This window comes from Coptis chinensis, chromosome 4 (genome assembly GCF_015680905.1).
Source record: "Coptis chinensis isolate HL-2020 chromosome 4, ASM1568090v1, whole genome shotgun sequence".
Lineage (NCBI taxonomy): Eukaryota > Viridiplantae > Streptophyta > Magnoliopsida > Ranunculales > Ranunculaceae > Coptis > Coptis chinensis.
The window spans coordinates 94,403,359-94,532,743 of NC_141459.1; the positions used below are offsets into that span (position 1 = coordinate 94,403,359).

General features: G+C 38.0%; 3 protein-coding genes, 4 long non-coding RNA genes and 3 pseudogenes across 10 annotated transcripts; 6 read left to right on the top strand and 4 right to left on the bottom strand.

Annotated features, from left to right (window-relative positions):
* Positions 1-24,194: 24,194 nt before the first annotated feature.
* On the bottom strand, positions 24,195-31,466 carry LOC147505816 (uncharacterized). The gene is made up of 3 exons (XR_015193482.1): positions 30,829-31,466; positions 30,646-30,745; positions 24,195-24,451 (listed from the first exon to the last, which is right to left on the bottom strand). It is a non-coding gene; the product is annotated as an uncharacterized LOC147505816 (long non-coding RNA).
* A 307-nt stretch (positions 31,467-31,773) lies between these two features.
* On the top strand, positions 31,774-33,093 carry LOC147505817 (uncharacterized). The gene is made up of 2 exons (XR_015193483.1): positions 31,774-32,113; positions 32,293-33,093. It is a non-coding gene; the product is annotated as an uncharacterized LOC147505817 (long non-coding RNA).
* Positions 33,094-47,527: 14,434 nt separating this feature from the next.
* Positions 47,528-58,491, bottom strand: LOC147505818 (phosphoglucan, water dikinase, chloroplastic-like; annotated as a pseudogene). The gene is made up of 6 exons (XR_015193484.1): positions 58,407-58,491; positions 58,211-58,297; positions 58,057-58,128; positions 57,751-57,922; positions 57,551-57,659; positions 47,528-48,634 (listed from the first exon to the last, which is right to left on the bottom strand). The product of XR_015193484.1 is annotated as a phosphoglucan, water dikinase, chloroplastic-like (transcript).
* A 4,622-nt stretch (positions 58,492-63,113) lies between these two features.
* LOC147505819 (uncharacterized) lies at positions 63,114-64,354 on the top strand. Its single transcript, XR_015220672.1, has 2 exons — positions 63,114-63,256; positions 63,731-64,354. It is a non-coding gene; the product is annotated as an uncharacterized LOC147505819 (long non-coding RNA).
* Positions 64,355-64,688: 334 nt separating this feature from the next.
* LOC147505820 (heat shock 70 kDa protein 4 pseudogene) lies at positions 64,689-66,043 on the top strand (annotated as a pseudogene).
* Positions 66,044-67,967: 1,924 nt separating this feature from the next.
* LOC147505821 (11S globulin seed storage protein 1-like) lies at positions 67,968-70,107 on the top strand (annotated as a pseudogene). The gene is made up of 4 exons (XR_015193485.1): positions 67,968-68,324; positions 68,463-68,749; positions 68,864-69,319; positions 69,595-70,107. The product of XR_015193485.1 is annotated as an 11S globulin seed storage protein 1-like (transcript).
* Positions 70,108-70,991: 884 nt separating this feature from the next.
* On the bottom strand, positions 70,992-75,477 carry LOC147505822 (pre-mRNA-splicing factor SLU7-like). Its single transcript, XM_086558246.1, has 10 exons — positions 75,309-75,477; positions 75,012-75,175; positions 74,785-74,897; positions 73,759-74,181; positions 73,439-73,574; positions 73,055-73,354; positions 72,253-72,469; positions 71,809-71,912; positions 71,440-71,508; positions 70,992-71,352 (listed from the first exon to the last, which is right to left on the bottom strand). The coding sequence occupies exons 1-10, from the start codon at positions 75,451-75,453 to the stop codon at positions 71,275-71,277; spliced, it is 1,749 nt and encodes a 582-aa protein (XP_086414372.1). The 5' UTR covers positions 75,454-75,477; the 3' UTR covers positions 70,992-71,274.
* Positions 75,478-86,434: 10,957 nt separating this feature from the next.
* Positions 86,435-89,113, bottom strand: LOC147505823 (transcription factor MYB30-like). Its single transcript, XM_086558247.1, has 4 exons — positions 88,664-89,113; positions 88,092-88,371; positions 87,844-87,973; positions 86,435-87,414 (listed from the first exon to the last, which is right to left on the bottom strand). Exons 2-4 carry the CDS (start codon positions 88,222-88,224, stop codon positions 86,886-86,888), a joined length of 792 nt encoding a protein of 263 aa, XP_086414373.1. The 5' UTR covers positions 88,225-88,371; positions 88,664-89,113; the 3' UTR covers positions 86,435-86,885.
* Positions 89,114-92,149: 3,036 nt separating this feature from the next.
* LOC147505824 (uncharacterized) lies at positions 92,150-93,860 on the top strand. Its single transcript, XM_086605635.1, has 2 exons — positions 92,150-92,307; positions 93,506-93,860. The coding sequence occupies exons 1-2, from the start codon at positions 92,150-92,152 to the stop codon at positions 93,858-93,860; spliced, it is 513 nt and encodes a 170-aa protein (XP_086461761.1).
* A 21,119-nt stretch (positions 93,861-114,979) lies between these two features.
* Positions 114,980-115,527, top strand: LOC147505825 (uncharacterized). Of its 2 annotated transcripts, none has more exons than XR_015220674.1 (3): positions 114,980-115,092; positions 115,258-115,314; positions 115,427-115,527. It is a non-coding gene; the product is annotated as an uncharacterized LOC147505825 (long non-coding RNA). The 2 variants fall into 2 exon arrangements; XR_015220673.1 differs by having other exon boundaries at positions 115,053-115,158.
* Positions 115,528-129,385: the final 13,858 nt, after the last annotated feature.

Genomic DNA, 129,385 nt, shown 5'->3' on the forward strand with positions numbered 1-129,385 from the left:
TTGCACCGACTTTGAACATCATGACAATTTGTAAAATATTGAAAGAATTAGAACCCCAACATTATTGGAAAATTCTGAACAAATGTATGTAACTTGGAATAATCAGCCTAGAATATACAGCATGGGAGAAATGAGTATAATCATATTAACTATTCTTATATCAAATATAGAATCTAATCTTATCGCTCGCTAGATACAAGCACCACTGTGTTTCGGTAAAACGGTATCCCTAAATTCTCCGCTCTTACCTTACAATCTCTGAAACTGGAAGCAATGAAGCATGCATAGTTACTTAGTAGGAAATAATGTCGTCATAACAAAACTTGCATAAGAGGTGACTTCCTAAACAAATTATAAGTCGTAAAAATAGAAGACCATGGAGAAAATATTGGACATTGTACATTAGTAGCGTTAATACCTTAACTAATTCAGAATTGGACTGCCTTCTCCTGGAAAACAAAAACTGACATATCACATATGTAAATACAAAATACCTAATACTCCATTCATAATATACTTGAATAAGATGAAATTAAAAAGATTAGCAGGATAAAGTTGACAATGGCATCCTTCAACAAAGAATTTAGTAGAGAAAAGAACTATAATTGAGTGCAGAACATAAAGGAGGTGCATAGATGCGTACATTGGACTCAAATGGCTTTGAATGCACCAAGTCAGCAACATGGAAACATTTCTGAACTAGAATAAACAATAAACATTAAACACATCATACTTTATTCCTTGTTTGCTTACTCATTTACTCCTCTTAATTAAAGTCATTTCTCTTCGAAAATATCTTAGAATGGAACAAGGAAACCTTTGGGATATTTTCTCTCAAATTTCAACTCTTAAACATCAATTAAATCATCTCCATTCCCTCCCTATGGATAATGAAGCCCTGTCTCAAGTAAAGTCTATTTCTAATTTTATTAATACCTTACACGCTAAAGAGGAGGATTAATGGAGATAGAACTCTAGATTAACTATACTTAAAGATCAACCTTTCCATATTACTGCTAATGTTAGAAGGAAAGAAATAAAAATGATAAATTGCAAACTGATTGAGGTGATTGGCTTCTTAAAAGGGAAGACATAGCTGATTACCTTCTTCACTCTTTCTCCTCCCTTTTGAGTCTTCCTCAACTCAGACTATGTCTCCTGCCTCAGATGACTCTCCAATGGATATATCTAACTTATTTGATTGTCATATTACACCTTCTAGTAATGATTTCCTCACTTCTTGTCTATCAAGTAAAAAAAATTTAAAAGTACTAAAATGTATGAACGGTCATAAATCTCCTAGCCAACATGAGATCCCTGCCCTTTTTGCAAACATAGTTAGACGTCAAGGAATATATATGGTTCAAAAGTTCTTACACTGCATTTTGAAGAATATCTCAACCACACTTTCAATTGCTTAATACTCAAGTCTCAAGCTCCTTCTAAGGTCAAAGATTATATGTCAATAGTCTTTGTAATGTCTCTTACAAAATAATTTATAAGATTTTAGCCAATAAACTTACTCCTCAAATCTATCTCACCCAACCAAGGAGCTTTTGCTCCAAATAGGTCCAGAGGTGATAATATCAATGTGGTTCATGAGGTCATCCATAAAATTAATCATGTCAAAAACATGAATAAGAAAGACCTCATTGCTCTTAATTAAATATGTCCAAGGCCTATGATAGAGTTGAATGGGCTCCGCTACTAATCATTTTCTCTAGACTTGGGGGTTTTCTTATAAGTGGATTAGTGTAATTTTTGACTTTGCCTATCTACAGTAATTTATGAAATCTTCCTTAATGGTTCTCCTCTCCAAACTATTAAACCAAATAAAGGACTTATACAGGATGACCCTTTATATCTCTTTATTGGTGAAGCTCTTTCTAAGTTTCTAGACTTCTTCATAAGACTCAAGTTGAAAACAAAATAAACTTTCCAAAATATCTAAAGGCTCATCTGGCATGTCTCATATGTTATATGCTGATGACCTCATTATCTTTGGGAAAACTAAACTATATGAAGTGCACACTATCCAGTCTACTTTTAACACATATTGTAAAGCTACAGATAATGTATTAATGTAGACAAATCAACAATTCTATTTAGTAATAATACTACACCTCGCCAGCCTATACTATGTCCACCTTTTCTATTCCAAAGAAATTAACATAACAAATGAGTTCTTCCTGTAACTTTTGGTTGAGGAATCCACAGTAAGGCTCCTCACTTGAGCTCCTGGGAGAAATTAAACAGACCTAAGATTCTTGGGGGATTAGGCTTTAGGAATTCACATTATTTTAAAATGGCTCTTCTTTGCTAGCTCGGTTGGAGAATTTTTACACGGAATTCTATACGGAACCAAGTTATAAGATCAACTGGATTTAGATTCGACTTCTACTCCAAGACCACTGATATCTCCTATTTGTCAAGGACTCTTGCAAGCTAAAAAATAATTAAAAAGAAGGTTAATGTGGAGTATTGAGAATGGTCTCCTAGTTATTCTGGACTGATCCCTGGCTATTAGTCAATGGAAGTCCTACTGTCTTCAACCTTTGTCAGCATCCACCACCTTCTTATGATCCTGCTTTGACTGTTAGCGATTTCATTACCCCCACAGGAGAGTGGAATTGAAATTCTCTAAGAGGAATTTGTAGTGGGCAAATATTATACCTATAAACATGTTCGTTTCGGTATTTTAAAACTCGAGATATTGGCATAAAGGCCAATATCTCGGTAAATCTCGTGGGTATTTAAATTGCAAGAAATGAGGCTCAGCCCCTTAGTTCTAACTCGGTTGAGTATAAACTCCCTCCCATTTACCCATATCACATAACTTCCCTATTATTTAGGTCTTGTTAAATAACCTCCTTGTTTTCCAAAAAAGAGATAAAATCTAGTCTGTTTTTATTTTCCATTTTATCTTATTTCCTTTTTACCCTTTTGGGATTGAAAATTTCCAGACACATGACAGAATATATGTAAATGTATTTTAACATAGTCATATATATATATGTAAAACTATATTTATATAGTCATTGGAGCTATGAAAACTTAAATTTACATAGTAACTTTTAGGATTGAAAATTTTCCGGCGACACCAGACAGAATATAAATTTAAATTTTCCTATGAAAAAAAATTTCATATGAAAATTTAAATTTAAATAGGTTAAGAAGACTATGTAATTTTATATTGTCATATGTAAATAAAAATTTACATAGGATGACGTTAAGCCAAAATTATAAGTAAAGATTGATGACATCAGCCCGGTTTTCACAGGGGTATTTTGGTTTGTTTTGGCTTTGATGTTATGTTTTAAATAATAGGGAGGTTTTATGCATTTGTTCACTTACAGGGGGTTTTTGTGCAACCATTTAAGTACTAGGGAGATTAAACCCATTGTCGGGTTTAAATTGTGTTGCAGGTAGAAAACGGGAAACGGGAAAGGAAGGCAAGGGACACGAGTCAAAGATTGACTGGGTCCAAGCCAAATCAGGACACTATATAAAGACTAGAAGAGCATCAGAAAAGATGATTCATTCATTCATTATCCAAAAAATCATTGAAAAGATGAGAGAGAAATAGAGGGAACAAAGAGAGAAATTGTAAACTGTTATCGCCATTTTAATAAAACAAATATTCACTTCATCTTCTTTGATTATGTTCCCTTCATTCATTTTGTTGTGTGATCTTAGAGCATAAGTAAGAAAGTGTTCTTAGACATCACATTGGCGCCGTCTGTGCATCGAAGACAAGAAAAACTTTGCTTTTCTTTTTCTTCGATCAAGAATCCGAAATGTTTCTTTGAATTTAAGTGAAAGAAGTGTGAAAGAGGAGTGAGAAGTGGATTATAATGGCTCCCAAGAAGAAAGTGAATAGCAAGCGAATGGATAACGATAATCAATCGCATACAAGGAATACAAGAACTTCTATAAGTCGGAGATTACAAGAAGAAAATATTGAGGGTGAAGTTTCACTTCAAGAAGTATTGAAATGATTGAAGGAGGTGGAAAGACTAAATGCTGTTTTACTTAAGGAAAACCAAGAGATGAAGAAGGGAGGTCTAAGTAATGCAGTAAGAGATCTTCATGAGGAAGACGAGGAGGAATGTAGTTCGAAGTCGGGTAGTCATTATACTGGAAAGCAATCAACAAGAAAGGAAAGAGTTGTCGAAGTATCTCTAATATCGGAAATTCCGATACCACAACCTATCACAAAGGAGATGATACAAGAAATGATGATAAAGCAACTAGAAAATCAAGGGCTCGAGAAGACTTCAGCATCAATAAGAAAATTAGCGGATGATGTGAGTAGAAATCCAATACATCAAAGTATTGAGATGATGCCTGTTCAGCCGAAGTTTAAGTTACCTAAGTTCACACAATATGATGGATCGTCGGATCCGATGGACCATCTTTTCGATAACCGCATCAGTTTTCGATATAAGGGAATTACATTTTTGGATTCATTGCTATGCAAATCTTTTTCTTCAAGTTTAAAGGGGAAGGCGTTAAAGTGGTTCTGTTCTTTACAAGAGGGATCAATATCAGGTTATAGGGAGATTGAAGAAAAATTTCTGACCAACTATGGGCATCAGCAAGTGAAACCGAAGCAGGTATCGGCTTTGTTCCAATTAAAGCAGGAAAGAAGGAATCTCTAAAAGGATTTTTATCACAATTCAAGGCAGAGGCGCAGCTAGTAGAACATTTGGATGAGTCCGAAATGACGGCAGTAATGGCCTTTCAGACAGGGCTCATTTCTGCGTCCGATATGCACACAAGTATATGCTTCGAAAGGAGATTAAGACTCTTAGAGAGCTATATGATAAAGCCGAGAAAGATGTGCAAGTTGAAGAAGGTGTTCTATCAGCTTTAGTTCAACGTGTGTTACAAGTATCTGAGGCAAGTAATTCAGCGAAAGAAGAGACCCATCATAAATCCGAAAAGCGAAAGGCGAATGATTCTTACGAATGATTCTTACTCAAAAGCTGAAGGTCAACCTTCACAAAAGAAGAAGTTTGAAAGATCATTAAGAGAGGAGTTGGATCCATCCAATTATATCGCTATTAATACTACATTAGAAGACATTTTGAGAAGGGTGGGGAAAGAACCTTATTTCCAACATCCGACTCATAAGCCTCGGGAGATAGAAGATAAACTTTTCTGTAATTTTCATAAGGTAAATAATCATGAGACAAACAAGTGTCTTCAATTGCTCAGGGAAGTGGATCGATTAATGAGAGATGGAAAGCTCAGGGAGTTTAGAGCTGATGTCAGACCAAAGGTGGCGGCGATGATGAATGATAAACCTTTAGGGGTGATTAACATGATATATAAGGGAATTATTCCACAGAAGAAGATCATAAGGGACAAAATTTGAAAGATATCGACGATAAAAGAGGTGTTGGAAGTCAATGTGGAACCAATCCCAGTAGATCCTGCTCTCATATTGGCAAGTATACCTGGAGTTATTATGTTTGTACCCGACGATCTATCGAAGGTAATGTTACCTCATGACAATGCTTTGCTAATCACTTTAAGGATATCAGGGATGTCCAAAAGATATTGGTCGATTGTGGCAGTCCTGTCAATATTTTATTTTGGAAAGCATATACCGGTATCGGATTTGATGAATCCCATTTAAAAGAACCACAGTTCAATTTGTATGGTTTTGACCAGTGGGAGAAATCAAATTGCTAGTAAGGGCAGGCCCACAGACTATTATGACTAAGTTCATAGTCATAAAGCATCATTCAGATCACAATGCTATTTTGGGAAGGAAATGGATACATGCTATGAGAGCAGTTCCGAGCACTTTTTATCAAGTTATCAAATTTCTGACAGCATATGGGCCACATGAGATAAGAGGAGACCAGTCAGAATCCGAGAAGTGCAATTTTGTTAATGTGAAAGGTATGATGAAAGAAAAGAAAGTAGAAACTGGGGGTGTCTCGGAAGTCGCCAGATAGCAATTAATGGAAAATTCATTTCCAAGGTCCGATAGTAAAAGTCATCGGGGGATGTTAAGTTTACATCAGAAGTGAAGATAGAGCCTGAGATAATCCTAACTAAGACAATGGAAGAAGTGCAGAAGATCAATATCGAACAAAACAATGAAAGTTGCTTCACTTTCATTGGAACAGAGTTGAGTTCAGAAATCAAGAGTGATTTAATTAAGTTTCTAAAGGAGAATAAATATGTATTTGCTTGGTCGATGGCGGATCTTCCTGGTATTAACCTTCACATATGTTCCCATAAATTTAATATGCGAGAAGGAGCAATCCCAGTTCATCACCGTCATAGAAGGGTTAGGTTGATGTACGCACAAGCAGTACAAAATGAAATTCAGAAAATCTGGAATGTGGAATGTGGAATCATCAAAGAGATCGATAATGCAGAATGGGTTGCAAACATTGTGGTTGTTCCGAAAAAGAATGGCAAGGTTCGTATATGTGTGGATTTCACAGATGTTAATAAGCAATGCCCGAAAGATTACTATCTAATGCCTAGAATTGATGAACTGGTGGATAGGACAGCTGGATTCGAATTATTGAGTTTCTGCGATAGTCATTCCGGGTATTTTTAGATTGTTATGTCAATATTAGATCAATTGAAAACAGCATTCATTGTTGAAGGGGGTCTTTATTGTTTCATTAGAATGTCATTCGGATTAAAGAATGCTGGGGCGACATATCAGCGGTTAGTCGAAAAGATGTTCAAACATCTGATTAAACATATTGTGGAAGTTTATATAGATGATATGGTCATCAAATCAAAGAAGGTGTCCAACCATGTTCAAGATTTGAATACGGTGTTCCAGATATTCTGACAGTTTAATATGAAGCTTAACCCTGAGAAATGTACTTTCGGGGTAAGTTTAGGAAAATTCCTCGGATATATTGTCACTAAGTGAGGAATTGATGTTAACCCAGATCAGATTCAAGCTATCCAATAGATGCCTTCACCCAGCACAAGGAAGTAGATTCAAAAGGTTATAGGCAGAATTGCAGCATTGAATAGGTTTATATCTAGAACTTCTGATAGATGTAAGCCTTTATTCAAACTATTGAAGAAGAATATAAAATTTGTATGGGATGACGAATGCGAACTCACATTCACCGAGTTAAAAAAGTATCTGCAAGAAGTACCAACTTTGATAAAACCAGAAGAAGGCGATACGCTGTTCTTATACCTCGCAATCTTGGATTTCGCTATAAGTTCAGTACTAGTCAAAGTGGAAGACGGAGTTGAGTGGCCTGTGTATTTTCAATCTAAAACAATGCTTGAAGCTGAAACTCGATACTCAATGTTAGAAAAATATGCATTAGCTCTCCTATATTCTACTCAAAAGTTAAAGCCTTATTTTCAGTCCCATTCAGTAGTAGTAATGACAAATCTTCCTTTGAAGCAAACTTTAGCTAAGACAGCTAAGTCGGGGAGAATGGCGAAGTGGTCGGTTCTTATTGATGAGTTTGGGATTGAATATAAAAATAGAATATCGGAGAAAAGCCAAGTTTTGGCTGACTTCTTAGCAGATTTTCCTGCTGAAGATGAAGAATGGAAAGCTGAAGAAGAGAATCTTCTATTAGTACAAGAGAATGATAATGCAATGGATGAGGATGATCCTTGGGTAGGAACAAATGGATGGAGACTTTTTGTAGATGGGTCGTCAAGGCAAAAGGGATGCGGTATCGGCGATGTGCTGATAACTCCAGAAAACCAAAAACTCGAGATAGCAGTTACGTTAGGTTTTCACGCTTCTAATAATGAAGCTGAGTACGAGGCTCTAATAATAGGTTTGGAGATGGCTAAATCGTTGAATGTCAAAGATTTATCGGTTTTCAGTGATTCGCAGTTGGTGGTAAGCCAGATCAATGGAGGGTATGCAACAAAATGTGATAACATGATAGATTATCTAAATTTGGTGAGGATGAAGTTCAAGGATTTCAGGAATATTGTTTTTCAGCATCTTGATAGGGGTGAAAACCGACATGCTGATGCATTGGCATATGTGGCTGCAATGCTCGAAAATGAGGAAGGGCGATTGTTGCATATTGGGTTTAGCAAATTCCGAGTATTAATATAAGGCACACAGAGATAATGGAAATAGATATATTGGGGGCGTCATGGATGAGCAATTATGTGCTATTTCTATCACAAGGAATGTTGCCAGTAGATAAAAATGAGGCTAAAAGGATAAAAGGAGGAGCTGAAAGATATCTACTAATAGATGATCAATTATATCGGAAAAATCCAGGGGGACCACATTTAAAATGTGTATCGACAGAAGATTCTCATAAAATTATTGTAGAAATGCATGAAAGAGAATGTGGCAATCATTTAGCACGAAGATCGTTGGCTTGTAAGATTGTAAGGCAGGGGTATTTTTGGCCACAAATGAGGCGAGATTGTTTGCGATATGCAAAAAAGTGTAGTCAGTGTCAGAAACATGGACATGCCATTCATGTGCCAGCAGAGGAATTACACTGTGTTTCGAACCCATGGCCGTTCGCGTTATGGAGGATGGACATTGTAGGGCCTCTCGTACCTGGAAAAGGAAAGAAGAGATTCATCTTAGTAGTAACTGACTACTTCACTAAGTGGGTAGAAGCGATATCTTTGCAATATGTCAAGGAGCAGGACATTATTGGGTTTTTGTTTGAAAGGGTGGTTTGCCGATACGGGTTGCCGCATGCTATTATATCGGATAATGGACCTCAATTCATTGGGGGGAAAGTGAAAGATTTTTTAGAATCGTATTAGATCAAGCACTTTACATCGGCACCTTACTATGCTCAAGGAAATGGGCAGGCAGAAGCAACGAATAAGACCATTATGGACAACATCAAAAAGAAGCTGGAAGATAAGAAAAGCTTATGGGTTGATGAGTTAAATAGTGTGTTGTGGGCATACAGAACAACCACAAGAGTAGCAACAGGAGAATCACCATTTACTTTAGCCTATGGGATGGAAGTTGTAACTCCAACTGAGATGGTAGTGTCGACATCAAGGACAATGCTTGTAGAAAAAGGATTGAATGATTAGGTGATGCAGGCAGAGATCTTAAATTTAGAAGAGAGAAGGGAGCAAGCAAGAATGAGGCTTGATTCTTATCATAGGCAGCTCAGAAAAGCATTTAATAAGAAAGTTAAAGAAAGAAGTTTCCAAGAAGGTGACCTAGTGCTGAAAGAGGTTACACAGGCGACAAAAAAAAAAGGAGCTGGGAAGTTATCGGCGAATTGGGAAGGTCCATACATTGTCCACAGAGTGGGAGTAAATGGAGCATATTATCTAAAGAAAGCTGATGGTGAATTGCTAGCAAAACCTCAAAATGTCAGTAATCTGAAGGTATTCTATCAATAATGTAAAGGTATTTCTATCAAATTTCATGAGCAAATAAGATGCGTAGCATGAATTTTCAATTCAATATAAAGGGATTCAAGTTTCAAATTTCATTTTTGTTATATATATAAATATATATGGTGTTAGCATATGGTAAAAGTCCGGGTATCGATAGCAATATTGATATCAGGCATATTGTCAAAAAATCCTGATATCAGAAACAGAGGCAGATATCAAGCATAAAAAGTCCTGATATTGACAGAAATGTTAATATCAAGCATATTGTCAAAAAGTCCTGATATCATAAATAGAGGCAGATATCAGGCATAAAAAGTCTTGGTATCGATAGAATATTGATATCAGGCATATCGGCAAAAAGTCCTGATATCAGAAACAATGGTAGATATCAGGCATAAGAAGTCCTGGTGTCGATAGAAATGTTGACATTAGGTGTAAGAAGTCCTAATATCAACAGACGTGTTGGTATCAGGCATATTGTCAAAAGTCCTAATATTGACAGAAATGTTGATATTAGGCATAAGAAGTCCTAATATTGACAGACGTGTTGGTATCGAGCATATTGTCAAAAAGACCTGATCTCAAAAACAGTGATAAATATCAGGCATAAGAAAGTCCTGGGATTGGCACAAATGTTGATTTCAGGCGTATTGTCAAAAAGACCTGATATCAAAAATAGTGGCAGATATCAGGCATAAGAAAGTCCTAGGATTGGCACAAATGTTGATTTCAGGCATATTGTCAAAAAATCCTGATGTCAAAAACAGGGGCAGATATCAGGCATAAAAAGATCATAGCTATCAAGCAAGATATCCGTAAAGGAGGAGCCATGGAAGATCATTTGATAATAAAGGTATGTGGTAGTGCTTTGATAAAAGTAAATTGGCAGACTGATTTAATTCTAAGTATCGCCGATACTATCATTTTATTGGAGGATATCGAAAATTGTATTTTCTTGCTGATATAATTCTAAGTATCGCCAATACTATCATTTTAGTTGAGGATATCGAAAATTGTATTTTCTTTCTGATTTAATTCTAAGTATCGCCAATACTATCATTTTATTGGAGGATATCGAAAATTGTATTTTCTTTCTGATATAATTCTAAGTATCGCCGATACTATCATTTTAGTTGAGGATATCAAAAATTGTATTTTCTTTCTGATTTAATTCTAAGTATCGCCGATACTATCATTTTATTTGAGGATATCAAAAATTGTATTTTCTTTCTGATTTAATTCTAAGTATCGCCGATACTATCATTTTATTTGAGGATATCGAAAATTGTATTTTATTTCTGATTTAATTCTAAGTATCGCCAATACTATCATTTTATTTGAGGATATCGAAAATTGTATTTTCTTTCTGATTTAATTCTAAATATCGCCGATACTATCATTTTAGTTGAGGATATCAAAAATTGTATTTTTTTTTTCTCTGATATAATTCTAAGTATTGCCGATATAATTTTCTTAATGGAGGAAAATGCAAGTAGGGGAAAATTACAAATAATGGTGAAGTATCAAAACAAAAGACCAATGGAACTAAGAATTTAGAACAGTCAAAAACTATATATTGTTAGCAAATTACAACTTTGGAGCTAAAAGATGATAGTTTAAAGAGGATTGTTCAGAAGTGCATCAACATCAGATAAGGTAGCCTCAGTAGGTTGAGTAGCATCAGGTAGAAGCTGTAAGGTGGTATCAGCCACAGTAGCTGTATCTCCATCTTCATCATCCGAAAGCATATTGTTCTCCATAAGGATGTTACGTGGAACAAAAGGCTTGCAGATATCCAACTTATCACCAAGAGAATTCACAGCTGCCATGACGTTATTGAATTCAAAGATCGGCAGCCTTCGAGGCTTCTCGTGACTTTTCTCTCTTTTCTGCAAAAAATCAAATCAAGCATCTTGTCACACCCCGATTTCGACGTAGTGGAAAAACATTATTTGTCCCCGACTCTTCGATTTCCGAGGTGTGACGCACTCTCCACTCCCAAAAACCCATAAACAGTTTTAAAATATGCGGATAATTAAAACCCATAAAAATTTTAACTTAAAACAAATCATCTTCATTACCAAAACAATTTACAAATGAAAATGTAAATAACCTTATCTCAACTGAAAATCTATATCACCTCAAGGAAAACAAAACTTATCCCGAGATGCAATGCTAACGCAAAACCACAAGCAAAGAACCAATCTTCTTCATCACTAAAACCTTTATCAACTATGTTCATTTAATGAACACACCCGATAAGCAAACATGCAATCGGGTCAAGATTATAAACAATGCCGGTGTGAGTAGCCCTAAAACAACATATACTTATACAAATATAAACACAATCCACAAGGCGCTTAGTTCCTCCACCGAGGCCTTTAACTTTCAACGACAAATACAACATCCTTAAGAATAATAATTAAGGCAGGTAGTTCCTCCAATCGATCAACTTCCCACTTTACACATAATAAATAAGGCATGTAGTTCCTCCATCGAGGCTTTTAGGTTCAACTAAACAAATAACCAAACAAACATATTATATAATATTCCTCATTTCATGCTCAATCACGAGTGGGTCGCCTCCCAAGTAATTAGTTTGACCCACCCTTCTGCAAAACCATATATAATCATCTATCTACATATACATCATTAACAAACATATTACCATAATTATATTAATTAAGGTTTTCTTTGGTTCCCTAAAATCACGTCAGATCTATGTCTTACCTAGTTTCCCCGCTACCACAATCGCTACCCAACGCCAACATGTACATCCACATGCCTCCCCCATACATAATGAACCACTCCGTGCGTAACCACCCCGAAATGATGCCGCGACACCGTAAAATCCTCACACCGAAGCAATTATGTAAGTATCGCGCCACTATTCGCATAAAAATATTGCGATCATCGCTCTATTTTGCGAACGGAATAATCAAGCCACTATTCAAATTTTAGAGGGCCATTCAAAAGCCGGAGATTCGGATTAACTCAAACGCCGGAATTCAGATTAAAAAAAACCCGGAAGGGCCAATCACATGAGTTGTGGTAGCTAGGTTCTAGGATTTTCGTTACGTAATTTATTCAAGTGTCATACATTAATGACTCATAATAAATCCACTATATCACGTGCAGGTCAATTACCTTATTGCACTAAGCCATAATATATAGAAATATCTCAGTTATTTCACATAACCACTTTCCGACTTTCACGTGCCAATATATTATTGCACTACACCACACTCCCGTGGGCAAATATTCATCAATACTATGCTACCTCATAGTAGCATCTCACATATATAATAATGGAGCGTTTATATAAATTCCTCCAAAACTATTACATTAATATATATATCCCAACATATGATATCATGTCAAAATGCTTCAACGTATCGCATATATTTTTATAGCGTATTAGGAATATAATGTCTCCTAACATCTCAATATCGTCACGTGTCAAAAATACACAACATCAATGTCAAATCTTTCTTAGATAATGACAACCAAATATATACTAGCTTCCATAGCATTTTATTATTATATGTGTCCATATAATATACAACATAAAACGTAGCACCATTAGACAGTCAAAAGTCCACAATCAAAGCCCAATATATATATGCTTTACACACTACTCACGTCAAATCTAAATTAGATAATGACCAACCAAGTTATACAATATCGACAATATTTTATATAATCAAATATGTGAAAAACTGGAAAAGTCAACATTCCACATTCAACGGTCAACAGTCAAAGTCAACGGTCAAAGGTCAACACATCATGGTCAAGGTCAAACTCAACATGTCATGGTCAAAGTCAAAGCCAACGGTCGATTGTCAAAGTCAAACTGTCATCTTCAAAGTCAACATATCGTGGTCAAAGTCAACATGTCATGGTCAAAGTCAACTTGTCCTGGTCAAAGTCAAACTATCCTGGTCAAAGTCAACAGGTCATGGTCAAAGTCAAAGTCAACATGTCACTGTCAAAGTCAAACTGTCGTTTCCGTGTTCGACAGGTTCAGGGTCATAGCCATGGTTCATGGCTAAGGTCAATGTGCATGGCTCATGGGCTCATGACTAAGGTCATAGTCCGGACCCAACTGGCCAAGCCCAAACCTTAGAACCCAGAAGTCTAAACATTGGAAAACCCATATAGATCCATTTTAAGTCCAATGGACTGGCTCCGAACAATATTAGAAACTGGCCCAAAACAGTTAAGTGATCGGGCCCAAAGGAAACTAATTAAACCGGGTCCAACACACAAAATGGTTCGCCCATCAATTTAACCGAACCGGGTCCACAAATTTAAAACAAAACCGACCCAAATAGCTAATAGAATTTGGCCCAAACAACTAAAACAAATCGGGCCCAAAACTTAAATATTTCGCCCAAGCAACAAATGAAATTAGGGACCGCCCAAACAAACCGACCCAGCCCAAGCCCAAGCCGTCACAATGACTTCTCCTCCACCACCACCAAAACGCCACCACTAACCTCCACACAACCACCCCATTTCAAACACACGGTTTTGATCCTCCTAGAAACCCCTACAGAGCCTTTAACAAAACCAAAAACTCTAATTTTAACTTCAACATATCGACCAAAACTAGATCCGAGACCGTCAAGCTTCCACCAAGCTCTAAGCGACAGCCCCACACAAATTTGACCTTCCATCATACATCAACAACCAAACCCACCATACAAAAACGCAATCAAAACCAACTAAACAACCACAAAGTTTTACAGGAAAACTGGGCGTTACTGGTCGCCGCCATTAATGAATTTTTCGAGCTTCAACCCGCCTCAACAAAGACTCACTCACTCCGACCCCATCACCAACAACTTAATCCAGCCCCAATCCATCTGCCTCCAGCCAACAACCAATCAACCCAACAAAATAAAGCCCAACCGGCCGGCCATTATTAAACCAAGCTTTGGCAAAGACCTTACCAAGATTTCTTACCCCCGACCTCCATCAACCAATTATACCAGACTAACACACCCTACATTCAACCCACGACAAGTTTTAAAGGCAACAGAGACGATCTCTCTGTCTTGCGCCGCCATTGACAACTTCTCGAAACTTCGACAGTTTAAGGCACAATTCAACAGTTTAATTACAAATCCGAATTTTAACAAAATTTAATAAAACAAATGGCACGAAGTCCAATACAACAGATAATGAACAGTATCAATACATAGAAAACCATAAGTTCGGTGAAATAGCAAAATAGCTACTCACCTGTATGAACAGCTCCTACGAATTTCTCTCCGAAAGTCCGAGCATTAACTCCCACCTCTCCAAAGAAACCAAACTTTCATCTCGCCTCCATTTTCATTATTTTATTATTCTCTTCAACCCTATTTTCCGTAATGTGTGTTTATATACTTGGATCCAAACCCAAGCCAAACACGTACTCGGGCCCAAAACCAGGCCACGTATCCCGAGTCCAATCCGACGAATTTTGAAAATAAATAAATAATTAATTAATAAATAGAAAAATACGTATTTAAAAATACGGGCGTTACACATCTTCACAAGTTCGGCATGATCAGCCTCTTTATCCGATAATGTTTTCTCGGCTTTCTCAGATTGTTGCTTCATAGCAGCTTTCAGTTGATGAATTTCCTTCTGGAAGCCATTGTTTTCTTGGGATAATCTGTTGAATTCTAATCGCTGAGTAGTCAGAGTTTTTCTAATGCGCCCGATCTCGCATTCTTGCTTATGAAGCAGATCAAATTGAGCCATGGCAAGTGCTTTCGCCTATAAAAATATCCAAAGTAGATAAGTACAAAGTAAAAAGACGAGATTGGTATGAAATAAAAGAAGACAAGATATAAGTACCTTCTCCATATGATCATAAAACTCGGTATGCCACTCAGAGGGGTCGATGTTGAGAGCAGCAATTTTGTCTTTCGGAAGAATAGAGCTGCTAGCTAAAGCAACACCTAATTCATTCTTATGAGTATCTTTGAAAAGAGAGGCATTTAAAGGGATATGGCTGCCATCAGCAAGGTGAAATTCAGGTCTGAAAATTTCTTGGGCATCGGCTGACGAAAAGGAGTTAAGGTTTTGACCATCGGAAGACTACTTTCACCCCATGAGTGAGTTTTTCTTCTTTTAGAAGAGACATTAGTAGTTGGAGGGGGAATGGTGGTATTGGGTTGGGAAGCAGAGGGAGGATTATTTTTAGGAGCATTAGGAGGATTGGTAGGGATGGAGGGGGGAGCAGGTTGTTTATCGCCAGCTAGGGGTTGGAGGAGGGATTTGGTGTTTTCTTTTTCCCTTTCTCAGATAAATAACGACCAGCGTTGGCATTCATCGGCATTCGAGGAGCCATATCTGTATACAATAAAAGATGCTCATTAAATATAGTTTGCAATATCGGATATTCATAAAAATCAAGAACTTCTTTTTTAATATCAGGGAAAAGATTGGGAGTCATGGTACAAGTGTCATCTAGATAATCGAAGAAGCTTTTGGGAAGTTTAGGAGGCAATTCGTGCAAGGCAAAGGAGGATATAAAAAAGAATAGATCGTCTGAGGAATCGTTTAAAGGATATTGAGGGGGAGTTGGTGATTGACCCATTTTTTAAAGAGCTCGATGTTTGAGAACGTAAAGAGGTGCCCGATAGTGTGAGATATCGGGAAGATGAACAGTAACTTTAGGATTCCCTTCTTTATTGGCACCCATTTTAATATCAACATCGGCTTCAATTCTTTCTAAAAGCCTCAATACTCTGTCGGAATTACCACGAGCTTTGGCAAAATGAGGTAGAAGTACTGAAAAGACGCAAATAAGAGTGAAATTAGATAAGGGGTTTCTGAGGGCTGAAGAAGGAAAACAAAAGAAAGGGAGGACATACCTGTGGGACTTGATGTTTCAAAGGAGGATTTGCTGGGCTATCGGAACTTTCCCAGTTACCTAAAACAACAATAAGATACTGGGTTCACTGTTTGTCGATATTATGCGGTTTTTTCTAAGAATACCCTTAATGTTTCAATGGGTATGTTTTTTGGGATAAAAGTATCCGATAATCTTTTCACAGAATCTATAGTGCATAAGAATATCGGATAACCTAATACAGTCAGTAGTATATTTATCGGGAGAAAGGTGGTTGTTATAATAATTACATACAAACATCAGCCTCCAGAAGTTACCAATACCCTGACCAAGATAAATGTCTAAATGGTTCAGTATTTCACGATCAAAGGTGGATAAAGGAAATCTCATACCAGCAGCGAGTTGGTAAACAGTAATAATAATTCCATTCTTGGTACCGCTCTGGCATTGAGTAAAAGCCCGAGTACCAGCATAATGTTGTAGATAAAGTGAAGAGGGAATCTGATAGGCAGTTTGAACTAAAGATAGATTGGGTCGTTTAATAAAGAAACTGGAAAGACCAATTCTCCATCGGCTGGTATCTTCTATGGTATCACGTTCAGATTCAGAGTCAGTGGTTGCAAAAGGATGGCATGGAATACCTTCTACAACATAAGATAGGTCCCATGAAATATGGGGCCGAGAGTTATTGGTTGAAATCGAAGCGAAGTTTTGACTGAAAGGTCTATCGTCAGAAAGAATGCTATCCGATATGGTATCTTCAGAAGAGAGACTAGCATCAGAGATGATATCTTCACTGGCCATTGAAATGACTATACACAAAGAAGGAAAGACAAAGGTATTTTTAATATCGGCACTTCAATATTTATAATATTATTAGCTGCATAATATTGTAGTATCGGCAAGGTCGATATGAGAATTGAATCATTAGAGATACAGATGAATAGAGTTATATCGGAATAAAGTAATATTAGAAATATTGTGATACATGCCGATAGTAAAGCCAGAACAAACAAAAAGATAAAAACAATGGTAGGAATAAAAAGATAACTTTTATATATTTTGAAGTTCAAGATAGTAATATATGTCATTACATAAGCATTAGCACACGCGGACATGCAAAATTAAGGGATTCAGATGTAAACAACTAAAGCTAAGATAAAATATCGTATCTATTATTACTAAAGCAAGTATATCAATACATGTGTTAGAAAGGTTAATAAAGTGCAGGATAAAAGAGCATACCTTATGGATTGCAAGAGGGATGAGTTCTGGAAAGTTGAAGAAGAAGAAAACCAGAGTTTTTTAGGTGTTTGGAGGCGTACTGAAGAAGCTAAAGAGATTGTAGGTTTGGGAAGCTACTTGAATAAGCTAAAGAGGTTTAAATTTATATTTTTGAAATATTGGACCGGGTTTGGTGACCTTGCCTCCTTTTTGTGTGTGAGATGTGGTATATGGATGATGTAGATAGATGATGGTCGTTGAACAAAAAGAAGCATATCAAAACCTAATTATCCCTCAATAAGTAAAGGATGAGTAGGGTATCGTTCCACTTTTAAGTGTATATTTATATGAAGGACAGGACTGGAAAGGGGGTTTGAGGGATTAAAAACTATAATTGTAGAGATTTAAGATTCTAATGCTAAACTAACTAAACTTATACTAAAGCTAAGAATTGGAAATAGGGAGAGAATATGAAAGAGATAGATTCAAGAGATTCAAATCCACCAATGCTTTTGATTCAATGACTTTTTGCTTCATGTTGTTCTCCAAGTAGACTACAATCGGGCAATCGAGCGAGTGCCGATGCCTTTTTGGGTGAAACATCGTTAAACAATTAACTCTACTTAAGGTTGTTCCTATGTTCATGTTACTAGTATCTTCTTTCCTTTTATGTGAGCTTGGGGCAGCTATTCAATGAATCACCATCTAAGGCAAACACAAGGAATACTTCCCTTACTCTAAAACACTACACAATTAGAAGAAAAGTAGAGAATAATAGTATAATATTCAATTACAATAAATAAAACTCTATTCTAGCATTATATTCAATTGCAATAAATAAAAGCATGTTACTAGCAAATATTCAATTGCAATAAATCAAACCCTAAACTAGCATAATATTCAATTGTAATAAATAAAACCTTTAATCTATACTTCCATCCCCTAGTGTGGGCAATGGAACTAATAACTAAAAATATAAAGAACTAACCCGATTGAAGAACACCATAAACCCGGAAGAATCATTAAACCTTAAGCACCGGGCTTCATCTCTTCCCTTGAAGGAGAAGATTAGCCTTCCATATAGAAGGAAGAACACGAAGAACGAGAAGAAAAAGAGTCGAAGAACATAAGACTAGAAAGACTAATTTATTAAGACTCAACTAATTAAAACCGATCTTTTATTATTAATCTCTCTCTGCCTCAAGTTCTGGAGACAAGAATATAAGTGAATTAGCCTATTACATGAGGCACTTAGGTCCTCTATTTATAGGGGTTACAATGAGCTCTAGAAGCATTCCAAACCGTCATTTGTTTCCTAATACAAATAGATTTCTTCTAGAGTCCAACTTCATCTCCAAAACTTAGAAGAAAATGATACAGTGTCGATTCATGCGTCTGGACGCTCGATCTATGCGTCCCAAACGCATGGGTCACGTCTGGACGCACGATAGTCGCATCTCAAACGCGAGACTTTATTTTTCCACCTTTGGTCTATTTTTCTTTCCTCTTTTACGGGTTTTGGTCCAAGCAACGAATTCTTTGGCCTTGGGCTTCCAAATAGGCTTTAAAATAGGTCCAAGTCACATCTTTAATAGCTTCAATTCCTTGGCCTTCTCCATGATTGTCCACGGGCTTCCCATGTGATCCTTAATGCTTTGAATTGCTCCATTTTATCTTTTTTCTCTAATATTCTACAAAACTCTCTTTTTCACCTATAGAATCTTAAAACATAACTTACAAACACTATTAGTTCACTAAGATGGCTAAACAAGAGGCATAATCGAGGGTTAAATTGCACTTTTTGAGCACTTATCAGGTGGTTGTTTGGGCCCGATAGTTTTCATATCCGTTATTTGGTATAATTGCTTCTCGAAAAGTTAAAATTTTAAAGGAAATTTCAAAATTTTAAGAGGGGGCGATGTAGTGGGCAAATATCGTACCTATAAACATGTTTGTTTTGGTATTTTAAAACTCGAGATATTGGCATAAAGCGGGAAACGGGAGGGGCCGGGGCGATGTAGTGGGCCAATATCTCGATAAATCTCGTGGGTGCTTAAATTGTGTTGCAGGTAGAAAGCGGGAAATGGGAAAGGAAGGCAAGGGACACGTGTCAAAGATTGACTAGGTCCAAGCCAAATCAGGACACTATATAAAGACTGGAAGAGCATCAAAAAAGAGGATTCATTCATTCATTATCCAAAAAATCATTGAAAAGAGGAGAGAGAAATAGAGAAGAACAAATAGAGAAATTGTAAACTGTTATCGCCATTTTAATAAAACAAATATTCACTTCATCTTCTTTGATTCTGTTCCCTTCATTCATTTTGTTGTGTGATCTTAGAATATAAGTAAGAAAGTGTTCTTACACATCACAGAATCCTCCATCCATTAATATTGCAATCTGTACAGAACATCTATGCCAGACACTCCACTGAAGAATCCATAATTTGGATTGATTCTCTAAATGGGTATATCCACAGTAAAATCTGCTTATAATCTTATTTATGATTGAGAAGAAAATATTGGCCAATTTTCTCATGGCAATTCACCTATACATTTTTCCAAAATATAGGAAATGAATACCATCTAAGGTTATGCTGCTTTTTGTGGAAAGTAGCCCTAGATCTATTACCCACAAACCATAAACTACACTCTCATCAAGATCCCTATAGATAAAGAATGAAATTTTTGCTCACACCAGGCAGACACTACTGACCATCTCTTCTCTCAATGCCCTTGGTCCCAAAAACTCTGGTTCTCTTCAGTCGTATGCTTAAGAACAGACACTCTACAATTAGAACACACTAAATAGCTTCCCTTCTTTACGGCATCCCACCTTTACAAAAGAACAATTGCAGGATGTCAGGTGTGCAGCCTAATCAAAATATAGTACTAATTAAAGCATGGACTAGTTGGACATTGGAAGCAATTGAGTTTAGCACCCCATGAGCATGAGTAAGATCTGTTCCAGATGAGGAGAGTATAACTCCTCCCCCAGGGCAAGGTCAGGTATGCAGCCTATTCAAAATACAGTACTAATTGAAGGATATGATGGACTAGTTGTATAGACCGGAAGTAATTGAGTTTAGCACCCTAACAGCATGACTAAGATCTGTTCCTGATGAGGAATGTATAACTCCACCCCCATGATGGTTTAAGGCTATCTTCTCAGTCTAAATTGATAAATCTAAAAATATTGCTATTTGTGCTGTAGTTATCAGGGAGCATACAAAAACACAAATCATGGACGCAACCAACATTTCACAAGAACGAACTGAGGCATAAGTCTCAAGGCTTGCCTTAAGCTTTTTATGGGTTTAGCGCCTTGAGGCTTAAACCTTACATGTTGTTACTAGCATGTGTCCTGTGCTACGCATCAGTTCGCCAAGTTGTAAAGAACTAAAATGAAAATTGTTAAAAAAACTAAAGAGAAACAATTTTTTGTGAATCTCTTACTAAGAAAAGAGAAACAATTTTCTAAAAATGGGGAAGATATACAATTCCTATACATAAATTTTAGCTTTTAAATTAAGAAGACTATCCTAAAATTATTGAAGGAGGTAGTTCAATTTTAATAAAGATTAGGGAGCCAATTGTAATTAATAAATAGGAGAGATGTAATTTAAATAAACGTAGGGAGGTGGCTCTAAAATCTTAAAATTGAGAGATTAGAAATACATTGTTCGGTTGAGAAGTGTGGTTCCTACAAACCCGGCTATCATATAGTGTAGAAATGTTTTGTTTACTTGTTTTATATTTTGTTTATAATTTTTCTTTTCTCCATTTTTTCTTATTTTTTTATGACGTAACCCCATATAACTTTTAAAAATATTAAAAATTCCCTGGAAGGTTATGTTTGAGCATGAAAACACCTCATTCTATTAAATATCACAAAGTTTCATCACCAAACCCTATTTTTTGTCATTCTATATTTTTTTTTCATTTAGGCTTCAGACTCACAGAGGCAGAGAACCTTGAGGCTTTGATGTGCATTTTTAAACATCCAGTACACGCAAAGACTGCAATGGAACCTTGCCTTATGACTGCTGAATTTGCAGTCCAACTAGGAAAACAATACCAGGTTCCAAGCCTCATACTTATAGGGGATAATGGAGCTGTTATCAATGCTCTACATCCACCTCATAAGGCTGTTTCCTAGAGATTTAAGCCGACTGTGGAAAACACTTTAGGTCAAGCAAAATGTTATAGTTCTTTTTGTTTAGGTGTATAACGAATTCATGAAAAAGTTAGGCCTATAAAGTAACACAAGTGGCCATGCACAATCTGTTGATGCTATCATTGTTATGAATTATTTTAGGGTTAACTAGTATCACTTTTTTTTTGTGTGTATTTAGGGGGGAGACCCTAATTTCCCATCTAGTGGGGGGGAAATCCTAATTGGCTCATCTAGTGGGGGGTAATACTAGTTCACCCAATATTTTATACAAAAAAATGAAAGAAAAAAGGAACAAAGGAAAAAAATAATAATAATTAATTAAATAAATAAAAATAAATAAATAAATATATAGAGAGAGAGAGAGTTCCATATATCTTTTGCACCATGGCTCGTGCTCCTATGAAAAATTAAAAGACCGGCATATTTACTAACTGTATTACACAATCTTACATCCAAAATGCACACGATTGTCAAAACCAATACTGTGACACGTGACACGTCGAAGCAGAAAAAGGATAGAAGGTAAATGGGGAAAACTGTTTTAAGGCTACACACGGATAATAACACAGCAAATAAGTAATCGTATGCCTTGCAAATTTTTATAGTTCTTTCATGATTCGCCAGAAGATATCAATTGAGATATAACTGGAGTGGTTGAACCCCAAATGCTCATACATCCATAAACATGTGAAGTAACATACAATTTTTCTACATTTTACTCAAAAGATTTGCTTGATAGGTCCTGCTATGTAAAGCTAAAAAAAATGAACATATCATCAAGCTAGTCATGCCCTCATATAGTCATATGTCATGGCATCCACCGGACGTTTGCAGATTCATATATTTAGGTAAATGATATTTAATTTTGTAGGAGCACCTTCTACGAAACAGTAAAATTCGGATGCCCTCAGTAATATTTCTCCGAGGCCGGATCTTCTCCGCCCGGGTGGAAAAGGTTGATTTTTACACCTTACAAAATAATTTGGACATGTGTCTATTTATATAACACCAGAATAAATGAAACTAACAGAGTGAGATAAAACAAAAAAAGAAATCACTACAAATTAGGAAAGATTCCGTGCGTGCTTATCTCCACAATCGCAGTGCCCAATTGTCAAGTAAATGTAAGTTTTATGAATTTTGCTCAAGTAACCTTTCAATTTCTGATGATATCATTTCTTTTTCAATATCAATTGATCCAGTTAGCCATTTTTGTCTTAGATTCATTTTTAAGCACTATAATATAAGTGGCAAGTCATATTTATCCAAAATACCATCGGAAATTCATGAACATAAGTTACATCAGAACAATATAGCTACTTAATAATTCAAGAACACAAGAGTTAGAGTGAAAACACTATATATGTTTACAAGTTCACTAAATTTAAGTAAGTACGTGTAGGTTTTCTCATTTAAATGCAAATCAAGTCTTTTTACTTAAATGAAAGATAAAGCAAACACCAAGTTACTTATTTTTTGGAGTAATAATAAAATGGTTTATTTTCGTTGAAATATATGAGAATAGGACTATAGGAGAAGAAGGCGAGATTGTGGACACTTTGTTTTCTAGATTTCACGCATAGAATATTTCCTATTTTTTGCGATTTGTTTTGATTTTCCTTTTTGAGCAATAGTTAACACCGTAAGTTGGGTGGTTACAAATGTGGACACATGTCTAAATTATTTTGTAAGGTGTAAAAGTCAATCTTTTCCACCCGGGTGGAGAAGATCCAGCCTCTATTTCTCCTACCTTACTCGTTTTCTATGGACATTGTCAACTCTTCAAACCAAGCACAAAAGTAAAGTCGATAGTTCTTTTTCTTTCATAGAAGGTTGAGCATTTGCAAGATTCCTACACCAATGAACTTGCACTTAAAAGGGACATGTTCTAAAACTACATTGCAATTAAAAATCTTCCTATTCATATATGCACAACTCCAACCCTTTCAATCAAGTGATTTTCAACCCAAACACAGAAACTTTAACGAAAACAAAAAAATGCCCAACCTCAAAATAAGCAAAACAAACAAACCAAATGCAAAAAGAAGCCTGCATACCGATTCTTTAAGAACAAGACGAGTTCTCCGCATGAACTGTTCTCTCATCTGTTTTCTACGCTTATTAGGAACTAGTGAATGCCCGTGCCAATCGGCACTCTAGACACATTGCTTTTGAACAACACCCCAAGAGAGACCATCTCTATGGTAGCATTGGATCGATGATATAACCATTTCCAACAGTTTTATACTTCATAACCATTTCATACGCATACTCAAGTGAGTTTAATTATTGCAATTCTATGTATTTCATTTCTCACAAACCAACTCATTACACATACCCTTATACATTCATTAATTCAGTACATATCAGAATGAGAATGATGAAAATAAAGGGAGAGAGTCTTCAATTAAGAGCATCATCATTTTTTTTTTAAAAAAAATAAAAAAATTCAGCAGAGTCTCCCTTGTATTTTCAACATTTCAAAAACCTAAACCCCTGTCATAACCTGAAAAATCAAACAATACAATTCTCATAGATCAACCATACCAAAATATATAATTTCATATTTAAACATAACACAAATTACTTCTAAAACTAAAAGACAACTCATTAAACATTAAAGAAGACTTTGCATAATTTTTCACCTGGGGCTAATTCTAGTAACGAAAGGGAAAAATAAAATAAAATAAATACTCCACCCACTTATCGAGTTCCTCATTTCTCTCATTCTCCTCTCTATGCATACTGTTCACACCATTCTGCTACCATATGGATAAATCCGCCATGGAGCAAAGACTACAATCATGTCGCTGAAAAATTATGGCAATTTAACTTGGTACCTGCAAACAAACCACATACACATGATTTTTTTTTAGACTTGATACATTTAGCATATTGTTTACAAAAGAGATGGTTTTCAAAATAAAATAATCTCTATTCTTATTTTTAAGTATCCACGCTATCATCAACAAAAAAACTATCATAAAAACTTACATAGCATATATATGGATACAATATATTCTTTATTTTCTAAACCAATAAAAGTAACATTCTTTAATTTCTCACTTGCCTTTTCTCATTGGTATCGATGTCCTTAGAGAAGAACTTCGGGTATCGACATTTGTAGTACAATTTCTTGCATTACGGAAGAAGAAAAACGGATATTCTTTTGAAGAAGTACATCCGGACATGGCCACATAGAGTTGCCCATGACTGAAAACCGGTGTCCTCAAATCAATGCCAACATATTTCACTGACTGGCCTTGCGACTTATTAATTGTCATGGCATAAGCTAGTCGAACAGGGAATTGTCGTCTTGATAGTTTGAAAGGCAACTCTGCATTTGAGGGAGCCAGAGATATTCTTGGGATGAGTACCGGATTTCCAGCTTTCTCTCCAGTCAAAATTTTAGCTTGAAGGACTTTACTCGCACATTGAAGCACCATAAGTCGTGTCCCATTGCAAAGGCCATCTTTAGGTGCTATGTTCCCGAGCAACATTATAGGGCATCCAGGTTTTAACTTGAGATTGAAAGGTGGTAAGCTAGAAGGGTCGAGGGAGTTCGAAAACTTCGGTGGGATAGTGAGCCCCACTTGGATTATCAATATCATCTTCGATGATTTTATCTGCCGCCAAAATACTCAAAGCTTCACCAGAAACAAATTCAAATGCAACCTCATTAATTGCACTCACATCATCATTATTACGCAGCAAGAATAGTGCGATCGGTTAAGAAATTTGGAGACGGTGTGTCCATAACATCCAATTGGGGATAGACAGAGAAGATGAGTTCTTGGATATTGGTACATTTAGCGTATTCCATTCGCAAATGTTATGCGCATTCTTTGGGATTCGAACCAATCTAAATGAATCAAAGCAAAAATGAATTCATTAGTTTCTAAAATAGTTCGCTTATATATGGAACTAATGGAGAAAAAAAATTCTAATTAGAAGGCATTAGTAGCACACCTCCAACAAAAATCGGGCTAATTCGACATTCTCGGACTCGCCATTTCAAGCCGCATGTTACGTACCAAGTGCAAAACTTCTAAATAACTCCAAAGGAAAGAGCGTAGTGATGCACCAACAAATTGCTCTCTCGCCCTAACGGTATAACAGCAAAGGTTTGTCGAAAATCACCACCAAGAACTGTAGTGATACCACCAAATATCTTCTTGTTTCCACAAATATCTTGAAGTGTTCTATCCACGACCTCAACACAAGATCTATGTTTGCATGGGCACCTCGTCCCAAAACAATTAGTTTTGTTTCTTTAAATAGGTCAAAGGTCGTCGAATGTTTAGTGAAGCCGCAAAAAGTGGTATCCATCACATCAATTGGAATTTTAAATGTAGAATGAGCAGTGCGTCCACCAGACAATAACAGAGATGCAATTCCTGATGATGCCACCATGATGACAATAAGACCCGTCTTCTTTGCGGCCCTTTGCAATTGTATTATACAAAAAAGTTTTCCCTGTACCAGCTGCTCCATTCAAAAAGAAAAGTTTGCCCTTGTCACCATATACTGAATCAGTCACAGCAGTATAAGCATGAAGTTGTTCGGCATTAAGACGACTCACATCAACTGCAGCCTCTTCTCCTATGCCTTCATGCTGAAGTTGGCGTTGCTCCCAAATGAGCCTATTGCCAACAATTTTGCTCCAATCCTCCTTTTGCTTTGGCATGGGCGGGAAATCTTCCAATGTCTTCCCAGATTCTAAAAGGATTTGTTCCACCAGATATAAGCCGTAATCTGTTATTTGCTCATCAGTTGGATCTGGGATGTCGTGCTTTGTTTGAAGCCAGTGTCCAAGATCATCACATATACTCGATGCAAATTTGCTCCAAAGTAGATCTGGTTGTAACGGATGACACTCTAAAAGAATTACACAAAACAACCTCCGTAGTTGATATCCAGTTTTCATTATCGCCGCCTCTTCTAGGCATTGTATCCACTCATCATCAGCTTCCAACAGCCCACGGGCAATACATGCTTCTTTGTATGTGCTGTACACGGTATCACCAACTTTATAAAGATATGCAAAGGAGGTAGGCCCTTTTACAACAGTAAGTAGCAAACGTAGATAAAACCTCTCCCCGGCATTGGGGCTTGCAAAATACATCCTACCAATGGAAGGTCCCTGAGTCCTAGGAGTCCACTCTTGAGAGTCTTTGTGAAAAACATAGTGTCTTGGAAATTCTTGATAGGTAAATGCTCGTGCATTTGGATCTTCAGCACAACACTTAAAGAAAGCTGTCAGTGTTGAGGTTTGGTCTCTGGCTCGGGCAAGAATTGCATCCATGGGCTCTTTGCTATTGAAAACAACCCTATGCATGCCTTCCAAATGAAGCGCCAATCGTTGGACACTTGGAAACTCTTTATGCATTGGATTCTGAAATAGATGCCATGCAGCTTCTGTTGGTCCAATGTACCTTGCATCGATATATTGCTGAATCTCATCATTTGTTCCTGCCGCCACCACTGTTGCTTTGTCATAGCCTTTGTAGATGTACTTGTTAATATATTTAACAGCTTGACACGATGCACAAACTTCAACATTGATATGGCAGTCAAACATTTCAGACAGATATGCATTGTAGGGAACAACATCTCCATTATCAACTTTAACCATTTTATTCCTCCTCTTCACAAAATATTTCTTGCCGATTAATGCCGGTAAATGGAGTACCCTTTTTTATCCATAATTGTTTCCTCCACAAACTCTTTTGGATAGGCTTTGGTGCATCGACCATTTTCCATACATGAAGCACTCGGATCTCGATCACCACAGGGGCCATGAACCATGCACTTCTTCACTGTTTCAAACAATGCGGGGGTGGGTGTCGGGTCCGGGAATTCGCACATACAAATTTATCCACTTGCTCACTGTTTCGATCTTGTCATCATGCGCGAAAATAAAAGGCAATGCATGTGTGGAAGACCGCTTCCGAAATTCAATGGTATAGACATATGCAACCACCCGCCGAAAATATCATTCTTCAAGATTTCTTTCATAATTGCTTTTCGTTTCAGCTCGAATACCCGTGCAACTATTTCAGGCCGGGTGTCGTCGTCCGGTGTTCCTTGAGCGATCTTTAATTTCCTGCCAATTAGGGTTTGCGAAATACCGTAAGAAAAAATATCTGGGTGCTTATAGTGCCGGGTGATAGCCATTGAATCCTGAAAAATCTCGTACATGTGCCTTGGACTTCCAACATGCGAGGAAGGCAAAATGAACCGTTGGCCAATTTGATCAGGACTTAATCCCTCAAGTGCAACATCTGTCAAGCACTTGTACACATCCGAACGGATGGTGTCTTGATTTAGTCTAATGTATCGCAGACGGTTCTGTTCATATGCAGCCCAAGCATCAACCAAAAATTCATGCAACAATTTACACCCCAGCAAGATGGATGAGTACTCTGTGGGTCGTTCAAACAAACGGTAGGCGTAATACAATAATTGGGTGAGTCTTGCATTACTTGAGCATTTCTCTTGACGCCCCACAACTTCAAATCGGGTGACCAACCCAAATCCCCATAAGGAAAACGAGAAGAACATAATGCAAAGGCAAATAAGCGGGATGACATTCGCTTATCCGTTCCAACTCATGCCCTCCTCTCAAGCCGGTACAATATCACGCATGGCATCAACCTTACTCCCATCTCCGTGCAATATCAACGCAATCTCATCGGTTGTCGGAAGATTGTACCTTCGTCTATCCGACGCGGATCATAGTGTAGATGGACCGAACATTGTTATTCTCGAAGCATTTTCGCTTAAAACCTCAAATGCTTGCTTATAGATATCACAAAACTTGTGGGTCTGCAGAAGAGTTTCTTGTACAGTTTTCAACACTTCTCTTGACAAATTCGGGTTGCGATTGTAGCGGTGATCCAAAGCAGCTAGGGGATCATAAATATAAAGTTGCGAAAACTTAGGTTCCATCCCCGATCGGGCAACAAATGAACGGATTGGTGCCGCAACTCCCCATGGACAGTGAATGAGGTTGGACCACGCCCATGTAACACACGATCGTTAAATTTGCAACCAAGACTGGTAAAGGCATTACACACATTGTATTGCCGAATCTGCTCACGGAATAATCTTGCACGTTTATTAGATCCTTCGAATAAAGATTTAAGTGCAAGGCAAGGGAGAAAGAAGCGGTAGCTTAACTTTTCCTTGTAAACAACAAGTTCCAAATAAAGGTCGGTTCGCCTTTGATTTTTGATAACTGTTCATCTTTCCAATGAAGGGCCGAACAAAATGGACAGAGAACATCCATCTTTCCCAGAAAGTGGCGGCGATTTGGAACAGGAAGCACATGGGCTCTATGAGGATTAAGAATTTCTTCTTCACTTTCATCAAATCCAGTCATATCATGATCACTGCAAAAATAGACCTATGATATATCACGCTTTACAGTATGTTGAAACCTAACAAAAGAGTGAGAATTTAAGCACTTGACTTACATAGTGTTATCCTCACAACTTTGCATTGTGACATCTTCCGTGATAGATGAAGAGGACCCAACTTCGTACGTTGACCTCGTTTTCTTAAAGGAATCTGATATGTAATCAGACATAACGTCTTTTTCCCTCCGTCTTCGATTTTGTTGTGCTATAGTCCTTTGATCGATATCTTTTTCTCTTCGAAGACGTTGTGCAATAGATCTCCGATTAGGAGGTGCAATAGAGCTTTGACTGGGAGGCACAATAGATAAGAGATTGGGAGGCACAGTAGATCTTCGATTAGGAGGCGCAACAGATAACACATTAGGAGCTGCGGGAGATAGTCGATTAGGAGGCACAACAGATAACCTATTAAGAGCCGCAGGAGAGCTTCGATTAGGAGGCACGACAGATAACCTATTAAGAGTCAAGGAGATTTTCGATTAGAAGGCACAACAGATAACCAATTCGGAGCCGCATTAGATCTTCGATTAGGAGGCACAACAACAGATAACCTATTCGGAGCCGCATTAGGTCTTCGATTAGGAGGCACAACAAATAAAATATTGGGAGTCGCAGTTGATCTTCGATTAGGAGGCACATATACCAGATTAGGAGACACAACATTTCTTCGATGTGGAGGCACATATACCAGATTGGGAGGTTCTGCTATGGAATTGGCTGGGTGAACTAACGATTCCCTTCCTCTCTCTTCAATGCGCTCTTTAACCATGATTGCCTAGGAAGCGTCAATTCGCAAAAATTTGGAAACACACAAAGTTAAAGAATCAAAACGGAGCTCTAATCAAAGAGCACAGTGAAGACTCAAAGTAGTAAATATAAAAAAAGGAAACCAACCAGCAATGCTCGTAGACTTTTCCCACTAAAGTAAGACCACCAGTGGAACGAAGTAAGAAATTGCCTTCACTTACTTCTGAACGGTCAATTTAAATAAAATCACTTCCTATTAAATAAAAGGATTCTCCACTTCCTATTAGATATTGAAATTATAACAAATTGGCAAGAGTTTGAGTTGTCGAGATATACCTAGGAATTAACAAAGAAAATTCTAATTCTAATTAAGTCCACGTAAGGCGTTTTATCATATCTAATTCTTTCTAGCTATTGTCAAAAACACCCATTAGCACCAACAGCCAAGGAGCAAGGGTTATTTCTTTCTGGATTACATCTGATTTTATGGCAGCAGTCCAGTCTTTTGGTAGTGGGCAATACCAAGTACATGATATTTATACACTTACAATGCCTGATAATCATTTCATCAAACAGAGGCAGGCAAACTTGTATTGCCCACTACCAAAGTTACCCACAATAAACGCAGGAATGATTGGAAGACATTAAGGTGGACCTCCATGGCTTAACAAATGAGAGGGTCCTTACTCAAAGGGCTACATATTCTGTCGAAGACACATTTAAATGAAATACATGCATTTTAGAGTTTCACAAAGTTCTTAGTAGTTCAACAATCCAAGAAGGGACTTTTCACGCATAATTAAAGATCATACGTTAAGGGGATTAAAGTATGCACAACGATACACAAACCCAAATAAGAAGCATACCTTAAAACGCGAAGGAAGACTCCTGAGAAGTTTCACACGTATACAAAGCCCAATAATAGTAGCCATGCTACAATGTTCAACAGTAGGCGTAAAGGTAACCCTGTGAATTGTACACTTATCGTTAAACACTTGAACATACAATACACGATTTATTAGCAAAATCTAATGGCACATAAATTATACCGAACATGACTATTATTGTCATTGACTTCAACCGCATCTTCTCAGAATAACTTTCAACTCTTCCAATGAATATGGATGCTCCGGGTCTTTTATATCGCAAATATGGTTTAAGATTTAGTTAAGGACTTGAAAATAAGCATAAAACATTTATTAACATTAAATTGAATTATTAAAAAATAAAATAGGATATCAAAACTTCTAGGCGATCAATGGCTTCCTGGAGTACTGGCGTCTCTTGGGATTTTGGGATTTTGGGATTTTGGGCAAGTGGTCGTAATAAATTCGATGATGATTTCAAACTATGGCGTGGAATGTTCCGGCCAAGAGAAAAATCCAATAATTTCTCCATCGGGAAAAAGGAAACGATTAAGCTAGGAAGAGGTTTTTCCAAGACAGAGATTAAACAAATAAGCTAGCAGGTTTTGGATAACCTTTGGTTTTTTTTTTGGATAACTAAACCTTTGTCTGAGGCAGTTTAAATGAGCAAAACTTTAATAAGCTTGAACCCCGCGACTGGTGTAAGAGAAGCAGAAGCCCGTAAAAACCAAGTGAGAGCTGTTCTGTCTCTTTTCAAGAAATTAAAATGAAACCCGCATCTCTACCATTAGATCTTGGTCAAACAGATCTGGACCGTTCTTTATTATAGTTTTGTCTTTTAGTGAAAAAAAAAAAAAATTAGATAGATGTTATCTCTTGGAATAACAAATCTTTCTCTTGGTGGAACATTTTCACCAATCTCATGCATTTCTCCATCAACAACCCGCCACTCTGTTTTCTCATCTACTTGTTTTAAACTTGGTGGGTACTTATTGTTCTTCCTTGTATATGATCCTGAACCAGAACCTGTTCTTGCCCATCTTACTTGGAAACCATGGTAGACTAGCTTCTGTAAAAAATTTGCTGTCACTGATGATAGCATGATAATGATAGTTACTCCTCGTTAATCGGCAGCAAATCAGCCCAAGAGCTTATAGCGATTAATCCTAGTCGGAATTAATCGGAAAGTAATCGTGGATAGTGGTTTATTAGCATTCTTAATTCAAATATATCTAGTTTATGGATTAATCCTAATCCAGAACACTGCACATTTTTAGTGCATTTACATTCAATTTTGTGGGATTGACAAAACTAAAAATCTTATAGAGTCCAAACAATTCTAAACCGACTCCTTTGAACCAAAATTTAAAAGCCTAAAAAGTTGTAGTACAACTAAATAAAGGGTAATAAATTGGAAAGAGGCAGAGTGGTGTTTTTTTCTTCTCCCTCTCTCTCTCAAGGCGATAAGGTATTCTGGGTTGTCCATGTTTTATTCGTTATGTTAATATATAGATTTTAATTTCCGTAACGAATATAGATTTTATTCGTTATTTTACTTCGTCTGCTACTTGAATGTTTTGAAAGTGATTACGTTTTTTATCTTATTTCTTAGAAATTGTTTGTCTGATTTATTTCCTTTTTTCCCAGTTATGGAGACAGTAGGCACCAAATGGTCCATGAAAAGGTGCCCAACAAACAGGTTACCATCGCTTGCGCTCTTCCCAGATTCTGGTTCATATAGCTCATGTCAACTTGTTCATCCTAGTAATCCCAGAGAGATTTGCTATGTTAACATCCGGGACAAGCGCCTGAGCTCAAAAGGTACATCAGTTATTACTTGCAAACATGGTTGGTTTCTAATGTCCGAGTCCCGGAGTCGGACTAAAAGCTTGTTGTTCTTGTTCACTCCCTTTTCGGACGGACTAGTCCTGGATTTACCTTGCTTGAACTCCAACTTTGAAATTGCGACTTTCAACTCTGATCCCCGTGATCCTAATTGTGTCTTCTTCGCCTTGAACTCCCGATCTGGCAGTTCCACTGTTTGTATCAGCACCTTTTACTTTTCCTCCAACCAATCACAATCGTGGATTACACACACCTTCCACTCTAATTCCCCAGTCGGCCATCCCTTTTCTATGGTGCGTGCTCTTTGTGCAAGGGAAATTTTGGTGCTCAACTCGTACTGGACTGCTGGGAAATTATGACTATGATAAAAAAGAGTGTTCTGGACATGTTATCTTCAGTTTTCAGTTTGGAGAAGAGGGCGCGACCCGCGCTGAAGTTACTGGAGCTGGGCAGCCTTCTCCGAGGCGCGACCCGCGCTCATACTTTCCGAAAAAATTTCTGATTTTTTCTAAATTTCGGCCCAAAGCCTATTTTCTCACCTTTTTCTATGTGTACCTATATAAAGAAAATAGAATAGTGTTTTGAGATAACTTTTGAGAGATTCATTTCTTGGGTATTATGGGAGCTCTATTGAGCTAGGGTTTGAGTGAGGCCTCTTGTTTCTTGATTCTTGATATCTCTTGTAAACTCTCCAATCTTTGTTATAAAGAAAACTCAGCTCTTGTGTGGATGTAGGTAACATTTACCGAACCACCTAAATCTTTGTGTCTCTTTACATATTTACTTCCTTATTTATTGTTTGCTTGTTATGGGTGATGATAAATTAGTGGCTTTACTTGTTTGAGTTTGTTGTGATAACTACCAAAGTCTTGGGTGGGTGATTTCCTTGGTGTGATCTCCAAGTTGAAATCATTTGGGATAGAAAGTAGCTAGATTGAAGTATAACTTTCTAGTGAAATCTCCCAACAAGTGGTATCAGAGCCACGGTTTTGAATCATTGGAACAAAGTATGTGAGGAAAGACTCCACCTTTAACATTGAGAGCTATGTGTTTGAAGAAAGTCCTCTTAGAGGTTCTCCACCGTTGTTTTGGTTCAGTGGAAGTCATGATGACTGAAAAAGAAAGCTACAAGATAGAGAAGTTTGACGGAACAAACTTCAGCTATTGGAAGATCTGACTTCGAGGGCGTTCTATCAAAAAGGATTTGATGGAAACATTGATAAGTGAGAAGCCCGATGAGATTCCGCAAGACAAATGGGATTTGCAAGATAGAAAGGCATTGGCCACAATCCGATTGAGTCTCTCGAAGTCGGTAGCCTTTAATATTAAAACCGAGAAGACGGCAAAGTCTCTCATGGAGGCACTTACTACGATGTATGAACAACCCTCGGCTGCGAACAAAGTCTATTTGATCACCAAGCTATTTAGTATGAGAATGTTGAAGGGGACCTCCTTCAAGGATCACCTAAATGAATTCAACCAAACTAAGGACCAATTGGAGTCAGTTGAGATTACATTTAGTGATGAGGTGCTAGCTTTGGCGATACTTAGACAATTGCCTCCAAGTTGGAAGGCGACTATGGCGGCTATTAGTGGCTCTGCGGGAATGACCAAGTTGAAGTTTGAGCACGTTGTTAGTATGGTACTAACCGAGGAAATCCGGAGACAGGATTGTCCTTCATCTTCGGGGTCAACTTCAGGGTCGGCATTGAGCACTAAAAGTAGCGGAAGAAAGTCAAACAGGAGTCATAGTAAGAAAAAGTGGAGGGGGAGATTGATAGGAAAGACCTGGATGCGATGGAGCTAGAGTCGAATCTGAGGGGGATGGATAAGGCGATGTGCCTGGTGAGTAACTTTTGTGTTCAAACTTGGCTGTGTTATTATGCTATATGTTGTTGTTTGATGTTAACGTGATATGTTGTGCGAGTTGTCGCAGCTGATCACTGGGTATCAAAATCTGAAGACGACCGCTCAATTCTTTTGGCCGGAGAAGACGGAGGAGGTGGAGTCATTTGAGGGGCGAGCTTCGAATCTTCGAGCTATCAAATCACCGAGAAGAAAGAATCGGGCGCTTTGAAGAACCAACTCACTGCCTTTGATTTGGAAGACATCTGCGATGAATGAGTCGATCGGTGTTTGAAGCATAAGATGGAGGCATTGAAGGGCGGCGGTTAATTCGCAAAGCTTTATCTTTGAATGATGTAAGACTTCCACATTCTTGGCGAAAGAGGCCTATCTCACCATCCGTCTTTGAGGTGGAGGAATTGGAGAAGAAATATGGCGACCTGCGGGAGGAGCGCGAGCAAAAGAGCCGGAGAACACGCGGGCCATTCGAAGATGCTAGCATGCTTGTTTACGCGGTCGTGCTTCCTCTATTACTTGGTGTGGTGAGTAATCGTTTAGGGTTCCGGCGAAATAATGTGGTCGCTTCACCGGCGGTTTGTGGCATCTATCGTGATCCAAGCTCTGCCCGATGTTGAATGTCGATCTTTGAGAAAAAAACTTTGATGTTGTTGTTTGAAAAAGTTGTTGGTGTTTGTGGTTGTAATTGGCCTTTTGGCCGTAAAACAATAGAGCTGGTTTCACAGGTTGACTGGGCAGCTTCATTTTTCTTCTTTATGCGTGATTATAATGACTAGTGGCTAATTGAGTTGGATTTCACGAGTATTCTCGCCACTCGGTTAGTCTGCTTGACTGAGCTTATTTGAGGTCATCGGTTAAACTCCTTTTCTTGAATGTGAAATATATTGCTTTGCTCTATATAAGTAGTATTGTGTATGATATGAATGTTTGCATTCTCGCAAGTATGGGTATGTTTATTACGACTTGTCGTCGTGGAGATCTGGTGTCGATGACTGTGACTTTCTTTGGTGCAATGCGTGCTTGCTAGCCGATTTAAATGGTGTAGGTCGCACATGTCTTGAGGGCGCTTAAGGGCGTTCTTTACTTTGGGTCGCCTAAGTTCTGAACGTATTGCGGCACGTGTAAGAATATGGGTGGTCGGGAGTCATGACATGATGGCTGCCAGGTGGCCTGCCGTTTTGGCGTCACGATGCCATCATGACCTGTCTTGGGAAGATATGTTACTTTACTGTAAATAGTAATGCTCTTGGAAGAGCAAAGGCATTTGATCTTCCTTTGCTCTTCTTCTTGCTGCCGCAGCTCTTCTCTAGCCTATGTTGTGTCGTTTACTTCGTCGGTTCACTCAGGTACGTTTGGCTTCTCTGTTTAACTGTCCATCTCTTTTGTTTTGTTGAAAAGGAACCTGAGGCTTGTTCATTAAACCTGCGTCCTGCGTAGGTTTCTTTACGGCCAAGTGCCGCAAATATGTCAGGGGAGAGGGGAGTTTAAGAGAGAGCTCCCCTCTGATAATGGAGGAAATGGAGTTCCACCCGCACGTTTATGGAGATCGTGGCAAAAGAAAAGATGTAGCGTCAGGGGCGAAGCGAACAAAGCGACCCGGAGTTCGTGTCGCCGGCGGGTGGCATTGTCTTGGTCGCCTCGGCAAAGTGACGACAACTTAATCGGGGATCTTTGAGGAAGCTAGCGACCTGGGGCAAGGCCACCACGTCACTAGTGAGAGTTCGCCTCCTCGCATCGGGGATGTGGGGAGCGAATTCTACTATATGGGGAGAACAGGGAAGAAACATGCGGTGAAACGCTCTGACTACAGCTTCCACTCGGCGCCCATAGTGACCAGTCTGCTGAAGAGGATCATGCTGGACGGCGACAAAGCTGAGGTTGAGGATGAAAATATGGACACGCTACTGGGCACCATGGACATGGCTACTTGTTTGGTGAGTGTTTACTTGCTAGGCTTGTCGCTCTATTTCGTAAGGGATCGCAACCTTGAACTTGTCCTTGTAGTTTCTGGCGGGAGTGCGACAAATCAAGAAGCGTTGTGCGTACGTTGATCTTGATGTCAACTCCCCGAAATGAAATTTGGGATGTCGTGCGTGAGCTACGTGGGGAGTTGATAAAGACGAAAGTTGACGTGATGATGAGATAAGTATCGTCGCGGTTCGGATGAAACGCTAAGCTTGTTCGGCAATGACCGATCTGCAAAGGGAAGTTCGCGGAAGTCACCGATGCGCCAAGCAATGTCGGGGTCGCCGCATAAAGCTTCAAGATCGTATACCACGGCACTACTCGGTATGCGAATCGATGAAAATATTTCCGGTTGAAGAAGGCCTGAGGGGACGAGTGCGGTATGCCGCTGGCGTTGTCTTTGAGATCGGCGAGGCACCGCCGTCGACCGATCTTTGCCCTAGAAGATAAACATGTTGTGGTTGCTCCTTGACGGTGATTTCTCATCTTGTTTTTGAAAAAAGTTTAAGTTGGATAACTACTTTGTGTGTTCTCCTCTCTATGAGAGTTTAAACAATAGAGTCAGTTTTCGGGCTTGCACGAACATTTCGCCTTAGTTAATCTTGAAACTGGTTTCCACGGAAGTGGCAGTTCGTTAATTTTGCTCCCATTGTTCAAAGAACCGATCTGGATTTTCTGGGTAGACCCAGCAGATCGGTGGATTGGAACTGGTTTTCTGGCCTTGGCCAAGCAGTTTGATTGGTGAATGTATATGTAATGCCATGTTTTGCTTGCCTGCTTGTAGTTATTATTTTGTGTATGGCGCTTGTGGTATGCCTCTGAGATTTAGTTTAAGAAAGCATTATGCTTGTGAAGTATAGGTCCCTGAGCTGATCTTAGAGGTATAGGTCCCCAACTAATGAGAATTAGGGAGGCCATGGTATGGTAAGTTCTGGCGTTACGCTGCGAAGAGCGTATTTAGCCTCTGAAAATCGCTTGCTCGGCGAGGCGTTCTCCGCGGAGTTGATCCTATGAGTATAGGTCCTCAAACCGTGGCGAGGTTTGGAGGCTATGAGCTTGTAAGCTCCCGAGGCGTTACGCTTTCGCGGCGTAGTTAGCCTCTGAAGGCATCTTTTCATCAGCTGAAAGCGTATGTAGCCCCCCGGAATGCTTTCGCTTCAGGCGTTCTCGCGGAGTTGATCTTAGGAGTATAGGTCCTCAACCGAGCGAGATTTGGAGAGGCTTGTGAGCACGTAAGCTCCCGAAGGCGTTACGCTTTCCTTGAGCGTATTTGACCTCGGCGATATTGCTTTCGGCGAGGCGTTTGTAGCCCCCGAGGCGTTACGCTCCAGAGCATTTTCACGGAGTTGATCCTAGAAGTATAGGTCCTCAACCGAGGTTTGGAGAGGCTATGAGCACATAAGCTCCTCGCGTTACGCTTTCGTGAAGCGTATTTGACCTCTCGAAGGTGTATTGCTCGCTGAGAGCATTTGTAGCCCCCCGGTATGCTACGCTTCGGTGAGGCGTTCTCACGAAGTTGATCCTAAAAGTATAGGTCCTCAATCGAAGCGGCGAGGTTTGGAGAGGCTATGAGCACATAAGCTCCCCGGCGTTACGCTTCATAAAGAGCATATTTAACCTCGAAGATGTATTGCTTTCGGTGAGGCGTTTGTAGCTGAGGCGTTACGCTTCAATCGGCGTTCTCCGCGGAGTTGATCCTAGAAGAATTTGAATAAAGTGGTTGACAATACGAATGTGACTAAACTATCTGAATTGACAAAGATTAAGAACATGACTGTGTACAAGACTGAATTTTTATTGATAAAATCTCTTTAACAAGTAAGTGTTCTAGGGTCGTGGAAGTGGTTTCCCTTCTTGTGTCTTGATCCAGTAAGCCTCATTGCCAACAACTCGGTCCACTATGTACGGTCCTTCCCATGTTGTTGCTAGTTTGGAGTCATCCTGTGTCTTTTTCAGGACTAGATCACCAGGCTAGAAGGATCTAGGATGTACTCGTTTGTTATAGGACCTCTTTAGAATCTGTTGATATGATGCTACTCTGATAGCTGCCAGGTCATGGTGCTCCTCCAACAAATCAACCTCTCGGGCTAGGACCAAGTCATTATGTCCTGACTCGACAAGCTCGGATCTAGTTGTTGTGATTGTCAGTTTGGTGGGAATAACAGCTTCTGTGCCATAACATAAGGAGAATGGTGATTACCTGCGTGCTTTGAAGCGAAATGGTGATGCGATGAGCCACAAAAGGTTCTCTAGCTGGTTTGGCCATTGGCTCTTGTTCTTTTCAATCTTTTTCTTTAAGTTTTCTAATATGGCCTTATTGTTGGCCTCTGCTTGACCATTGCTTTGAGTATACTGTGGAGTGGAGAATGCGTGAACTATCTTCCACTTGGCCAAAAATTCTTTGATTGTTTTGCCTTTGAACTGGGAACCATTGTCCATCACCAAGGTGTGTGGCAGACCAAATCTGGTGATAATGTGAGTCCAAATAAAATTTCTAACATGTGACTCCTTGACATGTGCCAAAGGAACTGCTTCAATCCACTTAGTGAAGTAATCAGTTGCAATTAAAACGAAGTGGAACCCTGTGCTTTTCTGTGGGATGAATGGTCCCATGATATCCATGCCCCACATGTGGAATGGCTAGGGACTTGCGATGATGATCAACTCGCGAGCTGGTTGGATGATGTTGTGGCCAAAGGTTTAGCATTTGATGCATTTGAGAACATATGTTTTGGCATCGATTTGCATGCGAGGCCAAAAGTATCCTTGAGAGATTGCTTTATGGGCCAAGGAACGCCCTCCCGCATGATTGCCGCATTCTCCTTCATGAATCTCAGCCAAAATCAATTGACCTTGAGTTGGACTTATGCACCTTAAGTGAGGTCCTCCAACAGATTTTCTAAACAACTTGTTATTCATAACACAATAGCGACGTGCTTGATATGGTATCTGCCTGGCTTTGCTCGGTTCTGCTGGGAGTGTGCCCCTCTGAATGTACTCTATGATGGGCTGCATCCATGTCAGGCTTATCTGATCCTCAGAGAGTGGGCATAGGTCGCTGACTTCTAAGACGTGCTCAACTACTTCAATGAGGAGTTGTCTCGGGGTGCAGTTCGGTGTTTGAGTAGCCAAGTACCCTAAACTGTCTGCATGGCGGTTCTTGTTGCGTAAAAAGTGGTGCATGGTGGCCCTTTTGAAAGATAGAAGTAACTGATTAACAACTTTAAGGTATTTAGAAAATTTACCTTCGTGGGTAGTGTACTCTTTAGCAATATGGCAAACGACCAGTTGCGAGTCACTAAAGACTTAAAGCTCTTGTATACCCAGCTATAAAGCCATTCTAAGCCCCATAATTACTGCCTCGTACTCCGCTTCATTGTTGGAGGTCGCAAAGTCGATACGAACTGATTTCTCCATTACTTCTCCGACGGGCGATACTAATACGACGCCAACGCCACTTCCGCCGAGGTTGTTGGAACCATCTACAAAGAGGGACCAAACAGTCTTGTCGTTATGCTTGGGGGGTAGGATGTCTGTCTCTAGCTCCCAATGTAGATCGTCCACAGGGAAGTCGGCAAGAAAAATCAACCATGACTTGTCCCTTGCGAGGTGCGTGGGGCCGAACTTCGATGTGATGTTAGCCGAGCTCTTTGGCCCAAACCGCCATGCGAGTTGTCTTGTTTTCCTTGTGAAGTATCTTCTTCAACGGAGGTCGGTGAGTACTTTGATTGGGTGTGCCTGGAAGTATGGCCTGAATTTCCTTGCAGAGTATAACAGTGCTAAAACTGCTCTTTCGATGTAAGAGTAGTTCTTTTCGGCTGGAGTTAGTGTCTTACTCGTAAAGTAGATTGGTTTCTCTGAGTTGTTGTCCTCCTTGAATAGAACCGAACTAATAGCAAAGTCTGATATTGCTAGATAAAGCCCCAGCGTTTCGCCGTCTGTTGGTTTGGCTAAGACGGGAGGTGTTGTGAGATACTCTTTGAGGGTGGAGAAGGCCTGGTGACATTGATCGTTCCATGAGAACTGCTTGCCTTTTTTAAGGAGTTGCAAGAACGGTCGGCATTTGTCTGATGCCCTGGATATGAATCGGTTGAGTGCAGCAACCATGCCTGATAGTTTCTGTATCTGCTTCTTTGTCTGCGGGTCGGGCATATCCAAGAACGTGTGGATATGATCTGGGTTAGCTTCGATCCCACGCTGTGAGACCTGATAACCCATAAATTTGCCGGAGGACGCTCCGAAAAGGCATTTTTCTGGGTTCAGCTTCATGCAAGTTCGGCGTAACCTGGAGAACGCTTGCTCGAGGTGAGTGAGGTGGTCACCTGCTTTTTTGCTCTTGATGACCATGTCATCAATATATACTTCCATGGTGTCTCCTAACATGTCTTGGAACATGTCAGTTACCATTCGTTGATATGTCGCTCCAGCGTTCTTGTCACAGCCCGAATTTCTAAACAATAACAAAGTGAATATTTGAAATATAAATATCTCAAACATCACTAGGTTCACTTGTTTAAAAAAAACCAGACTATGACGGAGAAAACTACACATACAAACCCTAATAGCCATGTCATAAAAGAAACAACTTAAAATAAAATAATCCCAATAATTATCCGCAATCTCTTTATTAAGATTACATCCTTCCAAATAAAACATCAAACAACTCTCCAAATAAAATTCATCACTACCATGTTCTCATGCCATGAAAAAGGCAAAATACGTTATTACATTCTTCCAACAAAGAAATCAAATCTAAAAGAAAACTAACAGACCGCTCCAGGCACGAATCACAATCACACGCCGCGGTTCCACTGCCTTCCACCTATGTTCCCAAGAACACACCCACGTTGCCAAAACAAAGCAAACATGGGTCAGCAAATTGAATTTGCTGGTATGAGTAGACTAAACACATATAAACATTTTAAACTTTTCTTATCCAACTAACACTTTAAATTCTATCATAACCTAATCATTCTCAGCTTGGAAGACAAGTAGTTCCGTCATCTCAAACGGCATAGTTTCTTCCCAAGCAAAACTTCCATTTTATTAACTTCCATCTTATTAACCCATTCTAATAACTCATTTTAATATCTAAATAATTGAATTACAACTTACCGATATCCATATCCGGCTGTATAAGGGTAGGACCGGCCCCCAAGACAAAATATTATTAAGTCCTACCCTCCCCGCAAAAAGAAAGTTAGAACTTGTATATATAACATATGTAAATATCCTATATGCATTCAAAAGTAAGCCCAACCCACTCACATAATCAAATCAATTTCTCTTATAAATTAATCAATTACTTTTCTTATACACCCACCCTTTAGTACCTACTCCACGATTTGCACTCCACACATTTGCCAAATCACACATTCCCTGTGTGCCTCTCCCAACCAAATACCCACAATATCATAGCCATCTCTGGGCTTTCATTCACATATTTCCGCGACCTCTTTGGGCACAAAACTTCGGGTCATTCATGACACATTCAATGAATACCTTAGGTCATTCCATGCATTCAAGGAATACCTATCGATCACTAACGGGCCATTCATGGCACATTCAATGAATGCCCTGGGTCATTCCTGCCACATTCAAGAAATACCCAATCCTACATTCCCGTACACTCAAGGAATACAACTAACCCGCAAGGCGAATACCTTAGTTCCTCTTTAGGGGCGGTCCAAACCATCTGGTCATTCATGGCACATTCAATGAATACCCGGTCATTCATGGCACATTCAATGAATACCCTTATATAACACTAACGGGCCATTTATGGCACATTCAATAAATGCCCACCTAACATATGACATCATCAGTCATAAAACTCAGTTCCAAAACTTGAGGCGTGGAGAGTTCTAAAAGGGTGCGGTAAGTTTTGTTTACGCATTATTGTATTTTATTGAATAGATTATTTCAGAGAACGTAAGAATATCTTGATTCAATAAATTTTGGTTTACGCGTTATTAATTTCATGAATGTATAAGTGTCATAACGTTGTGTAGCGTAAAAGACTGAAAAATCACAAAGCAGTAAATACACGTACACAAGTATATTTATAAAAGTCTTAGCCTAAAATCAAACACGTTAATAGTCCTAGACTTATCCTATTAGACCGAATTGTAATTTTAGGAAAAAGTTAAATTTTCGGGTCAACTGGTCAAAGTCAACCCTGGTCAAAGTCAACAGTCAACTCTGGTCAAAGTCAACAGTCAACTCGGGTCAACCCGGCCTAAACTCCAAACCCAACAGCCCAAATCCTAAGGCCCATAGTCTAACTTAAGCCCAAAAACTAAAAATCCAACAGTTAAAACATAAGCCCATCACGATTTGGCCCAAGCCCAAATCGTGAAACACTGTTCATCTCCTTCCCTCATTCAACTTCTACAGCCACCACCGACCACCACACAGCCACCACCGGCCCTCCATGGCAAAAAGAAACCCCGCGGTTTGGTTCCTCACGAAAACCCCCACCTACCCATACCATCAAAACATAGTTCTGTTATGCTGAAGAATTTCGACCGACGCCATTAAAGGTTGATTTCAAGCTTCAATTTTTCAATTTCCAACACCCAATCCACCATCAACAATCCCTTCAACCCAACAACATAACCTCACAACAAAACAATCAAACCCGACAAAATGTTAAGCAACAACATACACAAAACGGTTATGTTCTCGCGAACGCCATTAATGGTCGTTCAAGCTTCACAAAGACATTCCCTCATCCTCAAAACAACCACCTCCACTTCACCACCCACCCAAACATTATTCATGACATTCAAAGTTATCAATTTCCACAAAACAAACAAAAACCATACAAAAAGAACAAGGAACGGTTTGGTGTGGCGATGGCGACGCCATCACCACCGTGTCCGGGACTTCGCGCTTTAAAGGCCAAAAAGTCGCCCTAATTGATCGGGGGTTCAAAATGGTGTTTAACCATTAACAGAGTTGACAAAAATAGAATTTGAGAAAGAACGGCATTACTGGTGTGTTTAAATCAAAACCAATAAAATATAATATAGTATGACTACTCAATCGTTAAAATCGAATAAATGAACAAATCGGGAAATTGAAACCCGTCGTCTGCTTAATCCACCACGAACCGATTATCTTTCGCGCTCAAAACCCCTTTTTTTTCTCTCGAAAACTCTCACCTTTTTCTAAAACTCTAGTTTTTTTTTTCTCCAAAAAACTAATGTGAGAAACCCCCTATTTTCTCGCTTTTCAACCCTCTCCTAAAAACCGGGTTTTAAACCTATCTACTTACTTACGGGCTTTTTTTTTCTAACAACCGATATCCTATTTCTGTTTTCTATTTACATTATTATTATTATTTCTATTAATATTATTATAGGAAAAAGCAAATAAAAACCGGGGTGTTATAGTTCTTGAGGCCGAATGGGAGAACGTTGTAGCAATAAACCCCCTGTTCTGTAATAAAGGATGTTTTCTCTTGATCTTCCTCAGCAAATGGTATTTGGTTGTACCCACTATAAGCATCCATGAAGGAGAGGAGCTCGTGGCCGCAGGTCTGGTCCACAAGTCGGTCAATCCTTGGTAACGGGAAGCTGTCTTTGGGTGTTTCTTGGTTGACATTGGTGAAGTTAACGCAGAGGCGGACCGTGCCATTCTTTTTTGGAACAGCCACTATGTTAGCAATCCAATCTGGGTAGTCGACTTTTCGGATGAACCCGACTTGCTTGAGTTTATCGACCTCATCATTGATTGCTTTTTAGAACTGTAGTGATAGTCTCCTAGGTCGCTGTCGAACTAGTTTGACACTAGGGTTGACGTTCAACTTATGGCAGGCAATGCTAGGATCTATACCTAGCACGTCAATATACGACCAAGCGAAAACATCTTTATTCATGGACAAAAAGTTTACAAGTTGGGCTTTGAGTGTGGGGTCGAGGTTAGCCCCTACATAGACGAACTTAGGGTCGGTTCTACGTTTCCTAGATTCACTTTCACCCTCTTCACCGGTGCCATAGCTTGTGTTGGGAGAGTCCTCGTGGGGGTTGAGCTCTGTGGATGCGTTGTTCCGATGAGTGATTGGAGTCTTCACGCAGAGTTAGAGCGCTTTTCGTGGTTATGACCACGTGTCCGGATGACTTCGTGGTTATGACAACGAGGGTCGGATTATCACGGCCAGGTCGCTTTGGCGGTAGGGGATCTGGTATGGCGACCTCGTGTGGTCCGAACAAAGTGGAGCAATCGATTACGGAGCGATCTCCTCGGTGTCTTGACGAGTGAATGAGTGGCTGCCTTGGCAACTTTCGGAGTCTGTTCATATGGATAGGCCTTCTTATTGGAGCCTCCAACGCTCTAAGTTAGTGTGTTGCCTCTGACTTCGGCGACCAGGTCTTTGGCCATAGTGTAGCTGGTGGGCTCATCTCTTATGCTGATTGGGGCCTCAGCGGTCTTGTTTGCTGAGAGGATTTTAATACAGTGATAGGCTTCGAGCTGGTTGCTACGAAGCTCCATCATTCCTCGGGGGCCTGGAAAATGGAGGACTTGATGAAGTGTGGACGGTACGGCCTGCATTTGATGAATCCAACGCCGTCCTAGGATGGTATTGTAGGACGACTTGATGTCCAAGACGCTGAAACACGTGTTGAAGTAGACTTTATCCTCTCTTGATCCCACTGAAACTGGGAGTATAATGTCACCGATTGGGTCGGCTCTGGAGCCATTGAACTCATAAAGAGGAGCGATAGGATCTATGAAGACTGACTTGGGTAGGTTCATCTCCTGAATTGTGTGGTAGAACAAAATGTCGCATGAGCTGCCAGGGTCTATCAAGACACGCTTAACTGTCCGCCGGCCGATCCCGGCGTGGGCGACAAAGCGATCGTTAAGGAGGGAGGCGGACCTTGGTGAGGTCAGGTCTGTGAAGGTGATATCCTCAATGGCGACCGAATGTCGTCGGGCGTGTCCGCCAGAAGAAAAATGATAGACTTTTGAAGAGCACCAACAACACGTTTCTCTTTCTAGAAGAAGTACCGAAATCATCCGGGAAAGTGATCATATGGATGGTTTACCGTTGTCACGATCCGACGAGTCGGGCGGCGATCATGACAAGAACGGTCGATGGGGCGCCCTCTGCTGCGGGGAGCGAGCTTGATGTTTTATGCGTTCCCGGGTGGAGATCTCTGCTACTCACTCGGGCGGGCCATAAGCTTATGGCGCAAGTCGCCGCCAACAATGTTGGTGTAATCGCTTTTATCCGTCCGAACTGATGAGATCTTGGAGATAATGTTTTCAGCCCGAAGAGTCGGTCTCGTGACATTTTGCTTTGTGGAATGCGTAGTAGGGCATGTCAGATCGGTCTGCGGATTGTCGTACGCTAGGCTGGAAGTATGAGGCTCGCTTGATCTTTTCTAGTATGTAGCCGAAAGCGTCGGAGACAAATAACTCTCTTATTATCCAAGCGGTTGCTTTGATTTGGATGCTTCGCGACTGGACCGCTTTTTGGCGGGAGTGTCGCCGAGATCGCCCGCGACTTCTTGGTCATCTGATAGACCGTGGTGTCGCAAACCTTCTTGCTGCTTAATATATTTGTCGACCCGAGCATACAGCTTTGACAGGATTTCTGAACGCGATCTCATCAGTGACCTGGAGAGGTCTATGTTACGCACCCGACAGGCGTTGGAGAATGCCAATGTGGCAAAAGACTCTTTGAGGCCACTCTCCATGCATAACAGTTCGGCTTTGAACCGACCTAGGAACTGGCGAATGGTTTCATTCTCTCCAAATGATAACTGGAAGAGTGAATCCAGATCTGCTTTTTACGCCCTCGTTGTGCACGCATCGGGGGCAAAAGCAGTCAATGAGTCCGCTTCGAAAGTCTTGATCGAATCGACTTCGAAAGTGAAAAGAACTAAATCAAGTGGGCCATCTTTGAGGCTAGCGGGAAAGAGCCAACAGTGAAGATGGTCAAACTCCGGGGAGGTGTAAAGGGCCAGGCTTTGAATGTAGCAGGCTACATGTTGGCTGGGGAATGTGTTGTCATCGTACATTGGGAAACGTGGTTGGACAAAATCTTAAGGAGAGGGTTCATCGAAAACCTGCGGTGAACGAACGGGAAGTCGCGGTATGTCTTGAGCATTTTCGAACGATCCGGGACGATCTTTATTTGCGTCTTTAGCTCGGTCGATCCGTTGCGACAACTCATTAATCTGCTGATTAACTTCGTTGATGCCGTTCTCAGCGACGTTACCAGCTGGCTGTTGTTGAGCGTCAACTTGTGCACGAAGGGCAGCATTTTCTTGCTCTCATTGGTTAAGCCTAGCTGGTTTGCGAGGCCTTGAACTTGAGCTTCGAGGCTTACCATGCTTCGTGGGCTTGAGATATTTGGTTTTTGGTGTTTGTTTCGTTTGGTTTGTATGAAGATGGTGTCTCAAGTAATCGATACCACAGACGGCGCCAATGTAAAGGTGTGATTCAGCTTTCCTTTACATATACGGTTGAATGGGAACTAGAAAGGGTTATTATTGGGACCGAGTTCGGCTTAGGAGTGAACTATCTACGTATCTTGCTCTCGATTCGGAGGGGAGAGAAGAATCAGGTCTGGCGTAGTTCATAGGAGGGTATTTATAGATGTTGAGAGTGAATCCTCGTCCACTACGTGTAAAGTGTATCACAAACGTGGGGTCTAGATTAAGGAGGCGTGCGGGACCTGTCTTTATAGGTCTGCTGTGATGATGGGGAGTACTAGTCTGGGAAAGTAGCTTGCGGCAGTGGTCAGTAGCTGGTGGTAGTGATTTATACATGTGTATCTCTTGTTCATGATTGCTTCTAGAAGATAAGATGAGTCACGTTATAGCCTGGTTCGCGTGCTGGCGCGAATTGTTCTGGAACGTTCTCTTATCTTGGGGACCCGATCTGATTCTACAGGTCGGTGGGGTATTTCCATCATGTTGAGTACGCGCCTGATATTCTTGAAGGAGGATATCACTCCCTTACATCCCAAACCTTTGGCACTGAGATACTTTATTCTCAAATGTGATGAGAAACACATTGCATTACAGAATCATATTACTTCTTGCTCAGGTGAATACTAGTTTGGGTATGCATCTGTTGTTGTAATTACACGCATGTTTACTTATGCATAAACACAAGCCCGAAGGAAGAACGCTGACATGTATAGCAGCTAACAAGTTTCGAGTCTTGGAGTTTACATGCATATACACAGCCATGGGAAACGGTAATAACTCATTAAAGATCTTACAATTCTTACACCAATATTACATTCAATGTTTGCTAAAGGGTGCTTTTTCGTATCAGGTAAAGTTACTATAATTCATGATCTTCTCTGTGTGAGCTAACAATACAGAACAACACAATTATTATTTGAAGTGTGTTTTTATTGCGAGGTCTTAATGCTTTTTATGAGGGTTGCGGGCGTGTCTGCACGATATAGATGTCTTTGCCAATCACACATCCTTCTACATCCTGTGGGCATTCAAACTTCTGCTCTAGGAAAAATCCGACAGCACAGAGGCGCTGACGAAGCTGTGAACGGAAGATTGGGTCCACAGATAACGGCTTCTTGCTATAGTCTACTGTCAAATGGGTCATTTCGCCATCAGTAGGGCCTGAACCAAGTACCAACAACTCCTCACTGAAATTCGCAAATGCTAGAGTCCGTACTTCTCCATCAAATTTTCCACAAGACTAAGGCCAGGGAGTCCCACGGGTGCCAGAAGCCAAGGTTTCACCAAGCCCTGGTGCAATTTCGGCTACGACAGAGTTAGTGTCTCGGTCTGTTGGACTCATCGTGTGAAGCACAAAGGATAACTCCGGGGACAGCATTTCTTGCACAAGTACTGCCATGGTAGCATCCTTCTGTGGCACACCAGCAGCATGATGGCTTAGAACTGCCCTCCTTGTGTATAAAGAAGCCCATACTCGAGCAACAGCATTTCCAAAAATGTTCGGGTTTGAAGGGTGAACATTTGGAATCGAGTCATACAATCCCGCAGCAGACATTCCAGCTAAGTCCTCAACATTGGCACTCGATGGAGCAATCAAACGTTTGCTGTCCGGAAATATTCTGGCTATCTTATTGATGATCTCAGTGGAAGGGCATTGGGTTGATATCAGTTCCTGGAGCTCAGAGCATAACTTATCCAGTTCACCACCTTCCACCTTGGCAGTGTCTATCTTTTCTCACTCTTTTCTACAAGGGATCTAAAAGCTTTGATAGAGCCGCTTTCCTCTAATGCTGATTCCATAGACCCAAAAGTGATAACTGCCCCAGCAGGGACAAGAAACAACGCCGGCACTCCTTGGTCACTGTAGACTGCCATTACCAAGAGCAAACTTAAATCAATAAAATTGGTCGAAGGACTATACTAGGCTTCAGGGAGCATTTAAAGTTTGTCATATAGCTCATGGTTTTTCCTTGGACAAGACACATAAAGAAAAAGTACAAAGTACAGAAAAAGCTAGTTCCTCAGCTTTAAGTAATTCTAAGTCATAAGACATCTAGTAAAGAACACTTTGCTCATGTACCCATTACTTTTCTTGTTATTTTTCTTTGGGTGCTGTATTGGGCGCCACTAAAATTAGATCGGGCAGCCTCCAATCCAAGCCCAAACAACAAAGCCCAAACAAAAGCCCAATACACCCCCCACCAAATCGCGAAACCGGGAAAACCCAAACTAACCGGTCATCTCTATCTAAAGCCATCTAGCCTAAACCCAAAAAAAAAAAAAAAAAAAAATTGAGTTGCCTGATGGTTTCATGAAGCCGGATTCTAGATTGAGGCTTGTTGTTGAGGAAAATGTGAGAAAAGTTCGGTTTTTTTTTTGGAATTTGGGGGTTTTGGGAATTGAGTTTTTCCGATGTTGGGTTGGTTTTTTGTAGGTTAAATTGTCAAAAGAACGAGATTGAACCGAGATTCGTTGAATGTTCTTGTGATTCCGAAGTTTTCTCGATGTTGATTCGTTGAATGTTTCTTTGGAAGAAATTGAACCGAGATTTGTCAAAGGTAATCGTGCTTTGCTTTAAGTTTTATTTTGAATATGTTGGTTTAGAATACATGAAGAGTCATTTGTTATTGTAAGGCTCACCATAAGGATGTCGAGGGGGATACTACGAAAAATGATTTTTCATATCCATTATTGTACTTTGCTTCATACCCGATACAATGTTTTTGCCTACTTGAACTGCTTCATATGTTAGCTTCTTGTTGGAGTGGAAAAGGCGAGGTAAGTGGAGATAGCGGATGTTTTGAATCCGCTTGAAGTTGGATCCCTGCGGTAACTGTAGGCTCCCATGTTGGGAAACACTAACTAGTCGCTCACCGGAGTTCCGCAGCTGAAATCCAGTGAGCAATGTGTCTAGTGCATCACATGTTGGTCCAAAACTGTTGATTCATATGTCCTCAATCCTCGACATGTTGGGGTTAGCAATTTACACTAGATGAGCATGCTAAAGGAGTAGCCTTCACGGTTGCATGCTAAAATACCCATCCTTAATGTTTTAGTATTAAGGATGAACTACTTTCCAACAAGAGGCCATGTTTACTTCACTGTCCAATAAACACTTGGAACAAGTCATAGCATGTGGCGTTGGGATCTAAACTTTCCAGGTTTAACACACTTCAAGAATTAGTAGTGCGTGCACGCTTCTGGTGAAAAGTTACTGCGGAAACGTTCAGTTCTTATTTTCCAATTTTTTGCAAGTGCCTATAAAGCGGAAGCAAAGTAATAATTTAGAACTTCGGGTTTTCGCCTTTGAATTTATCACAAAGGTGTTTTTCGCCTTTTTCCATCTTTTTTGGTGAGAATCACAAAAATCGACAATTACTTCACTAGTTGTAAACGGATAGAGAAATTTTATAATGCACAATGGAGCCATATTCGGTAATTGTTAAAAGGGAATTAAATGCACATGGACACATGGTAATCTTTGTCACACAAAGAGAGAGTGGCTATGGTGGTATCTTAAGAGATATGGAGGGTAATACTCTAATAGGCCCGTCTTGGTTCTCTGAGGAATAAAGTTTATTCTCTACTACAAGTTAAAGCTATAGAGCAAGGCAGGGCTGCTTTGCTAAAAGTTGGAACCAAAAGAGTTGCGTTGGCCTCCGGCGTATCCGTTATCTCCTCGGTATTCTCATCACATGTCCGACTCCTCAAAATAATGTTCTTTGCTAACAACTCCCGTTGATCGTAATTGTGGCGAGGCCGTTCATATCGATTTTCTACGCGCTTTGCGGTGTAGACTTAAGGATATCTTAGAGATGTTATCATGATACATTAGCATTGATGGAATCGATATTTGTTTAGGTTTTATTCCACACTTTTCATCTCGACAAATGCTTCGAACTGGAGCGGTTAGTCGAATTAGCAAATGCATGTCCTTAATCCTTGGTCTTTGATGGATGGTTGTGAACACCATTAAGAGCGACAATTTTCGACTATCGGCGGTCTTGCGTTGGAAAATACCTTTTAACTTAAATGGACATCGATTTCTTGGTTCCGACCTTCTCTTATTAGCGCTTCTCTTCGCTTTAGCATTGTAACGACCGATACATACCCGGAACTTTCGCAAAGCCAAAATTGATCTTCTTTTCGGTTTCCTTTCGGCTCAGGCACTTTTCAATGACCCACAACAACATTAACTTGTCTTCCTCTAGCGGTTGCCCAATCGATTGCCTCATTACGTGTATGAAAGACCTAAACACATAAAAACAACAACTATTATTAATACACTAATAAAATTATATTTAGAAAATTTTAAAAAAAAATGAAATCAATGCCTACTTTCGATCGTACCTCTTACGTAGTAAAATTTCTGTTGTATCACTTAAAATCGGTTGACAATCCACATCATTCGAGTTTCGCGAGAAGATCGGTTCGGATAAGCTGACAAAGAATTCTACATATAGAAGAATAAAACAAAGGTCTCAAACAATGCATTTAGTTTCAAAGCGACCCGACCATGTAGTTTTCATCAAAAGTCCGGCGACCGGCCATGTAGTTTACATAGTGTAATGAAGCGACTGGCCATGTAGTTAATAGTGTAATGAAGCGACCGACCATGTCGTTCCGTGTAGATTTATGCCATGCATTATTTTTTAAATCATTATTTTTCTATTTTATTAATTAATTAAATTATTTTATTTTTCAAAATTAAACCGGATCGGGTTCGGGATATGTGGGCTGGTTTTGGATGCAATATTAGGCTTGGGGTTTGGACCAAGTATATAAACACTTTTCTAGAAAATAGGGTTCCGGAGAATAGAATATATTAAAATGGAAGCGAGCATGAAATTTGGATTTACGGAGAGGTGGAAGCATGAATGGCGGTTGACTGAGGATCAGGATTAAATCGTCTTCATTACGTCAATTGAGTAGCTATTTTGCTATTTCACCGAACTTATGGTTTTCGTGTATTATTGATAATCTTGTTCATTTTCCGTTGTATTGGACCGTGTTATTACGTTTTATTAAACTTTATTGAATTTGGATGTGTGTAATTTAAGCGGTGGCGTGATACTATGAACTCAATGCGGCTCGTGAGCGTTAATGGCCGAGCCACAAGACGTCGTGATTGTCGATTATCGGGGGTGGGCGTAGATGCTTGGTTCTTTATTGATATAGTAAAACTTGTTCGTGGGTTGATATCGATACGTCGAAGCTCCGTCTTGAAATGACGTTCATGCTACCGTTTGGGTTGTGTTTTTAGTTTAATTTGTTTTGTTGTGTTGGGTTAGGATGTTTGGAGTAGTGGGATTATGTTGGAGGTGATGGGGGTCGTGAGTGAGTGCTGTTGGGGGCGGTTTGGAGCTTCGAATCCGTCAATGGCGTTACTGCCATTACTGCGTTTCTGGAGGATTCGGTTTGATGCGCTTTTAAATTGTTTAAACTGTGTTCATTTGGTTGTGGGTTGGTGTTTGATGTATGGTGGTAGTGGGGAGTTTGTGGGGGGTTGGAAAAGCTCCAAGAACACTAATGGCGGTCGGATCTAAGAATTTGGAAGTGATTTGTTTACTGGAAATTGGGGGTTTTGCTTTTGTTAATGTGATTGGGTTTTTCTTTTGGAGAAAAACCGCTTAGGTTAATTGGGGGGTCGTGTAGAAGGTGGGGTGGTCGGTTTGGTGCTGGTGGTGGAGGAGAGAAACTTGAGGAAGGAGATGACACTATTCAGCGATTTTGGGCTTGGGCCAAATCGGTTGGGCCTAGTTTGTTTAGTTGGTTTGGGCCCGGATTCTATTTTAAGTTGTGTGGGTCGAAATTTAAATGTTTTGTTTGGGCCCAATTTAATTAAGTTTTGGGACCAGTTCTAATATTAGTCTATGGGCCCGTTTCATTTGTATTTTTTTTGGACCGAACTACTTAACTGTTTTTGGGCCCGTTTCTGATATTGTTTGGGGCCAGTCCATTGGACTTAAAATAGATCTACATGGGTCTTTCACTGTTTAAACTTTCGGATTCTAAGGTTTGGGCTTGGCCAGTTGGGTCCGAACCATGACCTTGGCCATGAGCCCATGAGCCCTACACCTTTGACCTTAGCCGTGAACCATGGCTATGACCCTGAACCTGTCGAACACGGAAACGACGGTTTGACTTTGACAATGACAGTTTGACTTTGACCATGATGGGTTGACTTTGATTTTGACCATGATGGGTTGACTTTGACCTTTGACCATGGACGGTTGACTTTCACCTTTGACTTTGACCTTTGACCATAGACGGTTGACTTTCACCTTTGACTTTGACGATGACAGTTTGGCTTTGACCATGACATGTTGAGTTTGACCTTGACCATGAGGCGTTGACCTTTGACCGTTGACAGTTGACTGTGAGTGTTGACTTTTCCAGTTTTTCACCTATTTGATTATATGGATAGATATAGTAATAAAATATTGTCGGATATTGTATAACTTGGTTGGTAAATTATCTAATTTAGATTTGACGTGAGTAGGGTGTAAGCATATTGGGCTTTGATTGTGGATTGTTAATTTGTTTAATTGTATGCGTTTTATGTGTATATTATATGGACACATATAGTAATAAAATCTTTGGAAGGAAGCTAGTATATATTTGGTGGTCATTATCTAAGAAAGATTTGACCTTGATGTTGTGTATTTTTTGACGCGTGATGATATTGAGATGTTAGAAACATTATATTCCTAATACGTTATAATAAATAATGTATGCGATCATGGAAGCATTGTGACATGACATGATATAATCACGTTATAATATATTGATCAATATCTTGGAGAAATGTATATACATTCCATTATTTTATATGTGAGATGCTAGTATATAAGACTTGGTGAATATTTGCCCACCGGGAGGGTGGTGTAGTGCAATAATATATTCGCGTGAAAGAATGAAAATGATTATGAGGTAAGCGAGATATTTCTATGTATTGTGGCTTAGTGCAATAAGGTAATTGATTGACTTGCGTGATATAGTAGAAATTTTATAGTCATTAATGTATGATTTTGAATAAATTACATAACGAAAATCCTAGAACCCCACTACCACAACTCGTGTGATTGGCCATTCCGGCGTTTGAGTTAATCTGAATGGCCTTCGGGCTGACCCTTCTCGGCGGCGTTTGATTAATTTGAATGCCTTGGGTGACCCTCTGGCGAGCGAATAGAATAATTTGATTATTCCGTTCGCAAAATAGAAACGATGATGCATAATATTTTTATCTGCCGAATAGGGTGGCGGTCTTACATAGATTTGGCTTCAGGTGTGAGGATTTACAGTGTCGCGGCATCCATTCCGAGGTGGTTACGCCACGGAGTGGCTCATTATTATGTAAAGGGAGGCATGTGGATGTACATGTTCGCGTTGGGTTGCGATTGTGGTAGTAGGGAAACTAGGTAAAACATAGATCTGACGTGATTTTAGGGACACATAAAGAAAGCCGAAATAATCTAATTATGGTAATATGTTGGTAAAAGGATATATCTCTAGATAGATGATTTGTATATGGTTGGTTGGTTATAGTTTAGTTAGAACCTAAAGCCTCGATGGAGGAACTACATGCCTTATTTATTATGAGTATAGTTGTTGTGTGGTTAGTGGGAAGTTAAAGGCCGCCGATTGGAGGAACTACACCTTTAAATTAGTGTACTTAAGAATGTTAAAGGCCTCGGTGGAGGAACTACCTGCCTAGATTATTATCTTAAGAATGTTGTATTAGTGGATTTGAAAGTTAAAGGCCTCGGTGGAGGAACTAAGCGCCTTATGGATTATTGTATATATGTGTAATATTATAGGTTGTTTTTAAGGCTACTCACACCAAACATTGTTTATAATCTTGACCGATTCATGTTTGCTTATCGGGTGTGTTCATTCAATGAACATAGTTGATAAGTTTGACAAAGAGGTTTAGTGTTGAAGAAGAGTAAGGTCTGCGCTTGTGGTTTTGCATTAGCGTTACATCTCCGGATCACGTTTTTTTTTTCCTTGAGGTGATATAGCTTTTAAGTCTAGACAATGTTTTTGTATTCTCATTTGTATATTTTGATTAAAGAGTTATTGAAAGAGATTTGTAACCTAATCTTAATTGGGAATTTTTGTAATGAAGAAGACTTTTGTATAATTGAAATTTTTATTGGTTTTAATTATCCCTTTATTTTAAAAGCTGTTTATGGGTTTTGGAAGTGGAAGTCGTCACACCTCGGAGATCGAAGAGTCGGGGACAAATAATGTTTTTCAGTGCAGCCGAAATTCGGGGTGTATTGATAGTGTTCTCAAAACCGCCATGTGGATTTCAGTAGTGTTCTCAAACTCTGAGGCCCATGTCGTTTGATAGTGTTACCAAAGCGACCCGACCATGTCGTTTGGGCTCGGGTTTTGCATTCATTCATTTTGCATCCATTCATTCATTCATTCATTCAATCAATCAAGTGTTTTGTATTCATTTTAATCAAGTGTTACCTCATTATTTAGGTTTGCATTTTGTCGCCGACGATTTCTCGAATTTCATTTGCTTTCGACTTTGTCGATCTTCAAATTCTTCACCTTGACCTTCAACATTTTGTTCCACTTCTTCACTTTCAACATATCTTCTATTTTCTCCTTCTCTAATTTGTTGTTCTTCTCTAATTTGTTGTTGTACATCAAACATTACCTCAAATACTTCTTCTTCATCTTCATGCTCCATTTTAGAAACTTGAGTGTGTAGAGAAACTTGAGTATGTAGAGAGAACTTGAGTATGTAGAGAAACTTGAGTATTCTATGTAAACCCTAAGCTCTAAACCGAAAGTGAATGAAGTATTCTATATATATTTGAAATTTTGATATATTTGAATAATTGAGTGAAATATATTTGTAAACCCCCAAACTAGTTTATTATTTACAATTGAATAAAAAAAATGGAAAATAACAAGTTTAGATATAAAAAGCATTATTATTTTAGATTTGGATAATTTAGTGAAATATGTTTGAAATTAATTTTTTTTTTATTTTTGCATGCGAAATTTGTAAACCCTAACCCTAAACCCAAACCCCAAACCCCAAACTAGATTATGATTCAAAATTTGAAAAAGAAAATAATAAATAATAAGTTTATAAATAAAACAAATTATTATTTTGAATAATTAAGTAAAATTTGTTAGCACGAAATTTGTAAACAACTCTAAACCCTAAATACAAATCTCAACCTAGTTTATGATTCACAATTTTAAAAATAAAATAAAAAATAACAAGTTTAGATATAAAACAAATTATTATTTCAAATAATTAAGTGAAATATGTTGATGCTGAAATTTCTAAACCTTGAACTCTAAACTCTAAACCCAAACTAGTTTATGATTCACAATTGAAAAAATAATAATAATAACAAGTTTAGATATAAAACAAATTATTATTTTAGATTTTTATAGCATGTTTGATTACATGTTTTAACTTGGTTATAAAGATACTATGTCATAACAGGATAAAGAGTGTAGAGTGCATGTAGTTTTATTGATGTAATTGTGTTGTTTTTAACCCAATTTTTTAAATCGGATTTCAATTTTCTAATTCAATTGAAATCGTTTGAGTGCATTTGGAATCGTTTGAGTCGTGTCCACGTCGTTTGAGTGTACACTCAAAACACGTGACCAAGTCGTTGAGTGTACACTTTCGGGCGACATGACCATGTCGTTTGAGTGTTACTTTGAGTTTGAGTTACACTCAAACTAGATGGCCAAGTCGTTTGAGTGTATACTCAAGCGATATGGACAAGTCGTTTGAAGTCGCGTGTCCACGTCGTTTGAGTGTACACTCAAACCGTGACCAAGTCGTTGAGTGTAAACTCAAATTACATGTCAAGTCGTTTGAGTGTACACTTTCGGGCGACATGACCATGTCGTTTGAGTGTTACTTTGAGTTTGAGTTACACTCAAACTAGATGGACAAGTCGTTTAAGTGTATACTCAAGCGATATGGACAAGTCGTTTGAGTGTTACTCACACTAACACTTGAAACTTCTGGCGGTCATGTAGTTTGAGTGTTAGTGTGAGTAACAACTGAAACTACGCCGCGACCATGTAGTTTGAGTGTACACTCAAACGACTTGGTCATGTAGTTTGAGTGCACACTCAAACGACATGGCAGCGTAGTTTGAGTGCACACTCAAACTACATGGCAGCGTAGTTTGAGTGTACACTCAAGCGACATGGCAGCGTAGTTTTGGTGTTAGTGTGAGTAACACTTTCAAGCGACTTGCGAGAAGTCGTTTCGTTTTCACTTAAAGCGACATGGAATTATGGTTTTACTCTTTTACACTCAAAGCGACGACCACCATATCGTTTGAGTGTAAAGTAAACGACTTCGCCAAGTCGTTTGAGTGTACGCTCCACGCGACATGGTCGTTTCGTTTAATGTAAAGTAAACGACGGAGAGGTCGTTTTGGCAATACGGTTGAATTGGTTCTTTGGGCTTGGGCTTTATGGCAAATTTGTAATATGGCAAATTTGTAAAATTTCTTTTTTTTTGAGGGGTTGCCCAATCCAATTTGATGAGTGCCCAATGGAATCACCTTTTCTTTTTGCTTCCCAGTCCTTTCTTTTCTCCAGGAATACTGTTAGAACTGATGGGTTGTTTTATTTAATTTTAAAAGGTCAGGACAAAATTATATGGAAGCAATCAACGAGAGTTTATGAAATACTTTTTATATAGATATCAATCACAACAACTAGAAAATGGGCAGAATCGCGAATTATGGTACATGTATTTACAGATCTATATTTACCTTTATCTGAAAGTCCCGCCAAAGAAGCCAATTGACCACAAACAAAGGCCTTTGCACCTGATGTGTGAGTATCTGCATCTCTGAGCACTCGAACACCCGGAGAAATACCCTAACAAATATTTAGTTAGAATAGACATCAAATAAAACACCAAACAGGTAGTAATTGGCTGCAGTAAAATGAATAAACAAAAAATCTATACCTGATTTGAGTTGGATGTTTTAACTACAGACCAGGAAGACGACTGGGGTGATGGGGGTGATGGGGGTGATGATCCAGATGAAATTCCATTTCCTGAAAGAGCAGGCAACACCTCTTTGTTTCCATTTAGAGTAGAAGGAAACAAGTCAACGCCAGCAGAAGATGCTTTCAACCTGAAAAGTATCACCAACATAAATATAATAAGAGGCTAAAACAACATATCATTAACAGTAGAAAAGACAGCTTTGAACCTTAGGATATCTAGAATAAGCTTTTAACTATTGGTGTTCTTAGAAAATGATCTCACAGATTGGCCATTAAGGCTTCGGATGTGAGAAATTTTATCTTCATCTTCGCATGTGACAAAAACCACCTTCTCCTGCAAGTTATCACAAGCGTTGTGATTGCTTATTTCATGTTAAAGTAATGAACATGCTGACAATCTGTATCACATGACTTACTTGCTGTGCCCTAACACCAAGATGTGACAAGTGAGGCAGTTCTTGCAGAAGAACCACGCCAACAACGTTATTCCCAGAAGCTGTGACCTGCATGTTCAGCACCCCACATTGAGCTTATTATGCTACTGGCCAGATGCTACACAATCTTCTAAAAGTCAAGAAGGTAGCAGATTAACAAAAAATCAACAGGCAGAACCTCCTCATCTCCATCAGCTTTATTGACAACAAGAATTATAGGTCCCACGGTTGATATTTGGGAAGATCCAGAAGCAATACTCAACCTGAACAACAAATTAACCTAAGTGTATCAGGCACGGAATATAGCAACAGAATCAACTAATGCTAATACAATCTATATACCAGTGAAACAAGAAGAGCGTAATTGACTACCGTCTTCTCTAGGTAGGCTAAAAGATTAGAATTAAAACGAAAAAAATATAGGGGAGGGATGGAGCCACAGGCACTGTAGCCACATTATAGACACAGCCAATTCCGGCTCTTCATCAATTCCAATCCAACGGCTCAAGCAATCTCCAGTTTTAAGTGAGGAAATTAAGGAGGATATTTTCGTATTTTTAGATTAATAAAAATTTACGAAACAAAGCGAAACACCATGAATAGCGCATATAACCTCATAAGCAACTCCAATCATATTCAATGGGTTCAACATCAAATTATTCAAACAAGAAGTGGATGATTTTCATTTGGAAAAAAAAACTGCAAGACCGGTGCAAAAAACCGAAAACCCTTATTGAATCTGTTGCACCACACCCGCTATTCGTTTTTGGGAGGGAATTCAATTGAGCATCAAAAGAGTGGAGTTAACAAGGAGAAAAAGAACATTTGCTATTCCAATCCAACATCCGCTAAATGGGGTTAAGGTTGTTATCGAGTCAAATTGGAAAACTTCGGTTCCCAAATTGAAGCCCGATTATATATATTATGGGCTTCTTAAGCAGGTTAAGTGGCAGAAAAGTGGTATCAAGTATCAACCCAAAAGATTAGTACGTCAATTTATTTGGGTATCTTGTCTTGTTCTTTCATTGCCTTCTTCATCTTCCCTTTTGCTTCTCATTTGAAACTTGCTCAAATCGGATAAAAAAGAAACTCATAATTTTAAGCCCAATGCTTCAAATCCATTCTCATTGTTCTTCTTTATTTGGTTTTGGGTGAATCGCCAAAAGCGAAAAGCCAACGATGCAACTTCAAGTGGCGATTTTGACAAATTAAAAGATGACACACCCATTTCTTACATTCTTTCATTTTGGTTTTAAACCATCGATTCTTTTGCAAAACAGTTTTTTTTTTTTAGAGCAAATGTTTTTTTTTGTTCAGTTTTATTACGAAAAAAAAAATATGCCTATAATGTGGCTCTGATCCACGTGGTTCTATCCCTCCCCATATATATATATATATATATATATATATATATATATATATATATATAGCCAAGAAAGGGTGGTTCAACACAAAGCAAAAAGCAAAAACAAAAAGTGAAAAACAACAAATAAAATGAAAAATTAACAAACTTCAATTTCAAGACGTACACCATGCTGCTGCAAGTAAAGTAAACCTTATTGCTTGTTTGCTTATTGCTCTTTATTAGATTTAGAATGTCTCAAAATTTCCTTATTTCTACCTATATAAGTTTGATATTACTATATTTAATATAGAAAAAAAAAACACAAAAAATGATACTAGGCGTCTATTTGTTTTTCCCACGCACTAAAATCTCATGAGTGAATTGGTTTGAAGGAAATTTAATCCAATAGACAACTATAAAATTTGCAACGATGAATCTAATGGTTGCTAGTGGTGTAGTTATCTTAATTTTTGTGGGAGTGTCCTCATTTAGTTACATCTCTTAATTAAAAGATAATCAAATAAAATACCATTAATACAGTAGTGGAAAATGCTCCCAATTTTTCTCTGAGACTTACACATCATATTTTTCATAAAAAAAAGGAATTCGACGCCTTTTTTTTTTCCGATTTCAATTGTTAGTAACCCAAAATAGATAAAAACCTCTTTCCATATTCTTTTTTCAATTCTACAAAACACTCCCAACTCTCCAAAAAAAAATTCATCTCTTCAAATTCTCTCTCTTATTCTTCTCTTCTTCCAAAATTAAACTAAGAATGACATAATGATATCAAAATTAAATTACAAAAAAACCCAAAATACCTTCCACTACTATTAACCCTGAAAAAAAAATAAAACACCCAAAGCCAAAACCCACGAGTTCTTCGCTGATCTGATATTCACCACTAAGTGAGACACGGACTGGCCTCTGGTTCACAATTCTTATTTCTACTGCAGTGGTGTTCGATTTTTCTAAATCAAGGATAAGCAAAGGTGCCATTTCTTGCATAGTAGTGGGGTCTGTGGCAGGTGCGATTATATTAACTGCAATTGTTTTCATCCTTATCATGAGAAGAAAAGCATAAAACAATGCACAATTTCAAGAAAACGTTGATGTAAGTATTACCTACTGTAAGAGTTTTGAAGCTGTCCTGTGAATGTTGTTGATTCTTTTTATTAAATGTACAAATTTGTAAGAAAGCAAAAAGTAGATATGCTCTTGGAGATGGATCGATAATAGTTTTGTAGTTCATATTTTTCTATATATTGTCTGAAAATAGTATTAGTTATATCTATGTCAACCGTGGCAGTGTCAAGGATCAAAATCAAAGTTGATGGTGTCCAGGACTTCACTTTTGTGTAAATGGCACCGGCCACAAACAATTTCAATAACTCTACTCAGATTGGCCAAGGAGGTTATGGGAAGGTGTATAAAGTTATTTTAGTTTATGGAAGTATTGTGGTCATCAAACGTGCACTTGAAGGTTCATTACAGGGTGAAAAAGAATTTCTCACAGAAATTGAGTTACTATCAAGAGTACACCACCGGAACCTGGTTGTTTTGATGGGATATTGTGAGGAAGAAGGTCAACAGGTACTTTCTCAGTTTTTCCTCAATTCCTGGATTAATTTACCCATTGATTACCATTTGATGTTCTATTAATCACTTTACATACTTTTCACATTAATCTTTTCAATTTGTCAGAGCACATTGATCTTCAGGGGAATAATCTCAATTGCACATATTCTGTAAATTAGTATTATGAGATAATAATCTCAAAACTTTTTTGTTTATAACAAATTTTACGCAATCATGTTTCATTTTACTCTCACGATGGAACCAAATTTCTTTCTATTAAAAAACAAACAAACAAAAAATAAAATTAAAATGCTATCATCTGGATAGGTTAAAGTCTATATAGATCATTCAATTCATTTAAGTGACGCTGAGTGTTATTAGAAATTAACAAATACGAATCCCAATAATAATAATGGTTTGCGGTTTTATTTATAATGGTAGGAAATTGCAACATTTTTTTTATCCCTTTCATTGCTTTGCAAATCTGTTTTAATTTGAAAAAGTGGCGAATTTCTACTCATACGTTTTCCACTGTTGCTTTGTCCATAGGTATTTTTCTTCAACTTTGTTTCATGTCGTTTACATAAGTTAGCTTCTTAATATTCTTGACCTCATTTCTAAATGCTTAAATACAAGTTGAAGTAGGTTTCGTTCACTAGAATTAAATCTGAAATGTATCCACTATCAATTCGGTAAATCGACACATTATGTACACAAGCTCACACAACGTAATTATTAGAAACCAGTACTTACTAACAATGAAAAAGACGGTATTTGTTATTAGACTTCTCATTGCCAAACCTATACAAGTATATGTATATTCTTATTTGCTATAAATTTCTGATGTATATATGAATTTCTATCCCTAACGCAAAATCATGCTTAAACTTTTGACAGGTAATGATATTATTAATAATTCAAAAAAAAAATGGATCAAGAAAGGGATTATAACGGAAGACTCACTTTGCAAGCTTCTAAGTTTAAGGTATCGTTTTTGTTTTGACAAAAAAAAAGCAAATAATTTGTTTATTCTTTCTCAACTTTGTTGTTTATTATGATATCTCAATTATGATAAATCATTATTGGCATACTTCCTTTCATTTTCAGTAAGGTATAGATACATACATTTGTCAAAATATGTGTATCATGTTGCCATAGGGAATTAGGGATGAACCAATAATGGCATACGTGAATTTGCATTTCACCATTTGAGTCGTCCAAGCTTAACTTATAATTATTACACTGATTTGTTCAGAGTCCCAATTGGTCCATGATAATGTCTGACATGGGTGGTAAGCAACTGAGCATAGGAGTTGGTCAACAAAGAAATGGTTATTTGCATAGGCGTTGCTAAAAGTGTCAATGGTGAAAGATTACCACTTAAGCCACCAGATTTGAACTTGGAGTATGTTGCAAACTTCATTAGTGCAGGTGATGGATCGTGGAACTGGGATTTTATTACTAGGTTCTGGTCAATTGAATACACAATTGAAAATTGCTCTATATCTTTCGCTGCTTGACTTCCCATGTCAGACATTATCATGGACCTATTTGGAGCTGCAATCAAAGACCACTAATACTAAGTAGTGGAAAATGTTCCTAGTGACCCACGTCAGCCCCTCTTTTTTCTCTGAGACTGACACATCAGATTTTTCATAAAAAAAAAAAATTATACGCCCTTTTTTGCCGATTTCAATTATTCGTAACCCAAAATAGATAAAAACCTCTTTCTATACTTTTTTTTCAATTCTACAAAACACTCCCAACTCTCCAAAAAAAAAATCATCTCTTCAAACCCTCTCTCTTATTCTTCTCTTCTTCAAGTAGTTAGATTTAAAGATATTCCAAGCCTTCTCTCAACTGAAGGAAGCCACCAATACAGAGAGTATGGCAAAGAAAAAAAATGGGGAAGATTCAGCTTGTAGCCGAAATCTGTGGTTCCAAGTTCACGGTATTTGCTTGGTTCCAACAAACAACATCTTTGACAAGCAGAAACCTATGGAGACCGAAAAGAGTCCAATTTCATTCAACTTCGGCATGGAGTTGTTGACGAGAGTTTTCCTAGCCGTGATAAAAGCGAGTTACTTTTAGAAAGAAGAAGAAAGGTATGATTTTCTATCTCTGAGTTGTTTATCATTTTTGTAATTTTTCAACAAAAGCGTAGATTGAGCATAGCATACTATAAAAATCTTCATTCAGTTGAAGAAACAACTACCGAGCATCTATGTTTTATTGGATATCAATGGAATCTTTCTTTGGTTTTTTTGTAACAAATGAAACTCTCTAACACCAACCTGGCTTTCGATATTTCTAATGCATCCATATCAAAACAAAAAACAGGACAAACCCCAACGTCTAAAACACGTTCTAGCTTGCTAGCTTTGCTTGCTCACTATTATCTTCTCATCTTCCCTTCAACACCTTCTCCAAAGCTGTTGATGAGATGTTATCAAGAGCATTTATCGGAAAAAGAAAAAGTACTAACAAGAATATTAGAAGCCTTAGATATGGAGAGGGTAGTTGTTTATCATCACAGCAGTGTACTTATGAGGATGAGGAATGCATTGTTGGTCTAACAGGTGAACTCCCACTTAACATGTGTGATGGAGGGTCATTTAACAAGTCAAGGGTGAGGGGGGTGCTTTGTTTGAGAGAAGTGATGTTGGGTTCAGTCCAGATGATGGGAGAGAGTGGTGTGGGAATATTTGAGAAGGTGGTTTTATTGGATGGAACTGTTTATGCAGCAAAAAGATTTAGTAAGGTAACAGTTAGGAGGAAGGAGTTTGGGAGGAGAGTTGAGCATATAGCGGAGGTTAGCAAGGGCAGTGAGTATCTTTTGCAGGTGAGGGCGTATCTATTTGCCAAAAGGATCAAAGTTATTCTTTCGGATTACTACCCTATGGGAAGCTTAGCTGACTTACTCAATGGTGAGTTTTTTTAGCTTAGTAACTTTTGATTCAAGGCATGTACCCTCACTGAAAGAACACACGTACACCTAGATAATTACCTTGGGATAGACTAATTTTTGAACGAAATTGTTTCTATTGTGAACATGTTGTAGCAAAAAGCAAATCCTCTCTAAATCTTGATTAAGATGGTTGATGAGCATGTTACGTATAATGAAGTTATTCTAACCATTGCCCATAACAATTATGAATAATAAGTTCAGGATCCCAGTAAGTTCATTTTTATATATATATATATATATAAAAAGACAATCAATGTTGTGTGTCCATGTAACAAAGGAGAACGTTAAAATTAATGGGGACATTGGGAAGGAAAGTTGACTAGCGTGTCTTTTTAGATTACTGCATTAGGTAATATGGACAAGAATATTTAGTGCATATATTTTTTGTATTAATTTTCCATTTGATAGTTGTTCATGAAATTGATTGTGTTTCGAAATTTGATTTATTTTTATCCACTTATTTGATGAAATGCTTCAGCGGATGGTCTACAAATTCAGATTACTAAATTGATCATGGGTTGTTGTTTATTTCAACGCTGTAATGCATTGGTTAAAATTTATAAAGAAAAATGGTTTGCCTGAAGCATTTACTGTCAGTCTCTTCGTTATATGGAGTGGTGCAAAATGAGTAGTGGTTATGAATTCCAAAGCTGTTACACAAGTGATCGAGACACTTTGACATGATCTGAAAATTTCCACTTGATGGAATAACAACCATGAATTCAAAAACTAATGCTCCCGATTGAGACGGTTAGGAATAATATGAAATTTCACTTGATATTATAATTTCTTTTGTTTTGTCTTCATTTCCTTAACTTAGATCTTCTTGAACAGCTAGATGTTACTTGGATTTCAATGATTATGCTATATGCTACTCATGGTGGGTATGTTTACGTATATAGCAAACTAGGTTTTGCAGCTTACTACTACAAGGCTTGGTTAATATTGATGAAGGGACTATTACTCTCATAGGTATCATTGCATAGTGGTTGGTAATATTTTATTTTGATCCATGATTATTGTAAATAGTAATCATAGAATACCATGTTGAGCAGTGTAATGGTTTTGTCAATTATTCATCCCCGATGAGGTCACATTTGCTTATGGTGCCATTGTTCAAAGGTTGTTATTCTTAGTGGTGAGGGTAACGAAGGTCCAAGACCTTTTTGCTCTTGGATGTCACTCCACTTTCCCTTGGGTTGGAAAGCTGCCGGAGGTGTCATGACTACCTTGATCCCAAGGAACACAACCATCCCCACCAAGAAGGAATAGGTCTTCTCTACATACTTTGACAACCACCCGGTGTGTTGATCCGTATTCGAGGATGAGAGAACCGAGAACCGGGGACAACAACATGCCGGGTAAATTTGAGCTTCGGGAATCCCCCCGCTCCCCGTGGTGTCCCCAGACATCTTGTTTGCTTTGACATTGATGCCAATGGTATCTTGAATGTCTCTGGCGAGGACAAGACCACGGGGCAAAAGAATAAGATCACCATCACCAATGACAAGGGTAGGTTGTCCAAGGATGAAATCGAGAAGATGGTTCAGAGGCAGAGAAATACAAATCGAGGATGAGGAACACAAGAAGAAGGTTGAGTCGAAGAATGCTTTGGAGAACTATGCTTACAACATGAGGAACACTATCAAGGACGAAGATCGGTGCCAAGCTTGACCCGGCTAACAAGAAGAAGATTGAGGATGCAATTGACCAGGGCCATCCGTTGGCTCGACAAAGAATCGACTTGCCGAGGTCGACAAGTTTGATGACAAGATGAAGGAATTTGGAGAGCATCCGCAACCCCATCATTGCAAAGATGTACCCGGGGAGCCGGGTGCTGATATGGGTGGTGCTGGTATGGATGAGGATGGTCCTTACGTTGGTGGAAGCGGTGTTGGCCCCAAGATTGAGGAGGTCGACTAATTGGATCATATCCCTATTATTTCAAATCTATCCGGTTTTATTTCAAGATCTTGAAACATTTTGATTTCTGGTGATGGCCTTCTATTTTTATTGGCCATTAATTTTGTTTGATGGATGCATTTCTCTTCTTTTCTTAGGTATAAGATTTTTGTTTTCTACAACTCTGTTACTCTTCGTTTTTATGAGCACTGTCTGGTATTTTGCTCTGCAGTAGTTTTGCATATATGCTTACCATGATTGTTAGTTGTAGAAAGATAATGAATTTAATTTGAACTTTTTTTGGAGAAAGATAATATCATATATATTAGTTGTAGAAAGTGCGTTGTCACCAATAACTATAAGATGGGGCAGGACTGCAGGATGCCAAACAAGGCCTTTGTTATTCGAGTATAACAGTCCACCTCGATTATAAAAAAAGTACAAATATTTGACAGTCGTAGTACTGTTTGTTTATACCATGCATAGGTTAAAACCCCATTATAATACATCTTCTATTGTTATACTCATGATTGACCATGAATACTGAGTAGTTGAGAATACTCTCAGTGAAACACGTTAGTCCCCTTTTTACTCTAATAGAGACATGTCACCCTCCGCAAAAAAAAAAAAAAAAAAAAAAAAAAAAAAAAAAAAAAAAAAAAAAAAAAAAAAAAAAACCAAAATTGTTAAAAAAAAAAACCAAAAACAAAAAAAAAAAAAAAAAAACCTCTCTCTTCCTCTTATCACCATTCTTAAACAAAAAAAAACCTGAAAAGTGAGAGCTCTCCAAAGTAGTAACTCAGGAACCCTAACTTACTGTAAGGATAGCAAGGTTTGAGAGCTTGCAATCTCTTTAAAAAAAATAGAAAAACATAAACTCTTCAAACAAAGTATGCAATGAATCATTAGCTATCAATATACATATATTATTTATTCAAGTGGACTTTAGGCTTTTGAGTCATTAGCTATTTATGTAGCAAGTCCGGCCATAGGCTGGACCAAATGGCTAGTTCTATGGGCCTTTTTCCCATTTTTCTAAAGACATATATATTAAAGGCATATTAACTTAACCAATGTCTCTCTTTCTCAAAGTCTTTGAGTCTCTCTCACACACAAAACTTTCAATTTTTCAATAAATTTTTATAGTAAAAAAGGCTGCACTTAGATCAGTCACCTAAGGCCACATCTAGGTTTGAGCCTCCCCGACTGAAAGTGACAATCAGAGCCGCTTAGAACACATGACGTGGACATGTAGCATGCTGTTGTTTGGTAAACACACAAATGCACTTCATAAAATAAGTTCCCCTCGTCCTACCTATACCTGATTAAAATGGAAATGAAGACAACCTTGTTATATTTTTTATTGTCAGTCTAGCCAGTAGCCATATTTGAGTTATATAAAGACAATTGGTCAGTAATAAACTAATAAATGACCAAATTACACTTGACAAGTGTAAACATGACGTAATGTAACACGACATCCTTTAAGTTGTAGAGGCATGGATAGTTGGATATATACTCCTACAATTTTGTTCAACACCTTGGTAGAAGTGTAGAACTCGACAATAGAATGAAAAGCAAACAAGCAAAACATTTAAAAAACTGCTTAGTCGCCACCCCTAATCCACCTGAATTGCGACCGTTATGACCAAATAGCAATCAGAAATTGAGGAAAAAAAGAAAAAGAAAGTAACCTCTAATCATGAACTCTGCACAGCCACTTGATGAAAGTTGTGTTAATAACAATGGATGCATATCTTGCCCACGGTATCAATCTTTCTTTAGAAGGACAAAACTAATATTAGTATCTTTGTACACTCGCCTTCTGATAGAGTTTCATAGCCATGCCTGGTGAAAGATGGCTTAAGAACGTCACCAACCATTGCAATCTGTCAGTTCCACAGCCACCCTTTTCTACTATATATATCACGCCATCCCGATTCACCCCTTCACATCAAACACAAGCAAGTGTTCATAGTAGTAGTCACTAGTCACTAATTCACCCACAATGGCAAAGCTTCCGTTGCTTTTCTCACTTAGTGTTTGTTTTCTTATTTTGTTCCACGCCCAAGCAACTCAACAATCACAACGAGAAACCCAAAGCCAATGCCGTATCCAGAATATTGATGCACTTGAACCAACTCGTAGGATTCAGTCCGAGGCTGGTGTTACCGAACACTGGGACGAGAACAACGAGCAATTGGAGTGCGCCGGTGTTGCAGTAACTCGTCATACAATCCAGCCTAGAGGACTTCTCCTGCCTCATTTCAACAACGCACCTAAGCTTTCCTACATTCTCCAAGGCTAGCCTTCTCCCTCATCTACTGTTTCCTTTTTGTATGTCCAAATAGGCTGGACCATGGTTATAGACTCTTTAAGCGCTAAGTGAGATAAAATCCCTATGTTATTGATATGAAATATGTTTATGCATGCTTGAACAGGTAGGGGTATGCATGGAACAATTATCCCAGGTTGTCCAGAGACATACCAATCAACTCAGCAATCTGAGCAACAACAACAGTTCCAGAGTGAGCATGAACAAGGCCAGCAGAGCAGATATAGACAAGGAGACCAGCATCAGAAGGTCCGACGCGTGCGCCAAGGAGATATTGTAGCCACACCTGCAGGAGTTGCCAAGTGGGTCTACAACGACGGTGATACTCCCCTTGTCATGGTCTCTCTTTTCGACACAAGCAACAATGAAAACCAACTCGATAACAATAGAAGGGTAAGAATATTGCACACAAAATTAATATACGTCTAAATGTGTAAGTCACATAATATTATACTCCATAGATTCAAAAAATCTAAATGACTGATATATATAACATCTGCATTGTAGTCATTCTACCTAGGTGGTAACCCCCAACAACAAAGAGAAAGGCAACAAGGGAGGTCAGCTTACCCATCCTGGGGGTTTGAACAAGACAACTCGTCCAACAACATTTTCAGTGGCTTCGACGATCAGATGTTGGCTGAAGCTTTCGGTGTTAGCAGAGATATAGCAAGAAAGTTAAAGGGCCAAAATGATAACAGGGGAAGTATCGTCCGTGTGGAGAGTGGGCTTCAAGTTATTAGGCCACCAAGAATGGAGGAGGAAGAAGAAGAATATCAGCAAGAAAGACCAAATGGTTTAGAGGAACCTCTTTGCAACATAAAGCTTAGAGTGAACATTGACAACCCCTCAAAATCTGATGTATACAACCCCAACGCCGGACGCATCAATAGAATCAACAGCAGGAACCTTCCCATTTTGAGACTACTTAACTTGAATGCCGAGAAGGGAGTTCTCTACAGGGTATGATTTGAATAATTTAATGCTCATATGATTTAATTACTAAATTTAGATTATCAGAGGTACTATGGCCGAAATAATATGACCGTGCTGTGTTCAAACTTCAAAGTGTGAGTGAGCGGGTGAAGAAAAAAACATATATTCCACCATTCGTTGCAAATCACACTTTAAAGTTTAAACACTGTGACTTCAGAGTACTCTCTCAGCATCCTAATTTACATCTATTAGTTCCTCACTATTCTTGCAACCCGGTGACATGCTTTTCGTAATTTCTGCAGAACGCTCTTGAGGCTCCTCAGTGGCATGTGAATGCCCACTGTGTTATGTATGTAACTAGGGTGATGCTCGGGTCCAAATTGTTGGAAACTACCAGCAACCAATCTACGATGGTGAACTCCATCGAGGCCAGCTCTTAGTTGTTCCACAGAACTTTGCTGTGGTGAAAAAGGCCGGTGATAATGGTTTCGAATGGATTTCATTCCAAACCAACGATAACGCCATGTCAAGCACCCTTGCAGGAAGGAACTCGGCTCTCCGAGCATTGCCTCAAGAAGTTCTCATGAATGCTTTCCGTATTTCAAGTGAAGAAGCCAGAAGTTTAAAATATAACAGAGAAGAGACGGAGATTTTTGCTCCAAGGTCCGAGTCTCAGGGAAGAGCTATTGCTTAAGGATCTACTGATGTCAGATTTCCTATAAAAATGTAAGAATAATGCCTTTTGGCGTAGATACTAGTTGGAGTATGTGTACTATGGTTTCCAGTTTTAATTTAATAAAACCTAGCTTGTGGGATGGTCGATTCTTTTGAGTAATATATCAGGAATTGCCTCCTCGCGTAATTCGTCCAACTCACTCCAAGTCTCCAACCCAAGGAGGATTAATGAGTTCGAATGTCCTTGACTGAAACATAAGCACGTGTAAAAGTTTAAATGAAGCTATACTAAAGTTTAGAATGCAGCTATACGAGATTGCACAACCTATGTCTCTCAGGAAATAGTCAGTCCGAACTCCGAAGTCCTAACACCTATTCTATCGAAAAAAAATCAGCTCTATATCAGCTCTAAACATTATCAAAAAAAGTTGTATCGAAATTAACAAAATCTAAACCGTTAAATAATTCCACAACATTCTAAACGATTTTTGACGAGGTCGTACTTCTTCAAAGTCTCTATTATGTGGAGAACATCTCCACCAAAAATTAGTTTCTAATTCCTTGTTTTTAGTGTTAGAGTTCGTTGTGGTGGAGTTCATATACACCCCTCTTATTCGTTTTGTTAATTTTCTATTTATCCTCAAAATACATGTCAACACTCCAAAACTTGAGACAAGGGATGTAAACCTAAAAATATTGCAGAAGGCGTTCATAATGGAGTTATGAAATACGAGTCGGTATCAAATTATGCCTTCTTGCGCAGCCTAAAGTTGCTCACACCCTCATTTTCTAAACTAACAAGATGTTTATTGTTGGCTTATAACATCATAGACGAGATATGCATGAAACCTCCACAAAATATCATCAATACTTCAATGGTCCCATCGTAGAATCAATAGGTTAAATCATTTTCAACAAAATGTCAATAAAATGAATAACAACGCCAATTCATTGAATATCGGCAGAAAGCATCTTTTTCTATGGGCTGATACAATACAACTACATTCTTAGAATCAAACCATCCTTTAATCTTTTAATCTTTTTCGCCATTATCTCTAGATCTTGAACAAACCATCAAAATATTTGTTATTATTACATCATTTCGGCCTTCAAATAGAACATGAGATTTGAAGCACAAGCTACGCTGATACAATAGATCTTTCATGAGTAATTCAAACAATAGACTGTAATTATCTCTAGCCTCCTCAAGAGTAATTTGTACAGCACATTAGATATCATGGACATAAGTACAAGCGTACCCAAATTATCTGCTCAAACGCTTCAAAACTGCTGAAGCCAGAGGGAAACTAATTGATGAACTCCTTCATTGGATCGTCGTGATGGACCTTCTTCATCCTATATGCCTCCATATCCTCAGCAGTAACCTATAAAAGAATCGATGCTATGAGCTACAAGAAGACTGTCCAAAATAATCAAACCAATCACTGGGGAACGCAAAAGAAATAGCATACCTCATCGTTCCACCTGACATTGTATTTGCGTTTTCTTTCATCTCTCTCTTCCTTCTTTCTCTCATCCTCCTGCCGAGAAAAAACATTTTCAGTGTCATTTATGTTGTAAAAAACAAGAAACTAACCCTTATGATAAAGCAGCAATTGTTTTTCAAAAGAATATGAAACGCAGTGGTGAAGGAAAGCCTTTGTACCTCAACTCGACCATTCCATGCACAAAATAAGTTAAAGCTTGAATGTGTTTTAAGTTGAGATTAAGAGCTTCTTAAGGTAAAATTTGAGTTTCAAGCAAGAAACACGTACATATATAGCCAACTGTTGACGCAAGAAGTATATAATAGGTAAAGGAATAACAACGGACACACAAACCTTCTTAAGTGATTCAGCAAGTTTTTTCTGGTCAAGAACCACATCATCGGGCACATCAGTTCCCCAAGTAGCAAGATTTTTGTGTTCTACAGGTGTAGGATCCTCTGTAAGATTTAAGACATGTTAGGCTACACATTGCAAGTATTTTTAAAAACATCAAAGAAGAAAAACAAAAAAACAATTTTTTCAAATTTTATATTCACAATAGTTTAACATCAGAAGACAATATTCAATGTTCGGTGAGATTATAAATACAAAAAGAAGGCAATTACCGACCAGATAAAGATTACATCTGGTTCAATTAATAAGCAATTCTGACCCCACTTGTAAAATCAATTTATCATGACAAACCCTTTTGTTTTTAATTCTTTGATTTTATAATTTTAGCAATGTAAAAGCATGTCTATCTTTTACAGAGCGATCTTTTATAGAGCGCAGACTCACCTTGAGTGGCCTCTTTACGAGCAATGTTAGCTTTCATAAGATCTGTAGCCGCTTCGGCAGCCTCAATTCCAGCTGCTCCAGTGCAGTAGCTGTTCCTGATTATTTGCTTGCAGCATTTGTAACCCCACTGATGATCTTTCCACCAAGAACCCCATACACATGTATGGTTGTTAATATAGACATCCTCCTCATACTTACTTCTTGGAAGTGCTGTCTCCTGCAAATACCATATATATGTGAGAACAGCTACATCTCAAAATCATCAAAATTTAGAAAAAAACCGAAATACGAGAAATATCAGAGTTGTTACAAATGATAGACCAGTCCTAAAACAGATTGAGGGGGGCATTAATCCATAAAAGGATTTAAAATCACTAAATATCGAGCCAAGATCATAATCTGACTGCACATCATATTTAAGGCAAGCAGATGCCTAGAGGGACCAAAAAACCTGGAAACCATAGATCACCTAAGTGGACAACTGAGAACTCAAGTTGACCATTTCAACTATTTCATACTGTCCAATGAATGGAACTTGAGACCCATCAGACTACATTGACCGTAGAGTGCCAACAGCTCTGCTAGTCTGTAGCTCAAGTGAATAAGTGAACTAAGACGGATATACCCATCCATAGAAGTTTAATTTGCGAAAAAAATGCCATCCAAATTGAAGCGGGAATGAAAAGTGCTGTTGAAGACTAAAAGGGGTTTCCAAACACTAGGGCTCGGCAATCAAACAAGGGAACCAATGAACATATACATGAATAAGTAATAACAATGAAAAAAGTGTTAAACAACTTGCCTGGCCTTTAATCACTCTACCAGCACGATCATATTCAACTTGTTTCTCACTTTGTCCTAAGAGAAGTTCTTTAGGAATTTCTTCTTCAGCTGCTGCATTCCCATACTTCTCCATAATTGTATCTTTCGTTTTAGTCTTTAATTTCTCCTTGATAACCTTATAATTCTTATACAGCAGTTCAGCCTGAGAAGGAGCTGCCTGCATATGAACATCTTGCCCTTTTTCATATGCTTCCCAAGCATGAACGTTAAGTTGCTTGAACTCCATTGCTTGACCACTTGTTCTATACTGATTGTCACCCTGTAGAACAAAACTCAACTTGATTAACACCACGAGTACGGTGTGTATATTAATGAATCAGAAGTGTAAAGTTTAAACACTCACTCCGTAAAACTTTTCATTCGGATCACTGTCCGGAAGAGGATCTTCACGCATAGACCGAGTTTTGGGATCGTAATGGGCAGAATTGACGTCAAGATTCAAAAGGTATTTTGCTGTATCCTCACGAATTCGCAAGTTCCTGAAATCAATAACTTCAGTTAAAGGTTCAAGATGCATAAACTACAAAAACAGCTACTCATCATGCAGGAAAACTAGTCAACTACATAAATGAGTGTATGGCTGTGTGTGTGAGAGAGTGGGGGAGACTATCTGAAGACAGACCATTCTCCTAGACATAGTTTAGAAATAAGTAAAACACTTACCTTACAGTTCCTGTGCTGCCACCTCCAGTGGTGCGCACACGCTTTTCCACCTTTGCAAAGTCCATTTGTTTGCTCTCGTCCACCTTTGCTTCATCTACCTTCAATGAATCTTCATCATCGTCCTCCTCCTCCTCCTCGCTAACCTCAACTTGTTCACTAGGATTACTGTTTTTCTCCTCTAACTTTTTCAGCTGCTGCTCTTTCAAGTATTTCCTCCTGGCCTCATCCCTTGCTTCATATCTTTCAATGACACGAGCAAATGTTGCCGGGTCATACCCATTCCAACGATCCCGCTTGCCATCATAATCAAGCTCAAAAGTTTCGATCTTTTCATCAGGTGCTATGTACATATTCGTCCATTTTGCTCCTTTTTTCCGAGGCCTATCCATGCATGCCTTTGCATCATGTGTTATTGCACCACAACTGTGACAAGATAAGATGATTCATTCAATCAATACAATGCACCAAAAAAATTTCATTTAGACAGTACTTGATAAGTACATAAACAGTACACATGAAACGGGGTTATGGTCCCATCAATTATAAATTAAAGCCTTCCATACAAGATTTTGACAACTCATTTTTATATTTTGAAGGCAAAAAAGAAAGTGAACCTATTTTTCCATTTGATATATTACATAGTCTAAACTGTGATTCATGAATGAATAACATATTTCCACTACAACTAATGGTGTCATATAAAGTGCAAAATTTTGATATCTCATGTTCATTTTTTGAAGGTAAAAAAGAAAGTGAACCTACTTTTCCATTTGATATATTACATAGTCTAAACTGTGATTCATGAATGAATAACATATTTCCACTACAACTAACGGTGTCATATAAAGTGCAAAATTTTGATATCTCATGTTCATTTTTTGAAGGTAAAAAAGAAAGTGAACCTACTTTTCCATTTGATAAATTTCATCTTCTAAAACTATGTCAACTCCACCTAATGATGGAATATAAAACCTCCAAATTAAACAAAAAACAGAGACGAGTGACGTAAAAATAAAATCTACTCACTTCTCGCAAGCACCCTTCCTATACTTTTCCGCCTGATGAACTTTTGCACCTCTGTCATACCAAGCTTTAGTGTAATTTGGATCAGACTTCCATTTCCTTTGATGTTTCAAACTCTAACATAACAGAACACAAAGCAGAGTTTTAATACATACATACATAAATAATCACGCAAATGCACAAGAAGAAGAAGAAGAAAAAGCAAATCATAAAACAGATATACTACTTACCGGTCTCTCCGCATTAAGATACCATGGTGCAGATGACATATACTGTGGAATATGTGGATTAATTTCTTTTCCATCTTCATCAAGCTCAGCTGGTGCAAGCCCAGCTTTACGCGCTTCTTCTAATTCTATTTGTTTTCTATGATCTTCCCTAGACTTAAATGCCACTGCAAATAAAAAAATATACAATTTCTAGCTTTATGATTAACTCTAAGCAATGCCCAAGAATCATAAATTATATCTTCTAACAATCCAATTAACAAAAAAAAAAAAAGGGTAAACAGGGAAGAGGAATATTACTTGAAGCAGTTGCCATGCTGGAATTTCGAGAACCGGGATTGAAATTATTCTTGGAATTGGAGAAACAGAGAAACCCTAGAAACGATTTCAGAGGAGAGAGAAAGTAGAAATTGAGAAAAGAGTTTAACAAAACAAAACGGGTCATTATTATTGATGACGGTCAGACGGTGCACATGTTCGGGTCGGGTTTGGGTTGGTTTTATTCTCGGATTCGGATAACGTTTTTGGGAGGCAGTTTAGCGTTTGGTCTTGGATACGTGGCCCAAGAAGCTACCTTATGTCGTCACTTGTCGTTTTCGGTATACAGGCATGACATCACCTTTTCTAGTTTGGCCAGTGCACATATGTGACCTAGGGCTGTCAATGGGCCGGGCCAGGATTGAATCTGAACCGATAAGATAGGGACTTAAAGTTCAAAATTTGAAATTCTTCATTCTCTTGACAACTCCAAAATTATCTCCACAACTATGGTTTCTTCTTCATCATTGAAAAAACTAGCCAACATATCGACATTCTTTGAATCAACTCAACAATCGTATTATTTTGATACACTCGATATAACTTGTACGTGTTTTTTATCGTATTTTTATTTAATTAATTAATTTAATTGTTTATTTTAAAAATTCGTCGGATTGGATTTCGGGATCACGTGGAAAAGCTGGTTTTGGGCCAGTCGGTGTTGGGCTTGGGTTTAGGACCCAGTATATAAAATATTTGATACGGAAAATAGGGTTGGAGAAAAAATAAAATATAAAATGAGAAAGAAGGTGGTTTCTTTGGAGAGGTGGAACCACGACCATTCGGCTAGGAAAATTCGTCGAGTTTGTTAGTTAAGGTGAGTAGATACTTTCACATTCAACGATATAAAAGATTTCACTTTGAAAATCTTTAAAACACTGTTTTAGTGTTGGATCATTGCTTTTGTCGGTTTGTAGCATGTAGGCGCAAGTCTGTCATTTGTTGGAAATTTGGTTGTATGGCGTGTGGCATGTATCGATTTTGAACTAAATGGCACGTAAAAAAAAACTAGACTTATAACTTGAACCATATATCGTCTTTGATATCGATATGATGAGCCCGATATATAATGTAACCGTCGGCGGCCGGATATCGATGGACGATTAAAGGCGTTATCTTTTGTTTAACATGAATGGAATCGAGTATTTCATTATTTCTTTTTATCAAACTTGTTGTGAGTGTGTAACCATGGTACGTATTCTTGAAGGATTTGGGTTTTGTTTGTATTTTCGTGTTTGAGCTGCGATTTGGTATGGTGAGTGGGGTTTGATGTATGGTGGTAGTAGGTCGTCATGGTGGGTGATGGAAGCTTGAAACCCCGACCATTAATGGCGACAAGAAATTTCTAGATCTAGTTTTTGTAATGTTTGAATTGGACGATTTGGGCTTTTGGTTTTATCAATGTTGTTTGGTTTGGTAGGAGGATTGAACCGAGCTTGTTGAAATGGGGTGGTGAAATTCGGTTTGGTTTTGGTGGTGGTGGTTTGTTGGCATCTAGAGAAGATGAGCGTTTTTGGGGCCAAAAGTAATTAGAACTTGGCGAGTTAGTTCATTTGATCTTTAGGCCAAAAGCTAAAGGGAATTAGTTTCTTTGGGCCAAAAGCTAGTGGATTAGTTCATTTGGGCTATTTTAAGTTCTTGGGCCCTAACTTGTTTTGTTGGTTTTGGGCGGATTCTATTTTAAAGTTGTTGGGCTCGGTGTATATTAAAGTTTGGACTGTTTAATCTAAAGTTTTAGGGCGAACTCACTTGTATTTAATGGACCCGGTTTAACTTAACAGTTTTTGGGCGTTTCTAATATTGGGCGAGTTCATAGGACTTAATATAGATCAAATTGGGTCTTTAGATAGTTAGACCTTTGGGCTTTGGTTTGAACTTTGATTGTGGAACATTTGTTTAATTGTGCTTCATTATTATATTTGTAGATTGTATGGACAAATCAAATGCTAAAATATTGCGGGCTTTGCATAAATTGGTTTGTCTTTATCAAATAAAGATTTGGCGTTGATATGGCGTATTTTAGACACGTGACAAGATTTATATTTTTAGAGACATAGTCATAAAGACCTTTGACTTGGCTATGATAAAGTCTATTGGGATAGGTATTTGACTTTAGGCTAAGACCTGTATATATATATCGTGTATGCGTGTATTAACTATTATGTGATATTTCAATCTCTTAGGATATCTGGCGTTATGACACTTATACATCCATGAAATTAATAGCAGCGTAAACCAAAATACATGAATCAAAATAATCTTTCGTTCCGGAAATAATATATGAAATAAAGTTCAATATCGTAAAATAAGTTTACGCACCCTTTTTGAACTCTCCACCTTAAAATTTCATAATTGAGTTTTATATTTGTTGATGTCATAGGTTAGGTGGGCATTTATTGAATGTGTCATAAATGGCCCGTTAAGCGTTATCTATGGGTATTCATTGAATGTGTCATGAATGCTTGGGATTGTTTGGACTACCCAGAGAGAGGAACTAAGATATTAAGCCTTGGGGTTAGTTGTATTCCTTGAGTGTACTGGGGAATGTAGGTTGGGTATTTCTTGAATGTGGCGGGAGAATGACCTAAGGTACATAGTTTGTGAAATATGTGTATAAGAAAAAAATTGATTAATTAATAAGAGAAATTAAGTTGATTGTGCGAGTGTGTTTGGGTTTTCTTACGAGAATACCTATAGGATATCGACAAATGTTAGAAGTTCTAATTTTCTTTTGCGGGAGGGTAGGACTTAATAATATTTTGTCTTGGGGGAGTGGCGGTCCTACCCTTATGTGCAGGACATGGTAAGTGTAATTCAATTATTTAGATATTAAAAGGAGTTATTAGAATGAGTTAATAAAGCGTGAGTTAATATAATGAAAGTCTTGCTTGGGAAGAAGCTATGCGGTTGAAATAGCGGAACTACCTATCTTCAAAGGCTGTGAATGATTAAATTATGGGATAATATAAAGTGATTGTTTGAATAATTAAAGTATGATAATGTTTATATGTGTTTAGTCTACTCATCTGGCAAATTCAATTTCTTCGACCCATATTTGCTTTGTTTTGGTAGCGTGGGTGTGTTCTTGGGAACATAGGTGGGAAGGCGAGTGGAACAGCGGTGTGATTTGGATTCTTGTGCGGGCGATGCACGGGAGTTTAGTTGATTAGGTCTGATTTTTTAGGAAAAGATGTAATAACGTAGGTTACATTTGCATATGACATGAGAATACGATGTTGGAAACTGTTTTGTAAAGTTTGTTTGATATTTTATTGGGATGGAAGAAAGTTTTTAATAAAGTGATAGTTGAGGAATTTGGAGATTTTGTTGTTAAGTTGATCCTGTTGTGATGTGGGTTTTAGGTTTTGACATGTGTTGTATCCCCGTCATAGCACGGTTTTAGACAATTGAATATAGTGATGTTTGAGATATTTATATTTCAAATATTCATTTATTTTAATTGTTTAGAAAATCGGGCTGTGACACTCGATCAAGAGAGGTGCTAAATTTGCACCTCAGAAAACACACACTAGCGTTATCATGCAAGTATATGAACAAAAGGTGTCCTAAAGCACCACATTGTCAAGGTTATATACTCATACATAAAAAGTTATAGAAGAAGAGATGAGATTTTTTGAAATGCATGTATGATATATGTCACGGAATAGATATATATATATATATATATATATATATATATATATATATATATATATATATATATATATATATATATATATATATATATATATATATATGGAGATAGTTTGTTGATATGTGTTGTGGCGAGGATGATCATTGGTATAGGTATTGCCCCTATACAGGGTATCATGCCCAAATGGTTGTGATGGTGTTAAAATGAAAAAAAGTTTGAACCTTAAAAAGAAAAAGTCTTGATCTATTGGAAGTGTTTAGTGTGTAGAAAATGTGAGTGGTTAGGTGTTAGTTGTAATGAAAAATGTTAATAGTAGTTAAAGTGTTTTAATGTGATTGGTAAATGTTAATTATTTTTATTTTCTATGACTATGTAACTTTTTTAATATGAATAAACTTTAATTTTATATAAATATATATTAGTTTAAATATATATATATATATATAATAAAATAGAAATTGATTAACATTGTTTATTGATGATTAAAAATAAAAATGCATCTACGAAATTAAATTACAACAATCAATGTTGGTCACCCTTAATACTCCATAGATACTCAACAAGGTTGCTTTTAAGTCTATCATGCATAGTATTTGATTGAACTCATAGAGTCCCCTCAATGTAGTGTTCCCGAGTAGGTGAGATATGTGGTTGCCCTTCTGGATTAGGAATGTACCTCCTCATTTCATAATTTTATTCTTAGCTCGATTATCATATTGTGTAATATGATATATGCTCATAATGCACCCATTGTCTCCACATACCATAATTTGAAAGGTTTTGCCAAAATCCTAAATTTAGCTTGCAAAACCCCAAAAGCTCTTTCAATATCTTTTCTTGCAGCTTATTGCATTGTTGCGAACCACTTCGTTTTTAGAGCATTAGAGTTTGAAATTGTTTGTATAAATGCCGCATAGTCAGGATAGATACCATCAGCTAAATAATAACCTATATTATAGCTATGCTGATTTACATCAAAATAAACAGGTGGAGAAGTACCGTTGATCACGTGTTCAAATACTGGCGAGTTGTCCAACACGTTGATATCATTGTGTGACTCTGGCATCCCAAAGAAAAAATGTCATATCCACAGGTCTTCGGTTGCAACAGCTTCGAGAATAATAGATGGTTTTCCAGAACGACCACTATAAGCACCTTACTATCCAGTTGGACAATTATGTCATTTCCAATGCATATAATCAATGCTTCCCAACATACCCGGCCATCCACATATGGCAGAATGTGCAAGCAAGCGTTCTGTATCTGCAATATTTGCCTTTTGCAAGTAGGATCGAACCGCACAATTTGATAATTGCATCACGAAATACCTCAACGCCTTTGGTTTCCGGTTTTTCGGAAATATATAATTGATCGTCAAGTTGATCGATCCACCGTACCATAACCAAGAATCATAAAGGCTGCGGCCACCTTGATCGGAGGATCTATACCAGGTTTACCAGCAATGTTAAATTTAGGTTGAAAGTACTTAAAAGTTTGAATATCGTTGAAGATGTGAAGAAATAAAGATTTTTTTTATACGAAAGCGCCGTTTGAAATTCTTTTGGGAAAAAGGGACAATGTAGTTGGCCTTCAAGATTTTTGACCGCTTCTTTGAACCACCATTGCCTTCACATGTACTTGTGATTGTACAAGTACAACCAAATGGTGCTTCATAAGGGGAATGACGTTAACAAATTCTTCATCAAGACTATCTACCGAGTCTTCCGCTAGAGAAGATGAAAAAGAAAACGACAATGAAGATGAAGATGAAGATTGAAGGGGAAACATCTCATACACTTCATGATCCATTTTTTGGCAATGTGTGTGTGTTGTTTGTTAAGGATTGATGTGAAATGGTTAAGTTGTTTGATAAAAATGTTTGAGTTGAGTGTATGTAAAATGAATAAGGAGATGAGTGTAGATATAGGAGGTAGAAATCCGGCCGTTTTTTGCCCGTTAGAGCACACGCCATTGGCAATGGCCTTGATATAGTAGTAGTCAAAGTCAAAAGAAAGTTGGCGACATTTACAATGGTAGCGACATTACTATTAATAAGCTCGCATCCGCATCCAAATTACCAAATTTACGAACAAGAATGCGAACAAATAGGTGATGCGACCGTGAATGAGGTCACCTAGAGATGGAATTCCGAGATATTCCGAACTTTTTCTTCAAATATGAAGAAAAGAGACATGTTATACTACCACCTCTAGAGATGCTCTTAGAACTTAAATATTGTCCGATAAGACTATTGGGCGATTATAGACATACCCGTTAGACCCGATAGCGGCTGGCCCAAAAACTAAGGTTATTTTTAGTTTTTCAAATAAGTAATATTAAATGTGTAACTACTAGTATACATAAAATGTTAAGAGGCTTGATGGATTAGTGTTGTAGTGCCACATATAAGGCTTGGGTTCGAGTTTTACTACACTTTATTTCAGTTTTTTTTAGAAAAATATTTAAAAAAATACACTATTTCTATGTTTTTTTAGAGAAAAAAAAAAATACACAATTTCCATGTAACCTTATTGGACCTAGGCCGGGCCGAATCGATAATGTCAGCGGGGACCTAAACCTGGATTTGGACCTTCTAAATGTAAATATAATTTGGGCCGGGACTTGGACATAGGTGAGTCGGTTCAAGTCCGCCCGTTAATGACCTAATGTGACCCAACCCCAATTCGGAATTATTCAAGCGATTAAAACACTGAACGTTCTATCGTCCAAACCTTTCAATGATTCGGAATAGTTTGCAAATTTGAGAGTAAAACATTTAATTCCACGAATTCCAATATTCTTCAAAAATTTGTTTGAAAAAACGTCAATTTTGAACTAAAAGAAGAAAGATAGCCCCGCTAGATCTTGTGTTCTTTTCGACTTCATTATATTATGGATGAGGGAAAAACATTAAGAAAGTAAAAAAGATTTGATTTTTAGGAATTAAAGTGGAACAAAAGAGATTTAGCATAAGAAAAAAAAATAAATTGAGAGCTTTTCGGGTTGAAGGAGCTTCTCCTCCATTTTCAGTTTCCTTGTTTACCCGAAGTTGGGATATTTTGGAAGTGATATTGACTAAAATCGATGGAATTGTCACGCGGCCAATTTCTAAACAATTAAAAATGAATATTTGAAATATAAATATCTCAAACATCACTTGGTTCAATTGTCTAAAAACCCAAGCTATGACGGGGTGGATACAACACATGTCAAAACCTAAAACCCACATCATAAACAATCTTAACCACAAATTCAATCTCCAAAATTCTCTTTATTACTTTATAAAAAGTCTATCTTCCGTCCCAATAAAACATCAAATCACTCTCTGAATAACATTCTTAAATATCTTATTCTCATGTCATGCTAAAAATGTAAACTACGTTATTACATCTTTTCAATAAGAATCAGACCTAATAAAGAACTAACGGACTGCGGGCTCCAGGTATGAATCTCAATCACACGCCGCGGTTCCACTGCCTTCCACCTATGTTCCCAAGAACACACCCACGTTGCCAAAACAAAGCAAACATGGGTGACAAAAATGGAATTTCTTTGTTATGAGTAGACTAACCACATATAAATATTATCATACTTTAATTATCCAAACAATCACGTTATATTTTCCCATAACTTAATCATTCACAGCTTGGAAGACAAGTAGTACGTTCCGTCATTTCAACCGGCATAGTGTCTTCCCAAGCAAGACTTCTATTCTATTAACTCATTATCATAACTTCGTTATTATAACTAGGTAAGCTGAATTAAAAACCTCCATGATATCCACTTTTGGATAAGGGTAGGACCGGCCCCCTGCACAAAATGTTATTAAGTCCTACCCTCCCGCAAAGAAAGTTAGCAATTTTATATAATATGTGTAGATATCCTATAGGTATTCCAATGCAAGCCCAAATACACACTCGATAATCAAATCAATTTCTCTTATCAAATAATCAATTTCTTTTCTTATACACTCACCATTTAGTGCCTATATACCTTAGGTCATTCGTCACATTCAAGGAATACCCAACCCTACATTTCAGTACACTCAAGGAACACAACTAACCATGAGGTGAATACCTTAGTTCCTCTCAGGGCGGATCAAAGAATCGGTCATTCATGGCACATTCAATGAATACGGGTCATTCATGGCACATTCAATGAATACCCATAGATAACGCTTAACGGGCCATTTATGGCACATTCAATAAATGCCCACCTAACCTATGACATCAATGAAATATAAAACTTCGATTCCAAAACTTGAAGTGGAGAGTTCTAAAAGAGTCGCGGTAAATTTATTTACGATTATTGAACTTTATTTTATATATCATTTTAGAGAGCGAATGAGTATCTTGATTCCCGTATTTTTTTTTTGGCGTTATTAATTTTGGGGATGTCTTAGTGTCATAACGTTGCATATCATAAAATCTTGCCAAAAATCACATAGTAGTTAATACACATACACATGCGTATATATAGAGGTCTTAGCCTAAAGTCAAGTATGCTAATAGCCCTAGACCTATCTTAATAACCCAAATCATAATCAAGTTAAAAGGTCAAATTGGGTCAATGGTCAAAGTCAACCCGGTCAACAATCAACTCTAGTCAAAGTCAATCCCGGTCAAAGTCAAAGTCAACCATCATGGTTGAAGTCAAATTGTCGTTTCCATGTTCAATGAGGTCGGGGGGTCATAGAAATGGTTCATGGCTAAGGTCATTGTCGTGGCTCGTGGGCTCGTGTAAGGTAATGGTTCTGGGACCTAACCGCCAAGCCCAAACCTTAGAACCCGAAGTCTAAAACCAACTTATTTATTCCAGCGGACCCAAGTGGATCTATATTAAGTCCCTATGGGTGGCCCTAAGCAATATTAGAAATTAGCCCAAAACAGTTAAGTCATTCAGCCCAAGAATTGAACTGAAACCGGCCCAAAAACTTTGAATTAAACTGGTCCACAAATAACTTAAAATCGGGCCCAACAAGAAATAGAAATTGGCCCAAAGAATTTAAACATTTCGGCCCAGCTAACAATAAGGGTTCGGCCCAACCGATTAGGCCCAAGCCCAAAATCGGTTACTGTTCATCTTCTCCCTCCACCAACAGCCACCAAAACCGACCACCACCAAGCTCTAATCGACCACCCAATACAACCCCGCGGTTTTGATCCCCATAACAACCCAAACAACATTAATAAAAGCGAAAGCTTCAATTAATTACAACAATTCCTTTCTTCAAAAGTAGATCTACAATTTCGGCCTCCATTAAAGCTTGTTCCAAGCTCCAATCGACAGCCCCCACACCCACGCTACACTACCCTATCATCATCAAACCCAAACAACAACAATATCAACAAAAAAACGTTCAAACTGTGTTACTGCAGTGTTTGGTTTGGGCAAGCCACCATTAATGGAGCTTCGAGCTTCAACAACACACTCTAATCTCCATCTCGACGCCCCCTCACACACTCAAACATAAACTCAATCATCCGCGATCAGGGATCACCAGACCTTCACTATCTAGGCTAACCTAAGCTCAGATACCAAAATCTTTGAGCAATAAAGTTAGGCGTGAATAGAAAAACTAATCTACTCACCAGAAGCGGCTCTCCGATTATCAACCTGCCTACCGGGGAAAAACCTTCCTTTCCTTCCTTGAAGTAAAACTCCCATTTTTTCTAAAACCGCCGTTGTGTTTTTTAAAACTCTACATTGAGAAAACTCAAAACAAGGACAACACTTATCTATTACTTACGGGACTCTTATCCTTAACTTCGATAGTTATCCTATATTATTTTATATATTATTCATTATTATTATTATTATTAAAATAAGAGAACTAAAAACGAGGGTGTTATAGGAATACACCCAAATACCCAATTAGGTTTGTAGACTAGTAAAATACTTAAAATACACCGAATCTTTTGATAATCACCAAAACTCACGAGTATTTTCATATGAGAATTACTGAATTTTTAACACATAATTTTGTAGGAAAATGTTTAATACCCGTACCCGTATTATACATATACGGATATTTAACTTAATTGTGAATATTTGACCGAATGATTGACCGCACTTTTTTTTGGCTCACCGAATAATTCTTGAATTATTCACATACCGTATATTTGCGGGATCCCGAATTGCTAACAAGGACCCAACAGATAACACCACTATAATAAATTACTAATGCAACTTTATGTTTCATTTGCGTGTATTCAGAAATGGAGACTTATCTTCAATTTGAAGCATCGTCATGACAGGCTCCAAGGTAACAATTAAAACGTTTGAAATGCGATCTTCATTTTCGTTGGAAATAATTACAGTAAGTTCATTTTCACTATTTGGTTCCATAGCTCTAGCTAGCAACTTCATCGAGGCAATTGCGTGTGAGTCATAGAACTGATATGACATCGTATTCTTTGTGAAAGCCAGCACAATGCATTATCGAAAGAAAAAGGGGAAACGTTTTCTGTCATACTTAAATGTAGCAACTGGGATATGAGCTAGGCCGCCAGTACTCGACACTGTTTTCCAATTCACAAGGGTGGAAATTTCAAAAGAAAGTACAGGCGCAATGTCATTGAACATTTGAACGTGTGTGGACAATGAGAGCTTTATAGCGTAATCCCTGTACTCCCACTAATCATCAACGCTTGGCGTTTACTTCACTAATTAAGAGATGACTTTAGACTAGAAATGTCAAGCAAAATTTAGTGCTTTCTTTCATCACCCCAGCCTTCATATGACAAACAATTTCGTCATTCGATTCGGGAAAAAGTTTTGGACTTTGGGGAGTTTGGCAATACCTACTTGGTCTTATAATAAAATAAAACAGTGGGATAGATGCACATTTTTTCCAGTTTCATGAATTAGTTGAGTAAACGAATTCGCTGTTTGAATGTTGACATACAAGGACTTCTGCTTTCACAATGGTCTTGAAATATTGTTCAGAGAAACAAATTGAAAAAAGATTGAGTTGATACTTCAAAAGTAAGGAGGAAAGCTAATTAATCAAGTAAAGTTTTATCTGAGTAAGAGTTTACACTATTTCACTGTATCTAAGGATCCGAAGTGTTACTAAATTTCCAGACTCAGTGAGATTAAATAAAATGAAGGCTTCCCAAATCTTCCAGTGAGTATAATTCAGTAAATTTAATTTAAGCGAGGAGTACATGTTAAATGCTTGTATGATACTATCTTAGGCTCTTAGCCCGTCACGCTCTTAAACTTGAAGATCCCTGCTGCACCTTTCTGAAGGTAATTAATCAAACTGGCCTGGAGAGCTGAGTTCTCCCTAGGTGGCAGTAATCATATCCACATTATTTTGGGTCCCGCTTACAGCTCACGCCACTTTTATCGAAGAAAAGAAAAACATAAAATAACACCATACATGTAAGCAAATTGTGACCAGTTGGACTTAAATCGTTATACAAGTTGTGCAAATTTAAATAAAAGATTAACAAAACCGATCAAGTATTTTATTGCGCAATTGATATTTACATGGCAGTAGAAAACAAAATTCCTAAACTGAATGGTAGCTTAGACTAGGGAATACGATGATTTAGGAATCAGATTACATTGTTCAGCATTTCTTATTTTAGATTGTTAGTAGAACCCAAGTATGTTAAATTCACCTCCGCCCGCTTGAAATGTATCTCTAGATAAAACTTTCTGTGTGCCATTGCCTTCAAATCCTCTATTCCAACTTGTACATTTCAATATTTCAGAATGTCGCCCTGGTCGGTATAGTAATTGCTATGGAACAAGAATGTCAGCATGAAGTTTCGTCCCCTCTTAGCTAACAGTCGAAAATCCGAATCTGATGAATCCCGCTCCTTTATATTTTTTATTAGAGATGATTACTTTCTCATTGATAAATTATGTGCAACCAAAAATGGGATAAAGTATTATAAGAATTCTGGTAACACTGGTTGTTCTCCTGCCTTTATGAAAAGATCATACCAAAAGTCCATACTATCATCCATGTTTGAATTGCAGGGAGTGAAAGAATCCTGAAGTTCTGCTTCAATAGCAGTGGGCGGTGAAAAATCTAAATTTTCGAATAGTAATGAATCCGCCCAGAAGTTTTCGTCAATATCAAAGAAGTTGTCTGAAGACTCATTATCTTCATTAGTGGCCATGTCCTGGTTGTCTGCAGTGACAAAGGAGGAGGAGTCTGTACCACACGAGAATTCACTGGAAGATTGTTGTGGGGATACTGAATCATAGCTAGAATTTTCATTTACTTGAGGTCGAAGATTCATTTGTTCTGATTCACTTGAATTATTCGTCTCACATTTTGATGCTTCAGCTGAGTATTGCTTTGTCTCTCGGTTGGCCTCATTTTTCTTCGCTCTTTTCTTCAAATGAGTGTGCCAAACATTTTTAATCTCGTTGTCTGTTCGCCCTGGTAATCTACCCGCTATCGCAGACCATCTGAAAATTAAAAACAAAGATTAGATCAACGATTCAAGTTTAAACTGGTCAAGTATAGTGTTTAAATAACTGTGACAGGCTAACAGCTAGCAAACTACTTCACAGCTTATACTGTACCAAGTTGATTACATACAGATACAGATACTGTAGCAAGAGAAGGAACTTATGCACGTGGTTTGTTATAGAAAAGCCAAATACTACAAACAGCATGGAATTTTTCTGGTTTCTCTAAAAGAGTGTTAGTGTTTGTCCGTGCATCTTCTTCTGAGGTTCCTTTTTCCCCCTCTCTGAGTGTTTCTATTCTTCCAGTACCGGTGTTTGGGCTTGAAATTGTAATGGATAGCACAGTAGAATTAAGCTATTAACTAATGTTAATATACTCAAAAATTGAACAAAGATTTTGTGAATAAAATGTCTAGCAGTACACACCTATTTCCTAGCATTTCATGTAACTTGATGATAGTTTCTTCCTCTTCATTGCTAAAATTCCCTCGTTTAATGTCCGGTCTCAAGTAATTAGTCCATCTGAGTCTGCAACTCTTCCCACATCTCAACAGACCTGAAGATACGAAGATGTATTTTAGACTACAATACAGATGATACTCCATTTTGCCAGAACGTTACTTAACATGACAAAGAAAACCAAGAAAGAGGGTTCATAGGAATGTGGTAATTACCTGCTTGTTTAGGGAGGGCACGCCAATTTCCATGGCCATGTTGCTGAATGAAAGCGATCAAAACCTGGTCTTCTTCATGAGTCCATGGCCCTCTCTTCAGTCCCATCTTCTCACAACAAGGAGCTCTCACCATGTTTAACAAGTTGTTCTTAGGCTGCAGACACCACTTACTTTTTCTAGGAATTGTCCTTTTAATTGTTGAGATGACAGAAGCCCAATTCTTTTCAAGGACACGAGCGGCTATTTATACTTATAGACCTCAAAGATACTTAAAGACCCGCTGTAAACAAAACGTGTGATAATTAGTCTACAACGCAAATCTAAAGTCAAAGATGGCAGCCGTTTTCAAAGAAATTACAGAATGACGGGTTACAACGCCTTCCTCCATCTCTCACACACTCACAAGTTACAACCTCTATCTCAGAAAAAGAAATTGTTAAACATCAAAGAGATTGTCCATTGGATATTTTTTAACTGTAATTTATTATACAAAAAACTATACAATTGGGACCATGGCCCCATCCATGGTCTAGCCAATCAAACAAATAAGATATAAAAGCCATTTTTCTTACCTGATTTCTTGTCTTATATCCTCTCATGCATCTTTTTATAACTTAAGTTTTTGTTTTTGATTAGGCAAGCATGTTTTAAATTAGATCAGTAACTCTTTTTGTGCTGGTGGGTTCTAGCCTCATATCTCTGGTGTCATCACCTAAAGATATCTCTGGTGTCATCACCTAAAGATTTTATGAACTTTGTTAGTTGGAACCCAAGTTGATTCGACCAGCACAGTTAATTAGTTGTGCTCGAAAATGGCTGAGGGTATCGACTCTTTCCAACTTGGAAACGTCTATGTTTAAATTGGATTTTAATATATGACAAATCGTATAAAGAGCCTAGCTAGTATATGGTATTCGGTTGAGTGGTATCGCCCTCTGTATTCGAGATGACTAGGGATTTAGAAGAGTTTACTAGGAAGTCTTTATGATTATGCAAAACTTTGAAAGAACATCAAGTACAATAAACCTTATTTGACCCATGGGGCCTTCTAGTAGTACTAAGAATGAAAATGACTCTCTTCAAAATTGTAATTTAGTTACTTTGTCACTGCGAGTCTACGATACCAAAGAGAGTAGATTTAACAATGCCAAGTAGATGTATCTGTAGGTAGATGTATCTTTCTACTTGGGGGAATTGTGCAACAAAATTCAGTATTGTTGATGATTTGCAGCCATATTGGATCAAACATTGTAGAGGGGAGGAAGTAGCAGCTAGAAGTAGAAGTAGAAGTAGAATAAAAGATTTTAAGTTAAATGTCCAACAATTCGTAATCCTCAATATTATATTTTGTTAGGTATGTGATATACATATTATGGTCATCAAGCACAATTTTTTTTTCTCTGTTAGGCATAAGATCACCTAGAGGAGAAGCGACATGAAGCAGTAGTTTTGTGATGGCTCACATATATGAGGTAGTGTACTAGTGTGCACCATATATGTAGTAATTAAGCCTCAAGTATATTTTTTTCCTTCTGCCATCTTCATTAATCAATGGTGAAACTGCTTATTAACATGATTTTATTTAGGAAAAACTCATTATGATAAATTTAAAATAATATAAGTAACACAATTAACCCGACATAAGTCGTCTTGAAGTCGAAATTTAGACGCTTAAGACAAAGACAAAGACCAAGACAAACACAGACAAAAACAAAAACGAAAAAGAAAAAGGGAGCGAGAAGGAGAATAGCCTCACAAGGTTTCTCACTCCTAGTTTATGTCAAGTGGCTCACTTTATTAGTGCAGTTCATTTAAAATGGTCAATATAAACGTTGTGGTGTGCCAAATTATAGAGTCATATCAGGGCCATATATTTCTGTTAAAAACTGCGCTAATATTTTTTGGAGTTTAATTACAAGGCGCAAATGAATCAAGCATGTGTGGTTGAACAAGGAGAAATGTAAGAAGGCACCGAGAAGTTGGCTTGAAAATCTTCAGAGAGTTCACACCCCATGGCATTCTGTTTTACAGAATTTCGAGCCTACCGTGTGACCTGGAGTCAAAGAAAGAGGCTTGTCACTCGCTTGCCTGTCTTTTGAATGATAATTCTTAGGCCAAGAAATGTTTTCTTTCTTTTTTTTTTTTTTTTTTCGCTGAAAACACATAACCTAGTAGTCAAACACCACTGACTTTGGCCGATAAACCTTCACTAAGTGTCTAGCAATATAATAGGCAATTAGGCATACATTTAGAAGTGACATGCAACATTGGCATCATTGATGGCCGCTGTGGAATTTCGGCATTGGTTAAACATTTCTAAACTTAAGAATCAACGAGGGCAATTAATACTTTTTTTTTTTGCTAAAATGGGCAATTAATACTTTGAGACATCTATTTGCTAATTATTCTTGCATCTTATATTCTTCGATAATTTCTTTGGCTAAGTCCGCGTGACATTCCACCAAATATGACAAAAATTGTGATCTACTGGTGCATCAAATATTAATCTACCAAACATTTACCTATCTATACCGTCACGTTTAGCGAGCACGAATGGCAGTAAAATAAAAATAGAATGCATGCCTCTCCCAATGGCGGTAAAAAGTGTTTGTTAATATGCCACACACCAAACATATCCCACACAATATTTCGTTTTATTTAATTATTTTTCTATTCCTAATCTTTTCCATTTCATTTGGGTGGAGAGAAAAATAAAACGAAATTGGGAGATTCAATTATTAAATATGTGTTGTATGGTAATATTGCCTTGATTTGGGCTATACACAATACACCATTGGGAGAGGGTGCGACTTACACCATCCGGCTAACAGTATCCCTGTGCTATAGTGGGACGCCGCACAAAACATTGGACTTAGCCTTACAGTTAAAAACACATCTCAGGATCGCGTTGAATATATATACGTAAGAAATGACGCATGAGATAGTACATATTAGTTGCAGCTGAAATCCCGGTACTCATATAGTCCAATTAAGTTCTTAATACAGTTTATGAAATAAAAACTTGAGTTAGTTAAACGTGTGACTAAACCAAAACATTGAACAACCTGCTATCAGAAACTGCGTAAATTTTCATTTGTTTCACTCGATTATAACCATGTTGCAAAAACATCACTTCCATATACAGTTTCAAGTAACCAGTTTTATAGATTTCTGAAATATGAATGGTAGCATTGTAGACCAAGGAAAAGAAGGACTCAAGGTCGTTCCAACCTACTACCTATTGAATATGAGTTGTTCTTGGATTAGTTACATAGGAAAAATTCAACCAGAACTAGTTCAACACAATTTATCTACTTCTACTTATGTGGAACCTATTCTTTTTTGTACCTCTGGAGGTAGAACCAGTATGATGCAATCTTGATGTTACGAGCCGGTAAAATGTAACAAGATGTCAAGAATCAATCAACAACTTTATATAGATCAATAGGAAATGTTGACAAATCAAAATGCATTAAACCCTATATATAACCAATTCCTCTTCAAGGCTACAATTACCTATCACCAACTAGCTATTTATCAAAACTTTCATTATTGTTGCATTGACATAATTAAGGAGCTAAGCATGATGCTAGTCATAGATGGAACCGGGGATGCCTTCACTCCAAAGATTTGGAAAAACTACAATGTGAATTATTATTTTGTTAGAAAAATGACCAGATTGTAAGGATCTACAGTACACCCTAAGATTTTTACAAAAGTTCTATTACCGCACCCCTAGTGCAATTGCGGGTTGCGTATACTCTTGCACCATCAAACATTGAATCCTTGTTCCATCCCAAATTCACATGCTATTGATGGATGTTGAACTCCAATACAAGAGAGTATAAGTAAATTGAATTAGATGCGGAGGGGTTTGTTGTCCCTTAGCCGCAAGTACATGCGTAATAATGTTCGAGTCTCTGCAAATGTAAAAGAAATTACAATGATCAAACAAAGAGATGCTATAATAAATATCATATACGACTAATCTAGCTCCCCAAGATAAATTGGTTTCTTTTTGCTCGAGGACTTCAGCTAGGTGTTTGCAGTCCGTCAAAATGGCGACATGTCGGAGCTGCAAACGTCGACACAAGTCTACTCCTCCTCGGATGGCTCGTGCATTTGTCTCTTCTGGGTCAGCGGCACTGGTTTTATCATGTCCTGCACCAATACAATATCCAAAGTCATTCCATATAGAAAAATCGAGGCATGTCTGGTTAGTGTTACTATTCTAAGAGGCATCTGTAGTTAGGTAGTGGCAGTCATTTTATATCTTCGGTCAACTATCTTTAATATATAGAAAATTGTGGGGGTTGAGTAACAGTGTTTTGGTATACGTCCCAGGGGAAATTTGGTAATTTTTATTTTTATTTCTTTTTGAGGGGTAAAATAGCAATTTAACGTTTATAATTTTTTTTAAAAACTCAATGGAGCCCACGTGAGTACCACGTGCACAGTGGCTAGTCTATGTAATTATTTTTAGCATAAGGTTCTTTCTTGTTAGTGATGAAGGTTGATGTTCTACGGATTATATTAACTGCCTCGTTGTTAAAAATTAGATCATTTCTACCGGTCCATATTGAGAACATGATAAAAGCAAGAATACTTAGAGTGTCTCTTATCTCAGTTTTATTTAATACTATACTATATCTTATCTCAAAAATTGTGTTGATACTTAATACTATACCTTCCCAATCCTTTTGCAACTAATTTCTTCAAGCAGAAACAAGGTATAGACGAGAATAAATTTGCCTCCATATATTGTGATTTTATAATGGTTAAAAAATGGAATAATCTCTCGCTGGACATATTCGTTACATAATCAGTCTTGATTTGATTGCTTCGCACTTTAATTTCCAGTCATATGCATTTGCATATTCTTCGAAAGTATTTTGCTAATTGCAATAACTAAAAGTCTAAAATGAAAACTGTGGGAGAAGAAAGAGACAGGTGTGTGTGCCCTTTGGTTGCACATGATGAAGGCACGTGCGCGCCCCTAGTCAGTTCGATAGATTTGTGTGTTTCTATAAAGGGAAGACTCCACTCTTTTAGAAACAACACAGACGATTGTGCATTTGTGTTGTGCCTATATATATCTCTGTAATAGAACTCTAAAAATCAATCAAGCAATAAACTTTTTTCTTCTTCAGTGGACGTAAGTTGCCATAATGACACCGAACCACTATAAATCTTGTGTTTTGTCTCTTTGATTGGTTGTTGTTTTCTATATGATATCAGAGCGGAGCGCTTAATCTCTTCTCTCAATCAACCGCAACTTACTTAAACAAAAAAAAAACTATGACAGATCCAAAACCAAACATAAAGTCTGCTGTAACAACAGAGACTGAATCTAATATCGGTTGGAAGCTATCATCAATTCTTTTGAATTGAACAAACTATATACCTTGGTCTAGGGCTGTTTCGTTATCTCTGGATGGCAAAAGGAAACTAGGGTTTATTAACGGTGCAAAAGTGTGTCCTACCATTGATGATGTCGAATATGAGAATTGGGTTTCCAATGATCAGCTTGTTCGATCTTTGTTACTCAATTCGATGGAGTCAACTATTGTTGGAATTTTAACTTTCTCTGATTCTACAAAGGAGATGCGGGATTCAATTGAAGATTTATATAGAAACCAGAACAATTATGCCTGTGTTTTTGAACTTCAACTTGCAATCGGTGCTTTGCAACAAGGTGAGAAGACTTTTACAGAACACCTTGGGAATCTGAAGAAATTGTGGGATGAGTTAAACATATATCGTCTGTAAGACCCCTATTTTATATTTACATTATCTGCGTAACAATATTTAATATTTTCTGTATTTGACTGTATTTTTCTGGTCAACGTACTAGCGTGTGGAATACCAAATAGTAATTTCGAATAATGTTAATATAGGAAACTAGTATTTGAATTTTGAATGTGGGTAGTTTATCTTTAATTTTTGGAAAGCTTTAAATAAAAAGGAAACAAGGTATTAACCTAAGGAACATAAAAGATATAATACTTTTAATAGAAATAATATTTTCATAGTTAGGATATAAGGATATTCAGTAATTTGGAAGTTAAGGAGAATATAGGGTGTCTCTGGAGAAACTAGTTTTTTCTGAAAAACCACAAACAACACACACAAGCCGAAAACGGAGAAGAACGCGGATTTCCCAAGCTAGCTGGGATTGGTTCTATCATTTTTTTCTTCGATATTTTCTGTTGCCGATAACACAGGAGGTGAGTAGTTTATTTTTTTTGTTTTTCCTGTATATGGACACAGTGAACTGTACGTCCAAAAACGGTTCTGTTCATCTTTAGTTTTCTGCCATTTTTTTCTCTTCAAAGAGTAATCTTATTGTGTATGTTTGAAACTCAGTAGATTGTTAGTATTGTTAACACCATTAGGTGGTGGTAAAGGGAGGCGCGAGCCCCTAACCTCCTCCTCTGTAAAAACGCCATTATTGCCATTACTGTGATACTGAGGAATTTGACTTTTGTGTATTTATTTTCGTGTTTGAACTGTTTTGTTGTATTGTGGGTTGGTGGTTTGATGTATGGTGGTAGTGGGGAGTTTGTGGGGGTTTGAAAGCTTCAAAAATATTAATGGCGGTCGGATCTGGGATTTGAGGGGGATGGCGAAAACTGGAAATCGGGGGTTGCTTGGTGAAGTAAAGTGGTGGGTTTTTCACCCACATAATTTTCGCTTAGTTAGTGGTGGGTGGTGTGTGAAGGATTATTGGGGGTGGCTGGAAGTAGCGGTGTTTCAGCTGCGAAGGGATGACCGCGGAGGCGATCCGGTGCTCCAAGTCATTTGTTTAGTTTTGACTTAGGACTAATTAGTTGGGCCGGACCCTATCAGTTCTGGTTGGGCCGGTTTACAAGGTTTATGTGGGCTGGTCCTAAAATTTGAATTGGGTTGCATGGGATCTAGTCATAGTTCGTGATTCCGAACGGAACTCCGGAATTCCGGGCGGAATTTCGGTTTTTCCAAAAAACGGAATTCCGAACATAGAGTCGAAATATCCGAAATTCCGAATACAACAAGGGTCGAAATTTAATGAATTCCGGTTTTTCAATTTGTCGGAATTCCGAGAATTCCGAAATTCCGAACTATGGATCTAGTTAGTTTTGAGATTTCCAGTTGGGCCAGATCAGTTTATGGGCCGGGTTAAACCGAGTCAGTTTAGCTAGTCGCTTAGGACCAGGGTTTGAACTCTTTTTAAATATGGGTTTGGGTGAGAACCGGGTGGAATGACAACCGGTTAGGACTGTCGACTGTTGGGTTGACTGTTGACCCGTTGACTGTTGACTTTTTCTAAAAATGTTATAGATTGATTTTATGGACCAATCCGATGATAGGATGTGGGTGACACTTGTATAAACTTGTTTGTCAGTATCTAATATAGATTTGACGTCGATCTTGTGTAAATTTTGACACGTGAAGATAGAGAAATTTTAAGATGCATAGATATATACATTTGAATAAATTACATAACGAAAATCCTAGAACCTAGCTACCACAACTCATGTGATTTGCCCTGTGTGGGCGTGTGCAATTTGATTGGCCCTTCTGGCGTTTCAGTGAATCTGAATGGCCTTCGGGCGTAAGTAATGTGATTGGCCCTTCTGGCGTAGCCGAATAATGACTTGATTATTCCGTTCGCAAAATAGAACGAGACGCGCGATATTTTATGCCGAATAGTGGCATTACTTACATAATGGCTTTCGTGTGAGGGTTACCTGGTGTGTGGCATCCCGCTCAGAGTAGTAACGCACGGAGTGGTACATTATGTAAGGGGACGCATGTGGATGTACATGTTCGGCGTTGGGTAGCGATTGTGGTAGCCAGGAAAACTAGGTAAAACATAGAGACGATGGGTTATTAGGGACACTTGATAAATGTTACTGCCATGATATTTTCCTCAGGTGTGGTTATTGATTTAAGACTTTCATGTTAAGTTTCATTTTTGTTATGATTATTACAAATTGCTTGCGGGGAGAGTGGGTTAAACTAATTATTCTTGCAGAGAGGACCCACTCTCTGCGATAGAGCATGCATAAAGGTAAGTACTAGGTGACATAAGTTATTTACTCTTAGTTAGAAGCTAAAGGTGCCTTTATGAAGGAACTAACTACCTTAAAAGCTAAAGGCACTCGGTGGAGGAACTACCGCCATGTAAAGAATGAAATATTATGTATATCTAAATGGTTTTTCACGGCTACTCATACCGGCATTATTTATAATATTGACCCGATTTGCATGTTTGCTAATCGGTGTGTTCTTATATGAACATAGTCGATCGGACTGGACGGGGGTTAGGCGATGTTCGAGAAGGTGGCGTCTTGCTTTCGTGATTGATGTTAGCTTTTATTTTTAATAAGATGACGTTTCATTTTTCCTCAGAGATGTAGTGGAATTTGTTGGGGACATATGTTTAATTCATTTTTCCGAATTCTTATGTGAAGAAGTTTGTAACTTAATTTTTTATCACAAGTTTTCGTAATGATGAGTGGATTGTTTGGAGTATTTTATTGTTTAGTTTTCTGCATGTGTTATTATTCATTAGGGTTATGATATAGATTGGGTTGTGAGGTTGTTGTCACATCTCGGATATCGAGGAGTCGGATATCATTATTATTATCTGATTTATCGAAATTCGGGGTGTGACATCGTCCACACACCACAAATGTTAAAACTTTTTTGAAACGGGCTGAAAAGGATAAAATCTTCGCATTATTTCGTAGTCTTAAACTATAACATGAAAATCTGGAAAGCACTCTTCCTTCACTTGCTGTTGTTTGTGCAACTATTCAGAGAGAGGAAACAAGGAAGAAAACCATGAACTCCGAGTTGAAGTCTTCAATCTCTGAATCTACTGTAGTACTTGCAGAAAATGATTTTCGAAAGAAGTCACAGGGATTCGAAAAAGGTAAGGAAAAAAGGGAACCCTCTCACTGTGATCATTGTGGAAAAAGTAACACACCAAGGACCATTGTTGGGAATTACATCCGCATCTTAAAGAGAACTGTCCAAGAAAGATCATGCTGCAGTAGCCGAGACATCAATTTCCAACTCAGATATTAGTCATCAGTTGAGTCAAATTCTTCAACAACTCACTAAGTTCATGCCATCTAACAAAGGTTAGTATGTCTCAACTCATGTGTTAGGTAATTTACATGCATATTTCACTATGCCAGAAAATAGTAACTCATGGATAATTGATTCGGGGGCTACTGATCATATGGCTAATTGCCCTACCTCTGTCGATACTTTTGTGTCCAAGACCGAAAAACATAATATTTGCATAGCCAATGGATCCACCGTTCCCATTCTAGGTAGTGGTCAAGTGGTCAAGTGGATTTTTTTTATCAAAGTCTCAAGGGTGACGCTCTTTGTCGTTCCTTCCTTCCTGTCCAACTTCAATTTGTTGGAAAAATTACAAATTCTTTAAATTGTGATGTCATTTTTTCTCCTAACTCTATATCGTCTTTCAAGATCAAAAGTCAAAGAGGGCGATTGGTGAAGAAATTTATTCTAATGGGCTCTATTTGTTGAAGTCTCATAAGAAGGCGTGTCAAGCTAGTGGTTTAGTTGAAAGTCGCACTTTGCATAAAAGATGTGAGCATCCATCTAGTTGTGTCCTGTTAAATTTGTTTCCGCATGTTTCTATAAACTCTGATGATGTTATGTTTGTCACTTTTCTAAACAAACTCGTTTACATTTTCCAAACTCGCATACTATGTCTAATAATTCGTTTGAGTTAATCCACTCTGATTTATGGGGACCTGCTCCTGTTAATTCTTATGATGGCTATAAGTATTTTGTGTTATTTATTGATGATAAACCTCGTGCTAGATGGTTATATTTGTTGAAATCAAAGACTGAGGTTGTGACTGTTTTCAAAGATTTTCACAATATGGTTACTAATCAGTTTGGTGCTAAAATCAAGATGTTTAGATCTGACAATGGCATTGAGTTTTGCAATGGTCTGTTATCTAAGTACCTTCGTAGCCAGGGGATAATTCATCAAACTAGATGTGTTGGCACACCTTAGCAGAATGGTGTGTCTGAAAGAAAAAACAGACATATTCTCGAGACTACTCATGCTCTTATGTTAGGCATGAATGTTCCTAAGCAATACTGATCTCATGTCCTCTTAACTGCTGCCTATCTGATTAATCGTCTTCCCAGTCGGGTTCTTGGTTTTAAGTCACCATTGGAAGTGCTCAAGTCTAGGCCGCTGGATCTCTCTCATCTGCGAGTTTTCGGGTGTGTTTGTTATGTACATTAGCAAGCTATTCATCGAGATAAATTTGATGCTCAAGCTACTCGATGTATTTTTTTTTTTTTTTTGTTATTCTACCACATAGAAAGGCTACATATGTTACAATCCGGCGACAAGAAAACTAGTTGTCTCTCGTGATGTACAATTTGTAGAATCTGAAGCTTTCTTTCAAGCTCTAGTTGTGCTTGGGAATCGGTCCCAGGGGGAGTGTTTGGCAGATTTGGCACCTCTCCCAGCAGTTGGTGAAGGTATGGTTCCTGCTGCAGAAGTTATTGGCACCTGTATTGAAGAAGACATTGCACAGATAGAGGCACGTGCGCCCTCACCCACTGCAGAACTAAGGCACATGCGCCCTCTCACTGCAGAAGTTCTTGATTCTGATTCTCGTGTGGGCATATTACAATTGGGCCTATTCGCATGAGAGGTGTGTGCCCACCCATCTGAAGATCTAAAGCGTGTCGCGGCGCTCCACCGATTCTCAATCCCTCCGGTTCCTCGACAATCTGAGGCGAGAGAGACAACCTCCGGTAACTCTCAAGGATTACTATAAATCCGATAGAGAACGGCATCCTCCAAATGACTTATTAGAATTTTTATTTATTGCTTGACGCGTTTCATATCATCTATAGGAGTATATAACGTATGCCAATATCACTTCATCTCATCATGCTTTCTTAAGTACGATGATGATGTGCAAAACCAAAGAACTTTCGGAGAAACTAATTCCCATCCAAAGTATGGAGAAAGGCAATGCAAGAAGAACCGTGCTCTAGATGAGAATGAAACTTGGGAGATTGTTATGCTACCTTACGGAAAGAAGACAGTTGATTATCGTTGGGTGTTCAGAAACAAGTTCAACAGTGATGGTTCTTTAGAGAGGCCTAAATCTCGACTCGTTGCAAGGGGATTCACCCAAACATATGGTCAAGACTACAAGGAGACTTTTGCACCAATTGCAAAGATGAACACGTTTAGAGTTCTTATATCTTTAGCTGTAAATCAAGACTGGAAATTATTTCAGATGGATGTTAAAAATGCATTCTTACATGATGATCTTAAAGAAGAAGTGTATATGAGCATCCCTTTGGACATCCAAAGGAGGCTAAGGTTGGATTAGTATACAAGTTAAAAAGGCTATCTATGGACTTCAACAATCTCCACGAGCATGGTATGCCAAGCTCAATTTCATTCTAGTCATGACCGGTCTTAAAGCGGAATGATGTTGATCCTTCATTATTTGTTAAGTCTAGCAGTGGGGCTTGGTTGTTATTCTTATTTATGTTGATGACATAGTTATCACAGGTAATGACCATATCGAAATCTTTAGGCCTAAGGATCTACTGCACAAGAAATTCGTCATTAAGGATCTGGGTATTATGAATTACTTTTTTGGGATTGAAATTGCCTATTCAAAAAGGGACATATTTCTTAATCAAAGAAAGTATGTGTTGGATCTTTTGTGTGAAGTAGGAAAGCTGGGGGTAAAACCATCTGATTCTCCAACTAACAGTGGAGCCAAGTTGGACAACACCGGTGATCTTCTTTACTGACATTGGTCAGTATCAGCGATTAGTTGGTCAACTAATATATTTAATTATTATCCGACCAGATATTTCTTATGCAATAAACTTGATTAGTCGCTTTATGCACGCTCCAAGGACTCAACATATGAATGCAGTTTCTAGAATAACCGCAATATCCGAAAAGGCGGTCGAGGGTAGAGGTATTTAGATGCAGGAAAATGGGCATACATCTATTACTGCATATACAGATGCTGATTGGGCAGGATGACCAGTTGATTGGTGATCTACTTCTGGTTATTGTACCTTTGTGGGAGGTAATTTGGTCACTTGGAAGAGCAAGAAACAGAATGTGGTGGCTCGTTCTAGTGCTAAAGCTGAGTATAGGGCTATGACTTCCACCACCAGTGAAATTATATGGCTGTGAGCCCTTCTGAAGGATTTATGCTTTGGATTGCATCTGCCAACTACACTTTACTGTGATAATCAAGTTGCAATTCACATTGTAGCAAATCCGGTGTTCCATGAGAGAACTAAGCATATTAAAGTTGACTGTCATTTTGTGCGTGAAAAAGTATAGTCCAACATTGTTGCTACCTCCTTTGTTCGCAGTGACCAACAGCTTGTAGACAGTTTTACCAATAGACTTTCAGCTTCCAAGTTCCATGATATACTCTCCAAGTTGGGCTCATTGGATATCTTCGCACCAACTTGAGGGGGAGTGTGGGAGAAGAAAAAGAGACAGCTCCTCGCCGCCGGTTGCACATGATGAAGGCGGCGTCGCGTATCCCTCTAGTCGGGTTTGTAACAGTTCGATAGATTTGTGTGTTTCTATAAAGGGAAGACTCCACTCTTTTAGAAGCAACATAGACGATTGTGCACTTGTGTTGTGCCTATATATATCTCTGTAATAGAACCCTAAAAATCAATCAAACAATAAACATCTTTCTTCTCCAGTGGACGTAGGTTGCCGCAATGGCACCAAACCACTATAAATCTTGTGTTTTGTCTCTTTGATTGGTTGTTTTCTACAAACACCTTATTTTGTTATATGTTCACTTATATTTTTTAACTATTCTGTTAATAGTTATTTAATTGTTGTCGTTTACAAAGGTAATTTCCCAAACTGGACTCAATAATGTCATTTTGTTTCCAATCAAGACAATGTCATCGTCAACTTAGTACTGATGAATTGTTGTATGTTGCGGACATGGATGAAAGTATAACAAGTTAACATTATTATTATTATTTTTTATTTTTTATTTTTTTTTGTGCAAATTAAGGTAATTTTTATTAACAACTAGAATATATAATAGTATAATCATTTGGGCTACTAGACCCTTTGATAGGGGATGTACATTTGCCTATGGGTAAATTTTTGATTCGGCCATGATAATGTCAATGTGTTCTCAATTCGATCACAAATTGCAACTCGGCGCATTTTGTCAGCAATTAGTAGGATAATGTCAGCCACTTTTTACACTAAATTGCCGGATTAGAAACAAAATGACATTATCATGACCGAATCAGAAATTTATCCTTTCCCTATTTGGGAATTACCCCATTTACAATGAAAGCGTCCATTTCAAGCTGATATCTACCTAAATGCAGCTATCAAAACCCAAAAAAAATGTGACAATTTAAATCTGCGTGCCTAACTTGTTTTTTTTTGGTAAGATCGTAACTAACTAAAATTTGGACTTTTGCAGTGGCAGTTCTTTTAACTCTTTCTTCTCTGAAATAGCTTTCCGAACATGTCATAATTTCAATTTGCAATTTCAGTAGTGGAAGTATACCTTTATGGACAACAATCAAGTCAATACAGAAATCCACGACTTTACCGACATAAGATTTGGCCCTTAAAAGGCAGGTATCTCTTTATGAGTAAACTGAGAATAAAACGACCCACAAAAGGCGGTGTTATATATTGACATTTTCCACGCCTCCACGCGCTCCACCACCACAAACAGCAAACAAACAATTGCTACTCCTTTTTGTACTTTCACGGACAATGATCAACTTGATGGGAGTTCTTATTTTTCTTTTTGAAACTTTAATGTGTCTTTTGAAATCTTTAAATAAAGAAGTAAATCAACAGATTTGGTATCACTGAGACGATCTTTGGTGTTAATCTTTTTCGAACTTCTGATTGTTGTTATCTTTTAATACACTTAATTATCCATTGCTCATTCCTAAAGCTAATACATATTCTAAAGCTTGAACGCATGCGGTTAACTAATGTTGGATTTTCCATTAAGGTACGTACGTAGCTGTGAGGCCTTCAGGGACAAAATCTGGATTCAAATCGACAGAATTATGATATTCCGTTCAAAATCACAAATTGTAGTCCATGTATGCAGGGGCGATGTAGGATTCTCCACAAGAGAGGCTACTAGCACTAATTCACACTATTTTTTTTTTTTTTTGGGTATAAATTATGAACCGTTACCACTTAAAATTTTGTTTTGAGCGAAATTAGAGGGGCTATAGCCTGGGTCAGCCAACTCTTAGATCCGCCCCCATGTATGTTGTACTTTGAATGTTGGTTCCTGCCTTTCATCACGCATATAACTTTCCTAGTTTTATACGTAATTATTGTGGTTCGAAATTACTATTCAAAAGTTGCTTCAAATATTTTCCATCAGATTGTTATAAACCAGTGTCCTAGAAGATATATTTGCACTCTCTACAAGGTTTGGCTTTTTTTCTTTTTTTTTTTCTTTGTTTTTTTCACTTGTGTTTTGACAATTTAATGGCCAATTAAGCTCACAATCTTACTAAATGAGCAAGGATTCTAGGGAGCATGGACTCGATGTAGATATTATCCATTTATCCTATAGGGTGAAAAGTTGGAATCTCGTCAGAAATTCCAAAATTTCTGGAACATGTAAGAGAACCAGTGTCAAAATCTTAATTTTCTAGTTTTTAAATTTCTCACATACTGATATATTTTGCAAAATTTTACAATTATACAATTTTTTTTATCTATGCATGAAGTAGTGATCTACCATTTTTATTGCCAACAAAGGATAGCCATCATACTTTCATATACATGACCGTTGGATGATCTCGTTGTATGGATCATTGGATCGTAATTGCATCAACTCTTTTGAACCTCACTGAGTTCCATTCAGTTTTTCAAGATTTTATTCTATGTGGACTAACTAAACTAAAGTATGTGGATTTACGAATTATTAAATCAATCAATCAATCTCTACAGTATTACGAATATATTTTCTTTATTTTATAGTCAGCCAAAACGACACTCATATTTCATTCGTAATATACAAATGTACGGGTTATTGTTAAAACCGTATACCACGTGGTATTTTCCGTTAAATTGAAGCTATACTTTAACTAGGGGTGCCAAATTTTTGTTCAAAATTCTAATTTTTCCGAATTCCAATCCGATTTTTTTCAGATTCAGTATCAATATTACTCGTCCGATTTCCAAAAATCCAATTTAAATTCGGATCAACATTTTTTTCGATCCGAATCCACTAATGCATATCCAATCCGATTGTGTCGAATTATTATTTTGAATTACATATAATATATCTAAAATTCTAATGTAATTAGGATATTTTTAATATAACCCCACCTTTTTTTTTCTCATTTACAATGGATTAACTTGCATTAATCAATATATAGTATAAACAAACTAAAAACCCTATAATTAATATTTATTGTACAAATTATAACATAGAATTAATATTAAGATATTTGAATTTTCAATAATTTCTGATTTTTATCCAAATTATCTGATTTTTCATCTAAATTTTTTGATTTCCAGATTTTCAGATTTTTTTTAATACCAATTTTTATCCGATTTTCAAAATTTCGAAAAAAAATTAGACCGGATCTAGGAGTGTAAAAAAAAACCGTTGACCCATCATCCGGTAAGGTACCCAGTCTTCACCCGCCACCCAAATCCGCACCGACCCAAGAATAGACCCGCCCCGCCCCGCCACCGTTTTTATGCGGTCGGGCTATGGGTGTAGGTTCTATGCTCAAACCCGACCCGTCAAGCCGCCCAACCCGCACCGTGTTAAAAGCCGTTGACCCAACCCCGTTGACCTGCACAATTTCAAGACTCTAACTCTAATATTTTTGTATTTTGTTTATATTTTCTTTTAACTTTTGTAGGAATTTGAGAGATATGAACACAAACTTATAAGTTCAACATCAATCTCAAATATTCAAGTTTGAACATTGAACAAATATCAAAAGTTCAAATTCAACTTTCGATTTTTGGAGAAGATGAATCATTCATCCTTGTATTAATTTCGACTTATTTTAGTTTATATTTTATTGTTTTGTACCATAGATCCTCGCTCCCATCTTCATTTTATTATGCTATGGAAAATAATCAATTTACAAATGGTAAATCACGAGAAAAAAATTTCAAATTTCCAGATATAATTTTGGGTTCAAGTTCAAGTTTTTTTTATTTTTGTTTATTTTTTATTGATTGATTCTATTTTTTTTCTCTTTATTGTGAATTGGAAATATATTACTTGCAGAATTAGGAAAAAAAATTGGGTGAAATTGGGTTAAAATGATAATTTCCACCCGACTCCCAGATGACCCGCCCAAAACCCGCCCCGTAAACTGACCCAACAGGCCGGGTGATGGTACTAAGACATGACACTTCAACCCGCCCCGCCCCGCCCCATCGGGAACCATTGGATTTGTATCCCTAGACCCGCCCCGCCCCGACCCATCACTATTTGACCCGCAGTTGACTCGGCCCGCCCCGTATTACACCCCTAACCGGATCAAATTCGGCATAACATATCAAATTCCAAAAAATCTAAAACCAAAAGCTCATATTCCGATCCGACCGACAGAAACACACCCCCTGCTTCACTCTTGGAATGTTACTTAATACCACTAGCCTTTTTGTACGTGTCTCCGCCACGTTAACAATCCCGATTTTTATTTTATTTTTCATTAATTTATGGACGTAAAACTATTATTTTACTTCTGTAAAAAGACAAAATAAAAAAAATAAAACAAAAAATAGCATGAACTATAACATTCATGTTTGGCAACGGGTAAAATCAGAAAAAAAAAAATTAATGATGTGATGAATTTACTGTTGAAGCCCTCGTTTTCTTTATCGGAGTTAGATTAGATAATCCTTACGTTCCTTTGTACACTAAAAACAGATTTTACATCATAATCGGGGCGCTATATGCCTATACTAGTTTTCGAACCCGTTCTATGAACGGGTGCCGTTTATACAATTATTATGAAAATTATAATACCTATGTGGAGCTATGAGGTATAAATATTATATTGGTTTTTACTTTATTTTTTATGTGTGTTGTTTTTTGTCTTTTCCAGTTCGGTTGTGTAACTGTTATCCACATATTCTATGTAAAGCTATGAGATATGCATATTATATTTTCTTTTACTTAATTTTTTATGTGGACGGTTTTTTATCTTCTCAAGTTCGGTTTTTTATAAAATATTACGTGATATTTTATAAAATTATCACATAATATTGCTTCAATCTAGTTATTAGATAATGATACTTGGCTATATTATGAATAAATTATGATTGAACATTTAGTAATGGTTTCTTGCTTTCATAGGAAAAAAGTGTTAATCTTTTCAAGTTTACATCCATTATCAGCTATATTTTGTGTGTTTATGTAAATCAATTGGGAAATAATTGATTATGGACAGAGTAGAAGTGTCAATTAAAGGTGGCCGAAAACTGTAGGATTTGAGAAGAAAGGTTATTCTGGGTTGCATTATCCCACAACTCTTTCGTTGTACATAGAACTTGTTGTTGATTGGAAATGATGTTATTTTTCAGTTTTTTAATGTAAATGGTGTAAATTTATAAAATTTTATAATGGCTGAAAGTAAGAGCAACTAACAACAGCTGCACAGAAGAAATGTTATTAATGCATCTCTGTTGCTATTTCTGATTATGTATGATCTGACTCTATGGTAGAGTATTTCATTTATAACAAATGATATTGGACCACGCCCATGCAATACACGATGTCCGGATTAACACCAAGACTTGTAAAAGCATTACGCATTGTATGACCGAATGTGCTGATGAAATGACCTCGAATTGGCATTAGATCCTTCATACAATGATTTAAAGGCAGGGGGCAGTTCAGAAAGCAAAGGCAATTTGATCTTTCCTTGTAACAAAAGTACAGAAGAAGTGGATGATTAAAAAAAAAGATACCTCAATATTCTCAGCATTTTGAACGCAGAATTGCTCCCAAAGTCTTGCTCTATGAATTTCTACTTCCGTTTGGTGTACTAATCCTTATGAGATGGAATGTTGAGAAAGAGTGAAGAAGTTGAATTCGAGAAACATTGTAATCGTTTTGTTGTTATTTCTTTCCCCTTCTTGAATGCTAATAATAATACATTCATCCAAAAGTGACAAAATTGATTTAAACAAACAATATAAGGAATAAGATAAATAATATAAAAAATAACTACTCATAATAAGTTTGTTCTGAGGTTTAGTAGTGGACTGCATCGGTAGTAATATTCGATTATGGATTTGGAATGAGAAATACTAACCGCTTTGTTTTTCTTAGTTTTAAAAAGTTGTTGTTAGTTTTTATGTTTTTGAGGGTATTTTTTTATGTTTTGAAATGTAATATGTCTTGATACTCTGCAAGTTTGAAAAAACTTACACCATAGCATATGTTTATATTATTGGATATAGCAGCTCTTGGTAAAGTATATGGGAAATGGTTTGCTCACGATCTTTGAAGGCTAAACGGATAAAAAGAGCACTATTCTTGATCTTTAGGCATTCTTTTAGGCCCATATATATTTCTAAATATGTTTTTTATTTTTATTGGGAGATGATGTTCGAATCCTCAAGATTTAATTTTTCATTGCTTCCTCCAATAAATTTGGATTAATGTCCGTCTATTTTTAGGTTTATTCGTTTTTAGGGCATGAACTTGATTGAAATCGAAGACTTCTTTTGTAATGGTGTAGTTGAATAGCACATTAACTACTTAATATATTTCAAAACAACATTATTTTGCTACAAATGAAGTAAATAAATGAAATTAATGCATATCTAAAGTTTAAAATAAGCGTTTAACAGAAAAAAAATACTATGTGACCAACATAATAAAATTTTGGTATTCAAGTACTAATCCTCATGGTTTTCTTTTCTTTATTATGGAACTTTCCATGCCCTTCATTCCTTTAATTTTTTCTTTGAGATAATATATTTTATCTTTGTTGTGTTTATCATCAACCAAACAATCTAGCATAATATTTTTGAGGATGTCAAGTTGATTATGTTTCTCTTCAACTTCTATTCTTTTCTTCATAAGTTCTTTGAAATTGAAGTCTTCAATTTCCATATCACGTTCATCCTTTATAAACTGTATTGCATGAAAAGCTGCTGAATCTTCTGCTTTTGCAACAGAATATGTGGTGCTTCCATCAATTTCTTTAACTATGATGTCTTCATTGTTAAAGAATAAGTCTTTCGGTACCTTTAATGTTACAGTGGTTTTGAATCGTCCGCTCTCTAATTTTGTGTTGTAGACCGGATCTTGTTGAATGTTAAGTCCTGTTTCTAGAATTTCCTTTAACATTTTTTTTTTACATAAGCTGTAATTTTCATACGCCATTATCTGCAATAGACATAATAAAATGAAGTCAATAAATAATTATAAATAATGGAGAAAAAATGAAGAAAATAGGCTACTTGGTTTTTCGATATGTGTAGTTCAATTGTTTTTTTTAGGTTAATAGATTATGTTTTACTAAGTGATTGAAAGTTCACTTTTAGTAGGGTTCTAGTTTTGTATATATCTTATATTTTGATATTTTGGAACAGCGAGCTTCTCTTTTTTCCAGCTTCCACTCTATTAGGACCCAAGATTATGACCGTGTTGGGTAATTTGAAATGTGGATTTTGAGTTTTATGGTGTGGGCACGTGTAAAAGTGAGTGGGTAGTTGTGGCATTTTGAAAGGGCACAACACCATACACACCACAATAGACGGTCAAACTTGGTAAATGATGGTTAACTAACGATAGGGTTACCTAAAGCTAAAAAATGTAAAAATGTGGGTCTAACGTAAATACCCATATTATTGGGACGACCTAAAACTAAATCACCTTATTTTAAATTAGATTTTTTTTTTTAATTAGGTAGAAATTTTTGGGTTTTAGAAACCTCTATGTTTACTATTACTGTTGGGCCTAGGCCCATCAAATTTCAGAACATATGTTTTAAAAGCGGGATTGTATTTCCAATTTTATTCAAATTTGACTGCTACACTACTACCACCACTCGATTACTTGAAATTGATAAAAACTTGAGACCAAAGAAATCCTATCCATGAAAATTCATTCTGTATTTTTTGAAACGTTATGACTCTTTAAGTTTCAACATTCATGGCGTTTCAAGCTTAAGCTAATGTATCGTTTCCGTCTCCATTAGATTCGACATTCTAGATTCTCGGCTTCTCCATTGAAATTCAATTTTGAGAGGAAAAAGCCCACACTTGAATTCTAAAGTTTAAAAAAAAGAAGACAAAGAGGTATTAGTTTTCACTCATTTTCATTATTACTGCCTTTGAAACTGAAATTGCTATTGATTTTTTCGGGATTATTTGATTGATGCACCTGTTTCTATTGGTGATGACTTTTCTTTCAGTGGATGTATTGCTTATCTTCATGAGGACTGTAAGCATCGTTTTTCTTTCAGTGGATGTATTGTGGTGTTGGATTGATTGACTCAGTAGCTTCAACTTGAGACTTGTCTTTAATATTTTAATTTTTGTTTTTATCATCAGTTGAATCATAAAAGAGAAATCAACAAAATTATTAAATAAGATCTTGAAAAAAAAAAATAGTTTACCTTATCCATATTTGTTAACTCTTTTCAAGCCCTTTATTGAATATCTTCTATTGTATGCAATGAAGAAAAGAAAAAGAACTTAGTTATATATGTAAAACTAATGTATCGAATTCAACATGTAAATCAGAATAAAAGAAAAAACTGATAGTTTACATGTGTTTTTGTTTTGTGTTAGGAGGATCGTTGTTTTTTATATATATAGGTTTGTTTAGGTTAATTGATTAGGTTTTCTTATGTCATTAGAAGTTTAGTATTAATAGGATTATTATTTTTTATATATCCCTAATTAGTGTTTTTGTTTTGTGTTTATATAGATAGGTTTGTTTAGGAAGTTAAGTATTAATAGGATTCTTTTTTGGTAGAGTTAGATTATTTTGTGGGAAACGGACCAACTCGGTAGGCAAGGGTTTTATTATACATTATTAAATACCGCTTTGTTGTCACAGGAACCTTGCGGTCAAGAAAAGCGTGCTAGTTTCCCTTTGCCCAACCTCTTCTATTGTTCATAGACTATTTGCTACATAGTTATTATAGTATATTAACCGATAGGAATTGGAGTACTAAAAGCGTTAAGAACTCTCTACTTGGGCACACCCAAGGGGAGTCCTCTACTTTCTCTGAAGCTTTGAGTTAGTCCTTGTGCATCCCATTCAGCGATTGTTAATTATAACAGATCACTATACTTATTGATTGAGCTATATCAAAGTATGAAGTATCCCCATTTGAAGTCTCCGAATCAAGTGACATGAATCGGTTCAGATTGAGTATCCCGCTCAACCAACCAAATGGTAGTGTTCTTTGCATTGTTATGTGCTCTATTGCTTTGGTCTCGGAACTCAAGGAAGTGTTAGCTCTATCTGCGTGTGGAAAAAGGTGGATCAATAATCTGGCAAGAGCTCACGGCCTCACGCTTATGTCACTTTGATAAAATTGGTATTGATAGTTACACTTTAAGCAATCGAAGTCTTGGTCAATAGAATATTTAATACGTTGCCAACATTCCTCCAAAACAAAGACTAAAAAAGAAATGAAAAAGACAAAAAGGGGAAATGTACTAATGTATGCTTTCGGACTTTAGAGTCGAATATTTTTAGCCCATTTTGAAGTTGTGAAAGTGTGAAACCGTTGTTTCCACTTTCCAATTTTTTAAGTCTTTGTTTTATTTTTCTTTGATGAAATTTACTTTGGCTTCATTGCTTGCAACATTTTCAGCAGACTTGTATCCGTCTATTTGCCTTTGAAGGATCTTATAGGATTGCCAAGTTTTATGTTTTCTTTTATGCATCCAGCTCTGTCCGTTGTCCGGTCCATCCGTGTAAAAATTGTTACGTTTTTTGAGGCACTTCCTTCGGCTTTTCGAACATGCCTGAAGAAACGGAAAAAGGGGCTGAGATTAAGGCATGTTTTGTCGCAGGCTCGTTAATTGATTGTCTCTTTGGAAGGAGTAGGCACGGAGTTGACTATTTAAGATAAGGTGCTTGTACCTTTTTTTACTTTTGTTTGTGTTCCCCAACCCCTGCAAATGCCAGTTTTATAAATTTCATGGCCTCCACTAAATTTATTAGGAGCACCAACAAACAAAAAGAAGAAGAGGAAAGTAGTATCTTTGAAATAAACTGTACAAAGGGGGAGCACCAGTGGAAAAATTAAAATGAGGAAACTAATATTTTATTTCTAGCTCATCCCAAAAGAACACATATATCAAATTACGTCCAGAGTTACTGGTAATTCCAACTTCGGGGGTCACAATGGCGCGTTACTTTTGTTGAAAGATGATTCCATTGGAACAGCAACTATAGTAATGCGACTTCGATACTTGGTCATTGGGTGTAAGGATCACCTTTGTGGGTTATTTTCATCAAGACAGAATGTATGCCCCCTGTAAGCTTTTTATCTTAACCCACTCAAACTGAATGTGATTCAGCTTAAAGACTTCGAATTTCAATAGTGAAGTAGTTCTGACTCATCATCTGCGATAGCTGGTAAGTAACTTCCACCTTGCGATCTAGTGGAGTCCCCGCTTTTGTCAGGACATGAAATAGGCCAATCTTCTATGTCCACCATAGATTGCCCGAGTATAGTGCGAAAAAGAATTCTTTGTTGTGTGTGTATTTTTTGTGTTCCTCCATTAGAAAGTATAGTAGAGATGTGCTTCTTTGACATTGAGGTGGATTAACTTGTCATCTTAGTATTTCTGTCGATGATGTGCACTTATAATGAGGCTTTCCTTTACGAATCTTGAAAGTGAAAAGATTCCATCCGCCGCTCGAGCTTCGATTTTTTTATATGCAAATGTATATTTAGGTTAAGGAGTGTCTAGGGTTCATTTAGAATTTTAGGAGTTGTGATTGGTAGCTCTTGGAGCCTGTTACAGTCTAATTTTCACTTAACTACATAATGTACGCAAGCAAATGTTGGCCTAGATTTTCTCTTTGATTCGGTTCTGACCTGAGTCATCGTAATCAATATCCTTCAGTGAGCACCAGGGAATGTGAAAGAGTTATCAGAAAGTATATGTGAATCTTTGGTCTATAATCATTTTGTTCCCCATTTTTGTATGTGGCGAACTTTTATCCTACCTAACTGCCTTATAAAGATAAAGCTCATTGATTATTTCTGGTGATTGCTGACTACACAATGATAGCCACAGCAACTGTTGTAAGTTGAAGTTGGCTCAGTAATTCTTTGAAATTACTTAGAATTGTTAATTTTAGTATTATTCTTATTCTTATTAATATTTGTATTTGTATTGTTATTGTTGTTGTCGTCATTTGAATAGGCTGTCTTGTGTTCCATTCCACCAATGTGCTATTTGCTGGTTAGACTTCCCTCGAGTTTTCTAGACTGACACAGATATCAGATGTTCTCTATTTTCATTGCTTTGCTTTGATTGAAAAAAAAGAAAAGAAAAGAAATATTTTGCACAAAACCGGGAAATAGATTTGAGGTAAAATTTAACATTAGAAACATCCTTTTCGAAGATGAGGCTCCTTGTTAGACATTATACTTCAAGGGTTTAGCCTACTCTATGCTTACGGTCCCTATGGTGGCGGTTGTGATCTTGTTGGGGTGATAAGGTTTGATTGTTTCATATTCATGCGTTGGGATAATGGTTTGGTGGTAGTATAAGCCAGCTGTTTTAGTGGTATTAGCTAGTGTGGTTGTAAGTCGCGACCTTTTTTTCTATTAGCAATGAGTTCTGATTGTGCCATTGTAAAAAAAGGGAACAAAAATCTAAAGCTTGAGAATACAATATTTGAAAAAGGCAATTGAATAAAAAAGACGGGGGTTTAAACAATGATTAGGTAAAGTAGGTCGACCGCGACCCGACTTGAATGATTGCTAATGAAAGGGTGCGATGGAGTTTATTCATTGATGCTACTTAGAGTCAATATTGTGTTTTTGTTTATTTTTTGATCCTTAATAGTTACTAAATTAATATTGTCACACAAATATTACAACAATTCTTGGTAAGTTAGCTAGAAGCTAACAACCTAATACCAAGTATCCCAAAGTCCAACTCTCAAGGTACCAAATCAGAACCAAAAGAGGCGAAAAAATGCAACAAAGAAGCAGGGAATAAAGGGCTTAAATACAACATGGTATGTAATGAAGGGCTTCAGTCTGTGGGCTGCAACATGATGACCTCACGTGAACCGGGTCTTTCGGCTTTTGCCGGGAGGACAGGTGATTCCCCGATCCTCGAAGTGGGCCTTGTTGCCATTTCGAAGGTCGTAAGAAGTTGTGTTCAATTCTCCATTTTGCAATAAAATGACCAATGCAGCATTTGTTGTGGCCATGTCAAAGAACTGGCCCGGATCTTGTGGTGTTCCGTCTTTTGTATAATGGGGCTTACACCTACCGGACCATCTCCGCGAGGTGAACCCATGGATATGGGCTTTGGTGCTATTGTAATGAACTGTAAGAAGCTCGGGAAGGTTAGCATTATCTGGTTTGCTCACCGATAAGGCCTTCTATTACATTGGACAGTATGGGAAGTTAGTTAAGTACACTATCGGTTGCTTTTGAAGAAGGAGACACCGGCGTGGTAATCGACTTATGTGCTTCGGGGATGCCTTGAATTGCAGAAGCTTGAGATTAGAGATTGCCCTTTTGGGTATGCAGGTCTGGTCTCCGGTTTGCACCATTTTCATAACATGAGGTTCCTGTGGATGTCTTTTTGTAGATTGATTGTTTGAGGTTGCAAGGAGGTTGCTCGAAGACGACAGCAAACACGTGAATTACCGAAAATTGAAGAGGATTTTGACCAAACAGTTGAGAAGTTATACATGTATCGATCTCTTGATAGATGGTGGAGTGATGCACCAAACTTTGTGACAATCTTGTAGACTTTGCGTTTTAACGGAAGGGAGAGCACATTGCTTGTTTGTTTATATCGCGGTCACGAGGAGCAAATTCGGAGGATTTGAGCAAGTGGGTATTTTTAAAATCCACATGGGATCTTTGTTTCTCGCAGGACATAATAGCCTTCGATTTTCTTGGCAGGCAGTTGGAATGGCATTAGGCTAACCATGTTGAGAATGTTGCATGTTTTACCATCCGGCCTTCCAAAAGTTTGTTAAAGAAAAAATTGATGTGGCTTATGGTTGTTTGAACGAAATTGGTTGGTCGACCCCACTATAATCATCTTTGTTTGGATATTTCTCTTGTAGAGTTTCTTGTAGTCTAATGTCCGTGCAAAGGAATAATCATATTTGTGCTCTTTGGTTTGTTGAACTGCATTTCTGTTTCATTTGCTTCTCTAGGAGCAAGTGCTGTTTTGGGATTGTTAAACTACGCTGCTTGATCTGCCCTTTGATTACGTTAAAAGTCAAATACAAAAGATGCGACCAAATGCATTTGGAAAGACTCTTCTACAATGCTCTTTGTTTGGTCCTTAAAACTTGGAAAGCAGGAGGAGCCTTAAAATTTTACACTTTGAATTTCCTGTTTATTGTGTTAAGATTGCTCATTATGTGAAGGTAAGCTCTTCCTCATAGTATTTAAAGGTCATATAGGATTCTTTGTTGCGAAAAGGATTTCTTTATGATATTCTCCTTTCTCAAAAATTCATTCCGACTTAACATCGTCCCCTATATCATGATAAGTGCTTTTTATTTTTCTCGTTCACATATGTTAAATTTGTTTTTCATTTATAGCTGTGGAAATTAAGATTCTGGGACTTCATATTCAATTGTGGTGGACTATCGGTAGCATTTGTTTTGTGGACGTCTTGGGATTCTTCTTGCATGTCCTCCATCTTTAAAGGTAATATGTTGATTTCTTTTATTCTAACCCTTTTTCCTTGAGCTCGGTCTGAAATCATGATGTTACTTTCGAGGTGAAATTTGAAAAGGGCAATTCGGAAATCTCTATGATTATTATTATTACAAGACGCACCCTGAGCAAAATGATTCCTTTGTTCGTTCTTATTTCAAGTGAGTTGCCAATCACCTGTGATCAAACTGGTTTTTACATGACAAAATTCTGTTTTTGAGGAACTTGGATATGTTGGTTTGGTAAGGTATGGCATGGAGATTGGCAGGCCAACATTTGTTCCAGTCCAAGACTTATCAGTTACAGCTATTAGTCTGTAAAAACATGGGAAAAAACAAACAATGCTCCCAATAGTTCATGCAAATGCTCTAATGATTTCAATGCTTTTTTTTTGTAATTTCCTTCAGCACACCCCCTGAATAACATCTTAATGGTTTTAAGCTCTTGAAACATAACTGACGTTTGAATACCTCCACCAAAGCAACAATGTCTAACATTTTTAAAATGGTGTCTAATTGCTCAACGATATCCGTATTCTCTTGCAGTTCTTGCCCCATCAGTATTAAGATTTAGACACCCATCAGCTGGTGCTTACCTTTCGCTTTATTGAGCTTTACCATTAGTTGGTTTGATAGAACACCTAGTTGATGAAAAAATTGTCGTTTTTCCGACCATCGGTTTTGTTATCTAGAGCACGTGTAAAAGTTTAAACTTTGTCAAATCCTAGTTAGCTTAGAGAGTTATTATTTACGATATCACGATACAGGTGCAGATTTTTGTTTTACTTTTAGATAAGTTCGGTTGGTTCTGATTGACTTTTTGTTACCACTTTAGTTAGAGTATGTATTCAAGTATGTTATATTGCTTATAGATTTTCATTCATGTGCTACCTTATTTGAGTTTGGATTGTGGCTTCTTGTTAGTTTCTATAAATGCAGAATCGGCATGGAAATTTGGCTCGGGGAATGTTTCTTCTTGTTCAAGTTGTTCTCTTGTTGGATTTTGTTCATGGATGGAACGACTCATGGGTTAAAAAAGATGAGCAATTCTGGTTAGTGGAGTTTCTTTATCCTTCCGACTATGTTGGTTATCTTGAAAAGGGCAAATTCCACCCAAGGTATTAATTATATCATGAGTACCTTGAGTAGATGAGTTCAAAGAATCCTCACATTTTGTCATTTATATTAGTTCTTTGAATGAACTCTTTTAAGTGCAGCACATATCACTTGTCCATTCTCAAGTTTCTTTGAACATCGAAGGAAGCAAGTACACGGTACTTTTCTTATATAGGTTTTAAATGAATTGTTATTTCAGGATTGATTGAAACTATTTTCTTTACGGTTTATTTTGGTACTTCATTGAGTTTCTAAAATTTTGTCTTTTAGATTGACATCGTAAAGGGAGGACCAAGAAGCTTTAAATTAAGGATGAATCAGTCCGAGGTTGAGGCAGAAATACAAACATTGCGTGATGGGGGTCTCTTGACTTGAGTAGGATTTTCTCTGAATAAATTTCTGTCATGAGTATAAGCCGTTTAAAAGCGACTTTTTGAATTCATTAATTTTCATTTTGGATGGAAACTTGACCATGTGATCTATCGCGGAGATGTGATTCTAAGGTATAGCATACACCTAACTGCATCAATGGCTTGTGAGATCTGTGGAATATTGCTTTTTAAGCGGCGGCTCTGGCTGCGACCCTAGCGACAAAACTTGCCCTTTCGGTGATTTCATTTTGCCTATATGCTCTATGTACTTTGTGCTAGTGATACATATCTCATTTGACAAACAATATAGAAAAGAGCGCTTTGCAAAATATGTAGTATAGCACTTAGCAGAATCACATACTCTAATATTAGATTAACCATAATACAACAATTTAACTTGACAAAAGCAGTCATAAACCAAAGAAATATAACTACATGCAAATTTGAAACAAAGTCTTACTTGCGAGACACGGTGTCAAACAATTGCTTGACTTCAAGTCGATATTCATGCATAACCCAATTTGTCCTATCTCCCTCGCGGTGCCCTTCCTAAATAGAAAATCGGTCTTCTTCATCCCCACGATTATGCGGGCCATTCAGATGGGTCTATCTCTACCGTCGTCTTCAATATCCAATTTCGTGGCACGATTAGTCATGTCTCTTGGACAAAAGAAGTACCATTCGGATCCCCGCAAGATTTGTGCATAAACAAAACAAAAATGAGTTCAACACAAAGTCGAGACTACTAACTAAAAATAAAAGTCTGAAGTTTCATAATTACCGGGAAGGTCCCAAAGGATTCGGTTTACGCCTATTTGGAGATAAATAATTCTCATTGCGGAAAGATGGGCGCTGAAATTCTCTACCATCGGTTGCACCTCACGGAAAAGAGACAAAACACCGATGGAAGGTTTTAATTAGTTGAACATGAAAATTATCAACAACGTATTAAGGTCTACTTGAGTACATCGATATTAGGTGACAAAATTTAACGCCTAACAGTTTGTATGCACTACCGGATTCTATCGCGGTGAGGAAATCTACATTCTAATCTGCAAGTGTAAAATCCGTTTTACCTTTGAATTACCGAAGATTGAAGAGGATTTTGGCCAAACAGTTGAGAAGTTATACATGTATCGATCTCTTGATAGATGGTGGAGTGATGCACCAAAGCGTTGTGACAATCTTGTTGCATCAATGGCTTGTGAGATCTGTGGAATATTGCTTTAAGCTGGAAGCAAGCTACGGATGAAAGAAACTCAAGATCGAAGCTGCGACACAATCCACTATTCAACTTTAGTGGAAAAAGGAAGTATTTTTCACGAAAAAGGATTTGTGCTGTTTTTTCTGCAGAGAATGAGACCAAAACTCGAACTATTAATCTCTTTAAACCGGGTTCTACGGTGTGGAAGCAAGTAAGTCCCGTTTTTTCTCTCTATTGCTTAGATTAGCTCCCGGAAGCAACATCCCCATTGAAGGAACATCATTACGCGGTCGGATGCTAGATTACTAAGTCGAGGCGGTTTGGCAAAACCCTTAACGTCGATTGATAAGAAGAGTGGCTTACCTGTTCTAACCCTTTTCGGGACAACCTTTGTGGGTCAAATTCTGATTCTGCGCCATATATGCTTAAATCTAGGGAAGCCCAATCTTATGTGTGCGAGAAAGAAAGACATGGATGGTTTAGGTTCTCGTGTCCCATCTAAAGACCACCTCAAAAGTACTAATTCCACTCCTTTGCAACATGAAAACCACAATTATCTCAACTACTCTTCATATTTGTTACGTAATAAGGAAATGAATGACAATCTCGCTCCCTGGAATTCGGAAAGCTAGAATCGGTCGCGTAAGAGTGGGACTCCACAACTAAATGATTTCTCACCAAGCAATTTCGTTTCCCTGTTTCTATTGGCTAAAACAGTTAAACATGAATTTAACTTTGGGGACTTCGTCAACTTCGCGGTATCTGGAAAATTAAGAAGACTGGATGGATTGAATAATGGATGTCACTCATCATCGATGTTCCTCGGCCTATTCATCATAGTGATAAACCGAGATTGTCAAAAGCGTGGCCTATATGGATGTAGCATCCGGAGGTCCAAAAGCTTTCGGATAACCAACCATTTGTCACCCAAAAACATGTCTAAGGAAAGCAAATCTTGAGAGAGTCAAGTATTTCCTCCAACTTGAAGGAAAGTGCATCCGCAAAGCTATTTACACTACTACCCGATTTTGATTACCATGATGAGTCGCGGTGAAAAACTTCCACCTTCGAGGAATCTCGAAATAGCTTAACGCAAGAGAGATGAACAAATTAATTTTCTAGCTTTGAGGGATGAATCATCAGGCGAAACTGAAACAATGGATATCAATGCTTGTCAGACATGGAATTCTCTTCCAAGTATGGGAGAGCACATTGCTTGGTTTTGGAAAAAGGTGCGATGGGTTTTAAATAGTGTATGTGAATTCTTTTGTAGGTTTTGTTTCCATTTTTTTTCTGTCCTGATTTATTGGTTTCCTACGTGAAGAAGAAAGTCGGGTTTTGTGGAGTTGAGTTAAACTTCCCTTTTTTTTCTCCAAATTTTTAGTAATCTCCCTGTTCACGTGGACACTATAAATATAGCATTTATATAATAATGAAAGCTGCATAAAAACAGGGCGGATGAACTAAATGTTTGCTAAATAAATTAACCAACTAATGTACCAAGCATAAACTTCCTTACCTTTATGTTGTTCAACATGATAAGCAAAGATTGATGATCGAGAAAAGTTCAGTTACTAAACGTTCTAAAGCAACACAGATTGGTCATTACTATCAAACCAATAACTTGTTCATCGAAGCTTTACGTCTTAGAACTTAATCTACGAAATTCCATGCAAGTAGAACAAATAAAATAGTCTTTTGCAGCAATGTCAATCTAGGTGTAAACTTCTTTGCAGGTTCACATGTCATCTTAGCAACTTGTCCAAGTTCAGGTTCAACAATAAACCCAAATTCAGCCTCATCTTTGTTTCTAACGTGTATTATATTTCCAACTGGGAAACTGACTGGTTGTCTAGTGAAAGTGCTAGTAACTGCCCACGTGTTCTCACACACATACCACTACCTCTAATTGTACCACAACACACATTTGATCTGGGTTGACATAAAATTGATTTTCCACTTGCCAAGTTTTCCAGAACCTTGTTGTGACGCAGTTCGTGACTGGTGGAAACTCAAGCTTTGAAGTAGCCATGTTTAATTCTTGGCATTATGGAGTTATAAATCTAGGGTTTTCCAGTATAGTAGAGTAGATATATATGTTGTATACCACTTATTTTTAAAAAAAATTCTTGATCATTGCATGTTTTCGGATAGGCGGGTGCTGGTTTATCCAAAGTAATATTCTGAGTAGTCTGATCTAGATGCCCCAAGGTAATTTGTCACTACTGACATTAATTTGTCACTACTGACATTAACCTATATTGTTCATCACTCGCATGCTTGTAGCAGATCATGATAATCAAGTCAAATAAAACCAAACTGGAAAGATGAAAATTTAACATTCATCGTTCTCTATCGGCAATTCATTGAGAATGATTTGAACTTATTTACTCTATTTATATCTGATTTGGCTGGTATTCCCTCAAGTGGTCCGATAACTTGAAAACAAATCCCATTTTTGTCAATGGTCCACATATGAAAATTACATACGATACAATCACAATTGGAGAAGTCTAAAACATAAATATTAATATGAATCATCTCCGATCATGTATTCCCGGAGCAATCGACAAAGTAACAACTACCAACTTAACATCAAGGTGAAAACAAATAAATAAATGGCTACAATAGACACATATATGATTTGTAATCTGGTGAGATATCTTGAGGTTTTGGTGATCCTTAGTTCCTTACTATGATAAAACTCTTGACCGTATACTTTCAACTCCCCTTTTCTCCTTCTCTTACGCACTTTTGCTCTAGTCTCTACAAAGAACCCAAATTTTCATTTTTCACGAGATTTCCTGCTAAGGTTCCTCAACGAAGAAGTTTACAACCAATTTATCAGTCAAATTCCAGCTAATAATCACTTCAATCTTTTTATCACATCTTCCTTTGCTTCACCCTCGGTTCCTCGGTGATCTTTATTCATACAAAGCATCCCTTGCCCATCCAAGATCAGTTAAAACCAAACTCATTAAGCGTCGATGCTTTCGGCAATTATAGGTCAGTAGCAAATAATGCCTAGCCGAAACAACAATCAAAGAGCTAATAGTCCAAACCACTCGCAATTTCAAACCCCCATTTGTATAAAGCGATTCGGGAATACTCCCATTATTATTTGAACTATTACCAACAGCCCGGTAAAGAACACTATTCTCCTTAGGAATAACTGACAACGCAGCGCCTAAAATGAAACGATGGATGAACCAAAATCCATTTCGCAATTTCAATAAAACGGCATCACCTATCCCCAATTCCCAATTCAAGAGACTACGAATCTCGTTAAAATTCTTCAACACCTGTGTGGGTGTATGATGAGTCACACCACTTGATGAGTTGATGATGATCCAATCTCATCATCTGACGTGGAAGCAGTAGTCGAATTTATAGACCCACCACTCGATCTTTTCGACGAACCAAGAAACTGTCCAATAGATTGTAGTGGCTTAACAATCCCATCGTAAAAGAATCTAACAAAACTCGAGAACACCCCTCGAACTGAAGTTGAGGTTGAAGAAGTACTTACTCTTAAAGTTTTTTCTTCTTTAGAGAAGTAAATTGGTAATCTTCCATTTTTGTATCAAGATATGAAACCATCTCAACATAAACTCTGAGATCGGATAAGAGAAGAAGGATTCTCACGTGGAGCATACAAACATATGTAACGGTTGGTGAAGTTTTTCTTTTTTTTAGTAAAATTCTTTGTATCCTGATTTTTCGTTGGTAGAGAGAAGTTTTTAAAGGCGGTTTCTTTTTTTCTCTCGATTTTTGCGTGAGTAAAGTGGGTACTTAAAATGTGCCCTACGTGGACACTCTCGAGAGACACCGGGGAAAAAGGACTGCTATTATATATATATAATAAACACAATATAACTTCTAACTTCTATATTTAAGTGTCATTTACTTTGTTAACAATTCTACTTTGTGAAAAATGTGTCTTAGAAAGTACTTGAAGTTAAAGCAATGTCGAGGCTGACATCATGGGATATTATGTCGTCTACACAAAAGTTAAGGGGTTGATAGCCAAGTTAGCCTATTGAACTGACCTATTTTGACTATTCTTAATAATGTATAAAAGATTAAGAAATTACTTTGACATATCTATGTTAGACACCATTGTCGAGACAAGAAACTATGAGAGTTGATTACTTGGTGGAAGAGCTTTATGCTATCACTTATGCAGGTCTCTCATATTTCATCATCTAACTCCCATATTTCATTGTTGGGGAGTAGTTGTCAATATCGTATTAAGATGCACATATGTATTCTGGTCATCTTCATGTCAATATCGTCAGCAAATGAAAGAAAACCAAAAACTTTCATTACATTCACAGCTAAAGACAACCAATTATATTCAAATACAACAATAAGCTGCAGAATTCAAACAAAGTAAAGTGGGTACTTAAAATGTGCCTACGTGGACACTCTCAGAGACCAGGAAAAAGGACTGCTATTATATATATATAAACAGACAATATAACTTCTAACTTCTATATTTAAGTGTCATTTACTTTGTTAACAATTCTTACTGTGAAAAAATGTGTCTTAGAAAGTACTTGAAGTTAAAGCAATGTCGAGGCAGCATCATGGGATATTATGTCGCTCTCTACACAAAAGTTAAGGGGTTGATAGCCAAGTTAGCCTATTGAACTGACCTATTTTGACTATTCTTAATAATGTATAAAAGATTAAGAAATTACTTTGACATATCTATGTTAGACACCATTGTCGAGAGGCAAGTAACTTCAATGAGTTGATTACTTGGTGGAAGAGCTTTATGCTATCGGCTTATCTTTGGTATCTCATATTTCATCATCTAACTCCCATATTTGAGTGTGGGGAGTAGTTGTCAATATCGTATTAAGATGCACATATGTATTCGGTCATCTTCATGTCAATATCGTCGACAAATGAAAGAAAACCAAAAACTTTCATTACATTCCAGCTAAAGACAACCAATTATATTCAAATACAACAATAAGCTGCGAGAATTCAACAAATCATACATAAAACCAATGTTAACAAAACCCCATTAATGAAAAACCAAGTTTTGACAAAATTAAAATACCCATGTCAACAAAAACCCATAAAATCCTACCAAATCACCAAAAGAATAAGAAAAAGGCGTGCAGTAAATTGATTCCTTGCAGTTATCGGAACTCCAAAAGATATAACGATCAACAACTACGAAATTTCGAGAAATAGTATACCTTCATAGAGAAAGCACTTCACACCTTTGTATGGAGTTTTGACGAACCTAATTCGATGTGCCGTGAGAACTTGAAGAGAGAAGGAGATCAATAGGCGTTGATTTGAGAAGAAACAATATAACTAAAAAGCCAATTTAAATAAGGCTTAATGAAACATTTTATTACCTTCTTTTAAACACTCAAAGTCTCAAACATTCTTTGATGAATCGTCTTCAATAGTTGTTACGTAGGAAAGAAGAGAAAAGGAGGATTTAGAATACCTTGAGGTTTATTTGTTATTTCCACAACATTCCGGTGTTTTAAAAGTTTAAAACTTCTAATATTTCTTTTCGATATTTGCCCTTGAGCGGGACGACATATGACGATTCGGGCTTACGGCGATTTGTGGGAGGAAGATACGAGGAAGATAGGGTTCCGCGACGCCCTCGGATTTAACTTGTTTGGTTAGATGCGGGTAGAGAATCTCAAGAGTTGTTTTTAATTTTAGTCGTGGGTTTTTATTTTATTTTTTTGGGAACAGTCGTGGGTTTTTGAGGTTGGGTTTCCATTTTAAGTGGGAGACATCTATCGCAGTTTTTTTCTCCACTTTACTTTTTAAGTGGTTCGGCCACTTTTTTCTCCACTTTTTTCTGAATCCATCCTGATTTCTCGTGAGTAAAAAGGGTACTTAAAATTAGCCTACGTGGACACCCTCAGAGAGCAGGAAAAGGGACTGCTATTATATATATATAAAGATGTTGACTAGTAGCTGTAAACGTCAGAATAATGATTGGAATAAATACTTCTCGTAAAATTATTCGTGTACACCCAATTGCCAGGTTCAGATAAAAAGACTCTGCCATGTGTGTTCTCGGGTCTCATTCTCTTGACAAAGTCAACCGGTATTCTGTCACGAGTAGCAATTATTTGAACGAATCATCACAAGTGGATAAAATGCCAGTTGACTTGCCACGTTAGCGTAGTAAAGCGCCACATATCTTAATTATTGAAACTAGTTAACTAGATTATGATATTCCATTATTAAAACTAGATGATGATATTGGTAAAAAATTTGGACGATGATACCAAAAGTCTATAGCTCGAAACCTACCAACATCAAAGAGTTACTGATCTCATTTAAATTTTTTTACTAATTTAAAAATTCTAACTCTGAACTACAATCCCTTATTATAATATTTGCTTATTATGTAATTTATGACTCTTGGTCACACTTTTTAAGACGGTTTTGCCTATATTATTTTTCTATATTTATAATAGTATTCTTGCTGTCTTTAATTATTTAGTTTGCACATAAAAACATGTGCGTCATCAGATGCATCAACCTAAAAAGACAATCTTTGTTGTCTTGATATCTTTATTTTGCACAAAATCACCAAGTGAATGCACATCTAATAAAGGATATATTATAATGAAATTTATCTCTTAAATCCAACCTTTCTTTTAAAAGTAAAAAATTACACATCAAGTTGGTTTTGTCGTTCTTCTTTTAAATAATCAACCAAGGTCTTCTAAAGTAGATTTGATTTACTCTTGACTCAACTTTAACAAGTTTTAATTGTATTTTAAAGTTTTTAACAAGTTTTTAGTATTTTGAAGTTTTAATTATGAAGTGTGTACATTTTTATCTTTTTAATTAACTAATGTTTCTAAATTCATTTTGTAAATCATAGTATCCGACTTTCAAACTTGGCCCTCAAGGCAAATGAGGGTAGAGACTTTGTTGTTTGAAAGCCAGCCCAGCCCCGCTATTTGACACCCCTACCCTTGAGGCTTGAGCATGCAAAAGAGTTAGAAAGAAAAACTGACGTTAGTGATGCAGAAGCTGATTACTTCGTGTTGATAGTTCAAACGAATACGGAATACGTGCAACTCCAGAAAACAACATTTTTTTTTTTCTGGCGGAATTAAGAAGCTATATTCAGAGATTAATGTAGGGGAGCAATATCCCCATTAAGGAACATTGCATACGAAGCATAAGCGATCTCAATACATCAACCTCCAGGACCGATCTATGAAGCAGCTCTCTAAGAAACATTGCATACGCGATCTCAATACATCGACCTCCAAGACCGATCTGTGAGTAGCTCCTTTCAGGTAGGTGGTACGAACAAAGATGTCTCGGTACGAACACATGGCCAGAGACAGAACGCCTCAAATAAGGTCACCACCAGGAGTAATCATTACCAAAATTTTACTTGTACTTCCCACCTCCGGGAAATAGGGGCAACCGCGCCAACTCCCAATCAGCACACAACTTATAATATAACCAGCCCAACACTCATTCACGGTCTCCACCTTACACGTGTACAAGAGACACACGTGCCTCCCGGATTGACATTTCCTCAAGCCTATAAATACCACCTATTTGAACTACGTCGGACCTGATTCCTCTCTCCCCCAAAAAGGAAAACCAAAAGAGGATACGTAGGCAGCTCGCTCACAAGCGAACTCGGTCCCTCCAGAAAATCTCAACTCTCTTCCCTCACCCTTCGCAAATACAAAGGAAAACCAAAACACTCATTTACATTGGCCGTCTCGTGGTTTCGACATTTGAGAACCACCTTAAATCAATTCATCCATCACCCGATTCTCAAGCCCACGAAGCATGGTGGACCTCGAAGCTCAGGTCCGAACCTTGCCCATGGTGGGAATAAGCGAACGCGAGAGCATTTCCTTGCTCAAGGAGGAAAATGCTACTTTACGAGCTCGGTGGATAGTTACCAAAACAACAACAAGTGGGTAACGAAGCAGAGAACGGCATCAACGGCGTTAATCAACAGATTAACGAAGTTATCACAAAGGATTGGTCAACGCCCGAAAGAAGGATTCGACCACTGATTGTACACAAGATGCTTAAGACATATCAGCGTCGGATTCGGTCGCGAGAGGTCCTCGAAGAAACCCTCTCCACAAGACTTTATCCAGCCACGCTTTCCATGTGCGATGACAAAGACGCGTGCCCCCGGTCAAAGATGTGGCTCGCTACATTCAGAGTTTGGCACTTTACAGCTCACCCGAGTTTGATCATCTCCACTGCAGATTATTTCCAGCCAGTCTCAAGGATGGTGCTCTTGATTGGTTCTTTTCACTGGAGTCTGATTCTATCAAAACTTTCGAACAGCTTACTGATTTGTTTGCCAGCCAGTACGTCCACAACAGGCGGAAGAAGGCAGATCTTGATTCTTTGTTCCAATTATCATTCAGGGAAGACGAAACTATTCGTGAGTTCCTAGGACGGTTTAAGGCCGAATTGTTGTGCATGGAAAGCGGCTTGAAAGAATCTTTCGCCACACTGGCCTTTTCCAATGCTTGCCAAGTGCGTAACACCGATCTCTCCAGGTCGTTGATGAAGGAACGCCCAGAGACACTGTCCGAGCTCTACGCTCGCGTGGACAAGTACATCAAGTTGCAGGAAACTTTGAAACTCCACGGCTTAGACGAGACCCAAGAGGTGGCAGCAGTTTCGAATCGTACTCCACGGGCCAAGAAGCGCTCTAGGTCGCTTGTACCCCAAACCCAAGACTCAATCGGACATTAAAGCGAGAGAGTTCGGGCTGTCCGACCACGCCCCCGTTACATTCTGGATAAGATTAAGCGAGCCCCATTCTTCCGGCCCGATGTGAGGCAACCAATAGATCGACCTGACAAGCCATTTTGCGCATTTCACAACGCAAAATGCCATGAAACTGATGCATGCTGGGGGCTTAAACATTATCTCCGAGGGATCTAGTGGAAGCCGCCATATAAAAAGCGATACACTAGCATTCCTGATGGCGACTTGCGGCACAAACTGATGGCTCGCCAAGTACGTACTCGATCCCCACCTCGCCGTCACTACCAAGAGGTTCAAGCTCGCCCCCGCAGCGCGAGGGCGCCCACGAGATCGTTAAGCCCGCGGCGAAGCGCAAAGACTCATCCGATCGTGACAATGATCGAACTATTCACGTGATTACTTTCCGGACGATTCCGTAACCTCATCAGAGAAAAGACGCCGCGGTCGGGCGCTTCTTCAGGAAGTCTATCATTTCACTTCATAGGTAGCTCACGCCCCGCGTGGTTCAGGTCGCAGCGCAGGCGATATCACTTTCACGGAGGCCGACTTAAGCAAAGTCTGCCTTCCTCATAATGATGCATTGGTAGTCCATGTCAAAATTAGCGACTGGACAGTCAAACGTGTCCTGATCGACCCCGGCAGTTCCTGTGACATCTTATTCTACCACACCATGCAAGAGATGAATCTTCCCAAGTCCGTCCTCGTAGACCCGATCGCCCCCCTTTATGGGTTCAATGGCTCCAGGGCCGATCCCATTGGTGATATTATACTTCCAGTATCGGTGGGATCTAGAGAGGACAAGATCACCTGCAATACACGGTTCTGCGTTCTAGACATCAAGTCGTCATACAATGCCATACTCGGACAACGATGGATCCATCAGATGCAGGCGGTACCGTCAACATTGCATCAAGTTCTCCGTTTCCCAGGACCTAGAGGAATGATGGAACTTAGAAGCAATCAGCTTGAAGCATACCATTGTAACCAGATCATGTCAACAAGTGAGACTGCCCGTGAACCGACCCCCGCCACACATGAACCCACCAGTTACACAATGGCTTGCCGAAGTCCAGCCCCGAACTACTAAGAAGAACGCTGGGGGCTCTAGCAAGCAGATTTTCTTTCCAATGCAGATACCGCTTTTCGCTCCCGAAGTCCGCCGCCGCAAAGACAAATCTCCAAAGATTGATCCAACGCCGGTAACCGTCGGTTAAAGTATCAGAGGTCGTCTCAGCTCGTGTTAGGCCACCACAGATGACAGCAGCAACCGCACCATCAATGTGCATGCAGCCAGTGTGCCGTCAAGTGTCGTGGGTATCCTGTCGGCATTGCCGCCGACAGTCGCTCCACCCCCGTGACGATCATGTCGCCCCACGAGTGTTCGGACCTCCCGACGGCGAATCGCCAATCGCCAAGGCCGCCATCGATTTCTGAGAACCTCCGGTAGAAAAAGAAAAAGTGAACCTAGGCACCGAAGACGACCCCAAGTTTGTATATGTAGGGGCTAACCTCGACCCCATAATCAGGACCCACCTTGTAAATTTCTTATCTATGAATAAAGATGTTTTTGCTTGGTCGTATATCGATGTGCCCGGAATAGATCCCGCAGTCACATGCCATAAATTAAATGTTAACCCCAATGCTAGACCAGTCCGACAACGACCCCGTCGACTATCCCTGCGTTTTCAAAAAGCCATCAACAACGAGGTCGACAAACTCAAGCAAGTCGGTTTTATTAGAAAAGTAGACTATCCGGAGTGGATCGCTAACATCGTGGTAGTACCCAAAAAGAATGGAACAGTTAAGCCTATCGTCGATTTTTACTTAATGTAAATCGAGGCCACACAAAAAGAGTTTTTTCCCTACCTCGCGATTGACCGACTTGTCGACCCGGACTGTGGTCATGAGCTTCTCTCCTTCATGGGACGCGTCATACGATGGGTACAACCAAATCCCACTCGCAAAGGAGGATCAAGAGAAGACCTCTTTTATTCTGAGCAAAGGGATCTATCTATTACTAACGTTCTCCGCTCGATCAAGAACGCCGGAGCAACGTATCAACTCCTGGTCACCGACATGTTCCAAGACATGTTAGGCGACACCATGGAGGTCTACATCGACGATATGGTCGTCAAAAGCAAAAAAACCGGTGATCACCTCGCCCACCTTGAACAGGCGTTCTCTAGATTACCGCAGATGCGGGCATGAAGTGAATCGGATAAATGCCTTTTTGGAGCGTCCTCCGGCAAGTTTTTAGGGTATCAAGTATCTCAGCGAGAGATCGAGGCGAATCCAGACCAGATCCGAGCGTTCTTAGACATGCCCGATCCACGCACGAAGAAACAAATACAAAATTGTTGTCCGGGCATGGTCACGCACTCAACCGATTCATATCAAGGGCGTCCGATAAGTGTAGACCGTTCCGCAACTCCTTAAAAGGCGAAAGTTCTCATGGCGATCCGGTGCCATCAAGCATTCGCCACTCTCAAAGAGTACCTCACCACGCCTTCGCCTTAGCCAAGCCCGTAGATGGAGAGACTCTGGGGCTCTATCTGGCAGTATCCGATTTCGCCATCAGCTCAGTTCTCTTCAAAGAGGAGAACAATTCAGAAAAATCGATCTACTTCACAAGCAAGACGCTCACGACAACAGAAAAGAATTACTCCTTCCTGGAAAGAGCCGTACTTGCTTTGTTGTATTCCTCACGGAAGTTCAGGCCTTACTTTCAGGCACATCAAATCAAAGTTCTTACCGACCTCCCATTGAAGAAAATCCTCCACAAAGAAAACAAGACTACTCGAATGGCAGTTTGGGCCGAAGAACTCGGCGAACACAACATGGAGTTTGTACCACGGATTTCTCAGAAAGGACAGGTCGTCGCCGATTTTCTAGCGGATTTCCCTGTCAACGACCCCAATTGGGAGCAAGAAACCGACCTCCCAGACACGAAAGAGCACATCAAGTCCACTTGGTCTCTCTTTGTAGATGGTTCTAGCAATCCTGACGGCAGTGGCATAGGGGTTGTCTTAGTTTCACCCAATGGAAGTGTGATGGAGAAGTCAGTTCGCATCGACTTTGCAACTTCCAATAACGAGGCGGAGTAACGAGGGGCCGATGGTATTTCAGATATACCGATTGTCGGTGTCAAAGAGCTCCAAGTCTTTAGTGACTCGCAGCTGGTTGTTCGCCAGGTTGTAAAAGAGTACACTACCCATGAAGGTAATCTTTCAAAATATCTTCAGGTCGTTCATCAATTATTGCCTTCTTTTAAGCAGGTGCACATACATCATTTCTTGGCGAAGAACCGTCATCGCGGACGGTTTAGCTTACCTAGCAACCCAAACCCCGAGCTGCGCCCCAAGACAACTACTCATAGAGGTAGTCGATCGACCTGCGTACCAAGTCGAGCACACCCTGACAATAAGCGACCTGTTCCCTCTCTCCGCCCGGTCGGTTTGAGTCAAATATGGATGCAGCCTATCATCGACTATATCCAGCACGGCGCGCTCCCTGAGGAGAGTACCAAGGCCAAGTAGATCCCCTATCAAGCACGACGTTATTGTTTGTTCCATAACAAGTTGTTCAGGAAATCCGCTGGTGGCCCATACTTGCGGTGCATCACTCCAGAGCAGGGTCAGTTAGTTTTCGCGGAGATCCACGAAGGAGAATGTGGAAATCATGCCGGTGGTCGCTCTTTAGCCCATAAGGCCATTTCACAAGGATATTTTTGGCCCCGTATGCAGATCGATGCTAAAGCATACGTCCTCAAATGTGTCAAGTGTCAAACATTTGGCCACAATATCATCCAACCTGCTCGCGAGCTGATCAGTATAGCAAGCCCATGGCCATTTTCACATGTGGGGCATGGACATCATGGGACCATTCATC

What these genes read in the sequence shown, in the direction of transcription:
- LOC147505822 (XM_086558246.1), bottom strand. Translation starts at nt 75,453, where the DNA reads ATGACCCGTTTTGTTTTGTTAAACTCTTTTCTCAATTTCTACTTTCTC. An exon ending in CGAATGAAAAGTTTTACGGA is followed by an intron (nt 73,355 to 73,438) that starts GTGAGTGTTTAA and finishes TTTGTTCTACAG; the next exon opens with GGTGACAATCAGTATAGAAC. An exon ending in TTGCTGAATCACTTAAGAAG is followed by an intron (nt 71,509 to 71,808) that starts GTTTGTGTGTCC and finishes TTTTCTCGGCAG; the next exon opens with GAGGATGAGAGAAAGAAGGA.
- LOC147505823 (XM_086558247.1), bottom strand. Translation starts at nt 88,224, where the DNA reads ATGGTGAGAGCTCCTTGTTGTGAGAAGATGGGACTGAAGAGAGGGCCA. An exon ending in TGCCCTCCCTAAACAAGCAG is followed by an intron (nt 87,974 to 88,091) that starts GTAATTACCACA and finishes TCGTATCTTCAG; the next exon opens with GTCTGTTGAGATGTGGGAAG. An exon ending in CATGAAATGCTAGGAAATAG is followed by an intron (nt 87,415 to 87,843) that starts GTGTGTACTGCT and finishes TTTAATTTTCAG; the next exon opens with ATGGTCTGCGATAGCGGGTA.
- LOC147505824 (XM_086605635.1), top strand. Translation starts at nt 92,150, where the DNA reads ATGGCGACATGTCGGAGCTGCAAACGTCGACACAAGTCTACTCCTCCT. An exon ending in GAAAAATCGAGGCATGTCTG is followed by an intron (nt 92,308 to 93,505) that starts GTTAGTGTTACT and finishes ACCTTGGTCTAG; the next exon opens with GGCTGTTTCGTTATCTCTGG.